The following is a 118892-nucleotide window of genomic DNA, read 5'->3' on the forward strand; positions in this document are numbered from 1 at the left end:
GCAGGTCAAGCCATGATGCCCTGAGCCCTGGCAATGCAGTGTGTGAGATGGAGGTTATCCACACAAATCTGCTGAAAGAGGATCAAGCCGACCTTCCTAAGCCCAGGGAAGCCCAACACCAACATCATTCTTGCTGTCTGCCTGGCCCAGGCACACAGACCCTTGGAATTTGCCTTGGCTTTCATCTGTCCCCCCCATCCCCCATTAGACTTCAGAGTTGTGCAGAAAAAGATGTTTTTGGAATGGGAGCAAGCGTGTCCTGCAAAGTTGTCTAAACATAGCACAAGGAAACAGGAACGCAGGGCAAGGTTCTGAGAGCAGCAAAAATAACACGGGACTCACTTCTCACAGCTCAGCCTCCTTGCCTTTTCTGTAGGCAGACTCTGGGGACATTGGGCCAGCAGAGCAAAACAGGGCTGTCCTGGAGCCAAAGAGCATACTAAGTGCCCATACAGGCAGAGATGTAGCGTACAGCTCTCTCAAGCCTCCTCCACTGTGCTGGGGCTGGCGGACATGATAGACTTGGAGATTCAAAAGTTCATGTCAAAATGGGATGACAGTGGCACCACAGGCAATGCTGGGGCTCTGCCGGGCTCCTTGTTGCTCTGCACATCCTCCTAGTAGGGCAAGGCCACTGATGCTGTCCCTGGAGGAGGACAAGGAGGTAAGGTTCCCAGATCAGCACTAGGGATTCTCTTTCAGACACCAGTGGTGGTCCTGGTGTCACAGCAAAGGGAAGTCTTGGTGCAGGCAGACATGCATGCTTGGCATGCAGGCAGGAAAGCTGCTGTGGGCCTCACACAGGCCCTGGAGGATTAAATCCACCAGAGGAGGTTCTCTTGGCCTTTCTGAAATGTCCCAGACTATAGCTCCTCTCCTCATCCATCTCAGCAATGGGACTTTCCTTCTCATTGGCCATCAAATATGCTTTTCCTAGTGCTATCTCCCACAGGTAGTTCTCCTCTCCCAGTCCTTTAGTGCTTGCCTGGAGGACACAGGGATTGTCCTGCCTACCCACTCTTGAGGCAGTTGCATGGCCTGTGGTGGATCCTCATCAGCATGGCTTTGCAGTTCACCTTGGTGCAGCTGAGCTGGGACACACATTTCCTGGGGGAGCAGCAGATTAATCACTGGGAGATTTTTTTCCAGAGCAGGTGGCTGCCAGGTCCCAGTCCCTGGTGACCCCCTGGGCCATGCGATTTCTCATGATACAACACCAGTGATTTCCTGCAAGTCTGGGCTTCTTGGGGCAGCCACAGAAAAGTGGCTTGCAGGATCACAGAATCACAGAATGGTTGAGGTTGGAAGGGACCTCTGGAGATCATCTAGTCCAACCCCCCGCTCAAGCAGGGTCATCTAGAGCACATTGCACAGGATCGCATGCAGGCAGGTTTTGAGTGTTTCCAGAGAAGGAGACTCCACAACCTCTGTGGGCAACCTGTTCCTGTGCTCAGTCACCCTCACAGTAAAGAAGTTTTTCTTCATATTCAGATGGAACTTCCTGTGGTTCAGTTTATGCCTGTTGCCTCTTGTCCTGTTGCTGGGCACCACGCAAAAGAGTCTGGCCCCAAAGGATGACATAAGATCTCTTCCCAGGCCTCCATTTGTCCTTTCTGGCCTCTTCCCAGGATGAGGAGGCACTCTCAGCTCTGTGCAGACTCAGAAGACCAGCTCCCAGACGCAGACAAGGCTCCTTGAGGCCTGCACCAGTGGTACAGGAGGCTCCTGAGTGCCACAGTTGGCATGGAGGAAACCTCATGGGGCTCACTGCCCAGAAAGACCTGAGGAAATGAGCTGCTCTCACCTAGAGGAGATGCCTCATGCCCAGAGCAGTGCAGGAGGGAGAGGATTAAAAGTAATTTTTTCTCTGGAAAGGAAGGACTCTGCTCTCTCCAAATCAAGGAGGACAGAGGAAAAGTTTGGCCAGTGCTGTTTACCGTTTGTCCAAGCTGTGGCTGCTGAACCCTTTGCTCCTGTTTCAATGCTTTTAGGTGAAATTGCTCTCAGGTGGAAACTTCAGTGCACACCTCCACTTCCCTGGAGCTCATCTGGTTTCTTCATCCCCTCCTGAGTGCAGCTGTGCTCCTGCTATGACCATTGGTACTGGAGTCTTTTGGTGAGGTGAGCTCTTCTCCCCAGGACCTGCCTGTCTTCTCCCAGAAGCCTGGACTGCGCTCCCCTTTTCTGCTCCACTTTGGAAGTCTAGCAACACCCATCCTTTCTTGCATTGCATCCCTGTGTCTCATCCACACCCTTCCTTGCTGTCCCTCAGCTCCTTGCCTGGCACAGTGACTGAGCTTTGCCTTTCACTAATGCTTTTTTTAATGAGCCACTCCAGTGGGAAAACCGTATATTCTCCAAAGAGCCATTGCAGTGCAGCTAGGATTGAGATAGGAGCTTCCCACACTCCCCCTCTACACTGATGATGAGAGAGGCATTACTTTGCCTCCCTAGAATTGTCTGCTGCACATCCCTCTAAAGCCTTTCTGAGGCTCTGGAGCTCTCCTGTTCCTCAAGCACACATAGCCCCTGAGGGATTCCTCACAGTTTTTGGGTTCATGGCATCCTGGATACCTTTTGAGCTAAAAGGCACCTGATTGGATAAGGTAGTCTTCAGTAGAGCAGAGAGGGTCTTCACCTGCCCGGCTCAGACTCTTGCAGAAATTCAAAGAAAACGACAAGGAGAAAAAGAGCGCTTTTAACATAAAACATCTGGCACATTATTTTGACTTGTAGTAGGACAAGAGAGTACTACATATCCTACATATAGTGGGGAGAAAATGGTAGATCTCTCACTCCAGGTATATACAATGATTGACATAACGGTGGCTGGATCAGCGGTACCTGCGTACCCTGAATTTTATCCCGTGTTCTAGTGTCTGAACTGTGCACAAAGGGACATGGGCCCCAAGAGGATGTGCTCAGAGGTCACAGAGGCTCAGGGGGGTGCCCTGCACCCTGTAGACCCCAGGGAGAGAGCAGGCTGCACAGCCTACAATGATCTGTAAGAGCCTGAAATTATCTGAAGATCAACTGGCTGCACACAAAACCTTGGGACAGACTTGCTGACTGCAGCCTGTGGGCCGACATCAAACAATGTCCCATGCTTCCTTTAAGAGACAGAAGCTCAGCACCCAGAGCTGGAAGAAGCCAGGAGAGTTAAGCGGGGACAGGCAGGCTGTAGGAGGATGTTACAGAACAAACCGTGCCTGGGGAAGAACTGCAAAATATTTGGTAGTTTCTCAAGCAAGCTGGCAGAAAAGCAAGTTCAGATAGACTCAAACATCATTTCCACCTGGGCTGAGAGCTGTCCAGAAAAGAGAGGCAGTGTGCTGAGCTGAGCTGAGATCAGAGCCTTCCAGTGACCCAAACTAATGCTCCTTTTTATCACCCAGCTTTAAACACATGCTTTTATGATGTGTGAGAAAGGGGCATATGGTTCTCTAATTAACTCAAGAGTGCTGAGTTGTGAAGTGTTGCGAGGAAAAGCAGCTACAGCAGAGATGGCAAGGCATGATGTGTCAGAGCGCAGCCTGGTCCCTCTGCCAAGCAGCCCCCACTCAGCTCAGGGGAAAGATGCCTTTGCCTGAATGCACTGTCTACACCAGGCACCAGGCATCTGGAGGGGCATGGCCAACCATTCCCAAGGTAGAATATTTGCCTTTTTTTTAATTATTATTTTGTGAAAGACTTGAGAGAATCCATCCGAAACCTTCCGTCTGATGAATCTTACATTCATACAGTGGATATTCTCACCCAGTAGTTCCCAGGAGAACTTTGCATTGTGACTCTCTCATTTGGTGGAACTTTGTTCTTTGTTTTTCCCAGCTGGAGTCACATGAAACAACAGAGCAGTGACCTTAGCCCTACGGCATCTGCTCTGGGTGACCTCTCACTTGGCACATCTGCACAGCCACAGGCATGTACAGACAGAGCACCAGACAACCTTAGAAACTGGGAAACACCTTCATCATTCCTGACTTAAGTTAAATTTTTTTTTTCTGTTTATTTTACCTGAAACAGAATTTCTTTTTTTTCCATCACTGAAATCAAAAGCAAACCCCAAATCATTTGGGTTCAAAGTGAAATGATTCATACAACCTAAAACAAGATCGCTGAATTTGTTTTATTTGCTCACCCTTAAAATACAACCCAGTTCCATGCTAAAACAAAAAATTTCAAAAATTCTGTTTAGAAGTGGTGAAATATTTCTTTTTTCTTTTTTGTCTGAAACTTATTCAGCAAGCAGTTTACATGGACTGAGGTGTCATTCTGCAGTAAATAAAGTATTAACTAAATTAAAACATTAGCCATGTGCTAGTTACAAGCAGCATCTTAATTGGCCTAGTTAGGCCAAAGTGCTGCTATGGACCATGGGATCTGGGTGGCAGAGGACAGATGAATTTGGAAGTTGTCCCAAGAGCTTCATCCACGCGTACCTCTGCCGGGAATGTCCCCTGTAATCAGCAAATGCTGATTACATTCAGGATGTTCAGACCATTGAGAACTGGGGCCTTCTGAACACAAGTTTGCACAAGCAAGTGGATGAAGAATTGTCTCTGTTCAGACTTTATTCCTGGGAATAAATGAGACAAGGACAGTAAAGTCTCTGTTATCTTGCTGGGAATGAAGGATTTGCAGGGTTAGAGACACCATTGCTTGAAGTAACAAGTGAAACTCTGAAAAAGCTGAGAGACAAATTTAATGATTGCCGTGACCCTGAGTAGAGAGACTGTGGAGATGCATATGCTGTTTTAATCTGAAAGTGAAGAAGCTCTACCCCTAGAGAAATGCTCCAAGCAGCAGGGGCTGCTAGTGGACCCTGGTAAAGGACTGAACAAGAGACAGCCCCAAACCTGGAAAGCAGGACAGATACAAACTTAGCAAGAGAATCAGCTCTGAGATTTGTGCACACTATGGAAAATATCAGGAAAATTAGGAAGAAAGCTACTGAGGCACAGAGAGAGAGTGGACGGCTGCAGAAAGCAGAGCCCTGTCATTTCAGTGGCGCTGTGAGATCAGCAAGATATGAGTCGCTTGGCCACGAGCAGGATCCACCAGCCTCATTTCCTGTACCTTTGTATCCAGTCCTGTGCAGGTAGATTTAGCCCCAGCACCAGTGAGCTGCCCTGACCCAGCACTCTATCCTCTGTTACCCTTGCTTTCCTTAAATCTCCCTGTACTCCCAGCTCCCTCTCATGTCCTCATCTGACTCCTTTTGGCCAGCCGGCTGGGAGGAAACAGCACGGGTTGGTGGAAGGCCAGGGCTTCGCTTGTGCAGCAGCTTGCTGCCAGACAGAAAGGCTAACAGCTGATCCCTCCCCACTACTGTCCAGGGGGTTGTGTTTCGGGGCTCACTCTCTAGTCTAGACAAACCTATGAGAACTGGAGGTCTTTGAGACCTTCTAAGAGCACCAAAAGTGTAAGGCATAGTATCTAATGGCTCTTGCCAGCCTATTCATGGCCCCAAACAAGAGCTCTAACAGTGTTTGTAACTGCCACCTCCCCACGATGTGCCATACCCAGGAGGGACCTCTGTATTAGCCTCTGCACGTCCCTATGAGAGGTATAGGGGCAGTTCCTTAGCATGGCCCTCCTGACTGTCCCAGACTTCGGTGGCAGTCCAAAGATGTGGGGGTCTGCCTGCAGACAGCAAACGGGGCTCTCCCCTCCTTTTCTGTCCTACAGAGTGGCCACCCAGAGGGAAACATGGACTGGGAACATGTTGGGAGGGGTGTTTCCAGCACGGTCACAGGTCGAGGAAGAGAGAGCCTGCTGCTGACCAACCTTCCCTAGCAATGGGGAACGGCAGTCAGACTAGGCCAGGCAGAGCCTGTCTGGCAAGAGGAGCCCAGCAAAGCAAGGCCTGAGAGGGGATGTGGTCATTGCTGCTGCTACTCAGGGAGAATGTCTGAAGAACAGCATCAGCCCAAGAAACATGGGCCATGGCTGGCCAGAAGCACATATGGCGGAAAGAGGAGTTCTGCACTTGCAGGAACACAGCTCTAGAAGAGCCTCTGGAGGTGTGAGAGGGGGTCCTGGCTGTTACTGAGATGAAATGTGCCCTGCGATCCCACCAGCTCATCCAATGTCCCAGGGCTGGTTCCATCCCTGGTGTCGTTCATGACCACTCAGCTCACACAGGAACTTCTGAGCCCAGTTCCCACCAGCACCTGCATCTAGTGTCACCAGCCCTCACTCAGACCCTAACCCTTCTGGTCCTCCTCCACTGCCTCTGACACATTCCCTCTCAAAAGGTCTCAGCCTTTCTCTTTCTTGACAGTTCCGAGCTCTGGAGTTGAACCTTTCATCCCACATAGTGGTTGCAGCTATCTTGACCTCTCATTCCCTCATGCTCCCATCTTGGACTAGACCCTTGCAGGGGTGTAGATATCTTCTCCTTTTTCACTGCCCTGCAGGATGGTCACTGGACCGTCCATCTCTGTCCTCTTGCTTCTTTCCCCTTCTCCCCTGCTTCTCCTGTGAGCTCTGATTTTGATGCCTTATTCCCCGGCCCTTCTTGGCCCCCTCCATCTCTCTCAGTGAATTCAGCTCCGGCACCAGCGACCCATTTGTGTGCTGCAGACAGCCCCACATTGCAGGGCTGGCTGGGTTCCCCTCACTGTGGGTCACTCTGGCTGGCTGCTGTTTGCAAACCCTGCTCCAGCTCTCTTTGCCATGATCTGGCCACCTCCTTGGCCCAGCACTCAGTCTCTTCTACCCTCTCTTCTTGCTAGCCTGCTCACCCCTTGGCCCCATGCCTGCTCACACCTGCAGAACATCACCATGGGAACCTCTGTGTTGGCTGGCCCATAGATTCATGACTTCATCCATGAGTTCTCCTGGTTCCTTACTACATCATTTCATTAGACTAACCAATCCCACACTCACATTTCTAGCTGCTTCATCAATAGTCAGGCAGTGCAAGACCAGATGTGAATGATGATGCCATCAGCGGGCGCTTCCCCCATGGGCAAATAATGGGGAAGTTGCTTGTGGGGAAGCTGTGGGTCCCCTGGGGAGCCTAGAGAGGGTCAGGCAGAGGGTCAAGCCATCAGCGTGCAGGTAAGCAGCTGGCTGCAGCCCTACTGGAATGGACATTTTAGCTTTCAGGGTGATTTCTGTCATTTACCAGCAAGAACATGAAGTGCCAGTGCCAGGAGTATGAGGCTTTTAATCACACATATGTTGCCTCTTTGGGAGCCAGTCAAGAGGGCAGGAGATAGTTGCTGAACCAAACCCTTGATAAGCATTTTGGCACAGTGGCCTTATCGCAAGGTCACCCATAGCTCAGCGGATCCCTTCCAGGCCTCCAGGTAACCTCAGAACAGGAGAGGCCTGTATCTTTGAGCCTTTGTGGGGAGTTAAAATTTCCTAGAAAGGGACTCTTTGAAAAAGGACATCTGTACTGATCCACAGCCTTGTTGACATTAGCAAATGTATCATTGACATTAGCAAATGTATCATCTTGTGGTTTTTTTTAACCCAAACTCCTGGAGTCATGTGACTGTGGGAGAATCGGATTTCACTTTACTGAGAAGAAAATGTTAAGCTTTTCTGGATGCATAGAAAAGCTGGAGGCATAAACCTTGTGGCTTAAAAGGCATAACAAAAGAATCCATACCCAGTATGTGCTTTTTTTCCCCTTTTTTAATAAGTCTTAATTTGAAGCTCTGCTCTCGATTTTTGGGCTCTGACTCATGTTTGGGAATATCAGGGCTCCGGGAGCCGTCGACTGGCATTTGCAGGGTGCATTGGGAAGGGAGGGAGACAGCCCGGCCCTGCCTGCTATATATTTCCCCTCAACACCACAAAGTTCTGGCTGCGAGATAATAGAGCTCCACCGCCTTTTCCTTAGGGCCTCTCTGTGCTACAGACACAAACTGGAGCACAGGCAGTGTCTAAAGTTCATGTTCTGGCTGAGTGTTACCAGTTACATCTCTGTGCTCGGTTGCCCACAGCTTGTTTCAGCTTTCTCCTTTTGGGTTGATATTTTCCAGCCTCAGTCTCTGCACAAAGGCGATTTGAAAGGAAAGTTTCTTTGAACATGATTTGGCCATTTCAGAGTACGAAGGCAGTGAAAAGCAATGTCTCCATAATAAACACACTCATTTTTTCCTCCAAGAATACAAAACAATCTTCTAATATTTAAGCTGCTCTACTTGGAGAAACTGCTGGGGGTCAAAACTGACATTTGGCAGGGAATCAGTCCTGACCGAGAAGAACTCTGGAGCGTTCCAGTAAACACTGTGTTTGCTGAAAACTATATCCACCCAGGCACAGCACGTTTTCCAGTGATGGTACCTTTAAACAACACTTGGAAAGCTCAAAAGTTGCCCAAAGAAGTAAGAAAGCAGACACCTGAAAGATCTGACTGAACATCTCAGACAATCAGGAGAGGGGCAGAAAGAGGGAGCGAGGTTTCAACCCCAAGTTGCAAGTGCTGGAGTAGCACCACAGCCTAAAGTTGCCTATCAACAGCAGATGTTTAGCTGTCCTTGAGAATGACAATGTGAATGAGATGTATAGAGCCAGGACCACTAAATCCCTCCTTGGCCAGCATCAGATTGTAGCAGTTCAAAGATACATCACTGAAGACTTCCCAGAACTACAGAAATACCAAAGAGAGTTCAATATAAATCATAGGAGGATTTAGGTTGGGAGAGATGTCTGGAGGTCTCTAATCCAGCCCCTCTGCAGAGCAGGGCTAACTCCAAAACCAGGTCAGGTTGCTCAGGGCCTTCTCCAGGCAAGTTTCAAGTATCTCCAAGGATGGAGATACCAACACCTCTCCGGATTCTGTCCTAGGGCTGCACCACTCCTACCATAACCTGAGCCTTATAGGTGCAGCATGTCCATGGGTCTTCTCAACTCAGAGAGAGCTGGTTATCTGAAGAGGAATGGAAGAGGTAATTGTGAGAAAGAGAGATAAAGCCTGCAAAGAAGGCCCAAGCACCATTACAGTCATTTTTCAGTTGTTCATACAAGGTGGAAAACTAGGAGCCTGGGCTGACCTGCTTGAGACTTGTGCCTCCTCTTTTCTCCTCCTCTCTTCTCTGGCGGGGAGGGTGGGGAAGGGGATTTGTCACTGAATCCGATATGGCAGCCAGCTGTTGACAAATGTTCACAAGAAAACTTAGGGTCCCTCCATGCTGGTGGGCGAACAATGCTGTTTCTGTCATTCAGATCAAGGGAAAGCATCCCATTATTGCATGTTGCTGCAGCTCTGGACCCACCAAATAGCGTTCTTGTGTTGGCAGAATCTCTTTCTGTAACAACCACAATAAGCAACTGCCAGGCAGAAAAGAGTTAATGGAAAGTTAAGATTGGGTGGAGTACGGCTGGGGTCACACAAGCCTCCTTAGTTACTCGGTCAAACCCAACAGATACTACAACGGGACCTTCCAGCAATTGCCGGTTGGCAGAGACAGGCTGCCTAAGCCTCTGCAGTCCCCGGACAGCTCTCGCAATGCTGGCAATGTATTTTGTGCTTTAAGAAACACCCACACAACAAGTGTATGCTGCAATAGCTGAGAACATGGAGATCCTGCCCACAACATACCCCCCTCCAAGGCTTTGCTGCAACGTGTCTCCATTTTTGTTTCCAGGCCTTGCATAGCTCCAAGAAGGGGAAGGTTTCACAGACTGTGAAATGCTGATGCCAGAAGGACATATCATCAGGCTGTGGCTTGGGCTACAAACAGGGTATTTGAATATTCCTGCAGGGCTTGCATACAGAAGTAATATGGCTACAGAAGCATGGCTGATCTGATGGGAGTATGGGAAAGAGTGGCACAGGGAGAGCAAAGTGCTGGGGCTAGCTGGGCCCCTTTGAGCAAATATGGGTAATACACCCAAGCAATGCATCGGGGTGTGAGAGCTAGACACCCCATCTCCAGGCTGCCCTTGGAGTAGCCAGTGGTCATGAAAAGGCATATTGGTGTTTTAATAGACACCAGTCCAGCCTTGGTCTCAAGAGATGGGACTGGTAAAAGGCTAATGTGACTCTTGGATGGCTGAAAAGAGGTGGGGTCATTTTCCCCAGTTACACAGCTCCTTCTGTGCGCAAGCCCGAGTACACGCTCTGCCCTGGCCTCCTACTTGTGCAAACCTCAGCAGCCTTCACGTCCTGCTGCACCAAGTGTGCCTGCTGATGGGCAGGGGATTATCTTGAGCCCTTGCTCTGCTCCTGCTTTTAGGAGCACTTGAAAGCACTTGCAGCCAGATGCAGGGCTTGTGACGGTCACGTCTCATGCTGGCCACAGCTGCCAGCCCCTTGGGACCTGCCCAGAAAAATCAGAGCTGATTCAGGAGAGAGCTACAGAGACATCTGAAAATACCTTTCGACAACGATTTTGACAAGCCTGAATGTTTGGCTTGCCAAAAATAAGAGTGATTTGAGCCCACAGGAGGATTCCTAGGTACTACAGAGTCCTGTCCCTGCCCCATATGTTGCCTCCTCCTCCTGCCCTGTGCCCTGGGGTGCATTTCTCTGTGATGCTGTTGCACACAGTTCTACAAAGGTTACCATTTCAGAAATCCTTGTTAGTCTGGAGCTTTGTGATTGCAGGATCTAGTGGCATGATAACTGATTAACCAAGAGAGGAAATCATAAGGATGCTTGACCATGCAAAGGGAAGGGGCAGATACCCTGTCCTTTGGTGCTTTAGATAAGACTGTATTGCCTTTCTGCTCACGCTCAGGAGAGGCGTGAACAGCTGAAATGAAAAGGCCTGCACAGTGCCAGTCAGACTGGGTGAACCAAACATGCTCGGTGGCCTGTTTTCCTGAGACCATGACAGACCTTGTATAATGCTAAACTGTTTTGACCTGAGAGTCAGTGCATGGCAGCAGCAAGGACCAGCAGCTGCTCCGCTGCTGTCCCAAACCTCTCACTGCTCATGCATGACACCTGTAGGTCCCTGCAGCTGCACTTCTCCCAGCACTAGCAGCTGCCTGCCATGTCCTCCCTCTTGCAGAAACGCAGCTGCAGGACATAAGTGTGTTTGTGGAGGCCCCCAGTGGGTTTCTGACAAGTTCAGAATCACCTTTGCTCTGCTGTGGCCTGTTTCTTTCTTCCCCATTGCAGTCCACCTGGTCCCCCCCACTGGACACTGCTGAGAGTTTTGACTCATCTGACTTTGTCCCTTCAGGCAGCTGCCACCCATGCCTGAAGCACATGATTCTCTTGTATGCCCAAAGACTTCCCTGGTTACTGCACACAAGATCCTCTTGTATTTGGGATCTGGCACTCGCAGATCAGCCAGTGCTATGGGCTCTGTGCTGTGAATGACCTGCCCCAGCATGTGTCCCCACGGTGACCATGAAGGGGTCTGTCTGCAGATGCGCTGCTGGAACTGGGACTTCACACCTTGTGCAGATCCTGCCAACAGGCCTTCTGGGAGCTCTTTGAAGCAAAGTGAGTTTGCCAGACCCGGCTTTTGAGTTGATGAAAAATCCCTTGGTCCTTAGCGCTCCTAACAACTCCCTGGCCATCCATTTCAGGGAGCAATTCTATCTCCTCCAGGGAGCTCTCAGTTTGTTGTCTATATCCACACACAAAGCTCTGGACCCCTTCATCATCATCATTAGCACTGCTGATGTCTCTACTTCTTCTCTCATGGGATGAGCCAGCACAGGTCTTCCTGCAGGTCTTGGGCTTTCTAGGATATTCCCGGCTGCAAATGCATCTTAGGTTCAGATCAGGATCAGAAAATTTTCTTAGGATCAGAAAATTTCTTCCCCAGAAGTGTGATGCAGCCCTGGAACAGGTCCCCAGAGAGCTGGGGGATCTCCATTCCTGGAGAGTTTGAAGCATCAACTAGATAAAACCACAGCTGTGAGTAAGTACTGGCGACACTCCTGCTGTGAGCCAGAGCTTGGGCTGAACACCTCCAGAGGCTTCTTCCACTGAATATCCTGTGATCTTCCCCTTACACATAACTTTCGTTTGAGCATATCCCATGTATTCCTGCACAGGCGCCATAAAGCTGTGTCACACCCCGTTAGCAACTCGTAGCAGACTTTGTTTCCTATGACAACGGCTGTAAACAGCGTGTGTCATGAAGTTCGGCGTGAATCCCTGCAGAGGCAGGTGCCGGGCTGCTCCGTAGCTATGGCAAAGGTGTGTTTACTTTTGTGTTTTTTGTGTTGGAATGGAGTGGTGTTACCCCTGGGACAGTGTGTGTGTGTCTGTGACAGCAGGGCAAGGCTATCGGGTGCCTTCCCCTGCAGCAATTCCAGTATTTATGGGAAATGCGTGGGACCCACACCTGCCATCCATGACAGCCACCTGGGGACCAGCACCGGAGTCCAGCCGCACAAAGCCTCCTCCCTGGAGCTGTCACTGCTCCTGGGCAAAGCACCCAAGCCCTTTGCCACCAGCACTGGTACAAACAGGCAGATTCTGTACATGGTCCCAGGTGTACTTCTCCCTCCAGTGCTTGCGACGGTTTTTCTCACCCCGATTTTGCCCTACATAGCAAACTCTTTTCTGCTTGGGCCTCCCTACAGGAAATGTTTTCTGCCTTTCCCCTTTCTCTTTAGACTGTACCTGTAACTGTGCCTTCTTGGCGCTGGCCAAATTGCACAGCTTTTCCTCAGCTCTTTGCAAACTTAAGCAAATGCTCCCAGCCCTTCCCTGCGGGCAGCTCACGAAATGCTTGGCTCTGCCCTGGCCAAATTGCAAAGTGCTTGGATTCCAGTCCCCTGTGTAATTGCCAGGGGTGGAGGAATCTTGCCTCGCATCTATTCTTTCTAGGTACAAAACATGCTTTCAAAAATCAAAACTGTTTCACTGGCAAGAGATGGAAGCAGTTAGAAACGTCCAGCTGCCCCAGTTACAGTTCCTAGCAAGGCCACTTTCCTGGCCCTGCTCTCTGCGTGTTCTACAGATGCGCACACCGAGCGCACATCGCCCAGACCCCCAGGCCGGCACTGGTCAGGGGCTCTCCATCCCTGCAGACCACAGAGCTGCACTTTAGGCAGCTGGAATTACTGCAAAGCTGTTTCTTGTTCGTCCTCGAATCCATTCGCTCCTGGGTCACTCCTCCTGTTAGAGCACAGAAAGCTTGGGTTTAACAACTATGTGTGTTTTCGCTCAAACATTACGTAATTCAGCAACGAGAGCCTGGTGGACAGTCGGGCCAGCCAGACTGCTCTGCCCCCTGCTGATGCGCACCCCACCCTCTGAAACGGAGGGTGCCCTTTGCCCTCCACAGCCACAGCCCACAGCCTTTCTCAAGAGCCACAGCTGCTGCACGCGCAGCGGCCGCGGGGTTGCTGCGCACAAAGAAGAGCAGGTGGAACAAAAGAAATCAGCGTCAGCGCAAAGCCCACCAAGGGCCGAGCGGTTCCTGTGGCCGGCTGCCCTGCAAGGGCCCCCCATCCCTGACGTAGCCGAACTCCAAGTGTGGAGGGCAAAACACTCTGCAATTCCCACCTTACAGATTTCCTGGGGCCATAGCAGTCAGCACTTTCTCTAAAATAAAGTGGGAGCTGAGGTAAGCCAGACAGCTGGGCCCTGGAGGGACTATCCTGAGCAAGGATTTAGCTAACACTTCTTTAAGTAGGTGTCCAGGTTTGGGACTTCACACCTCTTGCAGGAGAAGAGGAACTCGGTGAATTTGCTGATAATATTACCTTATCAGAGGCTGCCAGTTTCCCCAACCGTGAAAGAAACGTGTGGGCTGCAGGGGCCACTAATGACCATGGTCTGGACCACATGGGAAGGGACTGCAGGCACGCTGTTTCCTTGCACGTGTTCTCAGTGAGCATGAAGGGCTGCTAGTGACTCCCTGAGCAACAGCCCTGGGCTCACGGGGGAGTTCGGGCACTGGGATGAGCTGCATCCTAGCACCTAGCGATGAGCTGACACAAGGCGAAAGCCCTCGTGTCGGACCTGTGACAGTAGAGCGTCATGGCATGCTGTGACAGTGCCTGGCCAGGCCTGTGGGCTGCAGCGACCCCTGAGAGAGGGGCATTTTGCCCACCTTTCCCCAGGAACTATATCGCTGCCTTCCCTGCTGCTTTTGCTGCCTGTGCCCAAGCTGCTTCCCAACACTTGTCCAGAGATGCCCCATGAGAAAGGGGTTGTGGCACCCAGCAGGGCCACATGGATTTCTCCTGAGTTCGCACCAGCCTTAACCTAGGACTGAGAGGCTGAGAGCAGATCGGACCCTGAGTTTGGTACAGCCAGGGCCTGAGCCCCAGGGAGGGGGATTGGACAGGGACAAACAGCTATCGCCTCGCCCTGAACGAACTCCGACCACAAACGAGGCAAAAGTCGTTCTGCATGGGAGCAACCTGGTTCAGCTGCACACCTGGGCATCACACAGGCAAGAAAGCCCTTGTCTCTGGTGTCTGGACAGGCATGGGACAGGGTCTGTGGGATGCAGTAGCCTTTGCTAGCCAAGCCTGACCACAGCGAGCGAGGAGAGCCCCTATTGGCCATTGCAGCAGGGATCGGCACTCCGTGTCCCCAGGACGCCTCGGGGCCGGGGAGAGGGCTCAGCAGTGTGCGCTGCTCTTCCCCCACTGGACAGTCTTGGGTGCAGACAGCTCATTTTTCTGAAAAACTCTCAGTTTTGTCCTCCTGCTGGACGGCTGGATCCTGGTGCCGGACACCCCACGCCTGCCACCTAACGGCCACCACGGGATGAGCTGCTAGGCACCATGGCTGTTGGCTGGGTCCGTCCAGTCAGACATCTGTCCTGGACGCTGGGACTGGGGCCAAAGTCAGGACATGGCTGCGTCCTTTCCCCTGTGCCAAGCAGCTCCCCTCTTTGCCTGGCCGTGTCCCGGACCCCACAGCACCCTGCTGGGTCCCAGCCACCATCCCTGCCACCTGCAACCCTCTCCTCCCACCCAGGCCAGACCTTGTCCGGTCCCTGCAAGTGTGGCCCCGCAGTGAGGGCTCTCCCTCCGTCCTCCAGCGGTGCTGGGGCCCTTCTGGGGTGACCAGAGGTGGTCAGGGTTAAATGCTCTCTGCTTTCTCCCCATCCCTGGCTCGGGGCAGCGAGGCCAGGAGCCTGCCGGCTAAGCGCACCGGTCCAGGTGTGGGATGTCTGAACACAAACAACATTAGCAATTGTAAGAGAGAGAAGCAGGGGCCGAGCTGGGAGAAACCCAAAGCCTCAGCTGCAGTGGCTTGGAGCGCAACACCAAAGCTGGACCCCTCCTGAGACAGCTTATCTTAAGACACTAATGTTTAATTTCCGCCACCTTTTGCCCCCCACCCCCAATGTCTGCTCGGGCTGGGGGAGCTCCAGCTCTGCCCTCCATCTGTTCCCCTCCACTTTTGGAAACCAGTCCTCACTTGACACCCAAGTGGCATCTCCAAGGAGTGCAGGGCTCCCCCTCAGCCCAGCCAGCCCCCACCTGAGCCCCCTGCACCCGGCCCCAGCAAGCAGAGAGGGCAGAGCTCAGCGTCCTCCCCCCCCCCCCCCCCCCACCCCGGCGCAGCACGGAGTGACGGGCGAAACCTGGCCTGCCCCCCGGCGCTGGCCCCTGGCCTGCCCAAGCGCGAGAGCGCCCACTTGCCACCCGAGGTGCGATGTATGGCCCGGCCATTATGGTACGGCGGGTCGGCCCTCCCCTTTCCTCCCGCTGGAGGCTGTCTTGGCAGCTCCCCCGCTCTTTTGGCAGAGATGCACCAGAACTGGAGAGAGCAGCAAGGGAGAGAAACTAAAAAAAGGAAAAAAAAATACAGCCCAATAGCCTGGAGAGGCTTGTGTGTTTGCCCTTTCGTCATGACGTAGTGTCCTGTGCCTCTCTCTCCCCCCTTCTCTCACTCGTTTTCCCCTCCCTCCTTCCAACCCCCACCCCCCCTTCCCCTCACATCCTTGGAAGCAACAATTAAGCAGCTCTGGGATAAAACACACTGACTGCGAGAGCACGGGGGCATTGCTTCAAGAGATGGCAAGGCAGCCAGCTGCACCCCTCTTTCCCGGAGTCCTCCTCCTCTTCTCCATCCTCCCGGCTTCTCAGCAAGGAGGTAAGGAAAGAAAAGGCTCCTTCCCCTTAACCCCAGAGAGTGCTTTTGCGGAGAGCCCGGGACCGCTCTGCAGGGACCTCCGTGGGCACCAGGGTTCGGGCACTGCCCCCGTGACTGAGGGGGGAAGCCTGTGTCCTGCCTCAGCTGCATGTGGTCACGGCCAGGGCTGCGTCTCCCCGGGGAGGGACAGGCATCCCCTGCCCTGCCTCCGGGGACGTCCCAGCCACCCCAAGGTGGGAGGTGTCCTCGGGCAGCCCCTCTGGGTGCCGCTGGCTGCCTTCCTCCCCAGATGGATCTTGCCCTCCCCCAGTCCTTGGGCGACGCAGCCTGGTGGGTCTCTCATGTGCCATGCCCAAGTGGGGCAGGAGCCAGGGTGGGATGTCAGCAGAGGAGGGGTGACACTCTGCTGTTTGGGAACGGCACTGGTGGACGAAACACTTGTCGGGGAGGCTTCGAGGTGCTGTTTCCTGCCGAGCGTGCCGTGCTCCAAGACACACTCACAGCCCGCAGGGAGTGCGGAGGGCAGGGCGGACGGGGACGGTTGCCAAGCTGTGGCGGGGACTTGCGAGGGTGAGGGTCTGCAGGAGTGTGCATCCCCCTCCCCCCCCAGTTTGATCACTGGACAGGGAGAGCTGGACAGGGTAGTCGGGCGTGCATGGTCCGCGTGTGTGCATCCTGCAGTCGATGTGTGTGAGCTGCTGCACAGTGTGTGGCCATGACAAAGCCTGCAGCCATCGCTGGTTGCATTGTTGCATCTGCAGAGCAGCACGACCTGTCCTAATCAAGGGCTCTTGGTGCCTGGGGCAGCCTTTGCACCAGTCTGTTTGTGCATGTGTCCCTGGTGGCTGGGTGGTTGTGCATACTCCCTGGTGCGCGCACAGTTCATGCAAGTGAGTGCGACACGCACCTTGCATGAGTGTGGGCTGGTCCCTGACATGGCAGCATCACCCACAGGGACTGTGTGACACCTCCAGAGCAGGCATGTGTATGCACGGGCAATGAATCTGCTCCCAGTGCCATGGTGGGGAGGTGAACACACCATACACTGGTGCACGCACACCCACGGCATCACACCCTTCTGTGTGACGAAGGTCACAGCCAGCCCACTCAGGAGGTGCCTGCCTGCGGGACAGCTTGTGTTTCATGGTCGGGCCGTGTGCAGGCACAGGGGAGACCAGCTCATGCACCACGGCATGTGCTCAACCTGTACTAGTCAGACTGCGTGGGAGTTTCCTAGTCTGTAGTGACTGGCGTGCAAAAGAGCTCAGGGAGCAGCGTGCTTTAGAGCAAAACCCATTTGTTTCACTGGGTTTGTGCCCTGGAGAGCCAAAGAACCACTGAAGAGAAAGGCAGAGAAATGCAGAGCACTGCTCAAAACACAGCTTTGTAGGATGCTGCACTGGCAAAACTGGGCAAGGGTCTCTGAGGTGCAGAGACAGCATCGTTAGGGATGGGAGGCCAGTGATGAGACAGTCAGCTGTGGAGAGCCAGGTGGCAATCTGGTTTTACAGGGGATAGTGCCCTATCTGTCTGCGCAGGGCTTGTGCTAGGGAGAGTGCGCGATGCACTGCCAAAGGGGCAGATCTGAACAGTATCACTGATAGAGTCAGTGCCAAAGCCATTGCTGCCTGGGGCCAGCTTCTCGGTGAAAGGGGGCAGAGGCCAGAATACCGTGGGCAGTGGTGGGCACTGCCAGGGCTGCGTATAGTGCTACATGTAGGAGCAAGCTGGAGGTGCTGCCTTCCCCAGGGCAGAGCCCTCAGGACTGCTCTCTGCGGTCAGCAGCTCTTCCACGCCAGTTCTCCAGTGCACCCTGCTCTGACCCAGCGCTGCCGTTTCCCAGGACCCCAACAGCCGTCTGGTTTGCCTCTGGCTGAGCAGGCGGTGTGGCTCCGGAGTGGTGCCAAGACAGGCGGCTCCCTGTAAAGCTAAGCCGCCGTCTGTGCCTGATCCTGGATAGCTGCAGCTCTTGGGCCCGTGGCCAGGGTCAGAGTGCCAGCCTTGATGGGATGCAGATTGTTCCTGGGCACTTGCCACCGCTCAGACTGATGCTTCATGCTGGCTTGTTTAACTACAGTGGCTTTGCTCACCACCTTGCAAGCATTTGCCACCTGGGACAATCCCAGGAAGGTTTTGGCTCTGGGGTAATAACCTACAGGAATTTCTGACCGTTTGGGGCTTTTGGCCTGGCTCCAGTTCCCAGCTTGTTCTCAGGGTAGTTTGCTGGTCTGGGGAGGCAGCTCACAGAAGAGCTGGCCCTGGCCATGGAGATGGTCCCAGTGCTGATGGGGACATCAAGGGACACTCTTCTGTGGAGAAGTGACCAGTGTCTCTGCAGCCTGGCACGCTGCAAGGGGCTGCTTGGTGTCAGGCAGGCTCAGCTATGCTTCCTGCTCTGCCAGCTTGCATTGGGGCCAAGGTGGGGCAGATGCATGTCTGGTAGCATGGCGGAGGGATGGTGTACCTGCAAGGGTGCTCTGGGGTGCATCCACACAGAGGTGGCTCAGGACAGCACCTTTAAGCAGTGTCAGTGGATAACCCCTGTGCTGCCTCCAAACCTATGAGCCAGACAGAAAAAAAGACCCTTGAGTGATCCCAGGGACAGGAGAAGGAGAAAGGGGCAGCCTCACTGCACATGAGCAGACCATCTCTGGCAGAGATGCCGTGTCCCAGGCCCATGGGGCAACTCCATCTGAGCAGTGCCTGCCTGTGGAGGGGCTGGGCTTTCAGCTGCCTAGGACTGGTTGTAGTTGGGAAGCTCCCTGGCCGAGATGTGCGGGCAGTGAGTTAGGCTCAGCCCCTGCCAGCTTTGCAGACTCCCTGGGGTGCAGGTGTGTATAGGACATTGTGGAGGAGCTTCATGGCCCCATGGGCTTGAAATGGGCCCCCATATGGGGGAGGCACATTTCCCCTAACAGGTGCCAAATCCAGCACTCGCTAGCGTTTGGAGAGGGGTGTCTGTCCTTCAGTGCTTCCCATGCCAGGGGCGCAGAGGCACCCCTAGAAAGGGACAATGGCCATCCCTAGAGAGGACAGAAAGACCATGGGGTGTCCCAGCCCAGCGTGCTCTGGGGCCACAGGGGGAACCTCAGGTGCATGCAGACAGGCTGTCAATGTATGTGTTGGTATCCTGGACTCTGAGAGGGCATTGTGACCCTCCGGAAGATTGTGTGAGGATGCAAAAGTCAGCCAAGAGTCCCAAAGCCACTGAGGAGCTGGTGCTTTGGTCTCCTCCAGGCTTGGCTCCCAGTAAGGCAATTAGTGCGGGTTCTCAGAGGAGTCATTCTGTGACCGGCACATGCTCAGGAAGCAGCTCTGGGGCATGTATCAGACCGTGAGAGGGAAACAGGCCCAGGGTTGGGATTGCTGAGAGCCTTTCAGCTCCTGATGCCGCTCTCCCCAGCTGCACAGGCCAGAACCCAGGTCAGGGCAAGGGCCAGGGATCTATCCTGCGTCTCCAGGCTGCCTCACTCATGGGCACGCCGAGCACAGTCCTCTCCACCTGGCATCTCTCACAGGCCAGCCTGGGAAAACATCTTCGCTTCGCAGCACAACATCTCCTGCAGACACCGGCCTGTTGGGGCTGCTCCCTCAGCAAATAACTTGCAGGGTGCAGAAGGTTCACAAGGGAGGTTTCAGCACTCCGAAATGAAAGCTGAAGCTTTTGGGACTGGGCACAAGCCAGCCTTTTAAACGCAGTTCTCCCTGCTCCCCCTGTTAGGCACTCACTCCTGGCTGGTTTCCCAAGCTGCTACCAGTGGGCTCAGGTCAGGACGCAGCTCGGGTTCAAAGCGTGCCGGGCAGTTGCCTGGAGATCGCATGTTTCCAAAACTGATTCTCCCAGAAAAGAAAACAGAAATGTGAGGAAAGAGGGAAATATCTCCAGCAGTTACTTGCTGAGCCTCCTTCAGGAATGATTTCATGCACGCACAGAAAGGACAGCGAGGTCTGCTGACGAATCAGAGGTTTAGCTGCCTAGCTTAAGTGTGATGAGAGCTTTAGTTAGTGTCAGAGCTTAGGCTGTGCACTAATGTCCTAGTGCACTGATGTTTCAGCCTATTCTCATCTCTCTGAAGAGAGGAAAATAAAATGTTGACCCCAGAATATATTTGTATTTCTAACTTGTAAAGAAATCTGCAAGTCATAATGCAGGCAGTAAAAATAGTGGAGAAAATAGCATTGTGCAGATAATAGAAATAGTGACCAAATGATAGAAAGCAATATGGAAGAAAAAGACCAGCTTTTAGAAAAAAAGTCTCCATGCCAGATCCTGAAATACCTCCGTGCCTTAAGCCCTAATACAGCTAGTACAGCACATTCAGACGCAAATTCTCCTGCCTCTGAACTGAGAAGAAAGTTCCCCGGGTGCTGCTGACTAGCCCAGTGCTTGTCGGGTCTGCGGACTTACTAGCCAACCGCAGTCCCAGCACATGAGCACAACCCTCAAAATCACTGATGGAGTGGAGAACGCAGGAAGACCTGCAATATGACTCCTTTACTGCAGCACTGGAAGTACCTGGCTCTCTACAGGCTGGGAGATTTGCTCTCTTCCCAAAGTCCCAGGCAGGCTCAGTCCATGGACAAACAAAATGCAAAGATCCTTCAGTCCTGGAAGAGCTGTAACTCAGGAAGAGTTTCTTCCTTCCCAGATGTGCAGGGAAGAGGGGAAAGGGAGAGCACCCAAAGTAAGGGATTAGGGCCCCAAGCTATGCTATAGTGAGACGCTACCTCCTGCCTGCAGCCAGAAAGGAGGTCCAAGGCTGGGCCCTGGTGAAAGACAGGGCTTAGAGGTGTATGATAAACACGGCCATGTGAAAACCCAGACACCAGGTGGAGGAAAGAAGAGCAATTGCCATAGTTTGGTGTGGCCTCAGAGAGCCCAGCGATAAAGCCAGAATAGGAGGCAAGGACTGCCTTGAACACCAGAGCCGTGGTGGCTCTGCCAATTGGTGGGATTGGTGACACTGGGCCAAATGCGGCTGCTTGATCCTGGTCTTTGGCCTGAGACCTGAATGGGTCAGAGATCTCCCTGTGCCATCTGGCATCCAGGGCACTGCCTCCCCATTGGGAAGAGTGCCTGGCTCTGTGGGGCTCCTGAGCGCCAGCTCTCGTTGGCTGCTAAGAGGGCCCATGGCAGCTTGCAAAAAGAGTCATTATAACTTCAACACAAGTGCAGAGCTGACCACATTTGGCATCAGAGCTGGTCTTGTTAAGCCAGGGAGAACCAGCAAGGAGGCTTCTGCGATGCTCCTGAGCAAACCCCACTGGGGGGGGGACCCTTCTGCTTTGCAGGGGACAGCTGATGGCCTTGGGCATCCAGCTTCCTGAGCGTGTTTATGGCTCCTGGCCGTCCTGCCGGCTCTCGCTCCCAGCGGCGGCGGCGGAGCATCCCACGCAGCCATCCGCAGCCTTCCCTTCCCAGCATGACGAGTGGGGGAGGACGGGTGACGTGTGGACACTTCCAGCTTGTTTGGAAACAAGCAAAAAGCTGGGATTTGTTTTTCCGAGCTTGGGGGGGTGGGGGGTGGAGTTGTGCTGGGAAAAGGAGCCTACTTCTTAAATCCTGGCTAGCTGCCTCCCTCAGCATGGCAGGGCTGTGCCGGAGGGGTGAGGCGGCCATCCAGACAGCAGGGCAGAGCAATGACTGAGTGTATGCATCTGGCTTGCTGGAGCTTGTTATCAGCTCCACTCAAAAGTGAGATCAGCTGTTTGAAGTCTGTACTCAATCCCTGGCCCTGGCAGGCTCAGCCCAGTGCTAGCCACACTGGGCAGCCCATGCCAGCAAGATAGATACTCTCTGGACTTGGAGCTGTTGGGGTCCCAGGACAGCTGGGTTGGCCCCAGGCTGCCCTACAGGTCGCCAGTAGCCCTGGGAGGCAGCTTTGGGGTCACAGAGCCAAGCCCTGCTCTTTGGCATCCTTGGGGCATGAGTGGGTGTGATGGGGACAGTGGCACAGGTTGGAGGGGTGAATCCTGGGCGCTTTGTTGCAGGCTCGGCTCTGTGCATGCACATGTGAATGCCCGATGTGTTTGTTCCCCATGTATGGGAACCATGATGTGTTCTCTGCATGTCCTCCGTGTCCTCTGTGTGTGTATCCTGACGCACACCCTCTGCATGTGTGTGAATCCGTGTGTGTGTGTGTGTGTGTGTGTGTGTATATCCTGACATGTCCTCTGCATATTTGTGTCCTATGTGTGCCTATCCTGATGCCTGTGCTGTGCAGGTTTGTGCATCCTGACATACGTCTTTTGTGTGTTTGTGCATCCTGACACCTATCCTGCGTGTGTGTGTATCTGTCACAGGTGTCCTGTGTGTGTGTGTGAATCCTGGCATGTGTCCTGTGCATGTGTATCTTGACTTCTGTGATGTGCATGTATATATATGCTGACATGGGCCTTTTCTGTGTGTTTGTGTGTATCCTGATGCCTATTCTCTCTGTATAGCTGGGCTAGGAGTCCAGCTGGACCCTGTCACAGGTACCCCACATGGTGCAGGGGCATGCGTGAGCTGAGGCAAGGGTGGATGCTGAGCTGTCCGGGGGTGCCGGGAGTGGGCACAGGGCTGTGTGGGAGCCCTGGCATTAGCACCACATCTAATGGTGGGTGCTAGGAGAAGGAGAAGAGAGAAGCAGCAAAACATGAGCCCCTACCCTGCCAAGCTGTCCCTGCCAGCTCCCCAGTCAGCACTTGCCTCCTCTGTTGGCTACCCTGCCCTGGCCACCTGGCCCTGCTAACCCTCTGACCAGCAGGTGCCAGCGGCTATGTCACCTGCATGTACCTCCAGGGTCCCCTGCCAGCCTGCCTGGGGAGCTGGGGAAGCTGCTGCTGCCCTGGAGTGGGGGAGCAGGTCTGTGTCACTGCAGAGCCCTCAGTGCCTGTCCTCTGTGAGCTGTGTCACCTCTACCCAGGGCATGCAGGAGAGCTAGGTGCAGACTGCTACAGTGGGGCTGGCCATGGCAGCCCTGCGCTTAGCTTCAGCAATCCCCAGTGTCCAAAACCACAGTGTCCAAATCCTGCAGTGCCCAAATCCTCCTGCAGCCTCATTCCAAAACCTACAGCACTACCAACCCTATTGCATATCCTACAGCACTATCAATCCCACTGCCAGCCTCACTGCCCGTCCTATTGCACTGCCAACATCATGGCAAACCCTTCAGCATGCAAACTTCACAGCATGGCAGATCCCATCCCCAAGCTCACAGCACTGCAAACCTAAACACATACCTCACAGCACTCTAACACTGCAGCCAACCCCACTGATTAGCTCAGAGCACACTAAACTCCATGGTACCAACTCCTCACCCCATAGGACTGAAAACCCCAAAGCTCTGCAATCTCCACTGAAAGCCCCACTGCAAAACGCAGTGCCAAAACCCCACTGCCCCAAAGTACTCCCAGAATTTTGAAGCCATCTAGAACCTGAGAGTGCCCCCCACCCCACAGCACCTCACTGCCAACCCCATTGTAAACTCCTCAGCATACTGAACTCCACACCACCATCTACATCCCCCTCCCCCCACAAATCCCACTGTGGATCTACAGTAAAGCAAGTCCCACTGCAAATCTCATTGAAACCCCCTGCCCGCCACCTGTACAATGCCAAAGAGCCCAGAAAAGAGCAAAATACCTCTCTGCATTGCAGCCTCCTTGTACTGCAAACCCACCTGCAAAGGAATCCCCCTCCAGTCTCTATCCCATTCAGGGTCCTGATGGAACAGACCATTGCCATCCAGGTGATTGCCTGGTGCCTTGCAGCAGACAGACAGGATCCAGCCGCACAGCCCTGAAAACATCCCCATAGTGTCTGAGCATGAGCTCTGAGCACAAGCATCAACTGCCTTGAAACCAGTGGGAACTGGGAGCTTATCTCAGCATTGCAGAGATGGCTAGAGGGATGCTGGCCCAGGAAGAGGTGGGTTTAGTGGGTTTCAGTGCCATCTCCTCATCCGAAACACTAGCTCTCCCAGGAGGGTCTTTCCACTTGCAGTCCAGCAGGCAAACCAGGCAGCCAGTGGGCGTGGGACAACCACATCCCTCACCTACTCCTTGCAGGGATGCCCAAGCTTGAATGGGACCCATGTATGCTGTGGGGATTAACTGGGGTGGCTTCATCCCCCCATATTTAAGTACTGTAGGTCCTGAACCCATTCCCTTCAGGGCCATGTGAAGCTGAAAGATGGTGGGAGATGGCTCTGGCTATGTTACAGGACTACATATCAGGAGCAGAGCTGGATGCTAGCCAGACCTGCTCAGTGCCAGGCTCAGTCTGCCTCCCACCCTGGAGGGGCCACTGCCATGTCCTGCTGATATCTCCACCAAGCTGTTTGCCCTGGCTCCTAGCTAGGGCACCTCCTGTCCCCATCATCACTAGAGAAACTAAGGTGCAAGGAAAGGCAGGGACCTGCCCTTGATCCCTCACCCTGGAGCTGTGTATCACATCCCACCTGGAGAGAGCAGCTCCCCTGTCCGAGGGAAGTGCCACCAACCTGGACCTACTGGAGGCATCAATCCCTGTGGAGCTTTTAATGAGTGCTTCTTCTCTTGCAGGGGTCCCTGGTGCTATCCCTGGAGGGGGAGTCCCAGGAGGAGGCTTTTTCCCAGGTAAGGGGTGGGGGCAGACACTGCAGCACAGCATGGGGCAGGCAATACTGGTAGGAGGCACCTTCCTGCTTGGAAGGATGAGACAGCATCCCCAAGGCAAGTCCTTGGGGGGAAGGTACAGGGCATCTCTGAGCCTGAGCAAGGTTGGCTGGCAGCTGTGGGGGCCCTATTAGCTGATGCTGAGAGGAGCTGAGGATGCTCTGCCAAGTAGCTTGGCCCCGGTTGGATGCCTGAGCCCCATGGCGTGGGGGGCAGGGACTGTGTGGCTGTGCCAGGCATATAGTGGGAGTCACTAGCCCTGGGCTGGCATCTGCTGCTGCTCAGACCTTGCCATGGGAGGTTAAGAACCTGGGCTTGTGATTAGCGGTCACAACCTTACCCCAATGCTCCAGCCAGGGGCTTGGAGACACCACAGGGGACACCCTATGCCTGTCATGCCCCTTGCACTCCACTGTGCCCCTTTCCGCCTTTGATCCTGTGGCACCAACCCAGGGGGAGCCTGGAAGGGCAGGGGTGTGTGAGGGAGCTTACAGGGACCGGAGCTAAGACTGTGCCGTTGTTTGCAGGTGCTGGGGTCGGAGGTTTGGGAGCAGGTGAGTACGGAGGCCCCTTTGTCCATGCTATACCAGGACGGGGAGGAGGATGTCGCCACGAACAGCCTTGCAAATGGGGGGACTCCAGGATGGGGGACAGACACTAGCCCAGCACTGAAAGACAGGACAAGCTCTGTGGGCTGGCAGCAAGAGCTGGCCTCACTCAGCAGGGAATAACGGCTCTTCTTACAAGGGGGCCCAGGCAGATTCCCCCTCCCTGGACGCCCATGGAGGGGAGTTGTGTTCCAGGGAGGGATGGCTCTGACTGCTCTCCACTCATCTTCCCTAGGACTCGGGGCTGCAGGGAAACCTCTCAAACCAGGTAAGAAGTGTTTCCTTGTCTCTCTTACTGACTCCAGCTCAGTTGTTTCCAAGGAGCCAGAACTTGGAAAGGAGCCATGGGGGATGGGTCATTTCCCAGCACCTGCCGTCCTTTGTTTCTCCTGTGTGGCCAAGGCCCAAGAGCTTCCCCACCCAGGCCATGCTCTTGGCTAAGGCAAATACTAGCCTGCTGCTTTCCACTCCTGCCCCACCATCCTAACCCTTGCTAAGCTCCTGGTAGCTCTGAGGACTCCATTCACCTTCCTTCGTCATCTGCTGCTTTGGCGAGCTGATACCTCCTTCCTCAGCTGATCCCAAATCCCAGGCCTCAGGTGTCCCCTGTGGCTGTGGGGTATTACAGAGCTGCTTGCTGGGTTCTTGCAGCCTGCAAACCTGCACCAAGGCTCCTCAGCTCGCTAAAGATGCAAAGCCCAGTAACACGAGCTCTGCACTGACCTCAGCCCTGCCAGGAACTGGTGCCCGTGGGAAGCTGGCCGCACCTCTACCTGGCTGGATTTGTAGCCAGGTGACTTTTGCAAGGGCTCCTAAGAGCCCATCAGCCCTCAGCCCATGCTGAGATTTGTCTGTCCCAGAAGCCAGGGGCTGGGAGGGGGCTGTTGCCGAGACAGAGACAAGGTTGTAGCAGGAGGATGCACAGTTGAGGGCAGCTGGCATCTCTGACGCACTGAGCTGGCTGCAGGGAAGGGTTTGCCAGGTGATGGTGGGGACCACTGCCCCAGCCGGCAATGGGTAACGTCGGGCAGAGGAGAGGACCTGGCCGCCCAGGTGCAGGTTTGGTGTGGATCAGAAGCCCCAGCCCAATGCCCATTGAGGCCCGGGTGGAGCTGTTGTTTCAGACCAGGGCTTTGCCAAGGCACCCAGGACCCCGGCACAGGTCCCCTGGCCCGCCTGCTTGCAACCACCCCAGGTTGGAGGTGAGCCGTCCTCCCTCGGCCCCCGGCCGGCCCGTCTGCGCTGCAGGAGCGCCAGCCCAAGGCGGGGGCCTACAGCCTCCGTTTACTCAGATTTCAGTGTGTGGAAAGAAAAACAAGGCCCTTTATTTCTGCGTAATTAAAACCAAACGCCATGCAGCCGTGAAGCCCCAGCCGGAGTGGTGTCCGCGCCATGAGCCAAAGGCAGTGGAATTTGCGCCTGGAGGGAGCGAGCACTGATTAGGCCCAGATGTTGGAAGGCAGAGTTGGCTGGAGCCAGAGGGACTCATTCCTCAGCCATAAACATTTCGGATCCATCCCCTTGTGGCCCTGCGGAGTGGGGGGTAGGCGAGGGAGAGCGAAGAGGGACGGCAGCGGAGAGCGAGGCCGGGGGGGTCAGGGCACTGCCAGGCAGGGATGTGTGCCACGCGCCACCCTTGCCAGGACCTGCCTTCATCCCTTGTGCCTGCCCCACAGCCGCGGCGCCCAGCAGACAGGGCTCTCTCACAGGCTGGGATCAGCAGAGTCGTGCCGCAGCGCGGGTGGTTAGGTGACCTGTCAGTACAAACAGGGAAAACTTGCTTCTGGAAGCTCTCTGTGCACATGGGCATGCTCCTGCGCTGCCCCGCTCCCACGGGGGCACGCGCACCTCCCGGGGAAGAGATGACAGCTGTGATGCTGGAAGCAGGGCACTTCTGCTCAGCCAGTCCTGGTGGGGACAGCCCTTTGTTTGCCTCGCGATGCTTGTCCCAGTGCCCGGCAGGTCCACCCTACCTCGTGAATGGAGCAAGAGATTAGGCCAGCAACCTTCCCGAGTGGCTTCCAGGGAAAGCCCATAGCCAGCCATGCCAGCTGGACAGTGTTGCTGTGTTTGCACAGGGCTGGCCTGAGGGAGCGGAGCAAAGCCCAGGGCCTTCCTCCAGTCCCTTCCTGGGTGCCCCTGCACCTGGGTTCAGGCCCAGCCCTTGCCCTTTCACCCCCTTCTCTTTCCAGGGGTCGGAGGCCTCGGGGGACTCGGCCCGCTTGGCCTGCAGCCAGGTGAGCACAGAGTGCTGGAGATCCCCAGCTGAGGGCTTTCTCCAGCACCCAGCACATGCAACGTTCCATCCTTCCCCCAGAGATGCATCTTGGGGACAGCATGTGGCCTGTCCCCCCTGGGTGCTCACCTTAGCCAGCCTGGTGGGTCTGGGCTGGGCACCCTTCAGAGACCTGAGGGACTGGCAGCTGCCAACAAACAGATGAGTGGTCCTCCAGCATCATGACTCCACCACATCAGACCCTGTGCAACCCACAGGAAGACTGGGCCCTACTGTCGCAAGCAACAATAGGAGAGGAGGTAGCGGGACCCAGGGTTCCCACACAGTCTGTAGCAAAGGGGCAATGCCCACAGGTGGTCCAGCCAGTCTGCCCAGGGCTGCAGGGGACCCAGGCATGCATAGCAGCCTGTGATGATGCAGGGTGCCTTGGGTGGCAGAGGCACTACTGGAGACAGGCACGTGCAGGGACATGGGCAGGCACAGGCACCTGGAGGGGAGGTGGGGAGAGATTACCCCAAATCAGCAAGGAGAGAAGTCACTCGCACAAGCCAGGCAGGCACCCCCAAAGCCAGGCTCCCACCTCGCAGCCTGCTGCAGATACCTCCTAATCACTGCCTTGCAAAGACTAACCACAGCCCTGGCATTCCCACTGCTCTGCAGGCCAGCCTCGGCTTCCCCTGACTCATCACCCATTGCCATATCCTGCGTGGAGAATAGGATTTTTCTCTTCCCAGCCACTTTTCCCTGTCCAAAACACCCAGAACAGCCTAGAGGCCAAGCTGGCCTGGGAGAACTGGCACTGGAAGGCATGGGGCAGAGGAGTGCCCCATGCTCCACTGGTCCTGGCCCTGAGCCAGTCTTGGGCTCCAGAGGATTGACATTGGTTCTCCTCCACAACAGGTGCTGCAGGCCTCTTCCCGGGAGGCATCTTCCCCGGTGGTGTCTTTCCAGGTGCTCCATCTGCAGCTGCTCTTAAGGCTGCTGCTAAAGCTGGTGAGTGCACTTGGCACCCTTGGAGATACTGGCAGGCCCATGTGGTAGGACCTGGGGCTTGTACCAGCACCACGCACTGCTTATGCTACCTAGCTAGGCTGTAGGGCCCGGGCAAGGCAATATAGGGCTCTGACAGCCTTGAGGTTCTGGCTATCTGCTTTGAGCCTGGGCTCCTCTGCATGAGTCTGCCCTTCCCTCCGGAGGCCACAGGGCCAGCAGATGTGGTACAGCAAGCGGGAGGTGCTGCTCTCTCTGTTGTCCCTGCCAGGCATGTCATAGGGCAGCAAAAGTGGACAAACAGAGGAACCCTGGCAAATATGCTTGTGGCAGCTAAGCCAAAAAAGGGGCATTGGCCAAGCCTGAGCCAAGAAGTAATGGAAAGTGTGGAGCAAATGTTCAGCTCCCTGCCCTGGGAAGCAGGCTTCCATGCCCGGGCCTGGGGGAGACCTTTCCCCTGTGCTGGCTTTGGATGTCCCCTTCAACCCAGAGAACTGGCCTGAAATGCTTACTTCCTTCAATACCTCTTTGGCTACCCATAGCCCAAGGGTGGGCATCTCACTCTGCGGTCTCCTCTTCCCAATGCCCCCAGGTGCTGGCATTGGTGGCGTGGGTGGAGTTGGTGCTCCTGGTGACCTTGGGGTCTCCACAGGTAGGAAATACCCATGTCCCAAGCTTGCTTGTCCCTGGACATAGCTTTGTCTAGGGCAGACTTGGCCCTGCACCCAAAAAGGAACAGGAGCTTGTGTGCCCACTGTGAGTTGGTACTTACGGGCTCTCTGCCACCCTGCAGGTGCAGTAGTGCCCCCGGGTGGGGTGCAGCCTGGGGCTGTTGCAGCAGGGAAACCCCCCAAAGTACCAGGTAGGTGCATGGCCAAAAGCGGGCAAGGCTGCAGTGGGAAGGGCTCTGGCCAAGTGCTCACCACTGCTTTTCTCTTGCCTGGCAGGTGCTGGGATTCCTGGAGCCTTTCCGGGTGGCGTGCTCCCCGGAGCAGGTGAGCTGGGGGGCCCTTGCCTCCTACTTCTGCAGCTTGAGTTGGTCGCCTTCTGGCCTGCTATCCCATGGGCTAATAGAACACCTTCCTGCCATGCCCGTGCAGACATAGCTCTCTGCGGTGCACGAGGCTGCGTACAATCCTGCAGCAGGCCCAGTGACTACAGCAAGGTTGGGCCTTGCTGAGAGTTAGCTCCAAACCTCCCTGGCTCTCTGCCTGCCAGATCACTGCCCTCACAACAGCCATATGCATTTTCCAAACCAATTTGTTGAGACTGAAGCAGTATTTCTGCAGTGCCAAAGGCAGGACCTGGCGTCTCCAAGAATCTCATGCCAAGCTCCGTGGGAGCGAGAGGCGTTAGTGCCGGACACTTCAGAGGACTTGGCGTGGGCCATGCTAGGGATGACTTGCTCAGCCAAAGGCCATGTGGGAAGAAGGGGAGGAGGTGGCGGGGGACAGGAATTCCTCACTGCAAAGCAATTTGGGGAGGAAAACTTGTGAAAACAAGATGTTTCGACATTGTTAGAATGAGAAGTGTGTTGCTAGTCAGGAATGCCTTTCCATGTCTGAAAATGCATGAGTTATAATGAAAGACATTTGTAAAAGGACTGAAAAAAAAAAATCACTGAAAGGCCAGGCCAAAGTGAAGCCTGTTTTTCCCTGGTTCTGTCGAGAGGTCAGTGTCTGAACAGGCTGAACTTCACCTCCAGCCTGGGAGCAAAGGAACCCAGTGCAGCAAAATGCACAGGCCCAAGGGTGGAAAATATAGTAATGGCCAGGGCATCCCCCTCTGAGAGCTGAGGGACTGGGAGCTCTGTAGCTCTAAGAGGAGGCCAGAAAGGGAAGGGTGGCCAAAAGAGTATGTTGGCTGGATTCGCGACACAGCAGGCATTGCGGGCTAAGGCCTGGCAGGGCAGTTGCTCACAGTAGAGCCCCAACTTGTATGAAGCCACTGCACCATGTCACCAGGGGCAGAGGAAATTGCCTTGCCTTGGATATACCATGGAGCTTGCTTTGAAGAGTGTGATCCAGTCATGGGCTCCATATATACAACCAGCATCCAGAGACCCTGCAGGGCAGCCAGCGGCTTGCAGCCCTCGCCACGGCACGGCCATCCCCAGAGCTGAGACAACAAGAGGGCAAACACTTCCCCAGCCTACCAGGAATAGGCATGGCAGCTCTGTCTGGCGAGCACCAGGAGGCAACCTCGTACTCACCATGCCGGTGCTGGCCACAGCGAGGTCCCAGCAAGCTCCTGGCAGCGATGTGGCCAGGTCCCAGGGGGCAGGGCTAGCTCTGAGCTGGGGAAGGGTGGAAAGGACTCGGGGACTGGGGTGTCTGTGGGACAGCACTGGGTAGGGATGGCCAGAGGAGCAGATGGAGCAGTGGGGAGGGCTGGGAGGGCTGGGAACAGGGAGGGAAGCAGGACTGCAGCACAGAAAAAGTTGGGCTAGAGCAGAGGCAAGGTCACGGAGGGCTTTCTCTCTTGCATTCAGGCCAGAGGACTGACAGGGAGGGTGCAGGAATCTTGGCTACCAGCTCAGAAGGCAATGCCTTGAGGCCTCGCCGTGCTCACCTAGCATCTCTGGTCTATGTTGTAGGTGTCCGCTTCCCCGGCGTAGGCGTGCTGCCTGGAGTACCAACTGGTGCTGGAGTCAAGCCCAAAGCCCCAGGTATGTTCCCCCTCCTCCAGGCATGGCAGGATCTAGGGCAGGTCCTCTGCTGGCTCCAGGGGGGCTGGGTCTGGCCCTTGGCCTGGGGTCCTGCTAGGGAGGGCCTTTCTCCTGGGGTTATAGCCCTGTGAAGGCTGGCAGGGCACTAGGGCAAGCGTGAGCTGACCTCTAGCTGAGCCCACATAGCCCAAGGTATGGCCTTTACAGACTAGTTTGGACCCCTACGGACTAGCCCTGAGGCTTGTGTTTGTGTTTCTGTCTAGGAGTGGGAGGAGCCTTTGCAGGAGTCCCTGGTGAGTATCTCTCTTTCCGCTTGCTCTTTTTTTTTCCAAACCTGCTCATCATTGCCATGGCCTCCACATGCCAGAAGGTGCCTCAGGGCTTCCCAAGCCACCTGCTCTGCTCTGCTGTGGCCGGGGAACAAAGGTGCCCCTGGACACTCCCTTCTCACATGGATTGGGTGGCAGCCTGGGTGCGCGGGCTCCAGGTGAGAGTCTGCTGTTGGCTTTGCAGGACTGGGAGGCTTTGGAGGCCCGCAGCCCGGTGTCCCTCTGGGGTATCCCATCAAAGCTCCTAAGCTCCCAGGTAAGCTGCCACAGCCAACAGAGATACAGGTGAGGGCCCCTTTGTATGACAGTGCCAGGGGACAGAGCTGGATTTCTTTGGACTGTCCCCAGGCTGAGCCATGGTGTTCCTGTGTCCCCAGGGCCTGGCAGTGCCTACTCTGGCCTGGGAACAGCAGGACAGAGCGATGCACTGCTTGGCAGTGAATTCCAGCTTCAGTCCTTCCTCCCGCAGCCCTCAGGGCAGCCCCTGCCCGGGGGCTGAGGCTCGGGCCCAGAGGACTGCCAGAACCCTGCTGCTGGGCTAGTTCCAGCCTACAAAGATGAGGCTGTGCCTTCCTCCAGAGGCCAGGTGTTGTAAGGGGAGAACAGGCAAGTGCTGAGGACATGCTTTGGGCTAGGCCACCAAGGCTGTTCCCAGAGCCTCCTCCTAGTACTAGGTACAGCCTTTCAAGGGGTCACCTGCCCTTGGTGGCTTCTAGGACTTTCTCCTGGCATGCTCTGGGTCAGGGTTTGTGCTGGGCAATGTCCCCAGGGGACTGGCTGGTCCTGAATGAATGTTCCATCTCAGGGACCTCTTGCCAAGGACCCAACCCCGGGCTGGCAGCGGGGGAGCTCAGGGAGGGGGTCGCCCTTCCTGCTGCCTGCGGAGATGAGGCTCAGTCCCAGCCTGGGGAAGGTCTGTTGGGGCTGCTTCAGGGACCTCTATCTCCCAGCCCTGCACAAGGTGCCAGGCCTGCCCTGGCGGCTCAGCCCCATTGCCAGCCTGCAGCACCCACATCAGGGGAGCAGCAGGACAGGCAGTATCAGGTGGCAGTGGCATCAGCAGTGGCACAGGCATGTGAGTCACCCTGCCTGGGGCTGCCGTGCCCACCAGCAGCAGGAGGGACCACGCTGCCAGGTTGCTTCACACCTTGCTGCTGGTCCCAAGATCACACCCAAGACACACCTGGGCAGGAGGATGGAAGCCAGAGCCAGGCCAGGGAGCTGCATTCCCAAAGGTGCTGAACAAGAGCAGAACCACGGTCCTTTTCCTGATTTGCCAAAACAAATTGCTGCTGTCAGAAAAGCCTTCACAGAAGGAGCCCACTCTCAGGTGCTGGAGCCCCTCACAGAGACCAGATCCTACCCAGGCAAGGGCACCAAGCCCAGCAACTTCTCCGGCTTCCCCTGCTGGGGCCCGTCGCCGCAAGAGGCAGAAATACTTGAATCACACTGACTTCCTCCCACAGAGGCAGAGTTACACTCATTAGGGCGATTCTCTTCCTGAGCAGCCCTGCAGAGATCGGATACTGTCTGGCCTCCCAGCCACAGCCCGGCTCCTCCAGAGGAGCTGCTGCCCCAGACTGCCTTTCATGGGGTGCCTGGTGCTAACAGCAAACCGCCAGCGCATGGCTCAGGCTGCACCTGGCTCCCTCCCGGGGCGGCCCCACCAGTGGCCCAGAGCCCAGATGGGGCGCCGCTGCCGGCTGACCCACTTACTGGGGAGCAACCATCAATAAATCAGAGGAGATCGCCCTGCAGGTAGCCAAGTGGCTGCACACTGAGAGCAGTGGGCAGGAACCGTCCCCCCTCCCTCCCTTGGCAGGGGAGCCCCATCCCCAAGGCCGTGCTCAGAGCATCTCACTCAGCTCAGCCAAGTCTCTGATCTTCTCACCCAGAAGTAATGTCCCTGGCCGTGATTTCAATTGTTGAGCACTCTTTGGCACCCCAATCATTCCCGAGGACCTGGGGGATCCTAATTTGTCACTTCTGAACCCTGGGGGCTGGCCATGTCGCTGGCTTTTGTTTGAGCAAGGCAAGCACGATGACATGTTCCTCTGGATCAGCAGGTACCAGTGGTTGGAGACAGACCAGAGGTTGCCAAAAGATGTGTTTTACATCCTTCTGTCTTCTGCATAGCCTTGCATTGCATGGGAGCTGCAGCAGTTGGCAAGCGTGGGTCCAGAACCAAGGAACCAAGGGGACATCACTAAAAATAATATTTTTAGTGGAAAGTCTCCTTTTTTGATGACTTGTTCCAGATGTCTCAGCCAGCTCCTGTTCTGTGCTGCCCTTGCTAAGGAACCGGGTGGCGGGTTTCCTTCCCTCCTTCCCAGGACCATCTTGCTCTCTAGGATCTCAGGCCCCGGGGCTGACGCTGCAGCTGGTTCCTGAAAGTGGCTGAAATCCTGCTTCCACCTGGTAGCACACAGAAGGGATCTGTTTCCCAGTGCCTGACCGCAGGTGTCTGTCTGTGAAAAGCCCTCTCCCTGCCAGTCGGCATAGCAGTCAGCCCTTAGCAGCTTCAGTGGCACCAGCCCCTGGTGCCAGGCATAGTGGTGGGGAGCCTCACGGCTATGCAGGGCCAGCTCAGCGCAGAGCGTTGGGGCAAAGGCTGCTCTCACATGTGGCTGGGGGGAGAGGGGTGGAGAATTTGGCTTAGGCCTGGCAAAAAGGGTTGCCACGTGACCTCCAAGTGAGTCATAAAGTGCTGCGCCTCCCCAGCCCTTCTGCAGCCAGGAAGGCCTGGCTGGCAATGAACATGGCCCCTTCTCACCACCTGGTCACTGTTCGGGGGTGACAAGGGCTTGGCATGAAGGGTGCCAAGCGGGTTCATGCATGGCCTCATGAAATCTGGTCCTGCCGGCAGAGAGTTCACGGCTGACTCTGCCTGAAAAGCCTCTGCTTTGCAGCAAACTTGTGTTTATGTGGGAACTTCTGGGAAAGCCTGGCAGGGCAGGGGGACATCTGCCCTGCACATGTTAGCTTGTAGGAGAGGAGAGCACCCTGCACTTCAAAAGATATTCATTTTATGAGTAATAACATCCTGGCTCAAGGCAATCCCAGTGCCCCCCAGCCCTTGCCTTGGCCCCTGTGGCTGGAAAGAGCTCGGTTCACGGAGAGAGACACTCTGTCCTCCAATGCCCACTCAGGCTCATGGTGTAAGAAGACGTCCCCTGGCACTTCCCTTTTTCCGTGTGCAGCTCAAAATCCCCACAGTCAGGCACCCAGTGAGGATGTGACCCATCCTTGGGCCATAACCTCTCTCCAGCCGCTGGGAGCCATGGCATCTGGAAGGGATGGGTGCTTGGAGCCAGGAGGCCAGAGGGGGAGACTGAGCAGTCCCCACTGAGTCATGGGTATCCCCGTGCTGTCCCAGGCGATGGAATCCCTGTCTTTTCCAAGGAGACAGTTGCATGGCCAGCAAATTTCCTCTGCTCCCCAGCCACAATGTTCCCTCTCCTTATACCACCCCATCCCTTCTTGATGACCTCTTAATGAGGTCACGTTTCAGCAGGAGGCTCCCAAGCCCAGAATCCAATTAAAGCCTTTCATTTGGAGTTGGCCTATGTGGAGCCAGCTGGGTACAACTCTTGCCGCAGGGCTCTCAGGGGGCCCCCTGCCGAACCTAGGTGGCGGGAGGCTCCTGGAAACATGCGCTCTTGCTTGGAAGCTAGCTTTAGGCGCTTCAGCCCTTGGCGTGGGGCTGGGAGGAGACGGCTCCTCACCATGGCTGGGAACCGCTGCTTCCAAAATGAGCCCTCACTGGTGGAGAGGGGAGTCTCCTGGCCTGTGGAGGAGCCCCGCGTGTTGGGCTCCATCACAGCGGGGGCTGTACCAGAGGGTTTTCCAGCCAGATGCGTGGCTTGGAAAGAGCCCCCAGGCTGAAGGCTCATGTTGCACAGCCAGTTGGCAAAGAGGTGCTACACCGCAGGGCAGAGGGGACACGATTACCAGCAGCAATGGCTGGCACAGCATGTGCTAACCAGCCACCTTTTCTCCTCTCCAGGTGGCTATGGATTGCCCTACAGCACTGGTAAGCTGCCCTATGGTGAGTGCCCTTGCTCCACGGTTGTAGCTCCTCATTACACCGCTGGCTGCGATAGCCACATGGGCCGCAGATCCTGGGTTACACTGAGGGCAGTGCCGGGCAGGCTGGCCAGGCTGCCCGCTGCTGCCCACAGAGGCTGCGAGAGTGGGGATCGCTCCCCGTGCTGGGGCATTTGGACCCCCCCCCCCCACAGGTTGCCCTACCCCTCGAGTCCCTTGTCTCTTAGGGCAGCCCAGTGGGAGCGAAGGCGATGCTGTCCACCAAGCACCCTTCTCCTAGTACAAGGTGGCCCAAGCCAGCGAGGCCAAGGCAATCCTCAGCAATGCCCAGGCTCCCACTTGCCTCAGGTGCAAGGAGCAGGCTGAGGCCAAACAAGGTTGTGCCTTGCCCTACCCTTTCAGTCCTCAGAGGCAGCAAGGCAGAGTGGAGGGAAAGGGAAAGTCTGATGCCCATGGATGTCTCCCGGCTGAAAGCAGCCCATCTCTCCGGGCTTCCCCACACTTCAGAGCCGTAAGCCGTTAATCTGTAGACATGTGGTGGCACCAGCGTCAGTCAGCTCTCAGCTTGCTGAGGCAGCTCGTGCAATGAGCTGAGTGTCTGGCTCCTAGGACATGTCCTGAGTGCCAGCCAGCTCCACTCAGGGATATTTGAACTGACATCTCTAGGATCTGATTCCCTGTTCTAGACAGAGGAGCTGGCTCAGGCGTCTCCACCACATCCCCAGATATGGGGGGGAAATCCTCTGGGCCAGGGGACCTGCTCTGTCTGCCTTGGCCCCCTTTCTAAGGCCAGTGCCTGACCTTGCTTTGCTTCTGTTTGTGATTGCAGGGCTTGGACCTGGTGGGATAGGAGTGGGAATTGGTGCAGCAGGAAAGGCAGGATTCCCCACTGGGACAGGTATGCAGCCTCTGTGCTCTCTTCCCAGACAGCTCCAGGGTGGGAGATGGCACAGACCTACACAGACCTCTTTGAGTGTGTCTGTATCAGGGGGAGTGAGCATCCCGGTAGCTTCCCTGGTCTTCAGACAGGACATTTGGCACTGCCTGGATGGCTGGCAGTGGGAGCGGGCTGTCAATGCATCACGGGTTGGGAAAACCCGTGAAAGGGGTTGGGAACAACCAGGACACGTGTGTATGTCACGTCCTGAATGGGGTGGGGAGGGGGGGGATCGCTGCTGATAGGAGGAGATGGTCCCTGAAATCCCTGTGGGATGGGGGTGGGCTGAGGAGGAATGGTCCTGAGGCCTCAACCTCGCTTGCATACTTCCTCAGGGGTTGGAGCGCAGGCAGCAGCAGCGAAAGCAGCAGCTAAATATGGTGAGTCACCCACCACAGACACATCTAGGGCCTTGAAGGCTCACAGCACCCGTGGAGGGAGGGTTCCCGCTGGACTCTGGCTCCAGCCACCCACAGGCTGCAGATCCTCTACTGCCCCAGCCCCCCAGCAGCCCTGAGGGGTCTGGCATGTGCTCAGGGGGCATGGAGCTCACCAGCCTTTGTCTGGTATCTGTGGGGGGGCACCCATGGTTCCTTGAAGATGCCCTGCTGCCAAAGCCCCAATGGAGAGGCTGCTGTCTCCATCCCAGGCTTGCAGGTGCTCTACATCTCCAGCTCCAGGGAGCTGACAGTCCCCTTTTCCTTTGCAACAGGAGCCGGTGTCCTGCCCGGGGCTGGCATTCCTGGAGTTGGTGGAGTGGTGCCTGGTGTCGGAGCTGTCCCAGGAGTTGGAGGTAAGTCAATATCTGGACTCAGCCCTGGGGCTTGGAGATTCATGTCCCCCCCGTCTCACACCACTGACTCTCTCCCCTGGTACTCCGGCAGTTGGAGGGCCAGCAGCTGCAGCTGCGGCAGCGAAGGCGGCAGCGAAAGCAGGAGCCTTTGGTGAGTTCCCTGCATGGTTAGTGTCTCAGCCAGGTCCGGCAGCTGGCTGCAGGGCCAAGCTTGCTCTCAGCTGTGCTTCGCTGCCACAGGACACGGCAGAGCAACGCATTAGTGCCAGAGGCTACACAGCTTAGCGTGACACATGGCTTTATCACCTGCCCTCAGCTCACCCTCTGCCCAGTGATGCATAAGCCTAGGACGCTCTCGCACACCTGGACCCCTGCGCAGCTGCTGCTTGCCTAAAGCTTAGGGCAAGGTGAAATCAGTCTGTTGAATGGACGACTTTTGCATGTGGAAGGCCGGCAAGATATTATACCTCCTCCAGGACCGGAGAGGGGCTTTATCACTTGAAAGGGGAGCTTTCAGCAGCTTGATGGGACAGTCGGGGCAGGAGGTAGCAAAGTCTTGACTGTCTCGTCTGGAAAAGCAGCTCTTTCTATAGTGGCTGGAGGGCTCCCTGTCTCCCCTGAGAGTCAGCAGCTGGGCGGTGGGAGACGCAGGCTGTGGTGTTAGCAGCAGAGAGGCATGGCAGTAGTCCTGCCACAGGGCCATAAACCTCTCTCACGTATTGGTCTTCTGTAACAGACGTGGCACGTCCAGGCACTGTGTGACAGGAGACATTGACAGCTCTTGTGGTTTTGCTGCACTGAGCTCCAGCAGGACTTTGCAGAGATGGTGTCTCTGTTGAGCTGTTGTTTGTTAGCAGAGGGACGTGATTGGTTATGTAGATCTCATGTTCGGTGCTCCTCTTGCTGGCAGGGGAAACCTATCTCACAGGAGAAAAGCGAGTAGCAAACAGTCACTCATTGGAGCGTCCAGAGGAAATGCGTCAGCACTGGGAGCAGCTGGGATTTACATGTCCTTGTGGGACAGCGGGGTCCGTCCAGCTGCCACCAGCTCCCAGGCGACCGTGCAGGCTCCAGGCCACAGGAGTGTGTGTGGGGAGCTGGGAATCCCCTGCCTGGATGTGTCTATGGGGCAGGGGACATTGCAGGAGCACCCTGGAGAGTCTCCCCAGGGCTTGCTGTAGACGGCAGGGTTCAAGTCACTGTGTGACTCACAGCCAGGGCTGACAGACAGGGCAGAGCCCAACTCAGGAGCCTGCAAGCAGAGTGGAAGAGCTAAGCCCCAGGGCAGCATGTGGTTCCAGTTGGGCAGTGCAGAGGACATAGGACTTACTGCTCCTGGAAAAGCCCATCCTGTGTCAACCTGCGCTGGTACCTGCTATATGTCAGGGGGAGCGTGCGTGCACAGCCCAGCTCCCAGTGCCCTCTAGATGTAGCTCAGCTGCTGTGCTGCCTTCCTGGGGGAGGCACACACAGACACTAGTCTCCTTGGAAAAGCAGCTGGTTTAGGGGGGCAGGGTAGAGAGCCCTGTGCTGCACCAGCTTCTGCTGCAAGGCATCTGTGCCCCGACTGCTCCCTGGGAAGCTGGCCATGCTGTCTTGGAGCGGGAGCAGAAAAGTTGGAGGGGTCTGCAACCGCAAACCTTGGCATGTGTCTCTCCTCAAAGCCATGTGCCCTAGAGCCTCCCACATCAGCAGAGGAGGCCAGCTCTGTGCCCAGGAGCTCTGGCTCCATCAGCGTCCCCCGGGCAGAGCTGCCAGGAACTGGAAGGTGGCAGGGAGTCAGCTGAGCACGGAGGACGCGACTGCATCTCCCCACTCGGCAGTCGTGGAGGGTTTAGTGGTGCAGCAGCTGAAGGTGGCTCTTGTTGCTCCCCTGAGACTGGCCTCTGGTTGTATAGTCTCGCCAAGGCATTGCTTTGGGCTGCTCTGAGCCCAAGCCCGCTGCAGCAGGGCTGCACCTTCGGCTGGCACCATGCCCCCTCCTGCGTCACTGTGCATTTTAGGGTCCGAAAAGCAGGCGAGGTCTGACTGCTCTGCTTCCTTCCAGGTGCAGGAGTCCTGCCTGGGGTTGGTGGCATCCCAGGCCTAGTGCCTGGTGTTGGCGGAGTCCCCGGCTTGGTGCCCGGCGTCGGAGGTGTCCCCGGGGTGGCAGGTGACTGTTCCCAAGAGCTTTGCCCATGTTGTGTCTCTCAGTGGGGAGCATGGGGTAGGTGTCTAAGGATCCCTCTCTCACTTGTTCCCAGGAGTTGGGACGCCGGCGGCAGCAGCAGCAGCGGCAAAGGCAGCTAAGTTCGGTAAGCGGTATCACCTCCCCATGTCCCACTGTTCTCCACAGCAGCCGGGTTATCCTAGGGACCTCTCCTACCCTCGAGGCATTACTGCATCTCCCCACTCCCCTCTGACATGGGGGACAAGGATGCTTCCAGGCAGACAGATCTCTCATGGAGATCTCTCTGAATGGCTCATGGTGAGGAAGCATTTAGGGAATCAATGTGCCCAGTCCAGCTTCTCGCTGCTCCATCTTGTCCTGCCTTTACCCTCAAGGTAGGGCCCTCCCCCTCCCTGGGTTTTCTGCAGACTGTGACAATGTTGGTGCTTTGCAAGAATCAATGGATGATGTTTTACTTGCTTCTTTGGATCTTATCTGAATTCTCAACTTTTGTTCCAAATCCTTTTTTCCAGCATCAGCATCAGAATTGATCCGGTGTCTAGGGCCTCTGAGCTCTGTCCCACCGCACAACAGGCAGAGATCCCATTGATCCCTTTGGGGCAGCGCTGCCCTGCGAGTCTCTGTCCCACCTGGCTCCAGGCTAACTCCCAAAGCCCTTTCCAGGGTCACTACCTTCCAAAAACCGGTCCCTGGTGGGATCTGTTCCTTTCCCCTCAGTGTTCAACCATCACTGGACTAAGCCACGTCTCACTAAGCTGGCCCAGCTCCCTGTGCAGGCCAGAACTGACCTCATCTTTTGATATATTTTCTAACTCCTCCAATTTTGAAGTTGTCTGCAAATTCTATCAACAAGAATTTGATGCCAGAAATCCTGCATTCAATTCTGGTCGCTCCTGGTCACAAAGGTGAGCTCCAACAGGAGCCCTGGAGAACCCAGAAATTGGGGGAGATGTTGAAGGGAAAGCCTGTTAGACAGAGGCTCTGGCAAGTACCTCTGACTTGGTCTGGCAAAACCCAGGCATCTGATAAGCATAACCGTCCCAAAAATACCTCTAGGGAGGAGAAGTCCTGAGGGGAAGAAGGAACATTGCTGAGCAGCAGCAAAGCTGAAAGGTTAGACAGAGAAAGGAGGCAAAAGTGATCCTAGGTTCCATCCAGAGCTGCAGGGTCCTTGTGTTGTTTGAAGAGTTAGTGGAAGAGGCTGCATGGTGTGGGTCAGATGCAATGGCCAGGTCCCAGGACTTTCTTCTGCTTCATCCCTGCAGCTCTTGCAAAGTCCCGAGAGCCCCCTGTGAATCATCTTCCTTGGTGGCAGCTTTCCTCTGAGAGTTCAACAGTTCCTGTCCATTTCATTCATTTCTCTTTTGCATCATGCAAAAAAAGTCAATGGCAGCCAGAGAATGCTGGGATTTAGGGAGAAACTTGGCAATGAAAACTTAACTGGTGTGTGCTCTGACACCAGCTCTGCTGGTGGTGCCAAGGACATGGCAGAGCAAGGCGCCGTGCAGACAACTTCGCTGGCACTAGGCCCCTTCAACAAGATGTGACCAAGCACTTCTCTCTGTAGCGAAAATGAGTGCCAGAGCACGAAGGCTGTGACTGCCCTCAGCAGCTTCCCAGGCTGGCTACTGCCTGAGCACCCAGCTCTTCTAGATGGTTACCTGGTGCATTCAATCCCTTCTCCTCTGAGCCTTGACCTCACCTCAAAGAGGGTCCTGCTGCACTGCTGTCTGCCCTTCCCCGTCACGCGGTTCCCTGGTCTGGTGATATCCCACCAGGCCATGGTCCCGCTGTCTGCCCAGCTGGACTGCATTCATGGCTCATCCCGGTTCTTGGCCAGTCCTTTTAAAACTTTTGCAGATTTAACATCCTTGCTGGGACTTCTTGGGAGACACAGGACTAGTCTCTCCCTTGCTGGGCTGTGCAACTTTCTTGGCCAAGGCCAAGGTGTTGGGGCACTTTCCCCATCCCAGCACTAGGATGGATCAGATCTGCCTCCGGGTCCCATGTCTCAGCTGGTGCTGCGACAAGACCCGGCCTCACCCCTCATTCCCTGCAGGAGCCGGTGTTGGCGTTCCTGGTGGAGTTCCTGGCATTGGAGGTGTACCTGGAGTGCCTGGTGTGCCTGGCGTGCCTGGTGTGCCTGGCGTGCCCGGTGTGCCTGGCGTGCCCGGTGTGCCTGGTGTGGCTGGAGTCCCCGGTGTGGTGCCTGGTGTTGGTGCTGTCCCAGGAGGTGAGTTCATGGGCTGGCATAAGCAGAGAGCTTGCTGCTGGCCCTCTCTCATCATCCTAACTCTCTCCTCTTCTACCCCAACAGTAGGTGCTCCAGCAGCTGCTGCAGCTGCAGCAAAGGCTGCGGCAAAGGCCGCAGCATTTGGTGAGTTACCTTTGTCCTGCATACGACTCGGCTGCCCATTCATGGAGGGAGGGAGGGAGGGAGGAATGCCTGCAAATGGTCACTGTGGCCAGCATCAAGCCAGAGAAGACATCCCAGGAAAGGGTAGGAATATCTGGCTCTGCCTGATGCCATTAAACCAGCTATGCAAAAGGAGCCACGTGCCCTGAGTGCAACATCAAGCTGGAGTGGAGGGAAAATCCCCCAGGTGAGAGCCCCCAGGGCCAGAGTCTTGTGCCAGGAGCGGGGCAGCTGGCAGGCAGACGGACTCTCCCTCTGCACCCGCAGCCAGCCCTTGCACTGCGCCATGCACAGAGGGGGCCGCGCTCTGCTCATCTGCCCTGGGGCTCGGCCTCATCACTGAACCTTTCTGCAGGAGCAGGGCGCCTGCCAGGAGTTGGTGTGCCTGCTGGGGTTGGTGGTCTGGTGCCTGGAGAAATAGCAGGTAAAATGGTCTTTAAGTGAGGGGTGGTTATGGTCAGGCCTGGGACAGAGCTGGAGGAAGAGCTGCCAGAGCAGGTCCTGGCAGTGCTGGCTTGGGGATGCCTGGCATGGCCACCACATGCCACCCCTGCCTCACTCTTCCCCTCTTCCCCAGGAGTTGGAGGCCCAGCTGCAGCAGCTGCTGCTGCCAAAGCAGCCGCCAAAGCAGCCAAGTACGGTAAGATGGCACCTCCCAGGGGTTATTGCCACATGTCCTGCCTCCTGCTGCCTCCCCACCCGAGGCTACCCCCTGGTCAGGGACACTGTACGGAGCCCCTGTGGGTCTGGGCATGGGGTGAGCTCTGCAGGGCTGTGCATGGAATGAGCTCCCTGCACTGTAGGGGATGCTCGCCAGAGAACTGTCATGTATGGGGAACCCTGGACCTACCATCCAAACAGATTCTCATGCATCCAGCCTCCCATCTACCTGCCCATCTACCCCACCATCCATCTACCACCCACCCATCCCAGCCTGCCATGCCGCCTCCCTCTCCAGCAAGTTCTTTCCACCTGCTGTCTTCCCATACCAGAGCCCCAATCCTTCCCTCTCTTCTTGCAGGAGCAGGAGGCCTGGCTCCCGGCGTGGGTGCCCTGGCTCCTGGCGTGGGTGCCCTGGCTCCCGGTGTGGGTGCCCTGCCTCCCGGTGTAGGTGCTCTGGCCCCTGGTGTGGGTGCTCTGGCCCCTGGTGTTGGTGCCATCCCAGGTAAGCTCCTTTCCTCCTGCAGGAGGGACAGGCTGGGGTCCTTTGGCTGTCTATTGATCTGGGGGGCTGCCTGCACTGTCGCCTGGCCTATGCCCAAAGATGTCCCTGCCTTTCCCTGCCTCCCTCCTTCTTGTTGCCGTCGCTGAGTGCCTGATACCCTCATGGAGCCCATCAAGGCCAAGGAGCAGTGGGAGGAGGAGGGAGGCAGGTGACAGTGGCTGCTGGGCTGGTGCAGAGGAAAGTCCAGGACAGAATGGCTGTGAGGAAGGCCTTCACGGTCTCCGTCTTGCAGCCATCCTGTGGGCAATGTAGACGAGGTGGGAGGGACAGGCTCTGCCCAGGACTGCTGGGGAGGGCTGGCTCACTCTGGGGGATGCTCACCGTGTCTTGCTATCTCGGCTCAGGAGTCGGAGCTCCGGCAGCAGCGGCAAAAGCAGCAGCTAAGGCAGCCAAATATGGTGAGTCGCCAGTGAAGCCCGCTCCTCCCTGTCAAGCCCCTGTCAAGCATGCAGCAGGTAGCCCTGTGAGAAACTTGCCAGCGATCCAGCCTCTTGCAGCAAGGCAACGCAGGGAGCCGTGATGTAACAGCCTGGCCTGGGGAAAGCTGGGGGCTCCGGGGTCACCCTGATGCCAGGGCCCGCTGTCACTGGCTGGGTGCAGGGAGCCATCCATGCCCACAGCCCGGGCATGGGGAGGCACACCTCGGGCAATGCCAAAGGATCACCTTAGTTGTCACCCCCCCACGCAGCCTGCCCAAAGCTGCTGCCCTCTCCCCCCTCTCTCTTCAGGTGTTGGGGTCGGAGGGGTGCCAGGAGTGGTGCCTGGGGCTGCTGGAGTGCCAGGAGTGACGCCTGGAGTCGGTGCTGTGCCAGGTTTGGTGCCGGGCGTGGGAGTACCCGGTACTGGCATTCTCCCTGGAGCAGGTAAGTGCCTCATTTCCCCCTGGCTGAGGATCAGCCTGGGGACAGTGGTGGCTGAGGATGGCAGTGCCAGCTGAGCGGAAGGACTAAAAGCTGTTGAGCCATGCAGGGTATTCAGGGGGGCCAGGCAGAGGGCGCAGTATGGGTGAGAGGTGCAGGGGGGCCAGGCACTGGGCGCAGTATGGGTGATCGATCTAAGCGTGGTGCCCTCGTTTGCTTTGCAGGCATCCCCCAAGTAGGGGTGCAGCCTGGTGCTAAGCCTCCCAAATTCGGTACGTATCTCTGCCACTCTTCCCCAGCCCACTCCCTTCAGACACCCCAGGTGGCACCGCCAGGCCTGCCCACCTTGGTCCTCCACCAGGCTCTCTCCTTGCTTTGCCATCTGGGTCCTGCCCTCCCGTCATGCTCATGCATCCCCATCGGGGCCAGATCCTTGCCCTGCCTGCTGCTGCTGCTCTTGCTTGGCTCCTCGGCCTCCATCCCCACTGCGCCAAGCTATGTGAAGGGCTTCCAGTGCTCACAGCCATGCCGGCTAGGCTGGGGGAAGCTGCTCTCCCCTTCAGGGTTTTGCTAGCCAGCATCTCCTGTAGCACCCAGTTCCCTGATACTCACCCTACTATCTGCTGCAGGGTCCCAGCCAGCCCAGGAGTGTTGACTAGTCAGCCACAAGCCACTCTGGGAAAGGGTAAAGGAATCTGGGCTTAACCAGACAGCCTGGTGGTTACAGACTACAGGATCCCTGCCCACAGGCCTGCCACAGGTGTGTGCAGAGCAGGAAAGGCCTGGGAGCTGGTGCGCCCTCAACCATGGGTGCAGAGTGCCACCCCGTGCCCCCTCTGCTTGGACTCCTTGGGAACATTTTCCCCTGCTCTGCATTGCTTGGGCCAATCCATCTCCCACAGCCAGCGTGGCCAGTGAGCCCTCCCCAGGTCTCCTCAATCAGAGTGCTGCATGACGGCTGTCAGGACCCCCCAGGGTGGGTGTCAGGACCACGCCGGTGGGTCAAACCCTGGCAAGGGGTGCCCTGAGCTCTCCAGTGCTCTCTGTTCATGCTGGGCTGTGGGAAGATGCAGGTTCAAATGTCTTTTCTCCGGCAGGAGTTCCCGGGGCCGGAGTCCCAGGGGTCGGCGTCCTCCCAGGTACGATGCGGCAGGAGCTGAGCACCTATGTCAGGGCCTCTCTGGGCAGTGTGGGTGCACGGGGCAAGAAGGTGCTCCACAAGGGCACGGGGCAAGCAGGGATGGCCCGAGGAAGGCCAGGACACGAGTGGGGTTGGGGCAAGGAGTGGGTAGAGCTCCCTAAACTAGCACTTGGCAGGCTGTGTCAGCCATGGCCCCAGCTGGAACGGAGATGTCCTGTGCAAGTCCCTCTGACCCAGGAACCATGCGGCAAGGGCAAGGCCAGGCGCTGCCAGGCCAAATCTGCCCACACTTGCTTTCCCCCAGTCCCCATCTACCAAAGGCTGGGAGAATGCGGTACCCACTGCAAGCTGCCCCCAAGACAGCCCCCATAGCCCCTGTGGCCCATCCCTCAGGACCACCCACTGCCTGTCCCCCAGACCCTCACCCTGGCTCCCTGCTGCAGGTGGTCTCGGAGTTGGTGGCCTTGGAGTTGGCGGCCTTGCACCCGGTGGCCTAGGGGCTGGTGAGTGACGCTGGCCAGACGTGGCATCGGTGGCTCCCCGGGGCCGGGGTGCGAGGCCAGGGTGCAGAGCGGAGGGGCTGCTGCCTGCCACCAGAGCTGCCCGGAGAGCTCCTAAACATGCCAGAAGCATGCCAAAAAGCAAAGTGCGTTTACAGACTGCACGGGACTGGAGGCTGCTTTTGTGCTCTCCTAGCTATGTCCCTGCAGAGCTGGGATTTGGGGGAACGGGGAAGGGGCTCACCAGCCCGGACCATTGCTGCCGCTCCAGCTCTGCCTGTCCCGAGGGAGCTTGGGCATCCTGGGAGCTTCGCCAGGAGCCTGGGCATGTGTGGCCCTGCTGTCCCATGAGGTTTCTGCCCCAGCCCGGCTGTTAGTGTGCCCGGTGTCCCGAGCTGTGTCTGCCTGGTGTGGCACAGCCAAGACACGCTGTCCTGTCTCCAGTCCTGGGGGGTACGGCCTCCGGAAGGGATGGCCACCACCAAACAGGTACCAATGGCCACGGCTCCTGCACAGCCCAGGCCAAGGGGGCAGGGGACAGTGCCGTGCCATGTCCCCAGCTTGTCAGTGCCCGCAGAGATGCAGAAGCTGTCCCTGCCTGGGGGCCCCTCCAGGCTAGTAGCCAGGGCCGCCAGCCATGGGCCATGAGCTGTACTGACTTGCTCCCGTTCTCTGCCGCAGGGCTCTTGTTTCCTGGGGCTGTTGGCAAACCTCCTAAAGCAGGTAAGAAACAGCGGGGCTGCTAGCTGCCCCGGGGAGGGGCCGTGGGGGCAGGATGGGCTGGCAGGGGCAGGGCTGGCAGGCACAGCAGCCCCCCGCACTCCCGCGCCTGACCAGGGCTCTCCATTCCTGCAGGTTTTGGTGCTGCGGGGCTGCAGCCAGGTGAGTGCCGCGGTGGCGGGCACGGGAGGGTGGGAACATGCCACCCAGCACACAGCACTCTGCCCTGCTGCCGTCACACGCTGGGCATGCTAGGGCCACGCGAGAGCTCCCTAAAGCCAGGTAGGCACCCATGGGTGCCCTGGCAAGGACAGGGGCTCTTTACAGTGGTTCAGGCCTGTTTCGCTGCCTCCCTGCAGTGCCCACGGCCATTTTTGGGTGCACAGGGTGCCACGCAGGGGCTGGGGGTGGCAGCCGCTTTCACGGGCTTTCACGCGCTGTTGCTCTTTCCCCAGGGGTTGGAGTTCCTGGTTTTGGTGTGTCACCGATATTTCCAGGTACTTCGCCTAGCTCAGTTCCTCTACTGGCACCAGGGCCCGGCTCTCCCATGCCTTTTTGCTCTCTGGGGAAAACCAGCTAGCATGTGGGGACACAGACACGCCTCCTGCAGAGCGCGGGGAGCAGCCCGTGGCCTGTACCTGGGGACGGTCCCGAGGGTGTGGGGCAGGGGCTGCGCCCAGCGATGCTCAGACTGGTGGGGTGCGGGGCAGGGGCTGAGCTCAGGGATGTCCTTTCCGGAGAAGCCTGGCCCACGCAGGAGCCTGGCCCAGCCATAGCGCCCGTGGCAAGCTCCAAGCGCGGAGCAGGCCGGGGTCGTGGAGATGTCCATGGGGTAGAGCGGCGTCCGTGCCCAGGCTGGCACTGAGGGGTTTTGCTCTGCTTTCAGGTGGGGTCGCTGGCCAGCTGGGATTTGCTGGTGAGTGTCCGTGCAGCCTTGCAGCAGAGCCCTGCAGCCCACCCAGGCCGTATGGGATGCAGGGCTGGGGGGGCTGTCCTGGCTCCTGAGGGAGGGGGCCCGAGAGACACGGCGTTGCCTGTCCTTGGGCCCTGCCACGCACAGCGCTGAGCCCAGGCACCGCTCGGAGGGCTGCAGGTGTGGGTGCCGGTGCAGGCCCTGCGGGGTGCCCGTGCCAGCCCGTGCTCACCACCTGCTCTATCTTGCCTCCCACAGGAAAGCCCCCCAAGACCTACGGTGGGGCCCTGGGAGCCCTGGGATTTAGAGGTAAGTGCTGCTGCTGCTGTGTGCCCCCAGCTGCGCTGGGCAGCTCCAGAAAGCAAATCCCCTAAACGGGCACGAGAGTTGCTGCTTGCCAGCCCGGGCTCCCTGCCCTCTTGGGAGACGGGGACAGTCCTAGCAGGATGACAGACGCCCATGCCGGGGCGGGCACCCGCACCCTTCTGCCAACACCCAGCGCAGTCCGACGCCCCGGCTCGCGCGGGCAGCGGGTCCTCGGAGCTGGCGGGTGTGCGGGGCCGGCGGCGCTGGCGCGGGGCGACTGAGGTTGTGCCCTTCGTCCCCTGCCAGGCGGACTTGGCTGTGCACAAGGGAAGTACTGCGGCAGGAAGCGGAAGTAACCACCCCGCCGGCGTGCCATTAACCTCATGAACTTTGGTGCTACTGCATGGTATAGAATGTAAATCTAAGCAAAGCAGAGATCCCCCCCTTACCCCCCGGCCCCTGCGCCCCCGGTCCCCGGGGCCGCCCAGGCCCGCACACTCCCAGGAGCGAACCCGAGCCTCTGGCATCACTTGGCACCCAAGAAGCTTTGCGGCAGCGCCAGGGGCCCGGCCGTCCCGGGAGCCCTCTCTCCCCCCGGCAGGAAGCGCGGAATAAACTGCGGGGAGCAGCATTCCCCATTGGTGCTAGCGCTCCCTGCGGGGAGGGCCTGGGCGCCCCCCACCCCGGCGCCGGCGCTTCTCCAAGGAAGGGTGGCAAGAGCAAGCCCCGGAGGATAAAAGCTCCCGGCCGCGGCGGAGCGGGAGGTGTTAGCAGGACCAAGCTCTCCATCCTGCTCCGGCCGCCAGCGAAGCGCGGGGTGTCCGGCCGGGCTTGGCGTGCCGAGGCCACCGGGTCGCCAGGGCCAGGCCTGCGGCTCCTGGGAGCCGGGGAGGGGGGTCTCGTTGCCGGAGGCTGGCTCTCCCGGAGAGCGCCCGATGCCCCAGGCCTTGCCCGGCCCGGGAAAGCGCCCGCGCCCCTGCCAGGCTCCCCGGCACAGGTAGCAGCATCAAACACCGACGGGATCTGCCTTCGTCCGCCCACCCTCGGCCCCCGGGACGGGCCCTGGGCCCGGCCGCCGGGCCCTCCACCTCCGCCGCCTCCCTGGCTCCTGCCAGGCCCGGTGCTCCCCCCTTCCTGGGTGCTGGGCGTCCCGGAGAGGTGCGGGCCGGGAAGGATTCGCCTCTCTTCATGTTACTCACTTTGATATAACTCGGATGGGACACCTTATAAAGAGGGAAAACTGCTTCCAAACAGACTAATAAAGGACAAGTTTTTAAAGGAATCCGCCTCCGGCCCGCTTCGGGGTGGCCTGCCCGGCTCTACCGGCAGCCCAGGCCTCCACGCTCCCCTCCGGCTTGTGGCCCTTCCCCAGCACCCCGGCCCTGCCCCACCGCTGTCCCCTCATGATCCTTCCCCACCGCCGTCCCCTCGCGATCCTTCGCCACCGCCTTCCCCTCATGACCATTCCCCACTGCCGTCCCCTCACAACCCTTTCCACCGCTGTCCCCTCATCACCCTTCCCCACTGCGAAACCTCATGATCCTTCCTCACCGCCGTCCCCTCGTGACCCTTTCCCACCGCTGTCCCCTTGTGACCCTTCCCCACCGCTGTCCCCTCACGATACTTCCCCACCTCCATCCCCTCGCGACCCTTCCCCACCGTCATCCCCTTGTGACCCTTCCCCACCCCTGTCCCCTCAAGACCCCCCCCACTGCCTTCCCCTCACGACCCTTCCTCCTTGCCATCCCATTGCCACCCTTCCCCATCCCCATCCCCTTGCGACCCTTCCCCAACGCTGTCCCCTTGTGATCCTTCCCCATCCCTGTCCCCTCACGACCCTTCCCCACCGCCATCTCCTTGCGAACCTTCTCCACCGCCATCCCCTCATGACCCTTCCTCCTTGCCTTCCCCTCACGGCCCTTTCCCATCCTTGTCCCTTCATGACCCTTCCCCATCCCCGTGCCCTCACGACCCTTCCCCACTGCCGTCCCCTCATGACCATTCCCACCACTGTCCCCTCGCAACCCTTTCCACCGCTGTCCCCTCGCAACCCTTCCTCATCCCTATCCCCTCGCAAGCCTTCCCACCACCGTCCCATAATGACCCTTTCCACCACCATCTCCTCACGATCCTTCTCTACCCTGTCCTCTCGCGACCCTTCCCCAATACTGTCCCCTCACGACCCTTCCCCACCGCCGTCCCCTCATGACCCTTCCCCACTGCTGTCCCCTCGTGACCCTTCCCCACTGCTGTCCCCTCGTGACCCTTTCCACCATCGTCCCCTCGCAAGCCTTTCCCACTGCCGTACCCTCGTGATCCTTCCCCATCACTGTCCCCTCAAGACCCTTCCCCATCGCCGTCCCCTCACGACCCTTCCCCATCCCTGTCCCGTCATGACCCTTCCCCATTGCCTTCCCCTCACGACCCTTCCCCACCGCTGGCTTGGGGCCAGCTCCCTCCCCCCCCCCCCCCCGGCACAGGCAGGGCCGGCAGCCTCACCAGGGTGTGCAAGGACATCTGGTGTTGGGGTGTCGGGCGCCGGGGGGCTGAGAGCAGGGGCGAGCCATGGGGCCCCCAAGCCTTGTGCAGCAGCGCCGGACAGTCCCCGACCGCTCCGCGGGCTCCTTCGGCCTGGGCATCCCGCGTGCCCCACTGCACGGCCGCGGCCTGGCAGACCGCCTGGGTGAGCCGGGGCGCCGCGCACACCCTGCCCCATGGCCGCAGCCCGGGGGCCCCTCCCCTTCGTCTGACCCCGCCCCCAGTACCGGAGTCCCCGCCCTCGGCCCCGCCCCGCGTCGCCGCACGTGCCCCGCTCCGGGCCGCGGCTCCGCCGCCAACCCCGCCCCGCGCCGCCGCGCCCCTGCCCCTGGCCCCGCCCCCACGCGGCCCCGCCCCACGCGGCCCCGCCCCCACGCGGCCCCGCCCCGGGCCCCCGCAAGCCCCGCCCCCGGCCCGCCCCGCGCCGCCGCCGGCCGTGCCCGCCGGGAGCCGCAGCGGCGAGGGCCTGGCGCGGCGCCGGGCAGCGCGGCCTGCATGAGGTTGATGCTGCTCTGCTGCACCTGGAGGGACGAGCCTATGGGAGAGGACGAAGGTGCGTGACCCCGGCCCGGCCCCCCGGGGCCCGGCTCGGCCCGGCTCGGCCCGGCCCGGCCCCCCCCACCACGCGCCCCGGCCCCCGGCCCCCCGCCTGACTCAGCGCTTCCGCCGCCGCGGCCCGGCGGGGCTCCGCGCCCTCCGCCCCTCGCCCGCCCCGCCCCCGGCCGACTCGCACCCGCCATCCAGCCCGCGGCCCCCCTGCACCCCCACATCCCCCTCCTGTGGCCCCCCCATCCATCCTGCATCCCCCTGCACCCCCCCATCCCCCCCTTGGGCCTCCTGTCCAGCCTGCATCCCCCTGCACCCGCACATCCCCCTCCTGTGGCCCCCCATCCATCCTGCATTCCCCTGCACCCCTCCATCCCCCCCCCGTGGCCCCCCCATCCAGCCTGCATCCCCCTGCACCCCCACATCCCCCTCCTGTGGCCCCCCCATCCATCCTGCATCCCCCTGCACCCCCCCATCCCCCCCTTGGGCCCCCCATCCATCCTGTATCCCCTTGCACCCCCACATCCCCCTCCTGTGGCCCCCCCATCCATCCTGCATCCCCCTGCACCCCCCCATCCCCCCCTTGGGCCCCCCATCCATCCTGCATCCCCCTGCACCCCCCCATCCCCCCCTTGGGCCTCCCATCCATCCTGCATCCCCCTGCACCCCCCCATCCCCCCCTTGGGCTCCCCATCCATCCTGTATCCCCTTGCACCCCCACATCCCCCTCCTGTGGCCCCCCCCATCCATCCTGCATCCCCCTGCACCCCTCCATCCCCCCCTTGGGCCTCCCATCCATCCTGCATCCCCCTGCACCCCCCCATCCCCCCCTTGGGCTCCCCATCCATCCTGTATCCCCTTGCACCCCCCCATCCCCCCCTTGGGCCTCCTGTCCAGCCTGCATCCCCCTGCACCCCCTCCATCCCCCCCTTGGGCCCCCCATCCAGCCTGCATCCCCTTGCACCCCCCCATCCCCCCCTTGGGCCTCCTGTCCAGCCTGCATCCCCCTGCACCCCCCCATCCCCTCCTTGGGCTCCCCATCCATCCTGCATCCCCTTGCACCCCCCCATCCCCCCCTTGGGCCTCCTGTCCATCCTGCATCCCCTTGCACCCCCCCATCCCCCTCCTGTGGCCCCCCCATCCAGCCTGCATCCCCCTGCACCCCCCCATCCCCCCCTTGGGCTCCCCATCCATCCTGCATCCCCTTGCACCCCCCCACCCCCCCTTGGGCTTCCCATCCATCCTGCATCCCCTTGCACCCCCCCATCCCCCCCTTGGGCTCCCCATCCATCCTGTATCCCCTTGCACCCCCACATCCCCCTCCTGTGGCCCCCCCATCCATCCTGCATTCCCCTGCACCCCCCCATCCCCCCCTTGGGCCCCCCATCCAGCCTGCATTCCCCTGCACCCCTCCATCCCCCCCTTGGACCTCCCGTCCAGCCTGCATCCCCCTGCACCCCCCCATCCCCCCCTTGGGCCCCCCATCCATCCTGCATCCCCCTGCACCCCCCCATCCCCCCCTTGGGCCCCCCATCCATCCTGCATCCCCCTGCACCCCTCCATCCTCCCCTTGGACCCGCCATCCAGCCTGCATCCCCCTGCACCCCCCCATCCCCCCCTTGGGCCCCCCCTCCAGCCTGCATCCCCCCTGCACCCCCCCATCCCCCCCTTGGGCCCCCCCTCCAGCATGCATCCCCCCTGCACCCCCACATCCACATCCCACCCCTTGGGCTCCACCATCCAGCTTGCATCCTCCTGTGGCCCCCCATCCCCTACCTGCACCCCCCCATCGCCCCCTTGGGCCCCCCATCCAGCCTGTACCCCCATATCCCTCCCCCTTGGGTCCCTCATCCAGTCTGCATCCCCCCAGACCCTTACTTTACCCCCCGCACCTGTCATCTCTCTTGTACCCCCTATTCAGCCTGCATCCCTCCCTGAACCCCCACATCCCCTCTCTGTAGCTCCTAGCACCCCACTCTAACTTGTACCCCCATATCCTTCCTTTCCCCCCCAGGCAGCCCACATCCCTCCTGCACCCCCATATGCCCCTCTGCAGACCCCATCTAGCATGCACCCCTTCTTGCACCCCCACATTCCCCCCACCGCTCCCAATTTTTCCCTGCACCCCCATGTAAGTCACACCCCACATCTCTCCTGCACCCCACATGCAGCCTGTGCTCCCACACACTCACCTCCCTCCTTGTACCCCCACATTCACCCTGTACCCTAGTCACCCCCTTCCTTCATCTAATTCATGCCACCACATCCTCCTTGCACCCGTGTCCTCCTGTGTCCTGCTTTACCTCTAACTTGCACCCCCACACCCCCCCTGAACCCCATATCCAACTTACATCCTTCCCTGCTCCCTCACATGCTCTTGCACCCCTATATCCCTCTGGCACCCCACACCTAACCTGCATCCCCCTGCACCCCCACATCTTCTGCACCCCATCCAACCTCTGTTCCCTGCACCCCCTCTGAACTCATAGTCTCCCTGCATCTATTCCTGCATCCCTATCCAACCTGGCTCCCCTCTGCCTCTCTCTGCACCCCCACTGCCTCTGCAGCAATGCTGCACCCCTCCCTGCACCCCCATATCCCCTAGCTGCACCCCCCAATCTCCTGCCTCCCTGCTGCACCCCCTTCATGCCCCCTGCACTCCTTTCCATCCTGCAGTCCCCATTCCTCTTGCACCCTCTATGCCTGTGCACCCCCAGAACCTGACTGCCATCCGTCTCCCCATCCAACCCGCACCCATCCTACACCTCTAGTGCCCACCTGCTCCCCTGCATCCCTTCCTGTACCATCACATTCCCCAGCATCCTCTGCATCCCTGCGTGCCTCCTGCTCCGTTGCTGCACCCCCTGCTTCCATCTAGCACCCTCTATATCTGTCCTGTGTCCCCCTACATCCATGCTGTACCCAGCTGTATCCCTGCATGAACCCTGCATCCTCCTGCATCCACCCTGCACCCCTAGTGCCTCCACAACCATCATGCACCCCATCCATTCTGCAGCCCTCTGTATCCCTGCACCGCTTCTGCACCCCTCTGTATCCCTGCATGCATCCTGTCTTCTACCCTGCATCCTTCCTGCACGCTCCCTCCCATGCTGCACCCCTTCATCCCCTGCCTTGCACCCTCCACATCCATCCTGCACCCCAATGTGTGCCCCCTCATCCCCACTCATCTGCACCCCTGCTGCACGGCTGGACACAGGCACCCCCCTGTATCCCCAGTTTCTCTTTGCACCCCAAACATCCATCCTGCACCTCTGCATCCCCCTGCACCCTCATATCACCTCTGTATCCTTTTCAGAGACCTCCTTGCCCCATGTCCTTGCTGTATGTCCTGCATCTCTGCCAAATCTCCACCCCTGCATCTCCCCTGCATCCCCCCGGACACCCCAACCCCTCTGGGCTCTCTGCACACTCCATGTCCCTCTGCACCCCCACATGCACCTCCTAGCCCCTGTATCCCACCTGCACCTCTGCACCGTCGGATAGGCCATGTCCCCTTGTACCCCAAATGCACCTCCTGCACTATGGGACACCCCTTGTACCCCCCATTATCTCCTGCACCACCAGCATCCCCATACCCCCGACACCCACCTTCCCCACATTCCTTCCACATCGCCCTCCCAAGTCTCCTGCACTTGCCTCACCACCAACCACCTCTGTACCCCCCTGCATCCCTCTGTACTGCCCTTCCCTATTCCCCTCTGCCCCTCCATGTCCCCAGTTCCCTTGCACCACCAGCCCTAGGCACTTGGCTGCCACCCGTGTCCCACTACATCCCTGCACTGCCACCATGGATGTCTGGGCACCTTCATGTCCCCCTGTGCCCCCCTGCACCATGGACCCCAGGCACCCACATCCCCTGTATTTCCCCATGCTGCCAGCTGCAGACACGGATAGTCCTGCAAGCCCCAACACCCTTCCCTCCCGTTCCCCAAATCCTCTCTGCACTCCTTCTGTCCTTGTTCTGCTGCTGCTGGACTCAGGCTGCTGGACGTACCCACAGACAGCCCCTGGCATGATCACCCCCAGCCCCTGGACCCCAGGGCTGCCACGTGCATCCAGACATCTCTGTATCCCACTGCACCCCCAACACCCACCCCATATCCTCCTGGCGTCTTCCCACCGCTGGCCACCCTCTACCACCCCATAACTGTTACCCGTCCCATATTCCCCCCGCCAACTCCTGCTGCTTCCCCTCACTCCACCAGCCAGGGGCACCCAGACACCTCTGTGCCCCATATCCACCCCATAACTGTGCGGCCTGCGCACCACCCCTTGCTTACACAGGCACCCCAGACACCCCACGCGCTGCACCACTGGCGCAGGCACCTACAATCGCTGCAGCTGCTGTGCCCATTGCACGCACCCTGCTGGGCTGCACCGTGCTGAGCCCCTGCCCCATCCCCACTCCTACTCGGCCCCCGGCAGTGGGGACGTGAGCACGATGACGCTGTCCCCATTATGTAAAGTCTGGGGATCGATAGAGCAGGGGCTGGCAGAGGCCCAGGGGTGCTGGTGAGGACTCTGCACCCATGAGCCAAAGGGATATGGTGCTTCACACCAGGAGCTGGTGTTTCACCGTTGGGACATGGGTGTTTTGGGGCATGGTTGAGCCCAGTTGCCTGAGCCCCTCTGCATTAGCGGGGAGAATCGGGGCAGCCTGCAGGCGTTGAGGGCACTGCCATCCTCTGCTCTTCCAGGAACCGACCTGCCTGTATGTGCGAGCTGCGGCCACGGTATCTACGATGGGCAGTACCTCCAGGCCCTGAATGCAGACTGGCACGCCGACTGCTTCAGGTAGGAGCCTGGGCACCCGCCCCAGCGATTGCCAGCACCCCGCCCTGAGGGTGGCCACCTATGCAACCCTGCTGTCCGGAGCTGTCCCCTGGCCAGGCTGGGCCTGGCTCACGCAACGTGCACAGCATGCACGCGTTGTGCAGACAGGCTTCCCGGGCCGCCTGTGCACCCGTGTGTGTGGGTACATGCTTCCCAAGGTGTGTGTGTGCACGTTCAGCCACATGCACACGCAGGTGCAGGTGAAAATGCAGCCAAGCGTGCACGGACAAACGCACTCGGGGCCACATGGTCCTGCGTAAGCAGACGCACGTGGTGCGCAGCCAGGCTGGAGAAGCGTGCAAAGGCTTTGGCACTCCCGATCCCAGAAGGGCACGTGTGATCCTGCAGATCCTGCTGAGGGGCAGAGGGGCACAAGCCCAGGCCAGAGCGCGTGTGTGCAGGGCTGTGGGCCCCTTCCTGAGGCCCAGGGGAGCCCTGCGGAGCCTCCGTGCGCTCAGCAGGTGGCACTGCTCCCTTGCCGCCTCCCTCTCCTTGCTCCTTTCTCTTTTCGGCCCTGGCTCTACCTCTCGGCTTTGCTCCGCTCCATCCTGCTGGCAGTCAGCCTCCAGAGAGGGTATGTGGAGCCTCCTGAGAGGTGGCACCAGGTTTGTGGTCTGGGGACAGGGCGAAGGTGCTCAGGATGCTGGAGCTCAGCCCTGCAGGGTGCTGGCTGTGCCCAGCATCGGTGCCTGAGGGATGCCCGGAGCATCTCAAGCGCTCTTTCAACGCAGTGAGTCTTGTGCTGGGACCTGGCCAATGAGACCCTCTGAGCTTGGGGTACTGCTCGGCTCCTGGGGGTCCCCACATCTGCAGAGGAGCAGCGAGGGAAACGGGGCTGCTCGGTGCTGGGGCTGCCAGCTCTGCTGCACAGCTCCCAGCGCTCTGGCGGCCATTAATAGCAGCAGCAGCAGCTGGAGAGCCTGTGAGCGGGGCCATCTGCTCTTCATTAGCTGCCAGCCCGCTGAGCGGGGCTGGGGGAGCTGCGCTTCCCAGCCCTGGGGCTCCCCCGGGAAGGCAGGAGCATGCAGGCACGCGGGGTGCAAGACTGCACTGGATCCCCGAGGTGGACAGGGTGAGCTGCAGCACTGAGTGCGCTGGCCTGCCTGCATGGAAAGAGGTGCATGTGCAAGGCTGCATGTGCAATCCATGCACGGCTGCATGCGCTGCTCTGCGCAGCCAGTACCGCTGGGGACATGCCAAGCTGTGTTTGTGCGAGGTGTCTTCGCGCAAGGCTGGCCCATTGCCCCGCAGCTGGGTGCACGGGAGGCCCTTCCCTTCCCATGGGCACTCAGGATGCAGATGACTGTGCAGGCAGATGCCGGTGAGGCTGCGTGCTATGCAAGGACAGCAGGATGCGGCGGGCACGGGGATGCGTCCGTCAGCGCTGGGCAAGGCTCTCCTGGGTGCGCTGCAGCCAGGCCAGCCCTGGTGGGGAGAGCCCTGCGGTGGGTGAGGCCGCAGCCCTGCTATCTGCGCAGAAGCACCATGCATAGCTCGGCTTCCTGCTTTCCCTTCCTGCCTTGGCTGTGGCGCCCCGGACGGGATGCGGCAGCTGCTGGCTGCGGAGGGGCCGGGGCGAGCAGCGCGGCCGGCTCACAGGGCTGATGTCACCCAGCTCTAGTCCCTCCCTGCTTCCTCTTTCTCTCGCACTCTCCCAGCGGCTGGACCCGTGAGAGCCGCTGGGGCAGAGCGAGCCGGAGGAGGCCCCTGGCGGTGCCCAACCTGGGTGCGCGGCCCCAGCCCTGGCTGAGAGAGATGCCCTGGGGCTGGGGGTGCTGAGCGTTGCAGGGTGGCGAAGGGCAGCACCCACCAGCTCAGAGGATGCTGGCATCTGTGCTGAAGAAGAGCCATTTCCGAAGCGCTGGAGCCAAGTAAGTGGGCGAGGGTCAAGCCGGGTGCTGTGCTTGTCTGCAGATGGGCTGCCGGGGCAGTGGGCCAGGTTGGCCACTGGGCTTGGGAGCCCTCCGGGTGCTCTGCCTCCGTTCGGGTGCTCTATCTCCCCTCTGCTCGTTGGCAGGGACGGCCACTGGGATGGAGTGAAACCAGCCCTGTGGGGGCTGCAACTGGATCTGGCTGCTGCTCCCAGCACCCCCAGGGGAAATGGGCTTCCGGCAGCCCTTCACACACTGCATCCTTTGGCTGGGAGCAGCCTACTCGAGGGTGGACGTGCAAATGCCTTTCTCCTCCTCCTCCTCCTCCTCGTCCCAGCCTCGAGGGCAGCAGCGCCTGCTGCAAGCGTGCAGGGGACCAAGCAGGGCTGCAGGGCCGCGTGTGAATGCGTGTGCTGCGTGCAAGCTCAGGGCATGCACCCATGTCCACGGGATCATGGCGAAGGGATGTTGCAGAAGGTTGATTCTCGGATGACAGGGGCGGTCGGGCCCATGGCTCCTCTTCGCATCACTCTGCCATGGGGAAGTTGAGGTACTGGGAAGGGAAGTGCGTGATTTCGGGAGACAGCTGCTCTGCAGGGGCCGCAGGAGTGGAAGCGAGCATAGGCAGAGGCTGCAGGCCTCTGACTCAGCCCTGTTCCCTTGCCACAGGGCTGTGGGCAAGGGGGACTCTGCCCTGGGGCAGGTGGGAAAGGGCAGAGAGAGAAGGAGGGGGAGGTGTGCCATCCTCGATGGCTGCTGGCAACCCATGGGTGCACAGGCAGGTGCGCCTAGCTGGAGGCATGCAAGACCGCAATGCATGGTCTTGGGGCACGTGCGTTTCGTGAGGGTGTGTGCAGCAGGGCCCTGGGTGGCGTGCAGCATACACGCAGCGGTGCAAGCCCGTGCGTGGGCAGGCGCATGCAATGGGTGCGCTGGGGCCTGCAAGCTTGTGCGTAGGCGGGCGCGCGGGAAGAGCGCAGGTTCGTGTGCGGGGCGAAGAGAGCCGCGGCCTGCCAGGGTGTGCCCAGGTGGAAGCAAGCGCGGGGCAGCGGCCGGGCAAAGGGTGCCAGGCCGGTGGGTGCGAGGGCCGGGCACGAGGCGCCGCGGGGCAGGGGAGCGCGGCTGCGCGCGGGGGGCGGCCGCCCTGTCCAGGGTGCTGGCTGCGGCGGCCCCGGCAGGGAGGGGGTTAAGGGGCGGGGCCTCTGGGGGGCGGGGCGGCGCCGCCGCTCCCCATTGGCCGGCGCCCTCCCGGGAGGATTTGAGCCGCGCAATCGGGCGGTGGAGTCCTCGCGCGGTGACGTCATGGGGAGGGGGGAAATTCCGGGCCGTGACGTCATACCCGATTGGTATGCCGCCTGCGTGCCGCGCCAGCCCCGGTAAAGGGGGGAGAGGGGACTGCGGCACGGCACTGCACCCCTCCCCCGCTGCACCCCCCCGTGCACCCCCACTGCGCAGCCCCTGCACCGCACCCCCCACGGCACCTCCCTGTGCCCCCCCATGGCACAGCCCCTGCACCGCACCCCCCACGGCACCTCTCTGTGCCCCCCCATGGCACAGCCCCTGCACTACACTCCCCACGGCACCTCCTCGTGCACCCCCACTGCGCAGCCCCTGCACCGCACCCCCCACGGCACCTCCTCGTGCCCCCCCATGGCACAGCCCCTGCACCGCACCCCCCACGGCACCTCTCTGTGCCCCCCCATGGCACAGCCCCTGCACCACACTCCCCACGGCACCTCCTCGTGCACCCCCACTGCGCAGCCCCTGCACCGCACCCCCCATGGCACCTCCTCGTGCCCCCCCATGGCACAGCCCCTGCACTACACTCCCCATGGCACCTCCTCGTGCACCCCCACTGCGCAGCCCCTGCACTACACCTCCACATGGCACATGGCACTCCCCGCTGCACCTCCTCATGCACCCCCATTGCACAGCCCCTGCAGTACACCCCCCTGTGCACCCCCGCTGCACAGCCCCTGCACTACACTCCCCACTGCACCTCCTCGTGCACCCCCATGGCACAGCTCTGCACTACACCCCCCACAGCACCTCCCCGTGCACCCCATTGCACCGCCCCTGCACCACACCCCCTGCTGTACCTCCTCATGCACCCCCATTGCACCTCAACCCCCACGGCACCTCCCTGTGCATCCCCATGGCACAGCCCCTGCACCACACCTTCCCATGCACCCAATGGCACAGCTCTGCACTACGCCCCCCACTGCACCTGCCCATGCAACCCCATTGCCCAGCCCCTGCACCGCACCTCCTCATGCACCCCCATTGCACAGCCCCTGCACTACACCCCCCACTGCACCTCCTCGTGCACCCACGTGGCACAGCCCCTGCACTGCAGCTCCTCGTGCACCCCCATTGCACATCCCCAGCATCCCCTGCACTGCACCTCCCCGTGCGCCCCATTGCACAGCCCCCTGCACCTCTCCCCCACTGCACCTCCCTGTGCCACTCCCATTGCACAGCCCCTGCACTGCACCTCCCTGTGCACCCCCACTGCACGTCCCCAGCACCTCCTGCACTGCACTCTCCTCTGCACCTCCCTGTGAACCCCATTGCACAGCTCCCTGCACCATACCCCCCACTGCACATCCCTGGGTAGTGCCATGGCACAGCCCCTGCACCACACCTCCTTGTGCACCCCCATTGCACAGCCCCAGCACCCCCTGCACTGCACCCCCCATTGCACCTCCCCATGCACCTCCATTGCACAGCCCCCTGCACCGCATCCTCCTCTGCGCAGCCCCATGGACCCCCTGCACAGCCTCGTTCACCCCCCATTGCACAGTCCCCTGCATCACATCTCCCATGCGTTGCCCAGCTCTTCCCTCTCCTTACACCTCACATGCACAATTCAGCTCCGCACACCCCTCCTGCACCTCTCTTGTTCACCCAGCTCCGTGCACCCACTCCACACCTCTCCTGTCTCATCCAACTCTGCACCTACCCCCTTGTTCCTCTCATGCCTCATCCAGTTCCATGCACCCCTCCCTTGCACTTGTCATGCCTCTCCCAGCGTCCCCCTCTTTGCACCTTCCAGGCCCCAGGCCTCACCCAGTGCAGTGCACCCCCCTGCATCACCACGCGCTGCACAGCCCCATGCATCCTCCCTTGCTACCATTTGGGCTGTCCCCTACGCAGTTTGCTTCCCATCCTGCCCATCACGTGCAGCCTGCACCCGTAACATGGCTGTGCACCCCGCACCACGCCTGTACCTCGCTCTCTGCCCACACACCGCCGGGTGCATGGCCCCAGCAGCTCCCTGCCTGCCAGCCCCACGCTGATGGGGCTCGGCCCAGGCTCTGAGGCTGCGTACTTCCCCCAGCAGTGCCCTGTGGCCTGTGGGTGTTCTGCCCTCCCTGCACCCCAAGTGACGGTGGGGTGATGCCTCCTCTGTGGGGCTGGAACAGCCTGTCATGCTGAGAGCCGGGGGCTGGTTGTGGCTAAGCCCACGGCTGGCTATAAATAGCGACTGAGCGCTATACAGGGGCGAATGGGCTGGGAGCGTGGTGTGACTCACTGCTGGTGCTGGTGCTGGGGCTGTGCGTGGCTTTGCAGCCCACAAGCCCTGCTGGACTTCTCCAGTTAGCCAGCAGGACCCCAGGGGCCGCCAGACGGCTACGGTGGGCTGCATCTGGGCCAGGACGGGAGCACAGAGCCACCCAGGCTGCTCGAGGGCTGGCTTGGTGCCTGCAAGCTGTACGTGGGCAGGGCAGGTGGCATTCGCTCGTCTTCTAGGGCTGCTCGTGTCTGAGCTGGGCTGGCACGTCCCTGCCCGTGTCTGTGCTGGACTGGCACGTTCCTCCGTGTATCCTTCCCCACATCTGTGCCAGGCCAGAGCATCTCTTCTCACCCGTGCTGGACCAACTCATCTCTCTGGGTGCCTGCACCAGACTGACATGTCAGTACTGGACTGGTGTGTCCCCTGCCTGGCTGGCATGTCCACCCTCACGTCCTCACTGCGCCGGTCATCCCTGCGCCATCAGCCTGCGCTGGCACATCATGCTGAGCCCACGCAGGAGGCGGGTTGCCTGGGGAGGAAGCGAGGCTGGGGAGGGGGGGGGGTCACGGGTTTGCAGTGGCCCCGCAGCAGAGCAGGAAACAAGGGAAGTGGCTGTGGGCAGACATGACGCGACTGGTGGCCCTGGCCCTCCCTGTCCCCCAGCAGAGCCGAGGGGCTGGTGAGCACCCATGCGGCAGAAGGGCACAGGGTGGGCACCAGCTTCACCGAGGTGTCCAAGCGGGTGGCTGTGAGGATGCCAAGCTCGGAGGAGTGATGCCGTCTGTCCAAGGTGGGGTGGTAGAGGTGGACCCGGTGTCTGTGCCCGCTCATGCCCGGTGCTGGCTCTCCCATGCCACAGGTGCTGTGAGTGCGGGGCCTCCCTGTCCCACCAGTACTACGAGAAGGATGGACGCCTGTACTGCAAGAAGGACTACTGGGCCCGCTTCGGGGAGCTGTGCCATGGCTGCTCCGAGCAGATCACCAAGGGGCTGGTCATGGTAAGCACCCGGGGGCCAGACATGCTTGTGGCGAGCAGGATGCGGGCTGCCGTCCCCAGCACGCCGTGACAGCTGCGGGGTTCCCCGGGGTGGGCGGTGAGCCGGCCACGGCTGTCCACGCGTGAGCGTCGCTCCGAGCCATGACTCATGGCTGAGCTCACTGGAAAGGGGCCGAGCCAGAGAGGGGCGCGCGGCCGTGGCCCCCACCCAACTCAGTCGCGGTGCCGCCGTAGGGGAGTCACGCAGAGGGGACCGGTCCCGCATGGCAACGCAGGTACGGGCCCACAGGGTGGCTCTGGGGCTGGCAGGGTGTTGGGGCATCCTCAGCGTTTTGGGGGACAGGAACTCCCAGGAGAGCACAGGCCGGTCTGTCACCGGAGGTGCCCCTGATGCAGCTGCCTTTCGGCCCCAGCTTCACAGCCGCTTCTTCCCCTCCCCGGGGTGGCTGCAGGAGCGAGGTGGATTCCCGGCAGCCGGGCTGCGTTTCACTCCCTGGCCCCTTTCACTTGAGTTTTTGTGGTCTCTGTATTTCCCCTTCTGCTTCTTCCGCGGGCTCAGTGCACCCTGGGGAAGGAGGCTCAAAGCTTTAGCACAGCAGGGAGACAGAGCTGTCCCCACAGAGCTGGACCCAGCCGGTCAGCGTGTTCCCTTCGTGCCGTCTGCCACGGCTCAGCCTGCCCTTCCCTCGGCCCCGGTTTCACCCCGAGCACCAGCCGGTTCCCCTGAGAACAGAGTCCTAGGCAAACCTCCCTGCAGCAGAGTCCTCCCTCCGCCAGGCACGGAGACACCAAGATGGCACCCAAGGGTGCTGGGGGCACTGCCGAGCCCCTGTGTGAATGCCACCCCTAGCTCAGTGCCCCAAACACTGGGGTTCGTAGGAGCTTTTTGTCCTCTCTGCCCCTCGAAGCTTGCTCCTGGGGATCCCCAGGCAGGTGGGGCTCACAATGTCTTCCCACAGGTGGCTGGGGAGCAGAAGTACCACCCTGAATGCTTCAGCTGCCTCAACTGCCACGTGTTCATCGGGGACGGGGACACCTATGCGCTCGTGGAGCGCTCCAAGCTGTACTGGTATGTCAGAGCCCTGCTGGGGCATCGCGGAGGGCAGGGAGGCACTTCCCACAGGACGGGTGCTGGCCGACGCTCTGCTGTGTCTCCCTTTCCCTGCTCGCCCAGCACCCGCTCTTCACCCCTCTTGGCCCCACAGTGGGCACTGCTATTACCAGATGGTGGTGACGCCGGTCATCGAGCAGATCCTGCCAGACTCGCCAGGCTCCCGCATCCCGCACACCGTCACACTCGTCTCCATCCCTGCCTGCTCCGATGGGAAGCGAGGGTTCTCCGTATCCATCGACCAGCACTGCAGCTCACAGGGCTGTGCCTCTGAGCACTCGCACACTGTCCGTGTCCGAGAGTACGTACCGCGTGGGGCACCCTGGCCTTGGTGCTGTGTCCCCTCTTCCCTTCTCCCCAGCCACAGGCAGCACTGAGGGTTGGGGGTTCCTGGGTCTGCCCTTGCCTTCTGCTTACAGCATCAACCCCCTGATTTACCTTCCAGAGCCCTTCCAGGTGCGGGTGGGTGAAGGATGGGGCTAGTGTGTCCGCATCTGCCAGAGGGGCCTGTGGGTACTGTGCTGGCATGTCCCATATGCTGAGGAAGGTTTGTGGATGCTGTGCTAGTATGTCCCCATCTGTCGGGGTGGCTTGTGAGTAAATGTGTCGATGTTCCTCTCTCTGATGGGGTGGTCTGTGGGTACCATGCTGGCATATCTTCTTATGCTGATGATGGCTTGTGGGTACGGTGCCAGCATGACATCATCTGCATGGGGTAGCTCAGGGGTACTGTGTGAGCATGTCCCCATCTACTAGGGCTGACTCACAGATATCATGCCTGCATATCCTCATCAACCAGGGGTGACTCGAGGCTAACATGCCAGTGTGTCCCTACTTGCACAGTGTCCTATTTGCCAGGGGTGGCTCACGTGTAACGTGCTGCTCTGTGCCCACCCGTCACGGCTGGCTCATGCATACTGCTCCAGCACGTCCCCAGCTCCTGGGCTGGCTCGCGTGTACTGTGTCAGAGCCAGAGGGGTTGACCCCCCACCCTTGCATGTTGGCCCTACAGAGTCGATCCAGATTGCATCAGCCCTGATATGAAGAACTCCATCCATGTGGGAGACCGTATCCTGGAGATCAACGGCACACCCATCGGGCACGTGCCCCTGGATGAGGTACCGTTCCCTCCCTGGCCACCCCCAGCAGGTTGTGGACAAGACCACAGGGTCCCCTATGAACCAGCCCCCAGCATTGTCTGTGCCCCTAGATTGACCTGCTGATCCAGGAAACCAGCCGCCTGCTCCAGCTGACCATCGAGCATGACCCCCATGAGCCCCTGGCCCGCGAATCGGCCCTGGAGTGCAGCCCGCTGTCTGACCTGCACAGCCCCCTGCGCTCCCCGGCCCGCACGCCCTGCGGGGAGGCCAGTGCCATGCGCCAACGGGCAGTCATGTAAGTCTTGCACTTGCACATGTCCCCTGTCATGGGCTTGGGGTCCCTCCCTGGCCCCTGCTCCTGGCACCAACCTGACCCTGCATGTGGTTTGCCCCACAGGAGGAGCTGCAGCACAGACAAGTCACCCGCCTCCAGCTCCATGGGCTCGCCAGCCTCCCAACGCAAGGACATCAGCCGCTCCGAGTCACTCCGTGTGGTCTCTCGCACACACCGCATCTTCCGTCCCTCAGACTTGATCCATGGCGAAGTGTTGGGGAAAGGCTGCTTTGGCCAAGCCATCAAGGTGGGTCCGTGGCCTGTCTGCCTCCAGTGTGGCTCCAGCAGGGACAAGGAGAATCATCACCATCTCCTCTCTTCTTCATTAGCCCTGATCCCAAGGAGAGCCTTCCCTCTACACCTCTTCCCCCTAAGCTCCTGCAGGAGACCCTCCCTTCACATAGGCAGACTTCTGCCCTTCTCCTTGCAGCATCTCTTGTATGAGGGTCTCAGCTCCCTGGGCACCATTTCAGGGGGAGGATATTGGGGTAGCATCTCCAAGGCCTGGTGTGTTTCCAGTGCTGGCTGCCGTGGGGTTGGCAGCTGGGAGCCGGTGGCTCAGTGCCTACCCTCTCTGCTAGGTGACACATCGGGAGACGGGCGAGGTGATGGTGATGAAGGAACTGATCCGCTTTGACGAGGAGACACAGAGGACCTTCCTCAAAGAGGCAAGTGTCCTGCTTCTTTCTGTAGGGCTAATTGCCCTGTGTTGGGGGGACAAGGGATGAGGCTGTCTTTCCACAGGGGAAGGGGGTCTCCTGGAAGCACAATATGTTCTCAGTCCTCACCAGGCTGGGTGGCTGTGCTGGGAAAGGGTGTTGGGTGTGGCCTAGGATGCTGGACACGACATGTTGGTGCTGATGGGCAGCCCGATGTTGACCAGCTGTTGGGAACAGGCAGGGCAGGCACCTGTCCTAGGAGTGGGACTCAGAGGAGGGGGTGGGGTTGGGTGGCTGGGCAGCAAAGTGGACTCCCAATGCTCAGGCAGCGAAGCATCCGTGGCGCCTAGACGAGGAAGTATCGGGTAGCGAAAGGCTCCAGGAGCCCCCTGAGTCAGCGCGATGAGGGAAGGTGAAGGGGAGACTTGATACCAGCATCAGAGACCTGCATGGGGAAGGGAAATTGGATAGCAGAGGGGAGGGCTCCGGGCATGGCAGACAAAGGGGCAATGAGAGGAGGGAGATGGAGAGCAAGATGGGACTAATTCAGGATAAACAGACCTACCCATTTAAGCTGAGAGTGATTAACACAGGCAGTGGTCTGTCTCTGAGAGTGTAGGGGTGTCTCTGTGAGCCTGGCTCAGGCCAGGGCAATCTGGTCAACTCTGAGGGCCTGATGGGTGCTCTGGTCCCACAGGTGAAGGTGATGCGTTGCTTGGAGCACCCCAATGTGCTGAAGTTCATCGGGGTGTTGTACAAGGAGAAGAGGCTCAACTTCATCACAGAGTACATCAAGGGGGGCACCTTGCGGGGCCTGATCAAGAGCATGGTGAGCGCTGGGCTGGAGATGGGCTTGGAGCTGCTCTCCAAACCCATCCTGATGGCACAGCTCCAAGCCCAGCGCTGAGTGTGCCAGGCAGGCCATATCCAGAAGCACAGCCCCGGGGCTTTCCGTGGCAGCTCCCCTTTCCTTTTCTCCCAGCAAATACCCTCCCTTCTGCCTGCAGGACAGCCACTACCCGTGGAGCCAGAGGGTCAGCTTTGCCAAGGACATTGCAGCCGGCATGGTGAGTGACACTCAAGCAGGCCAGACGGGGCACATGGGGACACTGGGCATTGCTCGGGGTGGTGTGGGTTTGGCAGGTGCTGCAGCGTGGGCCTGAGGGCGACGTCTCAGTAGGCCAGCAGGCAGTGGTCACCGCTGGGTAGGTGTGTGAGTGCACAGGAGGGATGCTCTGGGCATGGGGTGTGTGGGTACATGGGGCACTGCCAGGTGTGTGTGGCAGGCTTGGGTGCACTGGGCGCAGCTGGGTGGGTGTGTTGGGTGCTATTGGGTAAGTGTGCTGGGTATGTGTGTGCTGGGCGCTGGAGGGGATATGCTGAGTGCTGGATGGTGCATTGGGTACTGCTGGATGTGGGTGGCAGGCACTGGGCATGGGTGCCACTGGGGCTGGCTCTGGGTGCTGTCACCCTGCTCTCAGCCCATCTTTCCCCTCAGGCCTACCTCCACTCCATGAATATCATCCACCGCGACCTCAACTCTCACAACTGCCTAGTGCGGGAGGTAAGTCCAGCCGTGGCTGTGCCCACTGGCCCAAGCGTGGGAACAGAGCTGCCCACTGTCTCCCGGACTGGGTGAGGGTCACCCATGTTCACCCCACACCTGAGCCCTCATCTGTCTGTGTCCTGCCCAGAACAAGAGCGTGGTCGTGGCCGATTTTGGGCTGGCACGGCTCATGGTGGATGAGAAGAACCAGCCTGAGCATCTCAAGAGCCTGAAGAAGCCAGACCGGAAGAAGCGCTACACAGTGGTGGGCAACCCTTACTGGATGGCCCCTGAGATGATCAATGGTGAGTGTGGCCACGGTGCCCTGCAGCATGGGGGATATGGCTGGCCGGGTCTCTGTTCTAAGGCAGGTGACACGTAATAGGGCAGGGACAAGGTGTACAGCACAGCCCAACCCATTTCTCCTTGCAGGCCGGAGCTACGACGAGAAGGTGGACATCTTCTCTTTCGGCATCGTTCTGTGCGAGGCAAGTACCACTGGTGGCCCTGCCCTGGGGTCTTCGGTGATGCTCTAATCAGGCTGTGCCTTCTCCTCACTCCCTCTCTCCCCCAGATCATTGGCCGAGTCAGTGCTGACCCCGACTACCTGCCCCGCACCACAGACTTCGGTCTCAATGTGAGGGGGTTCCTGGACCGCTACTGTCCCCCTGCCTGTCCCCCCAGCTTCTTCCCCATCGCTGTGTGCTGCTGTGACCTGGACCCTGAGAAGCGGTGAGCAGTTGGGCCCTTGCATCTCCCCATCCTGGGGACTGACATGGCTGTACCATGGGCCGGTGCTGGGGCCACCAACCTGGCAGGGGAAACGATATGGAGCTGGAGCCGTGAGTGGCAGGGTGCTGAGTGGAGTTGGCTAGGAGCTACCATCTCTCCTCTCTCTCGCTTAGGCCATCCTTCAGTAAACTGGAGCAGTGGCTGGAAACCCTGCGCATGCATCTCGAGATCCACCTGCCGCTGAGCTCGCAGCTGGATCAGCTCGAACGAGCCTTCTGGGAGACGTACCGGCGGGGCGAGAGTGGGCTGCCCACGCACCCCGAGGTCCCCGACAGAGCTGCGCACCCGCGCCCCCTCTAATGCCACACCAGTCCCTAGCGTGGGGACGGGAGCACTCTCGTCTCTCAGGGCTGTGCTCTCACAGCGTGTGGGGAGCACGACGCCGAAGATGAGCACCTCTTCCAGCCTACCGATAGCCCCCGGGGCTGGGTCCCTGGGGCTCTCAGAAGGAGCAAGAGCCCCCATCTCTCCTTCTCTGCAAGGGCCGGTTTCGTTGCTTCCCGTCCTGTATTTGCACCCCCCGTCCCTGGGAGCTGGCTCTCCCTGTGCCCCGACGTCCCGTGGACCCCATCTGCCTGCCTACGTCCCCACCAGCTTCCTCACGGGAATCCGGCTGGGGCTCTTTGGACTGCACAGAACTGCACGTGACTGGCGACTGGCCCCGTTTGTACATAGCCCCTGTAAATAGCCCCTGCCCCCAGGAAAGCCCGGCCTGCCGGGAGCGAGACGGCCGGCCGCAGCGCAGGGTCCGCGGGGGGCCGGAGCGCAGCCGTCGCCCCGTCCCCACGCTCGCTTTGTGACCGCACGGCCCCCACTTTGCACGCTCCGCGGGGCCCGGGGCTGCCCCGCTCCGCCCAGGCCTGCGTCACGAGGGGCTGCGTGGCCTCAGCACCCGCACGAGCCCCGTGGGCTCCCCTGTACAGACCCGCGTCCTATCGCAGTGGTGCCTTGGGTTTACGTGAACTTGCACTGCAACACAATAGGGATCTCCGTTTCATTTGTGAGTGTCGTCCGCCCCGGGGCCGGGGTGCGTGCGGCCACGCGGAGGGGACGGCAGCGCCTCCGCCCCTCGCGGCCGCCCCACGCTGTGCGTGTTTGTGTGTGTGTGTCCGGTTGTGCCTGGGGGACCCCGCAGGGAGCGTGGCCCCTGGGGCAGCCTCGTAGCAATGCCCTTGCCTCGGCTGTCCCCTCTCGCAGAGCTGCTCCTGCCTGTAGCCGCGTCAGCTCCTCCACCGGGGTGCCGGGGTGCTGCTCGCCCTGTGCTGGGCTGCGCTCTCCTCTGGGCTCTTTGGGGCAGCCTGGCACCCGTGGGGCCATGCACAGGGTGCTCTGGGAAAGCCTGTTTCCCGTAGACCCTATGCGGCCCGTGATGGCTGCACGTGCCTCCTGCTGCCTGTGCTAACCACGACTGCATGGCCCGGGGGTGGCTGCGTCCGTGTGTGTGTCTGGGGTCGGGTCACCCCCCCCGCCCCACCCTGGCGTTTCGTCCTGTGCTGAGCCAGGTCTGCGGTGTGTCTGGGGGAGAAGCGGGGTGAGGACGCGTCCCATCTCAGTTCCTTTCCCATCCACTACAAAAGCGGCGCGAGGTGGCCGCGAGCCGTGCCCCGCGGCGGCGCCGGCCCGGGGCCCCGCTCGCTCTGCCTCGCTGGTTTTGCAGTGCGGTGCTTTCCATGCTCTTTATTCAGGTTCATGTTCTGTAAGATATTTAAAGAGAAGAGTTTGTATTATTTTTTCATACGATTTAGAGTTTGCCATTTGTCACTGCCTCAGTTCTGCTTTACCGAAGGGATGAAACTGTGAAGCGTCTCCGCGCACTTTGCCCAGGAAGTAAAACACGATGTCCTCTGTCGAGGCGGGAAGGAAAACTCCAACTGTGATGTAGCCGAAGTCGTGAGTCAATAAATCCTTCCCCGCTCCGCTACCCAGCCTGCTTGGGAATTGCTCGATCCCGCCTGCCCTCGGGGTCGGCCCCAAGCCCTCGGCCCCACCACGCTGCTCGCTGAAGAGGGTCTGTGTGCGGCCCCGAGGTGAGGGGCAGGGAGCAGCGGGGGAAACAGGCCTGCAGCCGGCTCTGAGATGGCTGACACTGATGGGGACAGTCCCCCTGGCTCCGATGGTGCGTTGGTACCAGCGTCTGGGACAAAAAAAATTCGAATAAAAACACGGAGGCCTGGAAGCTCAATGTAGGGCTGCCTGGTCCCACCGTACTCCTGGCCGCGTGGCAGGGTGGGGGCTCCCTGGCCCAGCTTGCCCCCGGTCGCCCGGGGCGCATCCCAGCTGGGTCTCTCTCTCCTGCCCTGGGCACGGGCCCCTCATGTGGCAGAGCCGTGGCTCGGGCCCACCCAGTGGGTTACAGTGGAGGTGGTGACGTCGCGGGAGGTCGTGGGGACCCCAGGCAGAACAGCTTTGCGCGGTGGCCGGGGGACTGGGCACAGCTTGGTCCTCCGCACCTCCCCTCCCGTGTCAGCCTCGTGGCGGAGCGCCTCTGTTTCCTGCCTTGCCGCCGGCGCTGGCCCTGGGAGCACGGGGAGGCCTCGGTGCTGTTGCCTCGGCACACGCCTGCTGTCACCTACGAGCCTGGCAGCGCTGTGGGATGCTCTGGCCAGGGCCCCGGCCCTACCGCCTTGACAGGGACCCTAACCCTGGCATGAGCAGGCTGGGCATGGCTGGGCAGCTCCCTGCTGACCTCAGGGACGGTGCGTGTCACAGCCGGGACAGAGGGGAGTTTACTGTGGCTTCAGAGCCAGGCTGGCCACCTCCTTCCCATACCACATCCTCTTCCTTGGAGCGTCCCCTGTTTCCAGCTCTCGTTGCCCAAAAGGTCTCAGCGCGTTGTGGTGTTTAAACATGTGTCTGCCTCCTTGTGCCATCCCCCCCGACCCTGGACAAGGCTGCGTCCAGCTGCAGCCCCTCCTATCTTCGAGCAGAAAGTGGTGCGAGGAGCCCACTGCCCATGGGGACTCCCTCCCTCTCACAACACCTTGCCTTCCCTGACAGCTGCAGACTGGGCTTCTGTCTCCTGCTGTGGTCTGCTCCTGTAGGCCATAGCCAGCCTGGCCAGGTGCTGCCACCAAGCCGTCCTTGGCCTGATGGAAACCTGCTTGAGGCATTGCTAAGCACCCGAAAGCCTCCCCTGGAGGCAGTTCAGCCCACGGGGCAGACAGCCATCCCTGGCCAACACACCTGGTGAACACAAGAAGCACGTGGTGGGAATGGAGAAATGCCACCGGCTCCAGCTGCTTTCCCTGCCAGGGTGGGCTGGTAGTGCCTGCCCAGGGACAGAGCATTGGTGCAGGGGGAGTCAGGATGCCACACGCTGTGCTGAGGAAAGTCACGCCATGGCCAGGCTCCCAGTGTGACACCTGGCCTAGCACCGAGGAAGAAACTCCCATCCCTCGCTCCCTCATGCCCCCCTCCCAGGCCAAGTCTTCCCCCAGCTATTCCTGCTGCTGCCCTGCTCTTTCAGGCTCAACGCAGCACACCTTCCCCCAGCAGTGGGGCTTGTGGATTCCAGCTCAGTGGGATGGGGCTGCAGGACAACACGGAGCGTCACAGCCACCGTGAGCAGCCCAGCATGAGCCAAGGGTTTCCTCAAAGCAGCTCCTGTTCACGTCAGCAGGGCCAGTCCTGTGGCATGGATAAGCCCTTGCTACCTGGAGCTGTATCCATCATTGGCCTGCTCTCCCCACCTGGGCTTTGGTGCTCTGATTTCAGCAGGTGCAGTGTGGGGAAAGACAGATGGTGGAGCTGCGTGGCCGAGGGCAGTGAGGAGAAGCTGTGCAGCCAAGCATGTCTGAAATCAAGGCGCCTAGATGCTTGGCATGAATATAAAACAAAGTGACTATGTGCATGGGTTGGTAACATGCTTTCTGCAGATGATCTAGGGACAATGAGGTGGCCAGTGCATGACACAATGGTGGCCTCTACATCCCTGTGTCCTTGTTGCCTTCCAAAAGCTAACAGAGGGACTTTTGTTTGGCTTTGGCCCTTATCTGGGGAGGATGGAGGGTAGCAAAGCCAGCAGGTATGGCTGCTTCCATGTTACACTCTCCCTAGTGAGACTCATCTTTAAAAAAAACTTACTATCTGTTGGCACCAACTTGAGAAGTTGGGCCTGTGTCCCAGAGGGCTGCCCTTGAAGTTGGCTTTCAGTGAGCCTGTAAAACCTTGCTGCCAAAGTGGTTGGGGCCTAGACAGAGACAGGGAGGGAGTGGGGCTGGTTTAGGCTAGCCAGGAGGTGAAAGGGGTCTAACAGAGCCTGCAGCTGCCTGAAGGGCACCTCCAGAGGTGGTGGAACCAAGCTCCTCTGGCACTGGCAGACGATAGAACAAGGGGCAACGGCCACAAGCTGCAACTTGGGAGGCTCAGGCAGGACAGTGGGAGAAACTCTTTGCCCAGAAGGGTGGTGCAGACCTAGGATGGGTCCCTAGAGGTTGGGGATCTCTGTTGTTGGGAGGTTTCAAGCCTCATCTAGAGAAAGCCTTGACTGTGATGACCTGATGTTAGGGCTTTTCCTGCTTTGAGTGGGAGGTGGGGCCCTGTGGAGGCTGCTTCCACCAGCACTTGGCTGCTTTACAACTAAGGGGGTGCCTCATCCACCTGGAGACAGTAGGGAGGCTACCTAAGTCTGGCAGCAGCAAGGTACAACCAGCCCAAAGCCAGGCAGGTCTTCCAGGATGTCCCTCTGATTGAGAAAGTGGCTGGGAAAAAGAGTCAGAGGAGCAACAGAAGGGGCTCCTTGCAGCAGCCCTGGCCTGGCCTGCGGAGCAGCTCCCTGTGGGCTTGGATCCTGGGGGGAATCCCACAACAGCAGGGTCCAGCTCCATGAGGGCCCTTTAGGAGCAGCTGAATGCCATTCCTGGCCAGACTGAGGGCCATCTGACCTGGCCAAACAGGAGCTGAACGCGAGCAGGGCTGCACTCCCCAAGGCAGTCCCTTTAGCTTACCACATGCCCCCAATCACTCCTTAGAAGGAACCCTGTTCCCAGCATGATGCCAGTACTGTGACATCACAATGTCCCTGGTGACATCATCTCCATATCAGGAGTTCTTTGCTCAGGGTGGCTTTGCAGGGAGGCTTTTCCAGGCAGACACCTCTGTAGGGACGTCAGACCCCCAGAAGCCAGCAACAGGGGCATCACGGATGTGCTCTACCCAGAGAGGGAATGATTTTGGTCCAGCAGCAGCGAAGGTTGGCTCTGTGAGCGCCTTGGTCTGGCAGGGCAGCGAGATGGCCCCAATCCCCCTGCTCCGGCAGGTGAACAAGACCCAACGGTCCACCTCAGCCCAACGAGGGAGCAAAGCTCTGCCCACGGCAGTCCCTCAGCACAGCAGCAAGGCCCCCAAGAGCCCCTCACCGCAGCAAGGCCAGGTTCCATCACTCCAGCGCGGCAGTGAGCGACCTGAGAGTCCTTCGTGCCAACAAGGCTGGGAGACATCCCGGACCCCATCACCCCAGCAAGGGAGTGAGCAACCCCAGAGCCCCCCATCCCCAGGAGGCGCAGAGATCTCCCGAAGTCTCTCACCTCACACGATAATGGAGCTGAGAAGCGGGAAGTGCCTGATGCAGCCAGGAAGGCTTGCAGTGACATCCAGCCACTTACTGGTGGCTCTGCAGAAGACCCTTAATGCCCAGCAGGCAGAAAGCCAGAGGAGAGCCAGCAGCCGGCCAGAGACCAGACCAGGTCGGGAACCCCTGGCCCTGGAGGGCAGGAGTGCCGGCCAGCCAGCGGGCATGCAGAAGAGCGAGTTGTCCCAGATCAAGTCAGGGACCAGGAGCTCTGCTCTGCAGGGCACTGAGCCAGCCCCAGGGGGGACTGCCACGGTGCCCAGTGACTCAGCCCAGCTGCGGATCCGGCGGCCCCACAAGACTGTCATCAACCCCAAGGAGCAGGCAACCCAGACCGAGCCCGTTGCAGAGGTTTCTTCACCCCCCAGGGCCAACGTGGGAACCCAGCTGCCAGCGGTCCACTTGGTCCCCAAAGCTGCCCAGCGCTCCGAACGCAACCGGCGTGCTGCGTGCCAGGCTGCTGCAGCAGCCCCCAGATGCTCTCCATCCCCACCGGGGCCCCACGGCCCGGTACGCCCCAACATGGCTGTGCGTCCCAACCCTGCAGCTGCCACTGGCACAAGTCCCCTCTATCACCCCATGCAGCACTCTGTGAGCAACTCCAGCTACCGGTGCAGGCTGCACCAAACTGGGGGCCTTTCCCATGGGGCCACATCCCCCCTTGAGCCATGTTCCCCCACGGCCGGCATCACGTCCCCTGCCGCCTTGCTCTCACCACAGCCCACAGCAACCACCTTGGCCCCTCCAGACCCTAGTGCTGGGGGTTCATCGATATACAGAGCTGCAACCCATCCAGAGGATGAGTCCGAGTACCGCTGTGCATTCCATCAAGCAGCAGAGAGGATGCAGAGAGCCATAGGGTCCATGGAGGTGGACTCGTCCCACCGGAGCTCGCTCCGCCCAGCACTGGCATGTTCCGCTAGGTCACAGCCTCTTGCAAAGGATAAATGCACCCAAACCAAATTTGTGCCTGAGCTTTTGCACCACGCTGACAGCCACCCCAAGGACACACATGCCCACTACCCCTGCTGGAGCCCAGCACTTACCCAGCCCGAGTTTGTATCCAGAGATTTACCTGCCAGGGCTTTGCCCAAGCTTGGCCCCAACTCAGCTTGGTGGTCTTTGCTCCAGCCAGACATGGAGTACATGGAGAACCAGACACCCGTGCACCTCGAGTCTCCAGTGATGGGCAACAAACCAAGCAACGCTGAAACCTTCTCTTTGGAGACAGATATGTTCATAGAGGTTGTGGCCAAAGGCACAGCTGGCTCCAGCAAAGATGTGGACAAGCCGATGTCACTTGGCAGAGCATCTGCCACCATCCTCCTGCATGAGGTGAAGTCTGAGAGCTTCAGCTCCAGCTGTGAAGCAGAAGAGGTGGTCAAGCCAGCCACAGAGACAACAGCCGCCAGATTTAGTGCTTTTTTTGTAGGTAAGTTTGGCCAGTTGACCAAACTCACTGGGGCCTTCCTGGCAGTGTGGGTGGGTCTGTTCTTGGTCCTACTGCTGGAAGGATGACCAGTGCAGCAGCTCTGCTTTGCACTGGATTTGGTGAGGAGGGGGTGGACGGGCTTAGCCCCCAGCAGATCCAAGGGCCTCACTCACTGTCCCTGCTGGTGAATTAAAGAAACAGTGGCAGGGTGCGGTTCCAGCTCCATTTCCCCTCTCAGTACCTCCTTAGCGTGGCTGTGGGTGGTTTCCCCCAAGATAGATCTCCCTGGCATTTAAGCAGAAGCAGGAGGCAGGCATGCAGTGTTGCTGGGAATCCTTTGAGGGAGGTGACAGCCACCACCTTTTCTTGGCTTGCTGCCCACTACCTGCCGTGGGTACTGGTCAGTGCCTGTACAAGCACCAGACTTACGCAGCAGTGTGAAAAGGATGTGCCTGACACCTCCAGGCTCTTCTTGCATGCAGCCGAGAGCAGGCTGTGTGCGAGGGCGCCCATGCACTGTGTTTCACTCTTCCCTGATCCTGGAGGGACGGAGCATCCTACATTTAGAAACACACTGCTGCCTACAACTGCTTCGACAAAATAATCCGTCTGGCTGAGTCTCTCAGAATAGCAGATAAACGGCTGCAGTTTTTACAGAGACGGTTGGAAGTTAAATAATATCACACTATACCGAGAGTTGCTTGGCATGTTGCATGCCATCATGACATCTTCCATCGCATTTCATTTCAGCTTCTCCTTTGGGACATGTTGCCAATCAGTCTCATGTCTGCATTTAGCCTTGGATACAGGCACGAGAGTGATGGGGAACAAGATCAGGCCACGAGAGTCCTCGTGAGGTTTAACCAGGAGAAGTGCAAAGTCCTGCACCCGGAACAGGAAAACCATTTGTGTGAGGCTGGGCTGGGCTGGGACCAGCCTGAGTAGTGGAGCTGCAGGAAAGGGCCTGATTGATAGTTACAGCAGATAGCAGGTGAAGTGCAGTGAAGAGGAAGCTGAGAGGGGTCTAACAGAGCCTGCAGCTGCCTGAAGGGCACCTCCAGAGGTGGTGGAACCAAGCTCCTCTGGCACTGGCAGACGATAGAACAAGGGGCAACGGCCACAAGCTGCAACTTGGGAGGCTCAGGCAGGACAGTGGGAGAAACTCTTTGCCCAGAAGGGTGGTGCAGACCTAGGATGGGTCCCTAGAGGTTGGGGATCTCTGTTGTTGGGAGGTTTCAAGCCTCATCTAGAGAAAGCCTTGACTGTGATGACCTGATGTTAGGGCTTTTCCTGCTTTGAGTGGGAGGTGGGGCCCTGTGGAGGCTGCTTCCACCAGCACTTCTGTGGCTCTGTGCTATCTGACCCTGCTTTGAGCAGGAGGTTGCACCTGAGACCTGCAGGTCCTCCTAACCTGGATTAACCTATAACCCTCTGATCCATGATCCTATGGCCTATTGACTGGCTCTGCATGGTCTCTGTCCATCAGTGCTGCTCTGTGCTGCCTTGGCTGACTCTAACACGCACTCTCGCTCATGCTGCTCTTGGAGGCATGGGCATAGTTCCCTGCAGTCACCCTTCGTCCCCTGGGCACAGCCAAGACCGGCCTGCCACGTGCAGGGAGCACCCTCACAACCCAGGGCTGGGTACTTTGTATGGTCCGCACATGGCTTGAGCACTCCCTTTTCCTTCCATGATTTGGGCAGAGAGGCTTGGGTTGTAACAGGAGCTGTCTCAGGGCTTGTAGGAACTGGCACATCACTAGGACACGAAGCAGTGCTTGTGCAATGGAGGTGACAGCTCCACCATGAGTTAAGCAACAGAGAATTCCCAGAAACCCCCCATGTGGCATGTTGAGGGAGATGCTGGTGGGTCAGTACCTATGTGTCTCAGTTTCCCCTTTTGCCAGTTCATGGGACATGGCTGTTGCCCTTGCTGACAGGTCTTGTGGAGGAGCACAAGCAGGAAGGAAAAGGCGAAGAGGCAATCCTATGTTTCAGGGAGGTATCTCAGGGAGGGTGCTGGTGCCTGTGGGAGCAAAGCCCATTGTAAAGAGATGCACAGAGCTCAGGGAGGGGCAGTGGGACCCTTCATGCTCTCTCCTTACCTATGTCGTTACCTGTGGAGACATAGTGTGGGCCAGCCTTCTCAGGGGTGTCCAGTGCTCTGGGGCCAGCATCTGTCTCTGGGAGGACGCACAGCTTCCCAGCTCCATGGCATCCTGCAGGACAGGAGCAATGCCAAGTGTGGGGCTAATCCCTCAGTGAGGCTGGGGAGGCATCCTGCAGACCTCCCCCCGGGGCCAAGGCCGAGAGCTCGCACCACTCTGGGGTCAGATCTCCCCCAGTGCCCGCTGCCCCAGTTCATTCTCTTGCCTTTCTGTTCCAGACGTAGCCGACGAGCAGCACCCTGACATCCTTTGGTGTCTGAAAGGTGAGGCTCTCCCTCATCCAGATGTGGGCTAAGCCTCTGGTGGGAGATCCCTTGGGCCACACATTACTGTTTCGTTCTCAAGAAAGCCTGGCTGACAGGCAGCAGGCGCTTTTGTAGGGCCTACACAAACCCAGCATTTTGCTCCTGCTTAACTAAGCTCAGGATTGTCAGGTCCCTCCTGCATTTTCCTCAGCCACAGCATGGGGAAGTCACTGGGGTTGCAGCAAGACCCTCCTGCTCAGGTCTCAGCAAGTGCTGTCCCCATTAAAACAGGAGCTGGCAGATGAATTTTAGCTGTAGTTTAGGCACAAATCATTCTGCTGAGTGCATGGAGCGAGAGCAGCACACCTGGGGTGGTAACAGCAATACAGCTCTCTCCAGAGCTTCCCCGGAGCATTGCTGTCTTCTCTGTTCAGCTCCCATCTCTGCCTCCCTCCAGCCCTCCTGACTCATTTCCCAGCCTGTTGCCAACTGTAAGAGGAGAAGGGGAGTCCTAGGAGCCCCCCAAACTTTCTGCTTTCTGCTCTGCCAGCCGGTGTATGTGCAAAACACAGGTCCCATCAGAGATGGGCCCTTGGGCTAGCGCTGACCTGGTGGTCCTGGGGGGACACGGGGAACTAGGAGGAGAGCTGGGGCTCAGACATGAGCCCTGGAAAACCTCAGCTGCTACTGATGGGAAAACTTGCTTCTCCTCCCTCCTGCTCCTGCTCTCCACCTGCTCCTGATGCAAATCTCTTCCTTCCTGACCTTGGCTCTTCTGCCCGACCAATGGTGGCTCCAGATGAGGAGGTAAGAGGTGGCCTGCTGTCATTTTTCCTACTGGCGCGGTCCCCTTGGCCAGGCTGTGGTCACCAAGCTGGGCAGGTTACTCGTCCTGGCCTCACTGGAGTCTTGGGCAGGCTCTTCCCGCTGAGCTCAGAGACCGGCAGCTGGGCTGAGACTGTGGGGTGGGAGCTCTGTGTCTGGGGGGCTCCTAATTCCCCACTGCCACAAGGTCCCCAGGCCTGCCACCAGCCCTGGCACTGGAGACTGTCAGCACTGACTGGTGAACCTTTTGCAAGGGATTTGCTGTGGGTGACGCATGATGAGGTGTGGGAGGGCTCAGCTGGGGGTGGCTAGCCAGGTGGCTTGTCAGGCCACCATGGCCAGTGCTTGGGCATGTGATGCCTACGTAGATGGGAGAAACACCCTTTCTGCTCACATAAACATGCAGTTAGGTATCTTGTAGGTGTGCAGGGCCTGGGCTGGGCTGTCCTCCTGACACCCAGGGTAGCCACGGCCAGTAAAACTGACACCTTTGGGACAGGGCAGGGCAGGCATCTGGCACAGGCAAATGTATGGGAGCTTGAGGCAGGGCAGTGGAGGAGGCAGGCGCCAGCTCACCAAACCTCCGTCATCCTCTGTGGTAGCTTGTGTCACTGCTGGAGATGCTAAGACCTCTCTGTGCAGCACAGAGGCAGGATGGGGGCAAAGGCCCAGCAAGGCACTGGCCATGCTAGGGAGTTACCTGGCAGAGGGAAAGCCCTGCCAGCACCCACACACATATGCACCCCCTTCTCAGCCCTGCTGGGACCTCCTAGGCTTGTGTGTCCAGATGGCCATCCCCACTGTTAGGATGTGGAGCTCAGCAGCATGTATTGTGCAGGGTCAGCAAGCCCGGGACATACTTCCACTGCCCACGCAACAGCTCTGTCCCTCCACCGCTGTCCCTCTGCACTGACTCCTTTGCGCCAACCGTTCAGAAATGAGCTTCAGCCCTTCAGCCCTGCCGGTCCCCCTTCCCCGTGCACCGCGCTAGTCCCTCCGGGCTCTTGTCTGTCAGTCGCACTTACCTGCCGCTGCCTGCCCGCCTCCTCGCTCTCTGCTTGGCTGGGACGAGGCACGCTTGGCTTGCACGGCCCCAGGCGCTTCTGCTCCAACGTACTGGCATGGAGCTCACGCAGCTCCCGAGCTCAGCACAGTCCTGTTCCTTCCTCCTCCTAAGCAGTGTCTGTAGTTGACGCCAGCACGAGGGCTTGACATGTCGGGAGCTTGGGCCTTGGCAGCCCCTGGTTGCCCTGGCCCAGACCTGGAGACCAGAGCTGCCTGCAGAGAAACAGCCTGGGTGGGACTGAAGCGAGGGCTAGGTGACTCTAGAGCATGGCTTTGGGGTCTGGGAGACCCTAGAGCACAGGTTTGTGGGCTACTTGGTGATCTTCAGGGATCCAGCATATGGAGAGATCCAGGCTTGGGCAGACCATAAAGTCTCAGATCAACGGAAGGAGGGGAAAAGGTGACGTTCAAACCCAGGGCTTCCAAGGCTGCCACCCTGAAAGTGGGGCCTTAGCCTGCTCAGTGCCCAGACAGTGTTCAGGATGCCCAGAGAGGATTGCAGGGAGGGTAAAAGGCCTGGGGAGCAAGGAGGATCCTTGCCACAGGCAGGCCTAGGGCTGTCCCTGGCCCCATGGGGAGCAAAGCCCTGGGCTGGCACTGAACCGCAAAGTGACACCCCTGGGTGTCACCATGCTGCCGAATGCTCCCATGCGTCTGGCAGCCATGGGATGCACAATGCGTGATGAGTAGGTATCTGGCCTGGAAGTTGTTCAGCTGGCTTAGAGGTCTTCAGAGGCTGGGAGCTACAGCTTCTCTCCCTGGCTGCTGTCTCTGCACGGATGGGGGCATGCTTGGCGCAAATGTCCTTCCCGGGGCTGCTCTGCCCTCAAGGCTCTTCCCTCTGAAAAGTGCTGGGAATTTTTATTTTGAGCCCTTGATGGTGACTAGGTGATCCACTCTGGGCAACATTCTTCCAGTGAGTCTCAGCACTGGGAAGGCCCCAAAAATGTACCCGTTGTAACTGAAACAGCTAAAAATAGTGGTTCTCATGGAGGACGCAAAAAGCAAGGCTGCAGCCTCTGAACCGGCCAGCGTGTGAGAGGACCAGGCAAACCCCGCAGCCAGGGGTCGCGTCACAGCCTTGTCTGCAAGTGCTTTACGTGCGCAAGCCTGGACTCCTGGGTCCTGCTAGATAGAGCCTGTGCACCCAGTGAGCTGCAACGCAGCATCTTCAAGACTGGGGCTGTGCGGTAAAGATTTGGGTTGCTTCAGCTCTGATGTTGGGCTCCAGCAGCTGTCCTGTGGCCACTATGGCCCTGAATCTTCCTTTACTGAAATCCTTATACGCAATTTGAATGCCTGCTGGTGCAATCACAACAGCCTGGAGCTGTCTCAGCTCAGGTAAGGGACCGGCCAGACCTGGGAGCAGAGATGGATGCAGGCATAAGGGAGCCAGTGTAGGACCCATCCTAGGGCTGCCATGGGCAGGCGGGGAGGCAAGGGGTTAACCTTCCCTCACCCACCGGATGCAGCATCCTGGGATGGGCTCTTTCCATCTTGTTTTGGTTTGGAGGAATAAAAGCCTTGGCAGCGCACAGCCTCTTCCCAAAATAACTCAGCCTCCCATGATAATTATAGAGCTCTGGCCCCTGGTAGTGGCTTGCTGCAGCTTCCCTTCCCAGCCAACTCCTCCTGGCCTGGCTGAGCCTCGGCTGGACAGGGCTGCTGCTGGGGAGAGAGGCCCATTATCAGCTCTCCCAGCTGATAACTCTTTCCCTCTCTGGCCGGCTCGGTCTGCCGGCCCCAGTGTCCAGGAAAGCTGCTGCTGGTGCGTGTGAGGGAGGCTGGCCTGCTCTTGGGTCCCTCAGGGGACCTGACCCCTCCTTGGAGCCAGCCCTTGGGCACCACCAGCCTCCCTCCACGTCGCCGCTACTTCTCTTGCGTCATCCCAAGCAAAAATGCAGCCCAGGCAGAGAGAAGAGGCCAGCCTGTGGGAGAATGACACCAGCCCTGGAGGAAGGAGGGATTGACCTGTCCCCTGCCCCAGCTGAGGGACCAGCAGCAGTCCCCTCCTTGGGCGAGCAGAGAAGTTATGCATTTGGGGCTGGGGTGCCTCAGGGGGATGGGACTTTCCTCAGCCCAGAAGGACTTTCCTTGCATGGGGAACAGGACCAAGGGCAGTCACAGATGGGCTGCCCTGTCCATCTCACTGACGCTGCTTGAAGCTCATGGGCAATGTGGGGCACAGGCCCCCAACTTTGCCCTGATACAGACCAAATCAGAGGGTGGGAAGCACCCCCGAAGCCTCTAGGCCAACCTGTGCTCAGAGCAGAGCCAGCTCCAAAGCAAGACCAAGTCGCTCAGGGCCTTGTTCAGTTGTTGCTGGAGTAGCTCCAAGAATGGAGATACCATCACCCCTGTGCCCTGTCCAGGCTGTGTATGGACACTCACCTCTGCATTCTCCTGCATCCTCCACCCGTGCATGGATGGAGCATGGCCCTTTTAGCGCCAGTAATAGCTGCTGCAACGTAGCCTGGGTTTGGCCTGCTCCCTCCCTTGCGTCCCTCCCTCCCCCTCTGCAGCGCTGATCCCATCAGCTTTTAATGCTCTATTTAAAGCCCAGGCTGCAGCTTTTCAGCCGTGTCCACCTCCCTCAGCTGGGCACCAGGCTTGTTAAGTGAACTCTTGGCCCACTGGCAGGTCCTTGAGGTTGTGCGCATTGTCCTCTGGCACAGCTGAGAATGCCAAGCTCATCTCATCAGTGCCCAGGTTTGCCTTCCCCTCTGCTCTCAGGTAGGGTCAGTATAATCCCTTAGGGAGCAGGGCTGGCCCTTGAAGGGCACAGGGAGATGAAGATGAGCTACTGAAGCATTTAAGAGAGTAATCCCCAGTAATGCTACATCTCAGAGGAAAGCGCTCACTGTGGGGATTAGAGACTTAAATATCTATCATCACCTACCTGCCCCTGCCTGCCCTCCTCTGCCCCTTAAGCGGGTGCTGCTGTGGGTGCCTCCACAGCCCTCCCCAACCCCTTCCCTTCCCTCCCTGCCCCAGGCCCGTTTAAAACCCCTGTTTCCGGCATTGGAGGCCTAGATCTGGCCAGATCCTCCAGGCATTGCCCAAGCCTCGGCCACAGCCGGGCGAGGAATCGCTGCCAGGCAAACGGGCTCGTTTCCTGGCAGCCCCAGATGGATGGCAACTGCGCTCGGCTGCTCAGGTTCCCACGCGCTCCCTCGCCACGGATTTTGCCTGCATAGATTATTTACAGGAATAAAAATAAAGAGCCGCATGGAGCCATCTGGCCATGGCCTGGCTAGCGCTGAGTGCGCAGGGAGCGCGTCCTGCCGTCGTGGGCAGGCAGTCGCTGCTGCTGCTGCAGTGGAGAGGGCTCCAGCTTTTTGTGCAGGGAAAATCACTGGCTTCCTCTTGTACGTAGGGAAACTGAGGCACAGAGGTCTGTAAGCACAGCAGCTCCTGGGGGGGAGGTGTGCAAGGCATCGTCCCCCCTGCAGCTGGATGCTCTCAGCTGTGCATGTCAGAAGGAGACAAGCCTAGCCCTTCCCCACGCGGGACTGCGGCTCCCCCGCGATCCCAGGGTCTTGCCCGGGCACTGGGCTCAGCCGCTGTCCCCATGCTGGCTGGGCTCCCATGCTCGGATCGTCCAGATCCGACGGGTTGTTGGACGAGGAGACAGAAACTTCCTGTCGGAGTCACTCGCCTCTCGCTGAGCAAAGGGGCTTCTGCCTTTTTCCCAGGCTGCTCACTGCTGGGAACGGCTGCTGCAGGCCAACATTTCCTCCCTGGCCCTTTCATGGCCCAGGAACACATGCGCCCCAGGCCATCTGGGCTGGCCTTGGAGCAGGACGTGGCCATCGGCGTGCCAGTGTCCTCCTCTGCCCCGTCCGTGCCCACAGGCCAGGGAACAGGAGGGACGTAGCCACGTGCCACTGACACTCACTGTCTTGGAAAGCATGGTCCCATGGCTGGGGAACAGCCCAGAAACCTGCTGCCTTCAACCCCCAGTGCTGGCGAGGACAAGGACAGAGCCACGTCCTGACTCAGCCCAGAGGCGTGGATCCCGCAGGGCTGATGTTTTCACATGCCAGATTTCCAGCCGTTGGCCACAGGTTGGGTTCAGAGCCAAGGCCAGGCCATGGGAGCCGCAATGGGCAGGGACTCCCTGCTGAGTGGGTGCTGGGAGACAATGGGACATTTAATGGGAGAAGAGCAGGCTGGGCTGGAAGTGGGGCTGTGGGTCGTGCCTCCTGGGAGTCCTGAGCTGTCACAGCAGACACATTCACCTCTCACCTGGCAAGACCTGCCTGGCTTCAGAGAAGAGCTGTCCCCCCTGGAGAATCATCTTGGCGTTGCTTGCTGCAGGGTGGGAGATGGAGCGAGGCTCCCCAGGTGCCTTGCAAAAGGGGCCCCAGCAGCGTCTCCCCTCTCTGCTGACTGCAAGCCCTCCTAGGCTGGCCGCAGACAGCTCTAGGGGAGGCTCTGACCCACAGGAGACATGGGGAAGGTGAGCAGTGCCTGGTACCCACAATCGGGTGTGTGACATGCGGTGCCTGGTGCTGGGTGCACAGTGCCCAATGCACATTGTCCAGCATCTGGTTTGCAAGGCCCGGTACCTGAATCCTGGTGCTTAACGTGCAGTGCATGGTGCCCAGCGTGTGATGTGTAGTGCCCAGCGCATGGTGCCTGGTGCCCAGGGCGTGGTGCCTGGTGCCCTGCTTGCAGTGCCCAGTACCCAATCTATGGTGCAAGGTGTGCAGTACCTGGTATGTAGTTCCCACTACCCACTACCTGCTGATTGGTACCCAGTGCCCAGCACTAGTGCCTGCTACCTGGTGCCCGGTGTGCGCTGTCCAGTACCCAGTGCCCAGCCCACGATACCTGGTGCTGAGTGTGTGGTACCCAGTGCGTGTTGCCCCAAACTCAGCGCCTGGTGCCCCATGCCCCGTGCCCAGTGTGTGTTGCACAATAGCCAGTGCGTGGTTCCCAGTAGCATGTGTGCAGTGACCAGTGTGTGTTGCCCAGTGCCAGCGCCCAGCGCATGGTACCTGCTGCCTGGCACCTGGTACCTGCTGTGCAATGCCTGGTACCGGTGCCCACTGCCAGGAGGCCGCTCCCATTCCCTGTGCCCTGTACTCGGTACCTGGTGCCAGTGCTGCTGCCCAGTGCAGGTGCTCTATACCTGCTTTCTGTTGCCACGGCCGGTGCCGGTGGCCTGTATTTGGTGCGCAGTGGCCAGTAGCAGCTGTCCCACAGCCAGTGCCCGTGCCCTGTAGCCGGTACTGGTGCTGCTATCGCGTACCTGGCGCCTGGTGCTGCTGCCCTGCACCTGGTGTGCAGCACCCAGGGCTGGTGCCAGCGCCCCATGCCCAGCGCCCAGCGCCGGTGGCCGTGCTCGGTGCCCCCTCCCCGCACCCGGTGCCTGGTGCCGGTTCCCCACAGCGGCGGCGGTGGAGGTGCCCGGCGGGGTGGGCGCCGCGGGGCCGCCCCCGCCGCGCCCCGCCCGCCGCCCCGCCCCGGCCCCGGCCGCCCCCGCCCCGGCCGCTGCTATTGCTGCTGGTGGCGCCGGCGGGGCCCGGCCGTGCCGCTCGGCAGCCGCCGCTCCCGGACGGCGCCCGGCGGGGGCCGCAGCCATGGTAAGGGCGGCGGCGGCGGCGGCGGCGGCGGCGCGGGGGGGGCGGCGGCGGCCGCTCCCGGCGCGGCGCGGCGGCGCATCCCGGTGCCCTCCGTGAAGGTTACGGTGCCGCTGGGGGCGGAGCGGGCCGGGCCCCGCCGGTGCCGCAGCGGGGGCGGAGGGCAGCGCTGCCCGGGCGCAGCCGCCGCTCCTGCCCCGGCCGCGGAGCTCCCGGGCCGCAGGCAGAGCCGCGGGGCCCGGCTGCCCGGCTTCAGGGTGCAGGAGGTCCCCGGGAAGGATGCGGGTCCCGCACGCTGCCCCTCGCTGCCGCATCGGGGTGGCCGCCTCTCGCAAAGGGGCAGGCTGAGCGCCGGCTGCCCCGGCGCTGCCTTCGGGGTCACTGCGGGCTCCGAGCGGCACCTGCGGGCCCGGCTGCGGAGGCCGGGACAGCCTCGTGTGTCTGGCAGGAGCCTCTGCGGGGCAGCCAGGGCAGGGGCTGCTCTTGGGCAGTGCAAAGGGTCTCAGCCAGCTCCCTTCCCCCCCTGAAGCTGGGACTTGGAGACGGAGCCCGGCCTCCTGTGTCTGCTCTACGCAGAGCATCGGGTGACCCTAAGGTGCCCTTTGCAGGGTCTCTGGCAGCAGCTGGCAGCGGCGAGGGTGCAGTCGGAAGCAGGGCTGGGGATGGGGGGTGAAACGCCATCCTCTGCGAGTGGCAGGCAGGGCTGCACCCCTCAGAGCTGTGCTCCCTGGGGCTGTGCTGCAAGGTTGGGCAGGCCCCCCTCCCCGGGGCGGTGTGAGGAGGATCAGACACGCTTTGAGCATATCTGCGGTTTGGAGGAGCCTCTGCAGTTACCGGCAAAGTGCAGAGCAGCTAAAAGCTTTCATGGCTACAGATCTGTGCAGGAACAGGGTTTGGAGAGAGCGTTCTCCTGAGTTGGCAGCATCTTGCTCATCCTGTCCTACTTCTGCTTGCTCCCCTCTTCAGAGGCGGCAGGGTACAGGTGCGGGGCTGCACTCGCAAGGGAGCAGCAACGTCTGCGCCAGATCACAGGGAGGCCTCGAGGCGCTTTTTGGGGCCGAGGTGGGGATGGGAGAGGGAGCGCGCTGTATCTGCTTGCTCTGCCGCCAGCTCTCGGCCGAGGTTTGCACGGAGCTAGGGGGCTGCAGCCAGTGGGAGGCTGCACGTCTGGACGTCCGCCCTTTGTGGGGACTATTGTCATTCCTAACAGGCGATGGGCAGGTTGTGCCTCTGGGGCTCAGCGGCCGTGGGGCCTGGCATCCCCTAGGCTGGCGGTGTGGCGCAGGGGCTCTGCGAGGCGAGCAGGGACGGCTGAGCGGGGCGGTCTTGCATAACGCGGCTCCGACAGCGCCGTTTCGCACGGAGCAGCGACTGTGGGAACTGGGACCAGCGCATTCCTTCGGAGCGGGACAGAGTGAAACGAGATAGGACAGCAGCTGGGGGAGCATGTTGTAACTGGCTTTGGAGACCAGCTCGGTGCTAACTAAGAGCTCCTTCCCAAAAGGCTTGACACTAACTTTGAGGATGAACAGATCCAGGCTTGGAAACAGGTCCTCAGAGCTAGCCGGGGTTGGGGGCAGGCAGTCAGAGGGCAGCCCCCTTCTGAAAGGCAGCTGTGAAAGGGCACCTCTGCCCAGACCGTGTTTGGATCCCAGAGGCTGTGTCCCAGCCTTGCAGGTTGCAGCGGGCTCTCTACCTGCTCATGAAGAATCTGTCTGTGGAAATAAGAAGTGTTGTGGTAGGGCAGGGTGAGCTGGGGCTTGAGCCCAGGTATGGCAATGCCCGGAGCTTGCACAACTCTTGGCACACCTTGGAGGCCCTGGAGAGGTGGAACCAGCGCTCTCCTGCATCCCAGATGGCCGGTGCTGCATCCTTCTGTTCTTAAAGTGGTCACAGGGCAAAGCCTTGTTGAAGGCTTGTCTGGAGTAGCAGGAGCTGAGCAGAGATGAGCAATGATCCTAGCTCTGAGCTGAAGAGGACTGCAGAAATCAGGTCCTGCAGTCACTCGCCGCTGTGGCCGTGGGCTCAGTGTTAGTGTCTGGGTGGCTCCTGCATTAAAGCACTTGCAGCCCTTTGGTGGAGGGCAGAGCTGCTGGCGGTGGCAGGCAGGTTTCCCTTTCCCCTGCGAGGCTGCTGTGCTGGCGGCTGGCGCTGCTGTGAGCTCTCCCTTGAACTGTGCTCCTGGCCACGTAAGAGCTGCTTTATGCTCTTAGTGCGCTGAATCTTGTCTGTCCTCGAGCTGCCACAATGGACTGTTTACGGGCTATTCCTGTGATTAATGACACTTGTTAAAATGCTGTGTTGTTTCTAGTCTGAACAGGCCTGGCTCTGACTTCGAGGCTGTGGCTCATGAGATGCTGCTGTGTGGGTTTCCATCCCAGAGTCCCCATGTAGATACTTGCAGACAATTCAGGCTGCTTCTAAAAGATTTCCTAAATGGGAAGAGATGGAGCTCCTGAAATACTGCACTGAGGGCTATGTCTGAATAGCTCATCTCTTGCGTTCTTGCTAGCATAGCTCTTACACCAGACCCAGGATCAGTGCTACTGCTTGACACTTTCTTAGGGTGCCCAGAAGCCCTGCTCTTCGTTGGTATTTCCTGAACGTGTATCCAAACATGGCCCAGCCCTGGAGGGCCCAGCCTTGCTTCAGGACTGTGCCCTCAAGCCTCTCTCCCTGTTTCAAGCAGCTAAATAGGCTGTCTGCTCTGACACAGGCTCTTTGCTGCTCCTCCAGTCTGCTCAAAGCCTACAGATATTGGTGCTGCAGTTCATATTCTCAGTTTCTCAACTGACACACTGCCTATGGGGTGGGAGGTGATTGCTGGGAAGAAGTAACTTTGATTAAAATATGATGGAGGTGCTTGAAAGCTCCAGGGAGTAGGTAGGTGACTGTGTTCATCTGAAGGCAGGTTAGAGCAAGCACAGCCCAGGTGCTGAATACCCTTGGGGAAAGGGCTCCTGAAGAGCTGAGCTTCCCAGGGGCTGATCCCTGAAAAGGCAGCACCAAGGAGGGTCAGTGTGCTGGCACTGTGGCCATGAGGGGACTGCTGTGCTTTCGCCCCTTAGAAGCAAGAGCATGGCTTGTCTCCTTGGGATGGAGTTAACCTGTGAAACCTCTTGCTGCAGCATGAGGTGTAGAGTAACACGTAGCCTCGGTACCTGACTGCTTGAGTTTGTCTGGTGGGATGCTGGAGTTGGTCCTTCAGGGGTTGCAATGGATGCCTGTTTTGCAGGAGGAAAAGGGCAGGATAGATGGTTTGCCTTGCTAAGAGCTGCTGAAGGTCTGAAGATGTGCAGGGCATAGGATAGGTCTGCCAGATTGAGGAGGCTGTTCCTGGTCCCATCTGCCTTGGATGCTGTCCTGTCGGAGGTGCAGTGTGGGCTGTGCTAGGGGTAGCACAGCTAGTGGTTACCTTTAGATAGGACACATACTTACTCCCAGCAGCCCCGGGGGAGCTTTGGACAGCCCGGCTATGGGGCTGACGTTAAGTGGGGACATTTCCTTCTGTCTGCCTGCAGAAATATGGTGTGATGTTGTCTACAGGGATGCAGTGTTGGGGCCTTTGGGGCCTCCCGTGGAGTGCACGGGTTGTTTGGAAGCCAGGAGCCTGTGTCCTGGACACGAAAGCTGCCCACAGCTTTCTCAAACCACCCAAGGAAGCTCAGCGGCTGGCAGGGAGCAGCCAGGGTGTAGAGATGCTTATGTGGGTCTGGTGGTTTGCCCAGCTCAGGCTTTGCCTGCTGCTGTCTGAAGCTGTGCCACAGTGCCCTGCTCATCCACAGCTGCCAGCCTCTCTGCTCGCAGCCCTTGAGCTGTCGCCACGGTAGAAAGGTGCGCTCCAGCTCTCTGGGATGCAGCGTGACAGGCCGGGGGCTCTTGCCGGGAGGGGAGGCAGGGAGGAGGCAGCATGAGCGCAAGCGGTGGCTGTGCAGCAGCGTCGCCTCCTCACTGCCACCTGCCGCCACCTCACACGGATCCCTCCAGGCAGGAGCTGCCTGCCCCAGTCACCGGGGCTGTGACAGCCCTGGCAGTAACTGCCAGAGGCAGGGAGGCTCGTGGCAGCTGGCCTCCCCGTGCGCAGCGGCATGTATAATCTTCTTACAGGGCGCTGGCGTAGCGACAGGCTCTCGTTACAGTAAATCCCTGTTCGCAGGTGGGCTCCCATCAGGAGTTTGGGGCAGCTGTGGACTCGGTCACTTGGATGGCAATGGGGATGCTGAGTGCGAGCTGGCTGACCAGAGGCTTTGTGGGTGCGTGCTGCAGGCTGGGGAAGCTATATGTCCTGCTGTGCTCTCCCGCTGCAGAGGCTGCCCAGGTCTGGCCCAGTGCCCTCCAGCCGTGCAGAGGCTGGACGCAGCCGTGAATGGTGGGGCAGAGGATAAGATAGGAACCAGGTCCTGACTGCCTCTCAGCCTGGCTCTCTGACCTAGGGAACTGGTGCCTGGCCCTGGAATGGCTGGGAACCCTCTCTTTCCTGGAGTGGCATCTTGGAGGGTCCTCTTGGACTAAGAGGCCCAGTGCTCAGCCTCCTGCCTGGGAGCAGAGATGTGGATGTATGTGACCGCTGTAGGAAAGCTGTGTGCTTGCAGGGATGTTTCAGAGCTCGGCTAGGGTGCAGAGCTCAGCCAAGGCGCTGATCTTGTGCAGACTGCGTGCTGCAGACTGGGACAGGGAAGAAAGACCGCAAAGGCTGGCGGCGTGATGGGTGTCAGACTGCTGCCTCTAAATACCTCAATGGAAGAAAAGCCAGGGAGAGCCGTGGGTGCCACAGGATGGTATAGCCATGCTCTGAGAGGACATGCTGACCAGGAACGGCTGAGGCCAGATGGAAGCAGCAGGGTGTCCACTACCAGCATGTGGATAACTTTGAAGCTGGGCAGGGGGAGTGCTGACAGCAAGATCGGGTAAGGAAGATGGATTAGATGGGTTATGGGGATGCTCAGCCCTGTGTAGGCAGGTATTTCTGTGGTCCTCCTACCTGGTGCAATTGGCTCCCCTCTCTCTCACCCTGGGGTGTTGAAGGGGGTAGCATGTCTGCCCTGCAACATGGCCCCATGCCCTTCTTCCTGCCTGACCCTTTATCCTTGGGGAGTTCTCGTCCCTGCGGTGCAGAGGACTTGGCACAGAAGCATTGGCCTCTCCTGGGCCTGTCTCTGCATCACACAGGCTCACGGTCCATCTTCCCACATATCCTCCCCAGAACAAGCCAGTGTTTCAGAGCTTTTTAGCACTTTTCTGGCTAATGCAGCCCTTAAGCAGCCGAATGAACCCTGCTCTAACGCAGTCAGAGCCCTGCTCTCTGCCTAAGCTGCCTCAATGCATCTCGACATGCATCAAGGTGAATCACTCTCTGAGCTGACTGAGGCGAACCCCAGCAGTGACAGCTCAGAGCTGCCTTCCTTGGAGTCTGGAGCCCCAAGACTCCTCCTTGGGCTCCTTTAACCCTTTCCAAGGATAACCCTGGGAAAGCCAAAGCAGAAACTGCAGCCTTGGACTTACCAGGGAGCCTGCAGCCTCGATTAGCCCTGCAGAATGCCAGCCACTTCTGCTCAGCACTTCACTTGGGTTCATAAGCCTCTACTGATAGGATGCACCCTCAGCCTCCTGCCTCCTTGCCCTGCCTTCGACTATCCTTCGCAGGATGAAGCTCAGCAGGGCACTTAAAGCACTTAATGTTAGCCCTGTACCTGCAGGGTGGGTGTCCCACCATTGTGTCATCATCCTCAGCCCTTCTGCTGCTCTTCCTGGTGGACTGGGACCAGCTGCACAGTGCGGGAGTCCAGTCCTTCCCCGCCAGTCCCATTAGGCTCATTAGCAGCCAGAGCAATGACTTGGAGTTGAGTGGGGAAGCTTTAACCGTTGAATGCGAAAATGCTGAGTTGTCAAACAGGCTTTCGTGGGAATGTACTGGGTTTCTCCCATCAAAGAGGCTCTGAGGCCCTGCTGGGGTGGCTGCTCGGTGCTCCAGGGTTAGTGAGCAGGAGTAGACCAGGTGTGTGCCGGGACGGAGATGGAGATGTTTCTTCAGGTTGAATGTCCTGCTGCGCTGTAGCCAACACATGGTCACTCAAACCAGGTGGTGGTGGTGCTCCGGGAGCACGGTTCTACTTCCTGTATGTCCACACAGCCTAGACCTGCCTCGTGGACTCCCTGGCCATTAGTGTTTTGCTGGTCCATGATGGCTCAGCCTCTGCTCTCCCACTGCACAGCTGGGTCATAGCATGGCAGGAGAGGCAGAGCCTCAAGCTGCCAATGGCCACCCGTGCAGCTTGCCAGGATCAGCTCTGCTCCCTGCTGCAGCCTGCTTGCCCATGCCAATGGGCCTGGGGGCTCCCCTCTCCTCTCCCGCCTGGTCAAGCTGTGCCCCCCAGTCCTGCCTATCCCCGCGCTGGTCCTGCCTGCAGCCCCTTAGTATCTCTAGGAGGTTGTACCTGGTTGTCCTGGCATCCCTGCCTCTGTCTTGGGTGCTGCAGGGCAGAGGAGCACCAGCCCAGTGACACCGGGGCCTGCTGCCCTCTTTGTGCTGCTGCCCTGCGTGCCAGGCAGGTGCCTGAGAGCCGTGGGCGCCCAGGCCCCGCTGTGCCTGCGCAGGGTGGAGTTATGCTAATGCTGCTCCCTATCCCCTTTCCCGAGCCTCAGCCACAGCCAGTGCCTCTCTGCATCCTCTCCTGGCTGTGGGTGACGCTGGGCTCCGACATGGCCACCTGCCCTGAGCTGGAGCATCAGCGAGAGGTACAGGGGAGAGCTGCTTCTCCAGCGACCCGGGCTGGGGCAAGAGAGGGGGCAGGAGTGGGTTGAGGGACCTATGGACCTGGAGCGTCCCCAGGCAGGATGCTGCAGTGAGGAGGTGTCCTGCACCGGGCTGGAAGGTGACTGGAGAAGGCTCCATCACCAGTACCCGTCCCCGCTCACGCTCCCTAGGCAGCGCAGCATGGAGAGCCCTGCCTGCGGGATGCACAAGGGCAGAGCAGCAAGGATTTGGCATAAATGCTCTGTGCCGTGGCATCGGCGGGGCTATGGGCTGCTCTGTGCTTCAGCTGGGGGACGATGGGGGAGCTCCCAAAGGGCTGGAGCCTTGCAGGAGGAGCAGCAGTGTGGAGGGGACGGGGCAGGTGCTGGGGCCACGAGCGCTTGGTGGTGGTGGCCGTCATCTCCCAGCCCTGTGCAGCGGCCCAGCAGGGCTGCGCTGCGGGGGGAGAGCGGGGAGGCTAGTGCTGAGCCCGCAGGCTTGGTTCGGCATTCAAGGTCGGTGAGGCAGAGCGGACGCATGGGGCGCGTGGGAGAGGATGCTGTGATTAGACAAACCCGCTGAGCGCTATTGATCTGCGCGAGCTGGGAGAGGGGAGTGCGGGGCCCGCGCCAGCTCCCCAGCGCGGGGGCATCTCTGCTTGGTGAGATGCCTCCTCCATCTGCTGGGGAGGCTGTGTGCACGCCACGCTGCAAGCGGAGCAACAGGGCAGCCATGTGAGCGTGCGGAGCCCCAGCCGCGGCGTGACCTTGTTTCCAGCCCACTAATTGTGTGCATCTTGGCTTGCCTCCGGCACGGCTGCCCTTGATGGTGCTGTCTCTGACGGAGCCAGTCGCAGGAGCCAGGGCTGAGCCCTGGGCGGGCACGCAGGCTGGGAGAAGACATGTGTCCCTGCGGAGGGGTCTCAGCTTGAGACCCCGAGCTGTGGAGGACCCCGAAGTGCAGGCTTGGGGGCTCTCCAAGGCCTGGTGAGACCCACAGACAGGGATCTCTTGGCAATCACCATCTCCTCCTAGCCCTAAAACCAGAGGTGATGGGGCATTGGCCCTGGAGTGAGCCCAGCTCATGCCGCGTGCTTCCGGGTAGGAGGTCTCCATCGTGCCTTGGGCACGGTCCCAGCGTCAGTGGGAGCAGCTTCCGGCCGTGCCCTTGAGGGACCGCTTCTCCTCCCTTGAGTGCTTGTAAACAGGATGTGGTGAGATCCCAGCTCCATGTGTACTGCGGGAGCCCCGGCCGGGAGCTTGTTCTGGGCCCTGAGCCACAGAGCCGGAGCCGCTGGCTCGCGGCAGCTCGCCGGGCTGATGCACTCAGTTCCTCCCAGCCCTCCTTCCTGCTGATGCTGCCCAGCTTGGTCCCCGGCCGTGGGAGATGCAGCCTGGTGGGGCTGCGCCCGCTACTCAGCTTGGTATGGCTGTTGGCTGCTGGGCAGAGCCGTGCTGGGGCAAGGGGGGTGCAAGCAAAGCCACATGATGGGGTTTGGGGACCCTGCTCACATGAGGAGCCAGAGTGTGAGTATGAACATGAGGTTGCTCGTCACGCTCATCCCCCAGCTCTTTTACATGAGGGTGCCGGTGTGCAGGGAGGCAGTGGGCGTTCCTGTTGCCTTCGGTTGCCCCCAGAGCCTTTTGCACATGTGGGCAGACGATGGCCACGAGTTACATCGCCTGCCCTGGCTGTCACCTGGGACCGCGAGGAGAGGTGAGGGGGAGCCCCTTCCACCATCCCCTGTGCACAGACACGTGCAAACTGGGGACTCACACCAAGAGGTACACAAGGTACCTACAGAGTACCCTGCCGGCTGGCCCTCCTCCCTCCCTGGTACAGCCAGCAGTCTGGACTCCGGCCAGGTCCTCTTTCGCTGCTTTTCATCTCTCTTCTTGGTCTCTCTCTATCCTCCCTGGCGCACGCCAACCCCATGCTCCAAACAGGCAGTGGTGTGCACGGGGGCTCTGGCTAGCCCAGAAGACCCTGAAGAACGCCAGGGTGCCCAGGCTCCCCCTGGGGCCGCAGGGGGAGGTCCCTGTCCCAGCCCCCCGGAGCACAAGGAGCCAGCTGAGATCCCCGTGCAGCAAGCTGTAAGCGTTTGAGCCACCCCAGGGGATGCATGGGACCACGCACCCCAGCCTGTCCTGCTCCTACCCACACGCCTGTCCCTGGGCAGAGGCCATGTCCTTCTGTGTGCTTGCGTCCCTCTCTCTCCTGAGGTGCCCCTCTCCCCTAGCCACCCTCACGGTGCATGGGGCTGACAGCTGAGGCTTCGGACTTGTGACACTGGTGAGTCAGGTGGTGTGGGGCTGTGCCATGGGGCAGCATGCCTGCCTTGGGCATTGCCTTCACCATGCGCTCTCTCCTCTCTTCTCCTCTCCATCCTGGCCCCTTCTTTTGCGCAGATAAAGCGCTTCCTGAAGGAAGACTCGGACGAGGCAGAGCTGGCCCAGTTCCTGAAGGACTACCCTGGGGGAGAAAACCTTCGGAAAGTGGAGCCCGAGGAGAGCAGGCGGGACCCGGGTCCCGGTCACCCCTTCTCCAGTGTAGGCAGGGCGCCTGCTGATGACCCCGTGAACGAGAAAGATGCCAGGCCCTTCTCTCGGCCTCGGCCCTTGGATTTTCAGCAGCACATCACAGCACCCACGCCGCCGAGCCCTTCTCGGCCACGGAGCCCCTGGGGCCAGCTGGACCCCTATGACTCCTCTGAGGTAGGAGCATCTCTGAGCTGAGGAGGGAGGCAGTGAGGATGCACTGAAGGAGTTGGTGTGGAGGATGCTCCCTCCTGGAGACGGGAGCTGCACCCCCAAAACCAAGGGCATGGGGTCTCTGCCAGGCATGGCCTTATCCTGCAGTGCTCAGACCCGATGCCGCAAGGAGCTGGCAGTCCTGCAGAGCTTCGCACAGTGTCACAGCTGGGAGCGCTGCCTGGGGGCATGGTGTCTGCTCGGCCACCACCTGCTCAGGCAGCCCTTGCCCCAGCTGAGAGGCTCTGTGGGGCTGGAGCCTGCTCGGCAGTGTGGCTGGAGAGGGAGGTGGGAATTGTGAGCCTTTTGGCCAGCCCATGAGTGGAACAGCCCTGAGCTGGTCTTCCAGCATGGGGAGAGCAGGGGGTGGGATGGGGGAGCATCCCCCATCCCACGTCCCCTCTCTGCCTCTCCCTACAGGATGACAAGGAGTATGTGGGATTTGCGACGCTTCCCAACCAGGTCCATCGGAAATCGGTGAAGAAGGGCTTCGACTTCACACTCATGGTGGCAGGTACATGCGGCCAAGCCTGGCATGGCAACTGGATGGGGGGACGGGATCCTGGACACTGTTTGGGGTGCAGATCCCAAAAGCTGAGGCCTGAAGCTCTTTCCTGCCCACTTTAGCACTCTGCTGTCATGGAGTGGATGTGCTGTTGTGTCCTCTGATCCTGGGCACAGCCGTGCACAGAGTTTCACTAATATTTCTGGGCTGGTGGAGCCTTGGCCCATCTGGGATCCCATTCTGTGACCCTGAGGCCTGGCTGACCCAATCCCTCCAGCCCTGCTTGATTTCCTCCTGGTCTCCCCTAATTGCTCTTCCCCTTCATCCTAGGGGAGTCCGGGTTGGGGAAATCCACCCTCGTGAACAGCCTCTTCCTCACTGACATGTATAAAGATCGCAAACTCCTTAACGCTGAAGGTAAGAGAGATGAGAGATCTCAGCGAGGCACTTTTGGGGCATGCAAAGAGGGCACAACCTGGGCCACCCCACTGCTGGGGCAAGAGGCTGCCTGGCTGGACCAAGCGACTGGCACCATGCAGCAGAGCCTAGGTGTGCAGGTGCCGGCCAGTGCCTGTGCATGGCCTCCTTCCACGCACCCCTCCGTGCTGAAGCACCAGAGACACAGGCTGCTTCCCTCCTGGCAACCCAGACTGCTGCCTCAGTATTACTGATGGGCCAGCTGAAACCCATGTCTTTGTCCAGGCTCTCTCGGGACCGTGCCAGCAGCTGGGGCCATCGTCAGTGAGCTATGGGCTTGTTCCTGTGCTGGCCAGCCAGCTTTCTGGGCCTCTGGCAGGTGGTACAGCTCCCACTTGCATATTCACAGCCCGAGGCAGGGTGCCTCTTTAATGCTCTGATTATCACGGTGGGGATCTTGCCGGGTTTTGAAGTTGTTCGTCTCCGTTCGCACCTCCAGCACCGTCAATCAGAGAGTTGACAGCTCTTCTCTGCACCCAGCCAGGGTTCTCCAGTTCATTACCGATGAAAAGCTGTGTTTGTCTCTTTTGGGCTTTATTAAAAGAAAAAGTATACGCGGCGTTTTGCCAGCTGCCTGTCGGCGTGAGGTAGCACTCCAAATTATTGGATAGGAGCTTGGGCCCTTCATCCTTGGCAGCGCTGAGCCCCGCGACATGAGTTCCCCCCCACGGGGCTTTGTCCCATGCCACAAAGCAGTGGGAAAACAAGCCCAAGCTTGCTGGTTTTCAGATGGACCCAAACCAAACCCTGAGATCTGAACACCCGGGAGTCTGGGGAGAGTCCAGGTCTGAACTGAAGTCTAGGCGGAGGCCACACAGCCGGTTACTCCAGCTGGAGTGGGCTTTCGTATTAAAATAGCTGAACAGGTTCGACCCCCACCTTGGGCTCGAGAAGGCTACTTAATTTGTTTCTGTTGCTAGGAGCTGCTTTAAGCTCAAAGCAGTATGTATGTTTGTGGCCATGCATACAGATGTGGGTGCACATGCAGTGTTTTGGGAGTATTCATAGGAATACAGGGACATGGGGACATGCATAGGATTCTGAGGGGAAAGGGTCATAGGGATGTGCATGCAGTCCCCAGGATATGGGGACTCACATATGGATGCATGGAGATGCAGGAGTGAAGTGAAGCAGATCACCCGCACTAGGTCCAGCTCCAGTGGATACCTGTGCTGCTTTCCCAGCTTCCTCAAACACCTCCACTCCTCACTCTGGGGTTGAGCTTGCTCCCAAAAGTCAGAGGGATAGAAAACCAGTTTTTGCAAAACCCTCTAGAGCTTGACAGTCTGTTATGCCTTGTTGTGGCCGGCCAGAGCACGGGGCTGGAGTTTCAGCAGAAGTTGCCACATTCCAACAGGTTTGGGATGGAAGGACAGAAGGGCTTTTTGCACAGCAAATCCACCTCATGTGCAGGCTTCGAGTCTCAAATTGAATCTTGCTGCTAAAATGCCAGGGGATTTTTATTTGTGGATTTGCTTTGTAGGGGGAACTAATATGACGGCAGTGCTTATGGTGTGGGGGATTTCAGCTTGGATTCTTGTTCTCCTAGTCATGTTTTCAAAATGAGGGATCCAGTGGGCTTTTCTGACTTTGAAAACTCTGGAGCTGGAGCCACATCCAGGCTGCTGCAGGCTGTGACATGGGAGACGAGTCAGGAGTCGGCAGCGAGTAAAGGGGCACTGGACACAGGGACCGGGACCTTAGAGACATCAGAAGTCTGGTGGCATCCTGCAACTCCTGATGGTTGCGGTCTCTGACCTAGAAGCTCCCTCCGCTCCCAGTGCATGGAGATGGAAAAGCAGCTGCTTCAGGCTCAGGGCAAGGCAGACATTGATCTCTGAGGTTAAGCTGATGGTAGGGTCTAGCAGTCAGCACCAGAGTGTTTTTGGAGAAGCTGTGCTGTGTGATGGAGCCCTTCCCTTCCTTGCCAGGATGCTAGCGGCAGTGGGACAGCCCTGCGAGATGTGCCATGGGCTGTACTGGACAGCAAGGGTGAGGGCTCTGGGCCTCGCTATGCACAGCTAGGGCTTGTTCTCAGCAGCGGTGCGTGGCACATCCTGCTGGCGTTCAGCATCTCCACGTTAGCTGTGCTGGACGACAGTGCTCCATGGGAGCTGCTCAGCTACCCTGGGCTGCTCTTCCAAGGCCCAAAACAGCCCAAGCCCCTGCAGCTCCCCTGCACAGGAGGCAAATGGGTAATGCTCAGGCTGTGGCTTCTCCTGTGGCTCTCGGGCATCTCTTCCCAGTGCATCTGGGAATACCCATTGTCGTTTGCATCGTCCTCCCACTGTGACAGCAAATCCTGCCTCGATTTGCACTGAGTACTGTGTTGGCAAACCTCCCGACTGCACCCACTGAGTGCAGAGATGAGCATCTCTTGCTTAGCCTCCCTTGCTGACCCCAGGAGGCACAGTCTGCAGCTCAAAAATGCGTCCGAATGATGCACAGGCCAGCACACAGGGCTCGGTTGGGCAGCTCCTCCACATGCCAGGCAGTCCTGGGCATGGCTACATTGCAGGAAGCTGCTGGACAGACCACGGCAGGGACAGCCAGGCTGGAAAAGTCTCCAGGGGATAAAGGGATGGGCTGAGACTGAGTGCATCCAAACCTGGGCTCAGTCTGGCCTCCATCCTGCTGCAGATGGAAACACAGCCTCCCCCCCCCCCCCCCCCCAACCTTGCCCAGGGGCTGCCCAGACTGTGGCGGTTTCTCTTGCCTTTCCAGAGCGCATCACACAGACAGTGGAGATCACCAAGCACGTGGTGGACATCGAAGAGAAAGGTGTCAAGCTACGCCTGACCATTGTGGACACCCCAGGCTTTGGGGACGCCGTGAACAACACCGAATGGTGTGTCCTGCTGAGAGCGCCATGGCCTTGCTGGGCAGCGTGACGGCGGAGGTTTCTGCTGCAGGGCTCAATGCAGGGTGTTGACGGGGTGTGGTGCACCATTAATGTGAGGGGGGGTGGCTTTGAGTGGGTACGTGAAGAGGGCCAGAGTCCTGCAGTGTGCAGGGTAGTTGGCCACGTGGGGTTGGGTGGCTGGGGAGCATCACAAGATGTGCTCTGCTGGGAGCAGAGCTCAGCACTTGCTCCTCCATGCTGTTTTGGATTAGCAGAGACAGTCATGCAGGGCTCTAACATAAGACAGCTCCTGAAATTGGGGCCTGGCTCTTGGAGAGGGCCTGGCTCTTACAAACTCAAAGGAAGGGATTTGTGACGCAGCCGAAGCCACCATCCCCCAAAGCATAAAGAGGTGCTGGGAGCATCTACCCAAAAGGGGCACAGGCTGGAGCAGAGCAGGATTTGACCATCACACCAAAGGTTTCCAGCCTCCAGCTGTGAGTGAGCTTGGAGGAAAGTTCCCCAGGCCTGTTCCAGGGTCCCGCTCCTAAAATCTCTCCCTGCCTCTCCCCAGCTTGCACCGAGCCGCAGGTTTTCTCATGCTGATTTTGGGCGCCAGCTCCCTTTAGCCTGACAGATCTACCCCGATCTGCCTGTGACAGGGCAGCACCTAGGTTTCTTCCTGTGCTGGGGCAGCTGTTGCCCAGGAATGGCTCCAGCATCCTCCTGCTGGCAGCAACTGCTGCGTCTGGGGTCAAGAGCATCACCGGGCCTCCCCAGAAAGGGGCTGACCTGTGGCCCGCACCCCTCTGCTCTGCGCTCCTGGCTGCCATTTAGGTGTCCAAGGTCCAAACACCCCCGCTCAGCCTGAAAGCTGAGAGTCAGGGATGTGGGCAGGAAGGGATGCTCTGCAGTGCTGCGAGCCTCCTGGGCACCTAGTGGGTCATGTTGCCACCACTGCCTGCCTCGACGGCCAGATCCTGCTAGCCTGGGGGGGGCTGGCTGGGCTTGCACTGCTCGTCTCCTTGGGGAGCAATGCTGAGCCATAGGAAGGGATGTTGAGCCTGGAAACAGCACGATGGGGCCTGGGACTCAGGGAGAGGGTCTCTCCTGGACAGCTTGGGGCTGGGGAAGGCCATGGGTCCTGCAGGATTGGGGGTCACCACCAATCCTCACCTTACCTCACCTCTCTGCAACCCCTCCTGTCCCTCCAGCTGGAAGCCCGTGGCCGACTACATCGACCAGCAGTTCGAGCAGTATTTCCGTGATGAAAGTGGCCTGAACCGGAAGAACATCCAGGACAACCGTGTCCACTGCTGCATCTATTTCATCTCACCCTTTGGCCATGGGTACGAGCAACCCCGACCTCCCCGTCCCTGCGCAGCAAGTGGCTGCAGAGCACGCTTGAGGGTGCTGAGCATTCCCAGGGAAGCTTGCAGCAATGGCTGCGCTGGTTTGTGGAAGAGGCTTTGCTGCAGGGCGGCACTAACCATGCTCTCCTTTCAGCCTTCGTCCCCTGGATGTGGAGTTCATGAGGGCTCTGCACCAGCGAGTGAACATCGTGCCTGTCCTGGCAAAGGCTGACACTTTGACACCCTCTGAGGTAGAGCGCAAGAAAAACAAGGTAAGAGGAGGCCAAGCGAAGGCACACTGGGGCTATATCGCCCTGTTTGTGGCATTTCCCACCCTGTTTCCGAGGGCCCAGGGCCCTGTCCGTCAGCCAGGCTGTCTGTGTGCAGATCCGGGAAGAGATCGAACACTACGGGATCCGCATTTACCAGTTTCCTGAGTGCGACTCAGACGAGGACGAGGAGTTCAAGCTGCAGGACCAGGCGCTGAAGGTTGGTCAGGCTCCTCCACCCCCTTCTTGGGGGGCAGAGGCCCAGGGAGGGAGGGCACATTGTCCTTGGGGGACCCTCAGGACTCTTTGCAGCTCCCTGCCCACAGCTTGGCCAAGTGGCCAACAGCAGGATCAGTGTGGGGTGGAGAAACCAGTGCTGTGACCACTGCTGTCCCATCTGGGGCTATCTATAGCCAGGGTTCCTAGTCATCTTGTCAGATCTGTGCTGGATAGGCAGAGGCCAGGGTATGAAGGGACCTGGGGTTGAGAGCCGTGGGCAGTGCAATGGGTAGGACTGAGCCCTGCTAAACCTTGTGGTCCTCTTGCAGGAGAGCATCCCGTTCGCTGTGATCGGCAGCAACACAGTCGTGGAGGCCAAAGGCCGGCGTGTCCGCGGGCGGCTCTATCCCTGGGGCATTGTGGAAGGTAATGCTGTGGCAGGACCCAGCAGCTTTGTGCCTCAGACCATGCTCCTGGCGCTGCCCCCATTGCCCTGCCAGCCCTCGGGGAGTTGTAGGGCATGGGGACACCACGTGCCCCTTCTCCATGCAGACAGCAGCAGTCTGCTTTCTCTAGTGTCACCATCCCATCTGGCCTAATTGTCTGCTGTGCGAGTCTCCAGAGTAGGTTCTTCTTGCCTTGTTCCACCGCAGTGGGTTTTGGGGGATGCAGGGGCTGGCTATCACGTTCTAACCCCAGCTTCCCTGCAGTGGAGAACCCGGCCCACTGCGACTTTGTGAAGCTGCGCACAATGCTGGTGAGGACACACATGCAGGACCTCAAGGACGTGACGCGAGAAACCCACTATGAGAACTACCGCACTCAGTGCATCCAGAGCATGACCCGCATGGTGGTGAAGGAGAGGAACCGCAAGTATGGGACAGGGGAGGGGGGTCTATGCTGGGAGTGGGGCTGTGGGGCCCATACCATGGGGCTGGGTGGGGAATCATCTCCTCTTCTCGGGCCTGCTCAGTCTCCCCAGGCCGGGCATGTCTTTGGCCTGTCGCAGGTGGTGATCTGTGGTGTCCGTGTTGCAAAGAGCTGGCCCAGGCACAGACCGTGCCTGCACTGGGCATTGCTGTGTGATGGGCAAGGAAGCCTTGGTACCATGGTGGGGTGCCTCTGCTAGGCCAGCGTTGGTTTGCCTTGCAGCTGGGCTGGGTCCAGCTTGAGGGGCCACTCTGAAAGTGAGGGGCACCCTCCGTCCCTGTGTGCCTTGAGGGCAGGAGGAGGAGGAGAGCAAGTGGCCGATGTGCCCTTGGCAAGCCAAGTCGGGGGGTGGCTCCTCTGTCCGGGCATCACGCCCAGGCGGTGGGGCCGAGGCTGTCCCAGGTGCGAGTGAGCACGGCCCACAGCCTGTCCTCCCTTGAGCAGGATGGAGACAGCAGCAGAGATCTTGCATGCCCCTTTGGTCCTCAGCAGGGAGAGGATGGAGGATGGCTTAGCCCTCTCGGTGGCTCTGCAGCAGCTGGAGGTGGGATGCACCTCTCCATGGGGTGGGGGCAGCCAGCTCTGGATTTGAGGCACTGCCATCCTTCTTAGTGGCCCCAATATGCTGTGGCACAACCCATGGGAACCCCCAAAAAGCAGGGCCCCAGGTGGTGCTGGTGAGCAGATGGGTGTTGGAGCAGTGTGAGAGCCATGGGAGCTCCTTCAGCTCCAATCCCCAGCTCATGAGGCTGAAGGCCTGGCTGTCTGTGCCAGGCACAGCTCCAGGCACCTTGTGGAGCAAGGAGGCAGGTGCTTCCGTGAGCTGCGCTGGTGCCAGTGGCACCCTGTGGCACAACCAGCAGGGTGGCAAGACTCCAGGTAAGCGTTTGAAGGCCGCATGCAGAGCAGCTTCTGGCAGTGATAGGCACGTCTAAGCTTGTCTCTCCATGTGCATTGTTTTGCTGCATGCTGCGGGAGAAGGAGGGATCCCTCCGCGCTGAGGCTGTGCTGTGCCGACTGCTCCGCGGACTGAGCCTGGCAGTGCCCTTCGAGGACCGCAGTGGCAGGGGGCCAGCCTCGTCCCTGCCACTGGCCCTTCTCTGTCTTCATGTGTGTCACAGGGTTGTGTCCTGCTGGACGCTATATAAAGTACTTGTTATCAAACGCTGTCTTGGTCCTTCTGTGTCTGCACAGAGGAGGGAGCCCACACCCTGGCCGAACCCCGGCCTGGCTATGGGTGGTCAGCAGCTTTTCTGCTCTGGTGGGTGCCAGGGCTGCATAGGCGGCTGTCTTGCTCCCTGCAGCTGGGCTGGACGTTGCCTGCCTCTGCAGGGACATATGGGAAGAGTAATCCCCGTGGCCCGCTGCCCGCAGGTCCTCCAGGTTGCCCAAAATGGCAGCTGCAAGTTCTGGTTTCCCATAGCCAAGATGGAGCTTGGCAGATAGATAGGGGCACCCATGCCATGCAGACTGAGGTCCTGAGGGTGCTGGGAGCACCTGCAGGCAACGCAGCTGTGGCTGAGCGCCAGGAGGGTGCCAGGACCCAGCTGCGGCTCTTCTGGTGGGATTCATCCCCAGGCTCAGCCAGGCACGGTGGGATTAGAAAGGGGGACAGAACTCCTGCCTGGCACCGCTGTCCTGGTGCCCACCTGCCAACATCACCCATCGACAGCCAAAGCGGAGGAGTGGGAAGCCGTGAGCACTTGGCACTGAGGGGCCCATGTCAGGGCTGGGCCATGCGGTGCCTGTTTCAGAGGGGCAGCCCTGGTGTGAGGGGGGAAAAGCATGGCGGGATGCAGCCCCACCAGCACCTAGGAAGGGGAAAAAGGAGCGCAGACAGCTTGGGCCAAGCCAGGTGTTCGAGTTGGCAGGGCTTTGGAGGTGGCTGATCGCCTTCTTCACGGACTGGGCCTGGATCTGGTCTGCTCCTGCTGCAGCACAGTGCAGCCTAGCTGATCAGCAGGGGCTGTGCGAGGACTCGGCCCTGCGTACCCAACCTCCTCAGTCCGCAGGCAGGTGGGTGGACAGTGTGTGTTGGGCCCACAGATGTCCTCGAGGCATTTGGCCCAGGGTTAGGCAATGTCACTGCTCTCCCTACCCGTGCTCCTGGCACGGGTGACAGGAGCTGAGGGTTTGCCATAGCCCCGCTGCATGACTGCAATGCTACCTGGCCCCTTGCTCCCATGTACTTACCACAGCCCCTGTGCTCTGGTCTGCAAAGCAGGGAGGGTGTTTCGCGGCAGCTGGCCATTCCCAGCCCAAAGGCTGGCCAAGGGAAATGTCGCAGAGCAAGTGCTCCCAACACCGCTGCACCAGAGCCCATGGAAGTGCTGTTTTGGGCCTTTCTTGGTGCTCAGGAGACCAATGTAGGCAGACTTGCATGGAGGAGCTGCTGTTCTTTTTAGGAAGAGATTGTGGTGGGCACTGCTTTTGCCCATCCTGGCTCTCTGTGAGCTGGCAAAGCCACTCCACCCATGCTCGGTGCCTAAATCAAGCCTTGTTCAGGACGAAGTGCTGCTTGTTCTTTGCTGCATGGTCTAGAGGAGGATGAGCTCACTGTGATCACAGCTGGGTCCGAAATTGCCCTCATGGCAAGGATCACAGCTTAGTCAGGCTGGCAACAACAGGCAGTGATGTCCAAGGTGGTTCAAAAGGCCTTTGCACCCTTGGATATACCTTACTACAGTTGGGATCCTGCAGATTAGGGATAGCCTGCCTGTGCAAGAAGTGGCTCATGCATCTTGCAGCTAAGCTTCGCATACAGAGATACTGAAAAGAGGCGGCTTATTCTTCACACTGGCGAAAGAGCAGCAGCACGCAGCATGCTGCATGATCATTAGGAACAACAATGGCATCCCAGCTATGGGGTCATCTGCTGGGGCAATGTGTGGCCTATGGCAGGACCCAGCTGATGGCTGCAAGGAGACGGGTCCCTTCCCGTGCGGTCCTCGTAGGAGATATGATCAGTTCAGTCTGCTCCACTCCTGTCTAAGCGGAGTGGCCCCAAGCAGGATGCCCAGAGCTTCTACCACGGGGATACACATTAATTGAAGTGCATTTCCTCATTGATGATTGGTGAAAGCAGCATGGAGCAAATTCAAAGCTTGCTGGGAAATGGCTGGCCAGAGGATGGTCACGCTCCATCAAGATCATTACAACCCATCCTGCAACAACACTGGAGATCTGGGAAAAATGTGAAGCATTGAGTTTTAAAGATTTTTAAAGCATCAGAAGAAAAATATTTGGCAGAAACAAAATGCCTTTGATGAGCAAGATGGGGTGCTGCAGGCTCACCCAGTGCCCGGTGCCAAGGCTTGGTCCCTGTCTGGCCATGGATATTACTGCAGCCCAGATGGGGCTGCAGCAGCCAGTCTTGTGCGGGAGATGCAGGTGCTGCCCTTATCTGGCTCTGAAGTAAACCATGGCTGCCTTCAGGGGAGCTGTGGAAGGCCAGAGAGACTAAAGCATCCACCTTATCTGGCCAAAGTTCTTGTGCGAAGCCAGGAGATGCTTTGCAGTGCCAAAGATGAACCAAAGTCAAGGTCAGGTCATACTCTGGCCCTGCAAATCAAGTCTGGTATTGGTAAATGAACTGATATCCCTGGAAATGAGAGCAGGGGCAGAGAGGAGTCCAGTGGCAGGCTCAGGTCCACATGATGATATGTGGCTCGGGTGCTTAAGGAAAGAGGCCATGGGGTGCCAGGTGCCCAGCACCTGCCTTGGGATGTCACCTCCTCCCCAGCTTGCTGCAGCAAAACCGATGGGGTGGATTTGCTGCGTGCTGGGTGCGAGCCCTTGGATCTGGCTATCCAGGCATTCTGAGCACCATGCTGCGCGGGTGGCCCTGGGGCCCTCTTCCTGCTCTGAGTCACGGGAACCAGCGCTTGCTGTGAGGATGGCTTGATGCAAGCTGGAAAGGAGAGCTCAGTTTTGGTGACATGCTGTCGTGGGCTTTTCGGCTGAGTTAGAGAATTTTTTTTTTCTCTTCCCCAGGATGGGAATCCTGGAGATCTTACTCTGAATTTTGTAATGTGACATTGTGCTATTGCAGAGTCTGTGTTCTGTTGTGCAGTTTGGCCATGTGGCACCCCAAAGCCCAGCACCTGCAGGGCTGCAATAGTTATTACAGTAACTGAGGAGGACAAGAGCTGCCAGTGAGACAGAAACATCCCTTTCTTTACTAGATCAACAAGATCTGCTGGCTCAAGGAAACAAACATTCTCCTGGGTAACATGGGTTGTTTCCATATGTCCACAAGATCCTGGTTGATCTAGAGAAGAGCCTGGACCTGGATCTGCCCCAGAGCTCTTGTTCTTGATGGAAGAGCCAAACTTGCAGGCATGCAAAGCCATGTCTTCTAGGCTTATTTTGTAGGATGGAAAGACAGTACGAACCCAGCCTTTGCTCAAGTAGGACATTTCCTGAACTGCAGTGTTACAGCATGGACCATAACCAAACTCATTCCCACGTGGTGGGCAAGTCAGAGCGTCATCAAAGTATGGATTGGCGGGGACACCTAGAGTTTCCCATGCAACTGCTGCCCAGACCAGGGCTAACTCCAGAGCTGAGTGAGGTTGCTCAGGGGTTGTTCAGGTGAGTGTTGAGTATCTCCAAGGATGGAGATGCCACCACCTCCCTTAGCCCCATCCCAGGACTGCAGCACTCCTGTGAGAAGGAGTGTTCTCGGTGGGTCTGGTGGGAGTTTCCTTCATTGCAACTTGCATTTATTGTCTCTTACCTTTTCTCTGTATGTCTCTGAGGAGGGTCTGCCTCCATCTTCTCTGTAACCCCCTTTAGGAAGACAGCGGTTAGCTCTCCCCTTTACCTTGTCTTCTCCAGGCTGAACAAGCTGCAGTCCCTCTGCCTGTCCATGTGCTCTAACCTCAGCTCTTTGGGTGACCCACCAATTTGGTGCCATCTCTTTTGCTCTGCAGGGCCTGGGAGCAGGCACAGTGCTCAGGGGGGCCTCTGATCCCCCAAACCTTTCATCCCCACCTTTTAGTATGCACACTGCCAGTTACGGTCTGCAGGGCTGCAGACCTCTGGCCACACAGAGCCATGCCTGCCCCTGGGCTCAGGCATCCCCCAATGCCATACCAACTCTGATGCCTCAGAGCCCTGTGCTATGCAACGTCAAGGGTTGGAAAGTAGGGTTTGCTGGGGTATGGCCTCTGTGGTATGGCTATAGAAACTCCCTTGTCTTCTCTCTCTTTGCCCCTTGCAGCAAGCTGACGAGGGAGAGCGGGACAGATTTCCCCATTCCTGTCATCCCTGCGGTGCCGGACTCTGAGACAGAGAAGCTCATCCGGGAGAAGGATGAGGAGGTGAGTGCAGGGCAGGCTGGGGAGGGAAAGGGCAGGGCTCCTCTGAGACCCAGTGGCTCTTGCAAACGCCCCCTGCGGCCAGCGTCCCTGTGCCCTGTCCCCAGCTTCCGCAGTGGCACAGCTGAGAAGGGAAACTCTGTCTGTGGCATCCTGCCAGCGGCTGGTCCTTCAGCCATGAAGTCAAGGTGGGGAGACATTTGAGAGGGATTTGAGACTTTCTCCTAAAACAAGCTTTTGTTGATCCAAATCTGCTTGGGAGGTTTGACTCAGATATGTTTCAGAGGGAGGTGGCACTGCCTGGGGGAAGCTCACAGCGTAGGTCCCCAGGGAGATGCCAGGTCCTGTTGGTTCCCATTGCTCCCATCCCTTCCAGCTCCGACGGATGCAGGAGATGCTCCAGAAGATCCAGAAACAGATGAAGGACTCTCACTAGCCCTCTCCTCCTCCTCCTCCAACCCTGCCCCACTCAGAGACCGGAAATGTTTACATCACGCTACATCCTGTCCAAGCCAAGCTAGGAAACTCGGTACCAACAACACACCTATCACCTTAAGCTGCTGCAGTATCGCCTTATCGAATCTTGCAATGCTTGTCCTCTGGGAATATCAAGGAGACATGGCTTCATTCATCCAGGGTTGCCGGCTGGCATATATCCCAGGCCTCCCCCCACCAACCTGTGTCCTGTCCGGCTGCCATGTCGTCTCGCCCGTGCTGTGTGCCGCTTGCCTCCTGAGCGGTCCCTTCTGTCCCTGCTGCCTTGGTCTTTGCTCTGTTTTACCGTGGATCTCACAGCCCAGCGCTTGCTCTCTGCTCTACCCCTGCCCTGAGACCCCGTGGGCTGCCAGACTGGCAGGATGCACGTTTTGACCTGGCTTTGCGGGGAGGCAGGCAACAGGCCCAACATGTCCCGAAGGCTGGCGTAGCTCCCCAGAGGGGTGCTGGGCAGCTGCTGGTACCCTAGCCATCCTGCTCCCTCTGCCACCCACACAACTGCTCTGTCTCCATCCCACCTTGGGCTGTCCACTCATGCTACAGGGTTTACACAGAGGAGAGCTTGGCCAGTGACTTAAGGAAAGGTAACATGGAGGCCAAAGTGAGAGGACCAGTCCAAGCCCCGAAACCCCACAGCCTGGTGCCATATGCCTGGAGAGCAAAGTTCTTCCCTGGACTGGCCAGGGGCTGTGTCCCCTGCATGGATTCTCTGCAAGATACCCTCGAGTGCAGCAGTGCCTGGGGATCCCCTGGCTCTGGCAGCGCAGGAGCACAGCCCCGGCAGGCTGGTGCACAGCGTCTGCTGCTGGGTGCTCCCGAAACCTCAGCCAGGGCAGCTGCTGCTCTGCACTGTGTCTTGCCCATCTCCTGGCTTCTTCCAGGGGTGGTCCCGACCTCCCTTGGCTGATGTTGGAGCTGGGAGCTGCCTCAGCGCACGATCCCCTCCTGTGGCTTGGAGCACAGCAGCCTGCGTATCCTTCCCACTGCTGGGCTCAACTTGGACAGGGAGGGATACCAGCTCCTGGGCAGGAACCAGAGTGTGGGCAGGGTTCCCTAGGTAGACACTGAGGGCCTAGAGGGGCATCTTAGCCAGGGATAGGATCCAGGACATCAGCCCTTGTCTGCCTTTTTGCCAGCACCAGCGAGAGGAGGGCCTGAAGCTCAGCGGTGCCCAGAGCTATGTCAAGCCCTGGATCCTCAGTAGAATCTATGTCCCCACCAAGCATCTCCCCTTGGAAACACCCCAGCAAACCCTTGCAGAACTCTAGGCTGCACGAGGTTTTGCAGGGAAGCAAATGGCACTGCTCTCGGGAACTGGGACTGGCCATGCAGCAGGGTCCAAATCTCTTGAGCTATGCTGGAGGGGACAGCCCTTCTCAGCAGGGCCTTGGCTGGGCTCTTGGGTGGGTGGACAGACCCTGGTAAAGGCCACCTGCCTGGCAGGGAGCAAGACAGCATCAGCGCTGTCTCAGGGGCTGAGACAGTGACTGTTCATGGGAGGACACTGGGCAAGGACTTCCCTACCCAGAGCAGGGTGCTATGGGTGCAGCCTGGACCTGCGCCATCCTTCTCAGGGTGTTTCAGCCTCTGGGGCCACTTGCTTTTCTCTCGTGTTCCTGTGTTACTCAGTGCATGTGGCTTCCCATTGCCCCATCTCCCCCAGTGCTGTGTGCTTTCCGCCGGCAAGCCCTGGCCTGTACCTCGCCATGAGAGGCCACAGGGCGTTGCTGGCACCCACGGCCCCAGGGCGCGGGGGGGCCATGCCGTAGGAGCAAAGGAGCCCAATCCGGCCTCCAAACCTTGGCTTCCCCCAGCTCCCTGCTTGGTAACTGGGAAAGACTAAAGGAGATGGTGAGGCTGTGGGAAGGGCTGAGGTGGCCCCGAAGGGCTGGGAGGCAGGAATTGGGAGCAGTGGGATCACGGGGAGTGAGCTCATGCAGGTAAGCTTTACCTGTCCCTTGGCAGGGCCAGGAGCAGGGAGAAGCCTCCTGGGTAGCCTTGAGCAGCACTCCTCAGGCCCATTGAGAGGTTTGCGTCCCAATAGTCCACATGACTCGGCTTGAAGGTGACTGAGGTTATCCTGAGGATCAGCGTAGATGTCGCAGGGCATTTGGGGAAATGCCCATCATGCGCATGACCTGTGTTCCTGAGTCGGCCACAAGCCTGAGGGGTCCCTTCTCCTGCCGTGTTCACGGCAGGGACCCACCCAGGGTATATTAATGCTTTCAACTTCCTTTTTTATCTTGCTATTTTCTTACAGAAATACCTACCTTTGCATGACAGTCATAAATGCATTTATTAAAGTATATAAAGAGTATAGGTTTATAAATTCTTATAGATCTAGTGGAAATATTTTTAATCCCTCCACAAAAGTTCTCAATAAATATGGCTGACTTGGCTTGTCTGCAATGGCTCTTTCCTTCCGCACAACTGGCCGCACGTACCCCTGGGTGCACGCACCCACGGCGTGCCTGCATCTGCCACCACGCGCCTGCTAGTGAGGGTGGCGGGCAGAAAAGGCTTGAGAAAAGGCTTTCACAACAACAAAAGAGCCAGTGCCCTCTTGCTCCTGGCTGCCCTTTTGCTGGCAAAGTCTCAGCCCAGGCTTGTACCTTCATGAGAGACTGGACCTCCTGTCGCTGCAGTTGTTTGCATGGAAATCAGAAGGGTTTCTTCAGCACCCAGAGGAGCTGGCGGCACTGCGGTGTATGGGACAGGTTTCAGCGGCAGACCTGGGGCTCGTGGACAGGAGGCTGGAGAGCCCTGGCAGCCTGAGCCCCGCGGGACCTGGCTGAGGGGCGGCACCTGCCCTTCATGCACTGCCTTCGAGGCCTGGCCACAGCTCCTGGGCACCCCAGGCCCTGCTGGCTGCGGAGCAGCAACACCATCACTCGGCTCAGCGCTGAGTGCAGAGACCTGCACCTGGACATGGGGATATAATTTATAAGTTCTTTTGATCTGCTGGCTGCACGAGTCCCCACTAGGAGATGCAGAAGGCGCTCAGCATGGCCGAATCTCCCCTGCATGTACAAAATGCCCAAGGGTTACCCCACTACAGGGCTCTGCCAGGAGCTGGCTGGCTTCATGAAGGGCTACCACAGGTGGGCTAGGAGCGTGGCACAGGGATGTACGAAATCCATACCTCTAGCCTCCTTGCAGCGGGCACTCTCTGCCCTGCAGTCTTCCCTCTGCACCCCAATATCCTTCACCCTGCACCCTGCTATCCTCCAATCTGCAGTCTGCTAGCCTCCACCCCACACCCTGATATCCTCCAGCCTGCACCCCAGCATCCTTCCCCTGCACTCTGCTATCTTCCACCCTGCATGCTGGCTTTCTCTGCCTCACATGGCAGGGTAGGGTCGGCCCAGAGGTGCTCTGCCTCCCAGTATCACCTTCCCTACTGGTATTCCCAGTGCTGTCTCTGCTGAGGGAACAGCAGACGTGAAAATTTCCTGAAACACATACAGAGAAGATTGTCAAGGCTGGGTCAAGAGCATCCACCTCCCAAAGGACGGGCAGCAACAGGATCATGGATCTAATGTTGGGAAAATAGCCCAGCTTCCAGAGTGACTGAGAGCGGGAAGAATCGGGGAGAGAAAGGACCAAATCTCCACCCCTGCAGGGTTTTAGAAACAGCTGGGCAAACAGCTGCTGGGCTGATCCAGCCCGGGACAGCGTCAGCCAGCCAGTCACACTCTCTGGAGCACCCCCAGTCCCCCCCCTCTCCGAGACGCAGGAGCAAGTAGGCCCCTGACACAGCCACGAGCCCTGCTGTCCACCACACAGGGTGGCAACCAAGCAGCAGTGTTGCTCTGCATAGTGGGGGCTAGTGAGCAAGGTGGTGAGGGGGAGCCAGCTCACAGCCATGTGATAGGCGTTTCGGGGGGGTTAATCTGCACCAGTACAGGCCTGGCACTGGGGACTCAGTGCAGGCTTAGCACACATATGTTGGGGTTGCACCTGGCTCCTTTGCAGCCAGCTCACCGGTGCCAAGGCTGCAATGTGAGTAAGTAAGTGCAGCAGGAGCAGCCATGACCGAGATGTGGATGTGTGGCAGAGAGCTGAGCCTGTCCCCATCTGGAAACATGGCATAGCTTTTGTGGCTGGCCCCCCCCATTTCAAAGCCCTTTCTTTCCCTTCTGTGCACCCTCACAAGTAATCAGGGCCCTGAGGGCACTAATAAGCTTAATTGCCCTGAACAGCCTCACCTCGGATCTCATACCCCCCCCTCCCACCCATGGCCCAGGAGTCCCATTTAAGCTCCAGACCAGGTCTCTAAGCCTTGCCTGAGCTATGTTGTATGTGTGCTTGCTCCAGCACCTGGTCTCTGCTTTTTTTCTAGCCTGTTAATAGGATTTCCTGGACTCACCTTAGCATTACTTTGCCTCTGCCTGAGAGCTGCTGGACTCTTGATGGGAGCTGTTAGGTCCTGCTAGGTGCCATGGGACTGTGCCCTGGCAGGTGAGGGCACTGCCGTTGCAGAGGTCATCCCTGCTTTGTGGAACACCCTGTGTTTGCTGCTGTTTACCCCATGTGTGGGAAACCTAGGGCTGCTGTCATTGGGGGGGGCCTGCATTTCCCCCCACCCCAGGCATGCTCCTTCAGCTCCCATTGGGGCACCCTCAGATTCTCTGCACTTCTCTCTGCCCATCCTTGGGTTGTCCCTGGTCCTCTTCCCCTGCACATCTCCAGTCCGTCCAAGCTTGAATATTCCCACCCACATGTGCTCCCCTCTGCAAGTAGTCAGCCATCTTCAGCAGCCCTGCATGGGTCTCCTCCTTGTACACCCTGTTTCTCTTTGTTCCCTTCCTGGTTTCCCATCAGTCAGCTCTGTTCCCCTCTGGTGGGCTTGGTTCCTATCTGTCCTTCTCTGTTCCCCTCTGTGTGCTCAGAACCCTTCTGCTTCCCCCCCAACCCCCCACCCCCCATGCACCTTCAGGTCAACTCTGTTCCCCTCTGCGCTTGCTCACATCCCTTCCGTTCCACTCCACGGGCCCTCAGGTCTCCTCCATGCACTCTTGCATCTCTTTCATTTGTCTTGTACAACCACATATAACCTCCCTTCCCCTCCATGCACCCTCAGATCCCCTTTGTTCCTCCACATCTGCCCCTGGATCCTCTCTCCCCTGAGCTGCTCTGCTTGGTGCCCTGTGAGACTACCTTTGGGTTGCTGTGCTTTCTGTGCCCCTCCTTTTTCTCTGTCCTCTGCTCCCAGTACATCTGGCTGCCCCTAGTCCTGCCCTTGTCCTGCTCCTCTGTCCACCCTCTGGTCCCCTTCAGCCATTTCCCTTCTGTCAGAGTTGCAGCAAAGCAAGGAGGATGAGAGATCTGCAAAGACCTTTCTCCTTCTGTCCCCTGGGATCAGGCTGCCAGAAGCTACCCCCGAGAGCCTCCTGCAGTTCTGACTCTGCTCCAAGGCCTTACAAGGAACAGAGCCCAGAAAGGGCCTCTGCTTTTGGATGCTCCCCCTCAGCCAGTCCTGCTGACTCAGGTCTGGATGCTCTCTCCTCAGCTGCTGCAGTTCATTTGGCTTCTGGTTGTCCTCAGCATTGCCAGAGTTGGAACTGGTGCCAGCTGTCTTCTTCCCGAGATAAGATCAAGCTGTTCAGGAGGTCAGTGCTGAGGTTTAGGCAGTCGCTGTCTTCCTTGTTTGTGTTTTTCAGATAACCTTAACCATAGACTGTAAAAATGTTCATTATCAATATTTCCCCAAGTGCACACCAGTGTAAGACCCACATCCTTCCTGTCTAGTACTAGAATTTGGTCAGTACTCTTGAGTGAGAGCTATGTTGTCCTTGCTGCAATTTTACCCTCATTTCCCCACAAGGGCAATGCGATCTCATTTTGCCACAGTCAGTGCTGTCTCTTTACCATGACCAGTTAGAAACCGTGAGCCATAAGCGTCGGGGGGGAGCACAACCTCCCCACCTTCATACAGGGAACAAGGGAGGATCCAGGAGCCAGAGGAAATGTTGGGTAAGTAAGTGCCCCAAAGTGATGAGAGGACAAAGCTAAACCTGTGTTCTGGCCTTGGATGACTGGGACCTTGGTTCCCAGAAGGCCCAGTGTAGCCTCTTCTCCTTCCAATGGGACAAGCTCATCTACCTAGGAGAAGTGAAACCAGAAGCCAGCACCAGCTATGAACGTGCCTGGAAAAAAAGGGCTCACCAGCAAGCAGGGTGGCCAGTCTTGGTGGCCATTGCACTCACGGTGGTCAGGGTAGAGGTGCAGCAGCAGCAGGCTCCAAGCCTTGGATGGTGGAGTGAAGGCAGTGAGAGGTCAGGGTGCTTGCAAGAGAGGGGGTTATCCTCTTGGCTGACCTTCGCTGTCAGGAAAAGCTTTTTCTCTCAGTGTTATTTCCCTCAGCCAGAAGGGCTTTAGCAATGGTAAGGGGTGTCATTGAGGGTCAGCCCTTGCAGCAATCTCCTGTCCCATTCAGCCCGCCCCAGGAGCATCCTGGCACACCATATCCCTTTGCTAAAGGTGCTGGCAGGAGCAAGTGTCTCTGCACTCAAGGTGCAGCCTTGGATGCACTGTGGATGCACAGTGGATGCACTGTGCTGGGAGCTCTGCTCTTATGTTCTTGTGCTTGTGGGGCAAACCAAGGGAGAAATTTTTGCCTGCTTAGAGACATGGCTCAAGTGTCATGTCCAGCCATACCTGTGCGCAGCACCCCTGGGCCAGAAATAACCTGCCTGGTGCACAGAAATGACTGCATTCCTGGTGCTGGGGAGAAAATCCCTAGGTGATACAAACCCACTTTGCAGGGCATGAGCCATTCCTGCTGCTTGAGGCAATCAGGTTTTATAACTCTATGTGGATGGGGAGAGGGAGTATCCATAGTGTATAATTATATTATTTTTCTGTGCTAAATGGGCCAAAGCATTTCAGAGGTGTTCCCCAAACATGCATGGAAGATCAGATAAGGCTAGGCTCTGCGTTTGTCTCTGGTCTCACACTCTGCACCACCTAAGGATCAGGTGTTTCATTTTCCTGGATGCTTGCTGATGTTGGAAAACCAGTATCTTGCCCATTCTTTGACTGGCTTTTGGGGGCCATTTTGGGCTACTCTAGACAGTATCTGCAAAGATTATGTGAGCTTGATTTCAAGAGCTTCCTGCAGAAGGATCAGTAGCATCCATGGATGCCTCAACACTATGTTGTGGAAGGCGTGGAAGGAAGGGCTTCCTGCAGTGCAGATGTCCCTGCCAGCTCCCGTGCTCCAGGCAGCCTGGGTACCCCTCCTGCAGCGCAGCTCACCAAGAAGAGCTGAATGGGAGTCATGCATGTCGGCAAGCTGCGGTGTTGCTTTTGCTCTGGGGAACGAGATCTGCAGAGGTCCACAACTGAGCTGAAGTAACGCTTTGGTTAATCCATGGCAGAAGAATCCCTGTTCCCAGAAGGACAGCTTGCCTCCCTCTGCATCCCTGCTTGTCACTGACCACCTGCCATGCAGAGCTCTTTGCTGAGCTGCTGGAGCTAAGAGGAGGCTGCTGCTGATCCCATTTGCTGCCTGCTGCATCTTCTTCCCTTTCAGGTGGTCAGAGGTGGGGCAAGAACCATCCTCTGCAAGATCCTTTGCTCTGTCCTTTAGTGACACTACCTTAGCCCCACCTTGCTCCTTCCTTTATTTTTCAAAGATCCTTAAACCCACCTGCAGCTAGTTATACCACTATATTCTATTTAGAGGACCAAAAGTCACCATCATAAATATTAATCCTTTTAATATCAGTAATACGGAAACGGGAAATGCTGTCAGTTTGAGTTTCCTTGTGAGGAAGCAGCTGTTACTTCTGGAGACTCAAACACATGGATGTCTCCTGCATTACACCTTTGCTGCTACCAGAGTTCAAAGATGGACCTCCACCCGAGGCAGTGGCCCTGCTTGCCGATCCCTCCTCCAGAAAAGCCAACTTAACCTTTTCTTTTGCCCCCTTTCCTCAAAACAGCTGACTTAGCCTAGCCTCCCATTTTGGCTGGGGGAAGTCTGCTCGGCACCAGTCGGTCCTGTTGCTCTGCAGTGAATCCTGCTACATTTTTATGGGATGTATTTGGGAACTGCTGCTACTGCTAGTAGTTTTCCTAGGTGAGCAGGGTGGAGGAGCCAAGCTGCAGGGCTCCCTGCTCACAAACCAGGCAGCGCACCAGCATCGTCAGCATGCATTGCCATGCAAAGCAATCCCCCTGGCATGGCCCTGGGTGAACCAGCATAGATTTCCTCCCGCTGGACCCTGGGGAGGAGATCTTGAGCAAATATGTGCTGCAGAAGGGTAGGTCCCCACCCTAAGGGGCACAGCTGAGCCCTCTCACCCTTGATGGTGCTCCCCTTTGGCCCCAGCTCTGTATTTCTAATCTCATAATGATCAAAACCAGTGTTCAATCTGTAAAAATAATCTCAGCCTGTGCCTAGTCTTAGTTCTGTTTCATTCCATGTGATTCTAATCTCATCCTAAAAAAACAAAAACAAAACAAAAACAAAAAACAACAACAACAACAACAAACCCACTCAAAACCCAGCCTTTCCGCAAGTGTTCTCCAGGGCAGATATTTTAGTACAGCAAACTCTGATGTGAATTCTCTGGTGTCCTATTTTAAATTTTTTCACAAGCTTTGGCGCTATTTGTAGACATTCATGTTGGATTTGTCTTCAACTCATTGGCAATAACAGTGATGAAAGGAAATAATGTTTCTCGAGGGAGAAAGAGGAAATGTCTCTGCTCCTTCCCCAGGCCGTGTTATCTCCGTGCCTACAGCCTAATGCAACCCCAGCCAGCTTCAGCTCTTCCCTTCTAGAGACTGAATGAGCACAGTTAATGCCCTCCCCTGTATTTTTTCATTTGTCCCTTCCTTCCTTCATGGTAGCACCCAGTGCAACCCCTTACTGACATCACTTGTAGCTCAGTTTCTGAAATTTGGGGAAATTGCAGGGAACGTGTGCACAGGGTAAGCCCTAGCCTGGGGAACCCCCCCCCCCCCAACAGGGCTTTCTCCGCACAATGGCCTGCCTGGGGAGTGGGCTGTGGGGTGGAAGAGCTGCTTTGCAGTGAGAAGGAAAGAGCGAAGGGGAGCAGTGGGGTAGCATTGGAGGGCTACATGTTGAAGTGTGCAGGAAGAGGGGAGCAGAGGAGCTTCATCTTCCCACTGCAGGAGCTAGAGAGTGGAAAAAGGATGGAAGACCTGGGGCCTCAGATGCTTCCAATGCTTAAGAAACTCTCCCTTGACAGTAAGTGCTGCACAAGCTACTTCATGAGGATTGTCTTAGAGAATATTAACTACAGAAAGAGCTGTGGAAACCCTGAGGCAGGGGTGGAGAGATGTCTGGAGAGGACTGAGGACTGCCACAACAGCCCTGACTGAGTGTCCCTTATCGCTCAGGGGTCAATTTGGCAGGCAGGACTCCTGGGTGCTGTTTCTAACTCTGCCCCTGCCTTCCTGGGAAATCACTGGGCAGAGGCCTCTGGCACTGAGGGGTAACACTTGCCTCAAAGTGGGGATTGCCCACCCTCAGCTCCTGCTTGGTTAGAAGAACTGCAACTGCTCAATTGGCTGAGCAGAGCCTGTGTGGGCAAGGACCAAATATGGGGGGAGCTGGCTCCTGCAGGGTAGAACCTGGGGATGCCCTGAGCCTTGGAGGCTCCCATGGAGCATAGCCCCATCCTTTCGCTGAGGGAAACCCATTGCCAGTTTACCTGGGGAGAAGGCCACCCTCTGAGCTCTGCATCGGAAAGGAAAGGAGTCTTATTTCGAAAAAGCTGAGGGGTCCTGCAGCTCCTGCTTAGCTGTAGAAAGACTGCCTGAAAGTCAAGCATTAGAAATCAATCATCATGAAATTACTTTCCATCGACTCAGCTTGGCCCTTGCAGAATCACAGAATCACAGAATGGTTGAGGTTGGAAGGGACCTCTGGAGATCGTCTAGTCCAACCCCCCCCTGCTCAAACAGGGTCATCAAGAGCATATTTCCCAGGATCACATCCAGACAGGCTTTTGAATATCTCCAGCGAAGGAGACTCCACAGCCTCTCTGGACAACCTGTGCCAGTGCTCTGTCACCCTCCCAGGAAAGAAGTTTTTCCTCGTGTTCAGATGGAACTTCCTGTGGTTCAGTTTGTGCCCATCGCCTCTTGTCCTGTCGCTGGGCACCACGCAGAAGAGTCTGGCCCCATCCTCTTGACACCTTCCCTTCAGATACTTGTACACGTTGATCAAATTGCCTCTCAGCCTTCTCTCCTCCAGGCTCAACAGGCCCAGCTCTCTCAGCCTTTCTTCAGAGGAGAGATGCTCCAGTCCCCTCATCATCTTTGTAGCCCTCCGCTGGACTCTCTCCAGTAGTGCCATGTCTCTCTTGTCCTGGGGAGCCCAGAACTGGGCACAGTACTCCAGGTGAGGCCTCACCAGGGCTGAGGAGAGGGGCAGGATCACCTCCCTCAACCTGCTGGCAACACTCTGCCTAATGCACCCCAGGATACCTTTTGGCCTTCTTGGCCATAACAGCACATTGCTGGCTCATGGTCAACTTCTTCTCCACCAGCACTCCCAGGTCCTTCTCGGCAGAGCTGCTCTCCAGCAGGTCAGCCCCCAGCCTGTACTGGTGCATGGGGTTATTCCTGCCTAGGTGCAGGATCCCGCACTTGCCTTTGTTGAACTTCAGGAGGTTCCTCTCTGCCCAACTCTCCAGCCTGTCCAGGTCCCTCTGAATGGCAGCACAGACCTCAGGTCTATCAGCCACACCTCCCAGTTTAGTATCATCAGCAAACTTGCTGAGGGTGCACTCTGTCCCTTCATCCAGGTCATCGATGAATATGTTGAACAAGACTGGACCCAGGACTGACCCCTGGGGGACACCGCTAGCTACAGGCCTCCAACTTGACTCTGTGCCTGATCACAACCCTCTGAGCTCTGCCATCCAGCCAGTTCTCAATCCACCTCACCGTCCACTCATCCAGCCCACACTTCCTGAGTTTACCTATGAGGATGTTCTGGGAGACAGCTTGCTTCTTATCCAGGAAGCAAGCCACTGCCTCTGGTTTCTTCCCAGTCTCTGTTCTTGTACCTCCAGAGTGGTAAAAGAGGTCTTGAACTCAGAAAGACCTTCCCGTTTCCACTGTAACTGGCAGGATTCCCTTGTCCAAAACACTTCCCACATCTTTATTACCACTTCCACCTCTCTTGGGGTCAGAATAAGGCAAAGAGTCTGCAGTCAGTCTAATTACATCGAATGTGTTGTCTGTGTGGTTTGGACTGTGCCTGAACATTTGTGAGCTTGCTGACTTGGCGGGTGACATGTCTTCCCCTTGCTTTTCAGATGCCATCAGAATTTGGGATGCTGTGTCTGAATACATTCAGTAAACGCTTCTGATGAATCAGATGGTGCTTGTATCCTCTTTCTCCTCTCTAAACTTGATGATTTCAATAGGCCTAAAACCCCTGTGCCATTGAGTGCAGTTGTTCTCCCTCTCCTTTAAAAGCAGCTAAAACACCTCAGAAATACCTTGCATTTGACAAATGGGCCACAGACCAGATTCTCCATAAGTTGGTATTAAAAAATAAAGTTCAGCTCTAACAGAAAGAAGTATTTAACAGTTTCTGTGGCTTTTCATTTCCCACAGCCAGAGCGGAATGACCAAACAGAGAGCTTGAAATATTTTTCAGGATTTATCCCAATTGTTGGAAACCCCTGGTCTAGCTGAGGGATGACAGCTCTGCTCTTTCTTCACCAAATACCTTTTAGAGGCTGGAGAGAAAGGAAAGAAAACATTTCAGAATATGGAGGTCTTCCTCAAAGCTTTCCAGAGTGTCCTGTCTTACTCCTTTGTGCATCAGGGCGCCATGCTCTGAAGAGTCATCCTACAGTTTTAATATCCACAAAATGCTTATTATTTGTTCTTTCTCCTCTCTGCTTTCTGGCTATCAGAATACCTGGAATTGAGACGTTCTTGGTTGTTGAGCAACAAATATTGGATGTTGGATACAGTGATGTAACTGTTGAGAGGCCAGTTTTTCAGCTGTCTGAGACTTTGGCAGATGTTTGTGGGCTCATCTCCACTCAAGACTGATGAGAGGAGAGATGAAAACTTTTCCTTCCTCTTGCATCATCGTCGGGGTGTGCACTCACTGTTGTTTCTAAATTACCAACAGAGGGATAAAATTCTTCAGAAGGCCCTGAGAACATTATAAGCCTTTCAAAAGGAAACCACCCCCCAAGTAACTGTTTTTTTACTAGTTGGCTCCCTACCATTCGTATTTATTCAACAGTATGGTCACTGCTGTCTAATGGAAATGTTGGAGCTCTTTCTTCTAAGCCGATTGAGACAAAACAGCTCATGCTGGCTCCTACAGCCTCATTGTATTTAAAGTGGTTGATGTCAGCTGTAGGCAGCCTTGATAAACAGAGATGGAAAAGACAGTTAATACAAAAGCCCATGGATGGGCAGATTTTCCATGATTTCTGCTCAATTCTGCCATCACTGTAGCTGTGGTGTGCCAGTGCTTGTCCCTGGAGGCACCAAAAGTTTGGGGCTGTGTCTGAGGTGATTATTTCCTTTCCAATGACCTGTCTTCTCTTTGATTGCAATGTCAGCCTGCTGTCCCCTGGAGACAGACTTGGACACCAAAAGCGGGGACATTTTCTATTCAAGTCTGAGGAGACCAGAAAGGCTGGTCAGAGTAATCTTAATGGGCATTGTGCAGTCCTTGGATTTTGCTTCTTCATTACATGTATTTGCCATGGCCTAGCTAACTTTCTTCAAACC

General features: G+C 58.6%; 3 protein-coding genes across 36 annotated transcripts; all 3 read left to right on the forward strand.

The window, feature by feature from the left end:
• Positions 1-15597: 15597 nt before the first annotated feature.
• Positions 15598-48775, forward strand: ELN (elastin). Of its 30 annotated transcripts, none has more exons than XM_068909974.1 (35): positions 15794-15994; positions 24542-24595; positions 25162-25188; positions 25478-25510; positions 27435-27479; positions 28379-28471; positions 29061-29120; positions 29262-29330; positions 29416-29463; positions 31065-31136; positions 31400-31429; positions 31650-31721; positions 35472-35513; positions 36342-36410; positions 36785-36829; positions 37162-37242; positions 37334-37393; positions 39290-39394; positions 39486-39536; positions 41472-41645; positions 41730-41789; positions 42184-42252; positions 42406-42468; positions 42850-42993; positions 43398-43451; positions 43782-43916; positions 44138-44185; positions 45011-45052; positions 45498-45557; positions 46236-46277; positions 46410-46436; positions 46730-46771; positions 47161-47190; positions 47446-47496; positions 47800-48775. In XM_068909974.1, exons 1-35 carry the CDS (start codon positions 15916-15918, stop codon positions 47847-47849), a joined length of 2226 nt encoding a protein of 741 aa, XP_068766075.1. In that variant the 5' UTR covers positions 15794-15915; the 3' UTR covers positions 47850-48775. The 30 variants fall into 30 exon arrangements, with proteins under 30 accessions (XP_068766073.1, XP_068766056.1, XP_068766055.1 ...); XM_068909942.1 differs by having other exon boundaries at positions 15804-15994; positions 35472-35498; XM_068909944.1 differs by lacking the exon at positions 46730-46771 and having other exon boundaries at positions 15804-15994.
• Positions 48776-50457: 1682 nt separating this feature from the next.
• LIMK1 (LIM domain kinase 1) lies at positions 50458-69279 on the forward strand. 4 transcript variants are annotated; one of them, XM_068910058.1, is made up of 16 exons: positions 50458-50584; positions 55296-55392; positions 61679-61817; positions 62776-62885; positions 63022-63228; positions 63940-64045; positions 64138-64322; positions 64425-64608; positions 64943-65029; positions 65718-65849; positions 66028-66087; positions 66519-66584; positions 66715-66871; positions 66999-67054; positions 67141-67298; positions 67472-69279. In XM_068910058.1, the coding sequence occupies exons 1-16, from the start codon at positions 50527-50529 to the stop codon at positions 67656-67658; spliced, it is 1989 nt and encodes a 662-aa protein (XP_068766159.1). In that variant the 5' UTR covers positions 50458-50526; the 3' UTR covers positions 67659-69279. The 4 variants fall into 4 exon arrangements, with proteins under 4 accessions (XP_068766159.1, XP_068766161.1, XP_009676456.2 ...); XM_068910060.1 differs by lacking the exons at positions 50458-50584; positions 55296-55392 and adding exons at positions 56596-57302; positions 57449-57852; XM_009678161.2 differs by lacking the exons at positions 50458-50584; positions 55296-55392 and adding an exon at positions 56599-57302.
• Positions 69280-84150: 14871 nt separating this feature from the next.
• Positions 84151-108539, forward strand: SEPTIN4 (septin 4). Of its 2 annotated transcripts, XM_068909876.1 has the most exons (12): positions 84151-84252; positions 93391-93696; positions 94153-94246; positions 94568-94654; positions 97439-97562; positions 98771-98905; positions 99063-99180; positions 99296-99397; positions 99726-99822; positions 100107-100269; positions 105551-105650; positions 106024-108539. In XM_068909876.1, exons 1-12 carry the CDS (start codon positions 84250-84252, stop codon positions 106081-106083), a joined length of 1389 nt encoding a protein of 462 aa, XP_068765977.1. In that variant the 5' UTR covers positions 84151-84249; the 3' UTR covers positions 106084-108539. The 2 variants fall into 2 exon arrangements, with proteins under 2 accessions (XP_068765977.1, XP_068765978.1); XM_068909877.1 differs by lacking the exons at positions 105551-105650; positions 106024-108539 and adding an exon at positions 101308-101490 and having other exon boundaries at positions 84162-84252.
• Positions 108540-118892: the final 10353 nt, after the last annotated feature.

The sequence above is a fragment of the Struthio camelus genome, chromosome 16 (genome assembly GCF_040807025.1).
Source record: "Struthio camelus isolate bStrCam1 chromosome 16, bStrCam1.hap1, whole genome shotgun sequence".
NCBI classification, from domain to species: Eukaryota; Metazoa; Chordata; class Aves; order Struthioniformes; family Struthionidae; genus Struthio; species Struthio camelus.

Excerpts from the sequence above, each read along its gene's own strand:
- ELN (XM_068909974.1), top strand. The coding sequence starts at position 15,916 with ATGGCAAGGCAGCCAGCTGCACCCCTCTTTCCCGGAGTCCTCCTCCTC. Across the intron at positions 42,994-43,397 it reads TGGTGTTGGTGCCATCCCAG|GAGTCGGAGCTCCGGCAGCA; the intron begins GTAAGCTCCTTT and ends ATCTCGGCTCAG. Across the intron at positions 46,278-46,409 it reads TGGCAAACCTCCTAAAGCAG|GTTTTGGTGCTGCGGGGCTG; the intron begins GTAAGAAACAGC and ends CCATTCCTGCAG.
- LIMK1 (XM_068910058.1), top strand. The coding sequence starts at position 50,527 with ATGAGGTTGATGCTGCTCTGCTGCACCTGGAGGGACGAGCCTATGGGA. Across the intron at positions 65,850-66,027 it reads GGGGCCTGATCAAGAGCATG|GACAGCCACTACCCGTGGAG; the intron begins GTGAGCGCTGGG and ends TTCTGCCTGCAG. Across the intron at positions 66,585-66,714 it reads ACAACTGCCTAGTGCGGGAG|AACAAGAGCGTGGTCGTGGC; the intron begins GTAAGTCCAGCC and ends TGTCCTGCCCAG.
- SEPTIN4 (XM_068909876.1), top strand. Across the intron at positions 99,823-100,106 it reads TCCCTGGGGCATTGTGGAAG|TGGAGAACCCGGCCCACTGC; the intron begins GTAATGCTGTGG and ends GCTTCCCTGCAG. Across the intron at positions 100,270-105,550 it reads GTGAAGGAGAGGAACCGCAA|CAAGCTGACGAGGGAGAGCG; the intron begins GTATGGGACAGG and ends TGCCCCTTGCAG.